Here is a 144,179-nt window from a genome sequence, read left to right on the forward strand (position 1 = left end):
GCAGATGAATAGCAGTAGGAGAAAGGATTAAGAAACAACTCCCTGCCACTTTTTTGTTTCTATATGCAGTCTCCCAAGGCTGTTTTTCTTTTACAGGAAAAGGGGAAAAGGGACACGGACCATTGTGTCACACAGCTATTTTGGTCCTAAAGCCTAGCTGTCTTATTTTCCCCAGCACACAGGGTTCTAAATAAAGAGGTATCGGTAGCAGTAGAAGTTTCTGATCACAGTGATGTATCTATCCTTTTCGGGAAGTGAGAGGGATGGAAAAGCCGAAGGGATCCAGTTGCACTGCCACAGAAGTAAACACTTGTCAAGCCTAGAAACACAGTCAATTATTGATCTTGGCTTCTGCCAAATGGGAAAATGCAAAATCAGTAGGAAACTAAGATCCCATTTTGCAAGATGAATCTTTTAATTGATCCAAATACATCAGTGTCAGAGCACCAAAAGAAAAAGTAATGAGGGTGAATCACCCACTAGCTTGCTCACTGAATCTCTGTGCATGATGCTGTCCATAGAAAGGTAATGTAATATAAAGCCAGGAGCGAAAACTCCTTTTGCTTTTACCCGATAACAGGGACTGCAGATGATGATTTCTGTATTAAGGCTCAGTCCAGAGTTTCCAGTAACTCTGGACACCTTTCCAGGCATTCAACTAATGTATCAAGCCAGGAAGTACATATAGGCCATGTGCTGCGCTGCCCACAACCATAGCTGTCAACTTTTCCCTTTTCTTGCGAGGAATCCTATTCAGAATAAGAGAATTCCCCTTTAAAAAAGGGAAACATTGACAGCTATGCCCACAACACCCTCACTTGCTCTAACCCCAACAGTCCACAGTAGGAAGATTTAGAGGGGGCTTTCAAGCAAGTTTGACTGAATGCATTTAGAAGCCTCCCCACAATCTGGAACCCTTATAATGTGATGTTGCCAGTCACAGGGAGCCTTCTGAGCACATTCAGCTGAACATGCTTAGAAATCCCCTTCACGTAATGGAGCAGGCACAGAAAAGGACGCCAGCGGTGCAGGGGTGATGTATGTGCCCTACATATGTTGAATGCCCATTTTGTCCACTGCAAAAGACTTCCAAGACCATAACACTCTACAAAATGGGCATCCTGCATTCCAAAATTAGTTTTGAAATTGTGATACATCAGTCCAGGATCACATCTAAGAATGTGATGTACAGTACTTATGTTAGCCTGTTAGATTAATTTCTCCTTCCTCTGTTTCTAACAAAAATTAGAACAATCCAGAGCTTTGTGTCCCAGGATATGGATTCAGATCTTACTACATAGAACATAGCTTGGCAAACACACAAACTGATAGCTTAGCAAATATTTCTTCCCCTTGATTAACCAGAAATATTAATAATATCCAGGTCCTAAAATATAGATCTTGGTGGTGCATGACTCAATTGAAGTTAAATATTTTAGGGTTCCATTGATTTCAGTAGGAAAGCACCCATGGTTTTATGAAGTTGGGAAAATTGAGCAGTAATTGCAGTTGTTTATTTACAAGGATGAGTTGCTCATAAGGCATCCATTTTGTACACACAGAGAACTTTGCTGCCAAAAGTGAATCATTCTCTGGACTCAAAAACATAGAAGGAACAGTTGTTGGGACACCCTGAACTCAGATGGAATAACGTACTGGCCCCTTTTGCCATTTTCGCACAATTCAGCATTTCTCTGGGGATTTCAATGGGTCTCATAAATATGAAGGGAAGAAGACAAGACTGAGAACAGGGAATGCTTGCTGGAGAGCCGGTATCAATATTTCTCCTCTTCTCTCACACTGTGATTCTTCTCTTTAGCAATCCCATAGCAAATATTCTTTTGTAGTGCAAATAGCCTTAAATAATTGGAATGGGAGAACATGGACTGGCTGGTAGTGAAAAGCAGCTGGCTCCCTAAGAAAAGTGATTGCTTTGTCAATAAGCTTTTTCTCCCTTTCTTTTACACATCATGTTGAAATCTAGTTCCCTGCCCCTAATGAGTTCTTTGGCACCTTGTCCTCCAGGAAACTGAAATACATTCCTGTGGGATTGTCCTTGCAGCTTTATATAACTTGCATCCCATTGGCTTTGATCATTTCCCCAAAGAACTGGCAAGATCTCCTTCTGTCGGCAACTTTCCCTTCCTCCCCTTTGGAACTAAGGCTGTCATCTAAGTCCCACATATGTGGGAGTAAGCCCCACTGAATTCAACAGGACTTACTTCTGAGTAGACATGCTTAGGATTGTGCTGTAAGCATGTTGCTGTAGGAGACAGTTCATACCAACCATTGGATCAAATTCTCCTTCTGAGCTTCTGCAAGCTAATGAAGTCTTTAGTCTAGAGTTGGGCAGACAACAGGCTTGGGCAGACAACAGGACTCACAGTCAAAATGGAATTAAAGAACAGTGTGCCTTTAAGCACCTTCTGACTGACTGACTGAGCTAAGGAATTTGTTTTTAGTACCAGAACTGAAGTGAACTCGCAGAAAAATTCCTCTCCTGGTTAGCATTCTTCAGTTCAGCAGCCAAGCTGAGGTGGGAAAAGTCATTTTTGTTGGGAGCCAGAAACCCTGCAAATTATCAAGAGATCTACTAGTAGATCCTAATCCACCTTCTGCCTACCAGTGATCTAGCCCAACTCATATAAATCCTTCTGATTACTGTAATTAGTACATGTGCATTGTTTTGTACATCTATTTCAAGTGTCCGCTTCTCACACACTGTCAGTAAACTGAAAATGCCTTACACACAAAGGAGAAATGGAGCTGTACAGCTATAATGTGTATGATATAATATAATATATGAAAAAGAGGCTTGTACATTGATCTGATCTGAAGTGGAAGGTCTTCTGGCATTCCCATCATGTACATGGCATTTCCATTTCTTGACTCTGTGATCTGTGAACCTTGAACTAGAATGGACATTTTGTTCACCCGCTGAATATTGGCTGAATATCTGGCCCATACCTAGATCTCATTTCTCTCCCAATAAGCTGCTGGAGGAAACATGAAGTGCAAAAAGCCACAAAGAAAACTCTGAAGTTTTTTTGTGTTTGTATAAATGACTTTCTGATTGCTTAGTCTACTGATAAATGTTAGGTGCTGATGCTCCAAAATCTGGGTCACATATAAGTTCCTCCATTAGCTTCACCTACAAACTTCTCAGGAAATAACATTTTGTTTGCAAAATGTCTTTGCCTTTTCAAAAAGCAATGCTTTCTCCAAAAGCTTTGGGACTGTAGTGAACAACTGCTATTAAGAAGAAATTAATTCCAAGTGAAAAGATCAAATGTATAACTACCAAATTATTTATTTATAGTCTGTAACTGCTACTGCTACAGCTTTTACAGCTACTACTACTACTACTACTGTCAACTAAGATCCCAAATAACACCAATCACTGTGTATATATAACAGGTTAAAACCTCGCTGTTGCTTGCCTGTTAACTATGCCTTTGAACTTCCAGCTTCTTTCACCCAAAGAATCACTTAAATGGCTATTCATCTTTAGAAAATAAACAATTTGAAAGCAGAATAATGCAACACAGAGTTTAAAATAAATTTGTTATGTGCGGACAGGATTGGTTGAGCTGCTAAGTGGGAAAACAATAAACCTCCTACTGTTTGTATTATTCTTTTTTGGAGAGGGAAATATGGAGAGTAGCTGAGAGAATGAAGTGACCTAATTATATCAGAATTAGAGAAGGTTAACAACAAACAGATTTGTAGGGAAATGAGTGTTAGTTAGTTATTCAATATTGGAGTGAGAAGCATAATGATAATATCCTTTCCCTATGTGATTCTGGCTTGTATCTAAATAATAGTCACAGATATGCATCGCTACATAAATTATATTCCGCCAGCATTTCCTGATGAATAAAGCAAATCACCTACCTTCCCTTGAGACTTCTAAAAATAAAGCATTGCATCTCAAGGCTCCACTAACTTACCATGGATTTCAAGAGAGTTTGGGTGTCACATACTGTAGGGGCCAATCTCTCACCAGGGCCAAGCCTCCTTAGGGAGAGAATGATAGACCTAGAGCAGCCTTTGCCAACCTAGTGCCTTGTAGATGTTTTAGACCACAAGTCCCACCTGGTGAACTGAACTGGGGCTGATGGGAGTTGTAGTCTTGAACATCTGGAGGGCCAGGCTGACCTGGACCTTTTCAAGGACAGGCCTTCCCCAAGAAAATCATGTGTTCAAATTGTCTGATGGAAAAGATGAAAATATAGGTTGGAGGGGTATGCTGAGGTCACTTCCTGAAAGGCAGTTCAGGCTGAGCAATTGGGTGCAGGAAGAGGAGCTGATATTCAGCCTGACTGATGGGAACAAAAAAATCAGGATGAGGCTTGTAGGGCCAGAGAGCAAGGAAGGAATATGCAAGGGCAAAACAAGGAGTGGAGCCTGTGATCAAGAGCTTTGCTGTAAAGAATAAGGTCTGGTAAAAATGAAGGGGAAGTAAGTTTATACAGTGACGGCGAAGGGCAGAGATCAGTTATAGTGGGGAGTAGTGGAGAAAAGCAGAGGCTGGCAAAGTTACTTGGACCCCAGGTGATCTACGGTTTTCTGCAGCAGCTCAAGGGGTAGCTCTCCAGCTTAGCTCAAAAAAAGAACTTTGGGACTACAAGGGGCTGGTGACCCTCCTAGAGGATCCCCATCTCAGTACACAACGCAGTGACCTTTGACTGATGCTCTTCCTAGAAGGACAGCCATCTGACTTGGTTGAAACACTTATAACTATAGAGCATGTGCAGTGCAGGAGTACCATAATCCACTATCAGATGGATCACTGTGAAGCAGGAAAGAGCTTATGAGTTGCTCAGAGGGGATATTAAATAGCTTGTGGAAACACACATTCACTGTTCTGTACCACCACCACTGCTAGAATATACAACAGGCACAGGCAGCTGAAATAAACATGCCAGAGTCATGCGGCAAGGTATGCCTCCCAGTGTGAACTACCCACTTCCCATATGTTCATACCTCCCCTTCTCATTCTTTCTCATCACAACCACAGTTGTGACATGTGAATTCTGGTAGCAATTCAGAAAGAACCCAAAAGCATCGCCAGTTTTTCCACTGGGCTCCCTAGAAGCTGCCCCATGGAGGCAGGCATCAAATTAATGCTAAATCTAGGCAAGGAAGCTGGTCCAGGAAGACACCCACTGTGCCCACTCATGGCAACTGTGAATGCTTTACAGTGGTACCTCAGGTTAAGAACTTAATTTGTTCTGGAGGTTCGTTCTTAACCTGAAACTGTTCTTAACCTGAGGTACCACTTTAGCTAATAGGGCGTCCCGCTGCCGCCGCGCCACCGGAGACACGATTTCTGTTCTCATCCTGAAGCAAAGTTCTTAATCCGAGGTACTATTTCTGGGTTAGCGGAGTCTGTAACCTGAAGTGTCTGTAACCCGAGGTACCACTGTACATGCAAAGTATCATGTCCCTTCATATTTTAAACTGATTTATCTGAAATTTGGGCACCCTGTATGCCTCATCCAAGAGCTCTTCCCTGCCCATGTCTTATCAATAGGACAAAGCACATTGATTTACATAAGAACTGCCATGGTTTCAGCGGAGACTGTGGCATGCATAACTGCCAAGTGACTTCCACCCACCCATGTTCATGCACTCACATTGCTCCAGATGGGAGTATATCTGTTTCATAAAGTTAGATCTAAAGGCAAAGGAACACATCTTGTAAGCAGAGCCATCACAGATAGTTTAATGAAGTGAAGGCGACAAAATCCATTCATTTGGTGACAGTGAGTCCCCAAATGAAAATATGCTCATACACACCCAACCTTTATAGACTATTGCTCACTCTGTGTGACACCACATGTGATATAATTATTACCACATATGCACAATCTTTGTTCAGTCCAGGGATGCAGAGTCAAATCTGTAAGTGAATTCCTCGTGTTCTACCCACCCATAAAACATCTGTTGCTAAGATATAAAGATTTGCAGGCTGGAAACAGACTGTCCCTAAAGGATGACTATTCACCTGCTGACTTCTCTGTATTGCTATAACCAATTTATGTTCAGTTTGTCCTATGAAAACCATGACAGAAGAAAATTGTTGGTGCATGAGGGGATCAATCAGCTTCCCTGGGCCCTGAGATCTTCAGATTAGCCTTTTATTGTTGCCCTACCAATGAACCTAGTCCTTTTGTGATGACACAAGAAAGGGCCTTTTCTGTGATGGCACACCATTAATGGAACTCCCTCCCCTTAGAAATGCAGACAATGCCCTCATAATTTGAGGTTTTGAAGAGCCACATTTTCATCCAGGCCCTTGGGAAAAACTGGACATGTTTAGGCAACCTAAGAAGAAAGTACAGCTACCAATCAGCGGCAGTATTATGATTTGTTTTAATTGCATAGTTGTATTAATTGTTTGAAGCATTGTTTAATTACTGGTTTTACTGTTGTTTAAATTTAACAAAAAACCCTGGAAACTTTAGTTCATTAAAGATGCTGGAAACTGTAGGTATGTGAGGTCTAAACTATACTGCCCATGATATAATGAGGTATTTGAGCATTGAATGTGCTTTAAATGTATAGTCCAGATGTGACCTGGGTCTATTTGAGAAAGAGCACCTGGAAGGGCTGGCAGGACAGTTCCTTTAGGAGTATGGATCTTCCAAGCTTTCTTTGAGGGCTCAGTAAAAATAAAAACCAGCTCGTTCCCAATAATTCTCTGAGGAAGCTTGTAAGTCTAATTACAACATTCACTAGTGAAACCTCAGTCATCCCTAAGTGCCTCATAGCCATAGAAACATTATTTCTTTCACCTGCCTGCCTGCTTGCCTTAAGTGATGTCCCATGGAAACAGCTTTTGGTGGCTTCCACACATGGACTTCCATGTAAGAAAATATTATTATGGTACCCTCCTGCTGTTGGGAGCCTTCAACAGAACATTCCATCAGCACAGAAGTTTGAATCACAAAATTAAGTGGCTGTGACCAAGGGATGCTTCTGTGTTGCTTTTAATTTATTTCCATTGGCAACAGATTCCGTCATCTGAAAAATCAGAGCCAAGGCAAGGGAACGGCAGAGCAGAGGGGATGGGCCAATGCGTGAACTTGCCTTAAGTCTTCCTGCCCACTACAGAAGTCAGGCTCCTCTTGTTCCCCCATAATTGGCCCTGGATAACCTGCCCATCACAAAGCACCTTGGTCAGGACAGTCCCAGCTTATAAAAGTCCTTATTTCCCCTCCCCACCTCGTCATGTGGCCTGGGATGTTCTGTTTTCCCTGTTCTTTACAGGACGGGGTGGGGAGTGGTGCTGCTTGAGGAGCTGGAAAGAGTGAGGTCACACTGAGAGAATGCAACTTCTGCTTCTTGCTGGATCCAGCCAGGTGCTGAAAGCAACAAAGGGGAACTCATGTTTTGAACGTTCCTTGGATACTTTGGTCATTAAATCCGCGGACAAACTTCCCCCAGGAGAAATCAGAAAAATAGATGAGCCCTGTCCAGCGCTGGGGCAAATGAAGTAATGGAAAGAACTGGGCAAGCCCATCAAGGCTTATAAAGCTTGCACTCAATATACAGCTCATTCTCCTCTGCTTGGGTTATTACCTCCTTCTGGCACCTGCTGAAAGCCTTTTGGATCTGGCAACCCTAAAATAGAAGAGGAAAAATAAGGCAGGGCAAAGTAATTTCATACCAAAGTGGTGCTGCTCCCTTTCTTATAGTAATATTTTTGTTGTTGTTGTTTTTATTTGGGTAAAAAAACCCATAGTTAACCATCTGCTCAGATCCCAGCAAAGATGGAAAGCAAATCCATCTGTCTCAGATCCTTGAACTTGTGTTAGTGAGAACTAGATTAACTCTATGTGCTGCTTTTCCTATGTTCACATCCGCACCACACATTTAAAGCACATAGTTTCCTCAAAAGAATCCTGGGAAGTGTAGTTTGTTAAGAGCATTGGGAACTGTAGCTGTGTGAGGGGTAAATTAAAGTTCCCAGGATCCTCTGGGAGAAGGTGTGCACTTTAAATGTGCTTTATATTATTAACAGAGCCCATAAACCCTGGGTTCTGTCACTTCATTGCATCCGTGTCCAAGGTTTTTCAGAGTATGGCCCCAAGGAAATCTACTTAGAAAAACTGCTACTGACTGGACTGAATTGTATTGGCAAGTCACCATTAAGGAAAACACACAGTAAAATTCCTTTGATAGGGATTTTAATGGGCTTTCTCTCCATTTCTGATACTCCACCCAGCTCCCGCAATTCCTCTTGCACACTGATCGACTCTGCACTGGTATGGGAGCAAGAGTCTTTGTTAGACTCTCTCTTTCTCCCTATGTGCCTTTGTGGTGTTGCAGAGACTGCTTGGGAGGTCTGGACTACAAGGGGATAATCTCATTTGCTATGGAGGCTGGAACACTCTGCTCCACCCACACATCCACGGCTGCTTTTGTGGCGCTTTTAAGTACAGAGAGAAAAGAAGTATTTTGCTAGGTTTCACATTTCTCCAGTATGAAATCATCCAAATAGTCATCTGAAGTTAAAACCTTTACAAAACCGAATTTCAGTTGTTGTAGTAGGATTGGTGTTCCACACCCACATATTAGCTCTCGGCCTGCCATACTAAGCCCCTTTCAGACCTTCCACCTTTGGTGAATGAATGAACACGCAGGGGGAACAGGATTTATTCACCCCTCTGCACATCCATATGCAGGTCAGAACAGAGCCCTGTGCACACATGTGTGTAGAGCCAGTGTGGTGTAGTGGTTAAGAGCGGTAGCCTCGTAATCTGGGGAACCGGGTTCGCGTCTCCACTCCTCCACATGCAGCTGCTGGGTGACCTTGGGCCAGTCACACTTCTTTGAAGTCTCTCAGCCTCGCTCACCTCACAGAGTGTTTGTTGTGGGGGAGGAAGGGAAAGGAGAATGTTAGCCGCTTTGAGACTCCTTAAAGGGAGTGAAAGGTGGGATATCAAATCCAAACTCTTCTTCTTCTTCTTCTTCTGTTTCAGGGGTAGCCAACATGGTGCCATCCAGATGATGTAGGAAGCCAACTCCCATAATCTCTGACCATTGGCCATGCTGGCTGGGTCTGATGAGAGTTGGAGTCCAGCAACATCTGGAGAGCATCCTGTTGGCTAGCCCTGCTCTGTTCTGACCTTTAAATGCTTCCCCATCACCAATGTGTCTATTTGCCATACACTGTAAGTCTGAAAAGTGTGCTTTCCACTCAAATCCAAGGTCTCGGTTGGATACACCTCTTCTGGGTTATGATCAAATCCAGTGAGCTATACCACAAAGCCCACTCAAAACAAGGGCTAACAAGGCCATTTAAGGAAGCATGTATAAGTGATTGTATGTGCTCTAATACCAGAAGCAGAGGCATCACCTTGCCAACAAAGACCCGTATAGTTAAAGCTATGGTTTTCCTAGTAGTGATGTATGGAAGTGAGAGCTCGACCATAAAGAAGGCTGATCGCCAAAGAATTGATGCTTTTGAATTATGCTGCTGGAGGAGACTCTTGAGAGTCCCATGGACTGCAAGAAGAGCAAACCTATCTATTCTGAAGGAAATCAGCCCTGAGTGCTCACTGGAAGGACAGATCCTAAAGCTGAGGCTCCAATACTTTGGCCACCTCATGAGAAGAGAAGACTCCCTGGAAAAGACCCTGATGTTGGGAAAGATTGAGGGCACAAGGAGAAGAGGAGGACAGAGGACGAGATGGTTGGACAGTGTTCTTGAAGCTACCAGCATGAGTTTGACCAAACTGTGGGAGGCAGTGGAAGACAGGAGTGCCTGGCGTGCTCTGGTCCATGGGGTCACGAAGAGTCGGACATAACTAAATGACTAAACTAACAAACATGTGCTCTAATACCACCCTCTTGAATGCCCATCACTCATGCTCCAGTGAGATCAAAGTTTCAAAATAGATCTTGAGATTGAAAAAACAGTAGCTCCAATATTTTGTACTGATAATGCCCTGGAAGTGGTAGTTTATGGTGCAAGGATAGGTGTGTGCCATATGTACCATTGAAAAAAGAGAGTGTGACCTTTTAGAAGAGAATAGGGAGAAAGACATTCATGTAACAAAAGTTTTCTGAAGGATTCTAATGACTGCAGATCTTTGGACAAGTTGGAGGGGGGGAAGTTTGCTGAAAGTATAGTGACTATGAATCCTTCCTATGCTAGATCTCGTCACACAATCTTGATACATCTTCTAGGATAAAACTGGATAAAATGAGTGGGACAGAGATTGTCTACATCTTTATGACCATCTTTATTTTGAAAACATCTATTTTTAGATAAGTCATGGGATAAAGTCCAGAGTAGTTTGTAGATGTTCAGAACTCTGTCCATCCTGAAGCAGCATCCAATAGGTGCAAGTGTCATGGTTGCAGCTGCCCTGCCAAGAGAACACGTTATAAGTCTTGCTGGATCAACCAAATTTCCAGGGGGTTTAGTCTCCTGTTTCTCCACATTGGCCAATAAGATGCCTCTGCTAAACAGCAGCACCCCTCCTTGAATCACAAAGCAGGCATGGGAAAGTTTGTCATGCCCTGACTGCTCTCAAACCTCCACAGCACAGCATTTTTTGTAATTGCCTGGTTAATAGACAGGCACCTATGATGGTCTGGATGAATGAGTTCAAGATGCTAGGCTTTTTATTCACCATCCCTTTAGTTTGTTAAAATGTTCTCCTATTTCCCAAGCTGCGATGTTGACAACTCATCGTGCTGGGGGTTGTCTTCTCAATTCGTTCTGCAAAACCACCCCCTTTTGCAATCCTTCCATATGTGCCATCTCCAAGGATGTCTTGTCACTGCCACACTGTGAGAAATAAAATGTTTACATTAATTAATAACAATTCAGATGACATGTTAAATGTAGCAACACAACAAAGCAATGCCAAATTATTGCCCCCAATGGCGTGGTGGGAAAGCAAGTGAGGATTTGTGCTTATTTACATAAAAAGGGATCAAAGTCTTTCTGCAGACTGACAACTAGTCCTCAATTCTCAAAGCACGTAGGGTACTTCATGAGGATACATGGGTAAATAAAGAAGATCAGCCCATTCACAGGATTAGAAATCGGGTCCTCTGCCTCTTGAAAAGAAAACCTTCAAAATTCAAGTGTAGCAAACACCAGAGCCTGAATTATGAGGGATACTTCATAGCCTGCTGAGTGTTTTGACATGTGAGTGGTACTTATTGCAGCATTCTTCATTGCCAGTGGATATGTTTTTCATATTCTTAACATCTACTGTGATTTAATAGGTTGTCTAATCCACTGGTATACTCTGTCAGTCAAGTGTTTAAAGCTTTTGGGATGGTCTTAAGGGAGGGATTTCCGTATCTTGTTCTGATAGCCTCAGTTGTTGTGAGCGCTCTCTGTCTCTCATGTGGGAATAATGATGTTGCTGGATATATGCAGGGAATAGCTCATGGAATGAATGGAAAGCAGAGACCTAAATATTATCTGCTGATGTGTACATGGATACTTGCTCAGTGACATCACTCTGGTCTTTCAACTGCTGCTAGTGGGAAAATGCCTGGGATGATAACTGAGGCTGTGACTTCAGCTTCCTGCAGCTACTTATCATGTAGTGAGATGAGTCTAGCCATGAGTGTTCGGCTGCAGACTCTTTATGGCCCAGAGATAACTTCTGAATGAACTATTAGCAGATCTGATTCTCATTATAGACCTCTGGTTCTGATTTTGATTATCTGGAAAGTATCTTATCAATGCAAGGAGCTTACATAATACCCTTTTCTTATGTACTGAATATCCCATTTCAATTCCAAATTTGAAAACAGCAATGCTGAAGCTGCCACTGTTTCTCCTGCATTCTGCTCTTCTCTGGATTAGTCATGGCGATGTTGTGCAGAGCTAGAAAAGAGAGGTGTTTTCTGACAGTGCTGAAAAAGTCCCTGAGAAATGGTAAGTAGATTTGGCTCAGCCACTATATACATTCCAAGATTTATTGGAGCCTTTCTGGTATGTAAAAAGAATGCTAAGGAAAAACCAGAAATATGGTGCCATTTAAGTACAACCATTAATACCAGCGTGTCCAAGGATCTCATGATCTCCTGTCCTGCTCACACATGCAGAAATCAAATGATCTCCAGTCCCATGTGGTATAACTCCTGTAGGTGGGAGCAAATAAAACAGGTTTACTAAGGTATGAGCCTGCTTCTGTTTCCTTGCCAGATTGATAGAACCCTCTACTGCAAGATGCTGTTTGGGGGGGTGTCAAATTGGAGTAGTGAATGCAGGGGGAACTAATCCATTGCATCACTCCCACTGTAACTGCACAGATTGTGAGGGGAAAAGGCATTGCAACCTATATATTGGGTGTCATATAGCAAGGTAGCTTTAACACATGTTTGACAGAGTGCCATCCCTTATTCCTGCTCACACCTTACTTTGTGGCAGGAGGAGGTCTGCCATAGAATCCCATGCTTGGATGAAAGACACAGAACACATTTGTAGAACAGAAGCTTTTTCACACTGAATATTTTTTTCAAGGTGATGATTATACTGGTTGGCCTGCCAGCAACTTCATGCAACCACACAGAGCCTTTGATGAGAGCTATTACTGTGAAGCATTCACTAGAGCTATGGAAGTCATAGCTCAAACATGATGCATTTGGTAATCATAGGGCTGAAGGAGTTCCAGAAGTCTCTGGAAAAATCAGTACCCAAAACTGTTTCCCAGGGTTTTTAAAGCTTTCCAAAGCCAGTGACTATGCACACCTCTCCATCCTCCATCAGTCAAGTGAGAATGGTTATCACCATTCAGGAGGGTGTGGAGCAGTGCTGGTTTGGTGTGTGGCCTGGGGTGAGTCCCGAAGGCCATATAGAGAGTTCCAGCCCTCAGTCTAGGGACACATTTAAAATGTTTTATTTGCAGTTGTGTAGCAAAGTACAATATACAAATGTGACACTAGATGGCAACAGTGAGCTATGTAAAATTCAACGTATTTTTCAAAGTGTTAAAAAAACACCATTTTCACAGTGTTTTTTTAATATGTGTGTAGATTCCACCCAGGAGCCAAATTAGTCAGCCTCTGAGAAAGGCTGCTTTCCAAAGCACTCTATTTGGTACACACTCCTAGGTAAGCACCCTCTTAATGCTAAGTAGAAATGATAGAGAGATCCTCAACCCAAAGAGACTGAGCTGATCTATTTCTCTGTTGGACCTCTTTCTGACATCTTCTGATGTAGCCCAATAGCTTATTGGGGACGATACACAGGATTCTTTCAGACAGTGCTATTCTCCATTCCCCACAATATAAAGTTACCTTTCCTCCTTTCCAGGAGCTGGAGCTTTTCTTCTAGTGTGGAGGAAAGAGAGCCCCCATCTGCTTAAAACATGAGAGCTCACTTTATCCTCTATAAAGTTATCTATGGTGGGAAAGGGGGCAGAGCATGATATTAATTAGCTCTGTGTTTCACAGAACCAGAGTCAATGCTGGAAAGAATCCAACTTCTGTGATCCTACTGTGGAAATATGAGATAGTTCTTTATTCAAAGGCCTTGTGTTTCTTTCCTCCCCATGTGTTCCTTCAGCTGCCTCCAAAACTGTGCCCTGGTGTAGTCAATTTCACATCTCCTTTGAATTTTGTGGTACTAAAGGTAGAGGCTGCAGTGAGGTAAACACAGCAAACTGGATCCCCACCTTCAGTGAAGCACCACAGTTATCAGTGTTGGGTCATGACTGAAGAGGGAATTGTCCTTATTGCTCAAGAAGAAAAACAACCCATCTGTACACCACCCAACCCACAGCTGTTCTTATCTCCCACACATTCTTCAGATGCTGTTTATTCACCACTGACATTAAGGCAGCCTGGAAAAGGAAAGTAATCCTCTTTTTCTAGTTTCATTCATATACAGTTAGTCCACATCCCCTGGCACTAATCCTAATGATCACCATCTTCCATTAAAGAATGAAGGCTGTGCCAGAAATGACAGCTGGTGCCACTTGTTGGAAATCTGTCTTATGGCCACATCAGCATAAGTGGATGAAACAGGGGCTGTGAGGTCCTTGCAATGTGATGGGCAGCCAGCACTGGCTCACACACAAACAACATGGATATTTTTTCAATGGAAATTCAAAGGTCACACACATCCCTAAAAGGAAAAGGTTGCTGACTCAATACCACATGACACATGACATTACCAAGTCCAGGAGCTAAGGAGGGGTCTTTTCCAACTAAATTGTTATCAGAGCAGAAGCCAATGCAAAGATGCCTGTTAGGGTAACAGGACTTTCCATGCTGCCCTCCCCCCTGTGCCCCTGCCCCTCTAGGGTTGGGAGAACCCCCTGAATAGTGGAGGAGGGATGGAGATCATTCCACCAGGCAAGCAGAAATCTCCTTGGTGCTATGCTGAATACAACTCAAAGACTGAACAATAGCAGTGAGTAGGTGTGCGAAATGAATGCCAAGCACATTGACAACTACAGTAATCATGACAATAAATGTAGTTTTCTTCCCTCCTTCTCTTTCCCTCCTTTATTTAATATGATATAAAGAATATCACAAGCACCATACAAATCTCATCCATTCTTACTGCAACACAGATGACGTAAATACTTGTATTTCTGCTTTTTTATATACTTTATTTAAATTATTAATCTTAATTGTTGGAAAGCCCATTGCATTTTTGGATATATTGAAATACTTTTATAATAACAATACATAACAAAATTTCCTCCAGTTCATCTCATCTTTGATTTTCTTCTTCATTCTGTTATGATTGATAGGAGCTTGAGATAGTGAGTTCATTTGATCCAAGTACATTGCAAAGATTTAGATTATCTCCTCTAGATCATCTCCTCTGCAATTGCTTTATAGGTCATTAAAGAATCAAGTCCTTCCCACTGCCTGACAGTGCTTTCATATGAAGTAATATGAACAGGCCATGTAGCGTCTCCTTTGTTGTATTCATAGATACAACACTCATTTGAGCACATGCAATGAATGGATGGTGCAATGACTTAATGTTTTGATTACTGTCCAATAACTACATACCCTGAAGTGATGCACTGAGTGACCTCTGTTCCTTTATTGCGGGGAAATGTTAATCCTAAAGTGTCCTGTGTCTAGCTTGCTTCTTGCAGACCTTGACCAGCACCTTGACTACATGTTGTGGGCTACAGTTTCCATGATGACTAACCTGCATTACTATCCATGCTACCTAATAATATGTCCTAGTGAACGAAATGGGGACTACGCCTGTAGACATACATAGGATTGCATTGTTAGGCTGCAGTCACTTGAGAGTAAATCATTTCTAATTCTAATTAGACATGTATTGTGCTGTTAACCTTTCAAGAGGAAGGTTCCAAACAAAAACAACCTTGGCAAGTTATTTCTGTATTGATTGTGCTAGTTATTAGTATGACCATATTTATTAAAATTTCACGTGTTGAGTAAACGCTTGCTGGCTGATTGTCTCCAAAATAAATGTTTTGTAATAATCTTCTCTGACTAAAGCAATATACCACTGCTGAGGCAGCCAAAAATAGTCCCTTGCCACCAATTAAAAACCGTTTCATTAGGTAATTTAATGAAACACTAATTATTAAACCCACATGGGTCTTTATGATCCTCTCCCAGAAACTTGTTTACAAAGAAAACTATAACCAGCCCAGTGATCTTTAATCTTTCAGCCATTGGACGGAACTTCAGACTTAAGTGACCCAGATCAAGAGTAATCACGTTTTTCCAGCTGAGATTATTTTACCATTATTTATTTTGGGTGTTTATAATATTTCTTTTGAGTCATTAAAAGAAAAGTGCAACTGGCATTTCATCTTGTGCTGCTGTTGCTTTCTACGTAGCTTTCTACGTAATATCTGTTGATGCGGGCAGATATTATCAGCTACAATCTCAGCTAAAGCATCCATGACTGATGGCTATTCAACCTCTGCTTAAAAAACCTCCAAGGAAGGAGAGCCCACATGTGCATAAAACAAAAATTACCAAAAAAAGTGCACTCTTATTTCAAGGAAAACATGTCCAAGTAGCACTGCCCCCCAAAACCCCACTGCTCAGGGAAGTATCGGACATGCAACTGTATGAGTTCAGTGGTGGCCAGACCAGATCTGGGTGAAAGTGAGCAAGACACTGTTCCCCAGCCCCTCATCCCAAATACGAACCATAACAAAGCTATCCACAGTCTCAGTGTTCTTATTCTGGCTCTAATTTGTTATTTGTCAGTCTTTTCCAACCCCAACCTCAATTCATCTGTGAAAAGAAAGAATGTCAAGCTCCAGAGCCATTCATAAAAAATGTTAATTGAGACCATACCTAAATATCCACCCATCCCAGCCCGCTAAACTTGGCTCGCATCAGTTTCATCCACTGCTGTCTCCTGTGCCTCTCAGCTTGTGTTTCCAACCCGCAGGATAACATCAATTTCCACACCAGCAGGAATTCATCTCAAAGGCAGAGCTTTTGCATGGCTTCCCAGTCTTAAAGCCCAATCAAATCGAAAATTTATAAGGGTATTTTAAATAACAGAAAACACCTCTTTGGCAAAACACAAGGCATCTGTTTAAAGGGACGCTTTATCCTCTTCCAGATTTCAGCAAGAGGCACTATAAACTCAGCCAGGACATGTTTCTGTTCAGGTGATGGGGTGGAGGACGGAATAGTATGAATCAGCCACACCTCCAGTTCAGCCATTTTAATAGCTTTTTCAGTACAGTATTCCCACTCAGGGTTGGAGGGGGTCATTCTCTCTGTTTGAATTAACATGTCAGTAGTGATTTAGCAAGAGCATTTCTAAGGAGATCCTGTCTCAGCCTCAGAGCAAATGGAGCACGCAGGGCACCTTTGTAGCACAGCTCCAGAGGCCCTCTTTGCTGTTATTGACATTTCTTTGAATTTAACAAAGCAGAGGTTAATAATGACTAAAGAGAATAGTTCCGATACAGGTTTGCATTTCGCTCTTTGCTTTTCTCTGCGTTTCCTTAGAGACGGGTAGGAAAGATCAAGAGATCCCTCTTGCTTGAATTGTCTTCCTTGTGCTTGCTGTTGCCTTAAATAATGACACACACACACCATTTCGTTAAGGTCCTGCTGTTGGAATTCGCAGAAACAGCAGCTTTGGGGGTATATTCTGCTTGGAACTGCCGCATTTTACAGCATGCAAGTAACTACTGCCTTAGCAAAGGAGACTGTTTAAGCACTGACATGCCTTCTCCTCAGTATGGTCCTGAAAGTCTTTACTGGCCCCAAACTGTGCTTAGTGCTCTACAAATAACCTCTCTATAATCCTTTCCCTCAAAAGGTAGGAGACTGCCTCCATCCAAAAGACTGCAAATGAAGAAATAAATGATTACCAGGGGTGTCTGTGCCAAAAAAGGATGTCTAAATGGGATAGTATGTGTAAACATAATGGGCTGAATTCAACTAAAGAGCTGTGCTAACAGGAGCCAGCATGAGGCTTGCTAGTGCAGTAGGGTTTCCCTCCCTTTCTTTCTCCCTTCACAACTCCATGCCTCCTGAAATTGGCTTGTGGGGAAGGGGTCAGAAGAAACCCCGGAACATAGAATGATAGAATTGTAGAGTTGGAAGGGACCACAAGGTTCATCTAGTATAACCTCTTTCAGTGCAGGAATCTTTTGCCCAATGTGGGGCTTAACCCACAACGGTGACATTAAGAGTCTCATGTTCTACTTGAAAATGATTTACAGATGGTATTTAACTCCAAGTAGGCTTGCTAAGATGTGTAAGACTGAATCAGATAAGTGCTGGAGATGCAAAGAGGTAGAGGGAACGTTCTATCATATGTGGTGGACTTGTAAAAGAGTAAAAGAATATTGGGAAATGATCCATAATGAATGGGGGGGGAATGTTTAAAAGTACTTTCCCCACAAAAACAGAGCCCTTTGTGTTGGGGATGATTCAGACTGAAATTCCCAGGTATCAAAAAAGGTTATTTATGTATGCTACTACTGCGGCCCGTGTTTTGTTAGCCCAAAAATGGAAAACGAGTGAGGTCCCAACCAAAGAAAAATGGCAGCTTAAGTTGACAGAATATATACAGCTTGCAGACTTAACATATAGAATACAAGAACAAGAAGAACATGTGTTTAGAGAAGATTGGAAAATGTTTATTGAATATATGGGAAATTATTGTGTACAGCTGAAAACGCTGGCAGCATTAAGATAAATTCAACAGTGTAAATAAGATTTGATGGATGTAATAATGGAATACTGATTGGTATAGTTTTTGTAAAATATGCAGGGATTTATGATACGTAAAATGAACCATGGAAAGAGAAGAAGGGAAGTCATTGACATCTTAAGGATGTATAAATGAGTATATATATATGAATGAGTCTCATGTTCTACTAACTGAGCTTGGGGAGAGGGGAGGCAAGATCATTCCCTCATGCAAGCAGAAGTGCTTGAGCTGACAGAGCCATTCATTTAGCACTCCTTTGCATTCCAGCTTGGGTATTTTTCAGGGGGTTGAATATGCTCTCTCTATACATCTAGCCCTGGTAATCCACAGGCTCCAGCACTTGCCCCATGACCATCTGAACTGCAGACACTGGCACTCGTGGACCCAGCGTGCATCATCCAAAATGTCATGTTATCATAGTCATCTCCCACCACCATTATTTAGGTTTTTTAAATTAAATGTATATCCCATCCTTCCTCCAAAAGGGGCCCCAGAATGGCAGGCCACAAGTGATAAAACAATAAGCAGAAAACATCTCAAAAACAATTCCAGTACAGATGTAGGCTGGGAAAGAGCTCTGCTTAAAAGGCTTGGTGGAAGAGGAACGTCTTCAGTAGGCACCAGAGACAACAGTCTAATGCTTAAGAGGAGGGTATTCCAAAGGGTAGGTGTCACCACACTGAAGACCCAATTCCTACATTGTGTGGAACAGGCCTTCTGGTAACATGGTGTCTGCAGGAGATTCTCCCCTGTAGAGAACAATGATTGATTGGGTATAAAAGAGATGAGATCTTCAGGTATTCTGATTGAAAGTCGTATATACCAAAACTTAAGTAGAAACTTAAGTCCAGTGGCTAAATGACAGTCAGTGCAATTCTTTCAGCAGCCAGTGCAATACTTTCTTATCTAGAAGCAACAACTAATGGAGGGAAATGGCTTTGAAACTGAGGGTCTGGAAATCTCTGGGGTTAATGCTATAAACCTGCAAAAAAACAACCCAAAAATCATACAAATGTCCCATGAGTCATGCCACCATCACATCTAGTCATAACCTGAATTGTGTCCATAAAGTGATAATAGAGCACAGATGGACATCTGTGGCCCTCCAGATGTTAATGGACTCCAGCTCCCATCAGTGTTGTTTGACATGGCCAATGCTCAGAGATGAGGAGAGGTGAAGTCCAACAAGAACTGGAGGTTCACAGGTTTCCCAGCCCTGTAACAGAGCATTTATAGTACAATACTCTTGGTGACTCATCAATTTCAAGAGGAAGGCACCTGTGTTTTATCCAGCCTGAATTTTCTGGACACTCCTGATCAGATATAGGAAACACAAGCTTTCAAATAATTTAAAGGCTATCTGGAGCTTCCCATCATGCAGAGAAGGTGGAGCATGAGAAAAGCACTACTGGCTGACTCTGTGCTGTGTGACCATAGGGAGACCTGCATCATGGTTGGGGAATGAACTGGGCTGCAGTTTATAATTCTGCCAAGCCTTTCACCTTCTCAAGCTCCAACATTCAATAACAAATCTTTTCTGAATTACACAGATGGAAAATAAATGCCTCTCCAAGTCTGAGGACTCCAGATATTTTAATTTTGAGAATTTATTTATTTTTTGCTTTCAAAAGAAATGCACTGGAAGGAAAGAAGGAGGCAAACGAGAATTGTTGCCAAGGTAGTAAAACCAGCTGTCAAAAGTATTCCCAGAACATACTGCAGGAGCACCAATCACGGCTGCCTGAGGCCACTGCTGTGTTTGTTGTGGAGAGTTTTACTGCGGGATTGGAGGCTGGCCAGTTCAGGCAACTCTGTGGGACAGGAGGCCCAGCATTTAGGGAACCTAAGACCAACCCTCCTCCAAAAAAACCCTCATATTAAACTTTCACCCCAGTCCTAGCCAGTATAGCAACTGTCAGCTCATATATCACTCTCCGTATTAAGAAGGGCATCCTATAAACTTTTCAGTAAAACTGAACAGCTGTTGCCATGGAAAGGGCTTGCCTTTTTTGTTGGAAAGAAGCAGCTTCCATCTCTGGGTTTACAAGCAGGAAATAAATCTGTTAGAGCAGGGATGGCGAAGAGGCATCCTTCTAGATGTTGTTGGGCTTGCCCTCCAACAGGTCTACAATCTTTGTCATGCTGGCTCATGCTGATGGAACCCATCAACAACTTATGATCATCCAGATGTTGCTAGACCGCAACCTAGACCACCACTCACATCTCACAAAAGCCAATCTAGGCACAGCACTGGAAGGAGAGCCTATCCTCTCCTCTTGCTTTTTCTTCTTGCTTTTCTTACTGCAGTTCCTATTTTCTATATGTTTTAAATATATAGAGCCAAGTGTGCCTGTTCAAGCCCTCTGACCTATTCTGTAATAAGCAATCTGTGTGATGAACCTGAGTTTCCACTTTTGCTTAGCAACAGAAGGGAAAACCATGTGGGATCAGAGTGAGGCCCACCTAATGTGGTATAGTGGTTAGTGTCAGACTAGGACCTGAGAGACCAAGGTTCAAATCCCCATGAAGCTCACTGTACAGTGGTACCTCGGGTTAAGTACTTAATTCGTTCTGAAGGTCCATTCTTAACCTGAAACTTTTCTTAACCTGAAGCACCACTTTAGCTAATGGGGTCTCCTGCTGCTGCTGCTGCTGCCGCTGCGCCACCGGAGCATAATTTCTATTCTCATCCTGAAGCAAAGTTCTTAACCTGAAGCACTATTTCTGGGTTAGTGGAGTCTGCAACCTGAAGTGTATGTAACCTGAAATGTATGTAACCTGAGGTACCACTGTACAGCTTTAGGTTGGTCTCTCTCTCTTAGTCTCACTACCTCTCAGGGCTGTAGTGAGGAAAAATGAGGGGAGAATCGTATATGCTACCTTGAACATTCTAGAATATAAGGTGGGATATAAATATGATAAAAAAATAATAGTACAATAATTAAAAATAGCTTATTACCAGCTCCTTATCTCCAAGGTCCATGCGCCAGCTACAGCAATGAAAACACAACATTAAAAAGAGTTTAAAACAATTCGCACTATAAAAGGTAAAGGTACCCCTGCCCGTACGGGCCAGTCTTGACAGACTCTAGGGTTGTGCGCTCATCTCACTCTATAGGCCGGGAGCCAGCGCTGTCCGCAGACACTTCCGGGTCACGTGGCCAGCATGACAAGCTGCATCTGGCGAGCCAGCGCAGCACACGGAACGCCGTTTACCTTCCCGCTGGTAAGCGGTCCCTATTTATCTACTTGCACCCGGGGGTGCTTTCGAACTGCTAGGTTGGCAGGTGCTGGGACCGAACAATGGGAGCGCACCCCACCGCGGGGATTCGAACCACCGACCATGCAATCGGCAAGTCCTAGGCGCTGAGGTTTTACCCACAGCGCCACCCGCGTCCCCCATTCGCACTATAGTCTAGCATTATTTGTGAGAATCTTAGCTAATCAGCAAGGGCTAAATAATCCACTAGACACTGACCTGCAGTCCACCAGTGGAATATGGACTACATTTTGTCCAGCCTGGCTGTACATGATTCATAAGTGGTATATGATATACACAAAGGAAAATCATCAGAGAATATGCTATATTCATTGCTGGGACTTCCAAACAAGTTAGAAGTTACTGTTTCGCAGCCTTTCCTCAGTTAGCAATCAGAGGTCTGCCCTCTGACCAAACTCTAAACACTGTGCCCTAAAATGGAAACTTGTCTGGGTTTGATAAAGCAGACAGAAACGATTTTGGGAGCCAAAAAAGACTTTGCCTTTAATCACAATTGTATGATTCAGCATCCCTGGTGCCCATAATTCATTGTAATATCTGGATAAGCACACACTATGAGAGAGGATTGTGGGGGTAAAGCAAAGGATTGAGAAGGAGACTGTTTATGGGTATCCATGCACAAAAGCTGAATAAATGGTTTATCTGTTGATGCAGACTGGGCCTGGAAAGTTTATCTTTGTGAAAGAGTTCTGTTTTTCATAGAGGAAATGAGACAGTGAGAGTTTAATAGGAAATAAAAACACATAAAGAGAAACTAAGGAGGCTGGCCTGGAAAAATCCAATCCATCCAGCTGTCTGGCCAGCTGTCCCAGACATGAGGAACAATTCCTGCAGCTGCTTTGCCATCACTGGTATCTCAAGTCTCCCTCCCCTCAACACGGAAAGGTGAAAATAAGGAGGTTTTGTATCACCATCTGCAACTGCATGCCTGTCTTGACAATCTCTCCTTTCTTGACAATCTGGTGTAGACAGAAAACAGCTGCTCTGATTCACACCAGAACTGTTGTGGAATAGACAAGAACCATGACAAGAGCTCATCAGAGTTATATGGTTACCAAATAGCGAAGCGAGACACAAAAGGCTCCTAAACCTTTAAGAGCAGTATAAAATAGGGGTGGACAACCACTCTGTGCTAGGATCAAATAGTGAGGCATGGCAGGGTGATTTTATCCCTCCCTTTGGCTGAACTACAATATCAGCAAAGTGTCCTGAGTTAAGTCAGGGCCCCCACAAAGCCTGCTCTGCTACCCTACAAAATCTATCAGCTTTGCAAAACGAGGCTGTCTAAATGCTAGCTATAGAGGTCTGGATGGGAAAAGGGAAAGCTTTGTTTAACATTTTAAAAAATGTACACTGCTCTTACGTTACACACATAAGTAAGCATCATTCTGGTGAGAATTATCAAAGCCCTCCGCTGGTAACATAGGCCACCTGCTAATGTGCAATAAAGTATTATCCTTTTAGCTGCATGAGTCTGTCTAAGGCTGGGCTGGGGAATCTGTGGCTCTTCAGATGTTGTTGGATCTATATCTATCGATCGATCGATCGATCAATCGATCGATCTATCGATCTATCGATCATCTATATTTATACACTACCTTTCCTTCCATGAAGTTTAAGGTGATGTGCATTGTTATGTACTGAAGTTCTCACCCTGGGCCAGCAGGGGGATACTGTAGATAGTTTTCACTCAGGTCCACATATGCAAATAAGGAATTGAAAGTGACATTCAGTGATTGGATAGTTACAGAAAGTGGTTACTGTTGCTTTGTAGTTGAGTTCTATATAAGCAGGTTGGCTGAACCCTTCAGCCCAGTTCTGTTCTGGCCTGTGAATAAACAAGAGCTGTTTGAAGAATCGCTGTGTCATCTGATATGTTCACCCACAACCTAACATGCATGGTTCTTCTCCTCCCCATTTTATCCCCACAGCAACCCTGTGAGTTAAGTTAGGCTGAGAGATGTTGACTGCCCCAAGGCCACCCATGGCTGAGTTGGGATTTGAACACTGGTCTCCACTCCCAAGTCCTAGTAAAACACGCTAACCATTACACCACACTGGCTTGTGTGCATGCTTGGCTGGGGCAGATGGGAGCAGGAGACCAACAACATCTAGAAGGTCACAAGTTCCCAATCTGTACCAAAAAGACACATACTCTGGTGCTTTTTAGGGACATGGCCACCATGCCGCTTTTTTTTTGGTAATGAACGTGGATTAAAGTAGGTTGGGGATACAGTACAAAAACCCAGACTTCAGAAGTAAAAATACAAACCTGGTTTAAGACACAGACTTTTGAGTGTACTCTTGCTTAAGAACTCTATTATTAAACTTATTGTGCATTTAAACACATAAACACACCAAACACCCTGTTTTTAAATACCAGCCATCTCTGAATATTTAGTTTACAATGATGAAGCAATTCCTTTAAAATGACGCAACACTAGAGAATAGACTTGTGCTAAGGAAAAACTTCCCGTGACTAAAATTGACTCAGAATTTTTGGCTTCTAAATACATACTTGGCACATATCAGCAAATCATCTATAGCAATTTTCCATTTGTATCTGTGAGGAAAATGTTGTGCTCTTCATTATGCTCCACATTTCAAATTGTCACTTTCCCTGGTGGGTGGGAGAAGGGTCACTGTTCCTCATTTCAACAGACAAGCTGTGCATATATATCTATGCAAAGCAGAGGTGGGAGAAGACAGCCTCTGAGAAATTTCATCAGCTCAAAAGTCAAAGAGCATCATTGGGCTGAAATCTGATAAGCTAATGAGTCTGAACACAAAGTGCGGTATTTTGTTTACATTTTCCACTACGCTCTTGCTTTTTCTTTCTGAGGGAGTAAACCAAGGCAGCTAACACAACACTATCAACAACAATTTGTAAGATGACAATTCAGACTCACAGAAACAGGATCAGGATGCCATATGATTCCAATCTGGCAATTAGGCGCAAAATCTTTAATAGCTGGAAACACAGCTTAAAGCTAGCAGTACACTGGCCCAATTCACACTCATTGTAACCCATAGTTAGTTGTTTACTGCTCTAGCTCTCAGAAGAAACAAGCATTTATCCCTATGTTCTAATTGGGCCATGGTTTGTTTTGCTCAAACCGTTTTCAGTAAGCCAAGAACAAACTCTGGAAACCATCTAGAAGTTGTGGTTTGTTTGGAGTGTGACAAACCACAGTCCCCACTATGGTTAACCATGAAGTGTGAATGAGGCCACTGTCTAATACTACAGCTGCCTTTTACTGAGCAAGACTATTGATCCAACCAACGGGATGTGTTATTCAGACTTCCGGGTTAGCGCCATCTGCAATGGCGGAATTCCTCTGATCCAGAGGAACCCGCTCTGCGAAAATTGGGTCTTGCCGCGGCGGCGAAGACGGAGACCCTTTAAAAATCCCAGGCGGAGGAAGCCTGGGAACGTGGGATTCGGCTGACACCAGGAGCTACATGGAAGGAAACCCCTTTTTCGGGGACCTGAAGCGACGTGGGGTGAGCGGCGCGGTGTTTTGAATCGACCGCTATTTTTACGGAGTGAAGCCGCACAGCCATTGCCGGAGAGCGCTGACTTTTTCCTGGGGACAATTGGACTCTAAACAAGTACTCATGAGTAGAACGGAAAATTGGGCTAAGAAACACTTTAATTTGGCACTCAGCGGGAAGGTTTTAAACAGGAAGTCCGCCTTCCACTTTTGTAATTAGTCTGAAGCAAAAATCGTGCAAGCCAAAGTCTGGAAAGGTGTACATAAAGGTTTTAAATTCCTCCTGTTTTGATCATCTAAACCCCTCTTGGAAGCAGGAGTAAAGAGGGGAAATTTGATTGTCAGGGCACAGTGGGAGTGTCTTTCACAGAGTCCTCTCTAGCAGTCTCACATGAAAACACTGTGAGCTTCACCTCCTATCATGTGCCTATCTAGCAAAACATGAATTGTTGGTTTGACTGCATTTAAATATCCCACACTAAGCCAGATCTATCTTTGCCTATTCTGGTAGCTGCCAGACCAGTCTTTCCAGCCCTACCACTTGGGACTCTTAGCTGGCCATACCGGGATCTGAACCTAGGACCTTCTGCATACACAGTTTGCACTTTACCCATGACCCATGTATTTGCAGGTGTCCCACAGGCATCTGGTTGGTCACTGTGGGTCCAGGATGCTGGTCTGATGGCCTGATCCAGCAGATTCTTCTGATGTCCCTATGATCTTTCACCCAGATTTACAAAACAAACCTTTACACCCTGAGCACACTGTCAAAGCATGCCTATTTTCTGGTAGCTCTCCCTGGTAAATTGCTGCCTCTCTTTTGTCCTTATTTTTGCCTGTAGGAGATAACATCTTGGAATTTTGTTAGTATGAGTTGCTAAAGTTGCCATTCTGCAGTGTTTGGCTCCCTCCCCAGGATCTCTGGAAATTAAATTTCTGAGTGGGTATTGATAATAGAAGGCTCTTATCTCTATTTATATGCAGAAGCATATACCGGTAAATGTGCATACACAAACACTTAATCACCATTCAGTGCACAACCTGCTATTGCTAAAAGAAAAAGAAAAAAGAGGTATATCGTAGATTACTCTAGGTAGCACAAACTGCATGACAAGTAAGTCTGTAGATTACATATGGCATGGCAATTTATCAGGGGGTCAGGAGGAAGGTGGAAGATCTTACCAGCATTTCCTTGTCATGGTCAAAGCGTCTCCCATTAAGATTTAGGTTGACAGTGACTTCCACCCTCTGCAGAAACGGGATCCACCAACCTTCAGAGCCTGATAGATCAAGTTGCTTTCCAGACAGCACTGGGGACTTTTCCTGCTGACAGGTCTGGTAATTGTATTGAAGCCCTGTTTGATCTGTAGAACATGGAAGTGTTCCATGGTAAAATTCAGTGACTGAATGTTCCACATGATAATAGGAGTTCTGCTTGCCAGATGGAACAATCTCCTCCTACCTGTGCACACTGTGCTGTGGGTTCTCCTGACCCCCCAGAATCACCGACAGTAGCACCACCTTGAGCACTTCTGCTGCCTTAGGAAGCTGCTTCTCCACACAAGTGGAGGAAGACTCTACTGACTCCTTGGTGTCTTGTTCAGCAGAGCCTCACAGGGGGGTATCAGACTGTTTACATTCTGGTCCAAAGGAAGTGATGGAACTTATAGTAGCTCACCATGATTTATTACATAGCATTTTGAGGATAAAATTGCCTGTTGTAGCAGGTCAATTTCCATCAGTGGTCAGAGTGCTGTGCTGTCTGGTCAGATTATATGGTGCTTTAATATGATTAATATATTGTCACAGTTACAGGTATTCATGGGCTGTACATGTTGCAAAGTTACTTTACAGCAAGGAAGTGGCTCCTTAAAAAAATGCAAAATTAGTGTATGTGGCAGCGAAACTGCTTACCGCAAATAGTTCCATCACTGCAGTGAAGGAATTTACTGCATTCCTTAAAAAAAACACAAGAAAACAAAGATGAATAAAAGGGGGTGAGAGAGCTATAGAGCTTAATTTCTAACCACATGACTTATTGGGATCTGAACGGTTTGTGTGATTAGACTGCAATTAAGGCTTCAAACCCGTTCGTTTGCAGCATTTCTTCACTGAAAGCAAATTCCCCAGAATGTTACTTCTTGCAGAAGAGTGTAACAGGACAGTGTCTTGTCAAACTGTGTTTCAAGACATTGATTATGTTCATCTCCACAGCTGGGCTCCAAAAAATTTTTTTGGGTGTGCCAAAATTGTCTTCTCCACTGTTGTGGAAAGAGTGCTCCTCAACCATGTCCCGAAATCTTTTTTTGGAAGTCCCCACCATATGGCAGTGAGGACTGCTGTTCGAGGAGCCCAACCCCCAACCCCCCCCCCCATGGTCAGATCCAAATCTAGATCAGATCTAGAGCTGCATGGATCTGTATTGCCCTACCAACGTATATAACTAACGCTGCAATCCCATCAGAGGCATACTTAGGGGAGCACAACCAGTTCACTCACACTAGGCGCCTAGCCAAGAGGATGCTGCAGCAATGATGTAGAATGGAAGATGAGAGGGGGGAGGCACTGAATTTTAGAGTCACACAGGTCGCTGCTGAGATTTGAAAGCCCAAGGTCCACCACTGATCCTATACCCATTTACCTGGGAGTAAGCGCCACTCAACTAAGCAGAGCTTACTTTCAAGTAGACATGTATAAGCTTTTACTGATATACAAAGAGAAGAGCTGGCCTTTTCAGAAGTCCATTCATCTATCAAGCCTACCTCCCACTTTGGAGCTACGCTACTGTTGATCCCAACACTGCCTCATGCCCAATTCATGCCTGCTGTTTGTTTTCCCCCTCTGTTATATTAGGGATCTTTTTTCAGTGGGTCATCTGATCTCCTTTACAAGTTTCTTTCTTTCTTTATCAGCGCTTAGTCCCATGGTGTCACACCCAGCTATGCTATGAGAGTGAAGGGAGGAGTATGGCCAAGACCAGTGAACAGAGCAGGAAATGGCTTTGAGCCAGATGAAAATAAGAGCGGAAAAGGAAACTGGGAATGACTGAGAGATGATCATGCATCTGGCATAAAATCAAAGGCAGTTTTGCTGAAATCTAGACTCTGATCAAATCCCAGCATAATCCTTTTGATCAATGTGTAAGCTGTGACCCAGTCCTGTTCCTGGATTTATTGCCTCAGTTCCTCTGGGAAAGATTTTCAACTGCTCCGTATCCAAAATCAGAGTCAGATGTTGCTGAAGGATTTGGATTTTATTTAGGCACCAAACTATAGCATTTTCCACTGTTTCCATGGCTTGGGAAATTTGAGATCCATCCTGTTCCCTCTAGTCTATGCTGGATATGGCACCTTAGCAGGATCTCTGGGATTCCCTCCACCGATTAGTGGCATGAAATGAACAGGAGACACAATGCCACTTGGCTTATCTAGTCACCACAAAGCAACCCAGTTGGTCCAGATTAAAGTGTTTCATTTGGGGTTACAGATAGGTTAAGCTGAAGCAGATATAAAGCATGAAAATTAAAAAGTTGTAAGTTCTAAATAGTCGATGCAGAGTATTCTTAGCAACATGTTAATCTCAACTTTTAATTAAAACAAAACAAAATTAATTTTAACTGTTTGTTTTTAAATCAATGGGTGTACATCTTTTTAAAAAAGGAAGAAAAGAAAAACAGCAAAACAGCAAAATACACATCATGGTCATCGTAGGTATACAAAAGAAAAACAGCAGCATAGAGATTTTACAATTGTGTGTGTGTGTGTGTGCGCGCGCGCGCGCGCGCGTGTAAATCAGTGAAAGAGCATTAACATCAAATTGTAAGGAAGAGTTAGAGGGGAAATAGACAAATGAGGTAAGTCCTGGGTGAGGAAAACAAATTGGAAAAATACTAGTCAAAACGACTGCCAGGTGAATTCATAATTTGTGAGGACTATATTAACATAGGACTGATTCTTAAGGTCCATCATAAAGATCCATCAAATACCAACATAATCTTCAGGTTCTGCGGTTCCCTACAGCGCACACAAATTATAAGTAATTTTTTCAGTTGCTGGAATATATACTACCTTTTTGAGCCAATAACCAATTGTAAAATTTGAACCATCTTTCCACTCCTGAGCTATTTATTGGAAGGCTACCTCTAGCAGTGGTGTCCAAACTTTTTTCAAAGAGGGCCAGATCTGATGAAGTGAAGGGCCGTAAGGGCCAACCAAAGTTGTTTTAATTTATTAAAACTAACGGATTACAAAAAATTTCCCAGGAAATGAGAACAATCCTGAACGTTAAAGTCTCACAGCAGGAAATCGAGAGTGCCATACAGAACCTCCAACTAGGCAAATCTCCAGGCCCTGATGGACTTACCTCCAAATATTATAAGGCTTTGAAGGACTACTTGACACAACCCTTGATGGAGGTATGTAACCAGATCATGGAGGGTAAGAAGGCACCAGAAACGTGGAAAGAAGCTTTCATCACATTGATTCCCAAAACAGAAACTGAAAAGACTCAACTTAAGAACTACCGTCCCATCTCACTCCTAAATGTGGATTACAAAATTTTTGCAGATATTTTGGCTAATAGACTTAAAAAAGTATTGAATGAAGTGATTCATAAAGATCAAGCAGGCTTTCTCCCGGGTAGGCATTTGTTTGACAACACGAGAAACATTATTGACATTTTGGAACTCTTACAAACAAATATTAACACTAGAGCGGTGTTAATTTTTATTGATGCGGAGAAAGCCTTTGACAACATTTCTTGGATGTTCATGAAGAAAAATTTGGAAGGGATGGGAGTGGGACGGGGGTTTGAAAATGGTATAGAAGCAATATATTCAGATCAAAAAGCTAAATTGATTGTAAACAATGTGGTGACGGAGGAATTTAATATTGAAAAAGGGACACGACAAGGGTGCCCTCTATCCCCATTATTGTTTATCTTGGTCCTGGAGGTGCTTTTGAACATGATTAGAAAGGACCGGTCAGTTCGGGGCATTGAGGTTGGAGTGAAACAATACAAATTGAAAGCATTTGCAGATGACTTGGTATTAACATTACAGGAGCCAGTTCCTAGCACAAAAAGAGTTTTAGATTTAATTTCTGATTATGGTCGGGTGGCGGGATTTAAGTTGAATAAGCAAAAAACTAAGGTTTTAGCAAAGAATTTAACGTCTACAGAAGCAGATGAGTTTTCGAAAGAGACAGGATTAAATGTGGTTAAAAAGGTGAAATACCTAGGGGTGTATCTGACTTCTAAAAACTTGAATTTGTTTAAGGATAATTATGAGAAATGTTGGTCAGAAATTAAAAGGGATTTGGAAATTTGGACAAGACTAAAACTTTCCTTGTTAGGCCGAATAGCAGCTATAAAGATGAATGTTTTGCCGAAAATGTTATTCTTGTTTCAGACCCTGCAGATTGTGGACAAAGTGGTATGTTTTGGAAAGTGGCAGAAGGATATCTCTAAGTTCGTTTGGCAGGGCAAAAAGCCCCGAATTAAGTTTAAAATACTAACAGATGCGAAAGAAAGGGGGGGATTTGCCCTGCCAGACTTGAGGTTATATTATGAATCTACAGCCTTCTGCTGGATGAAAGATTGGTTTTTGTTAGAGAACACCGATGTCCTAGATCTGGAAGGGTTTGATAACGCTTTTGGGTGGCATGCGTATTTGTGGTATGACAAGGTTAAAGTTCATAAAATGTTCAAAAACCATACTGTTAGAAGAGCAATTTTTATGGTCTGGACAAAATATAAAGACTTATTGGAGAGCAAAACACCAAGGTGGCTTTCACCGGTGGAGGCCAAGGCACGTAAGAGACTTAACATGGAGGCCTACTGGCCAAAATATTGGGAACTAATCGAAAAAGTTGGTGACAATTGGAAGCTGCAGAGTTTTGAAAGTGTAAAAAGCAAGGTGCGAGACTGGTTGCATTATGCTCAAATTCGGGAAATTTTTAAAACAGATAAAAAGGTTGGGTTTCAGGTGGAAAAATCGAAATTAGAGACAGAATTGTTAGAACCTAAAGACAAATTACTTTCAAGAATGTATAACTTGCTGCTTAAATGGAATACACAGGATGAGACAGTCAAATCCGCCATGATAAAGTGGGCACAGGATATTGGACATAACATTATGTTTGATGACTGGGAAAGGTTATGGACCACCGGACTGAAATTCACGGCATGTAGTGCCCTGAAAGAAAATATTATGAAAATGATATACCGGTGGTACATGACCCCAGTCAAGCTTGCTAAGATATATCACCTGTCTGATAATAAATGTTGGAAGTGTAAAGAGGCGGAAGGGACATTCTTTCACCTCTGGTGGACATGTCCGAAAGTGAAGGCCTTTTGGGAAATGATCTATAATGAGTTAAAAAAGGTATTTAGATATACCTTACCCAAGAAACCGGAGGCCTTTCTTCTGGGCATTGTAGACCAGAATGTGTTAAAGAAGGATAGAACTTTTTTTATGTATGCTACAACAGCAGCAAGAATTCTCATCGCAAAGTGTTGGAAGACACAAGATTTACCCACACTGGAGGAATGGCATACGCAGTTGATGGACTATATGGAACTGGCTGAAATGACTGGCAGAATCCGAGACTTGGGAGAAGAAACAATGGAAGAGGACTGGAAAAAATTTAAGGACTATTTGCAAAAATATTACAAGTTGTATGAATGTTAAGAAAATGCACTTTTTAGGAAATATTAGCCCCAGCAATGGTAATTAGGTGAAATGAAAACTAAGGCACAAGAAGATAGAGGTGAAATCAAGAAAAAATTTTATTGCATTATGTTTTAATTAAAATACATAAGATCACGGTTATAAAAATTCTGACTTTGGTAACATGATGAATTGAAAGATACAATAAGTAATGAAATAAGATAATAAATAGCTGAAGACTTTGTATTATGAACATTGGGTTACAAATATATTGAAATGGGTATTATGACAAAATGAAAGATACAATAAGTGATGAAATAAGATAACAAAATGCTGAAGTTGGTATTATAAATAATGCAGACTCGGGAAGATGTGGGGAAGTCCAAAAGATTCTGTAAAAGAAATATGAATTATGAAACTTTTGTACTTTATCTTTTTTCTTTTTCTTATTCTGTAAAACTAATAAAAATATTTAAAAAAAAAAAAAAACCAAAGTTGTTGACCTTTTTTTTAGAATTGAAGTTGTTGACGGGTTTTTTTTAGGATTTTACCCCAGGAAATAAACTGCCACAGGAGCTGGATTAAACCGACCGGCAGACCGGATTAGGCCCCCGAAACAGACTTTGGACATGTCTGCTACAGGATAAAGGACAAGTGGTTTTAATGTTACTGATGAGTTGATGTCTTGAAATACAGAGAGAAGCTAAAGAGCCAGATCTGGCTGGATTCAGTTACCAAGACTGTTCCTAATTTCCCCCATAACTGCAGTCCAGAAAGTATGGGGCCAATAGGCAGGTCCACCATAGATGCCAATAAGTCCCTATGGCTCCACAGTGCCACCATCAGGATTTATTCCACACAAGCAACAGGACTTTTCCCCTCTCCTCCTGCCAGTCTGCTCTAGGGGGTTGTGGGAAACCCCAGAACACATATGGGGACACCCAGGAGATGTCCCATTGTGTGAGTGGACACTCTTCCCTTCATACATATGCCAATCAGAATTATGTTGCATCTCAGCTTGAACAATTAGTATCCACTCTTACCACTAGTAAGTTGACAAGTTGCTGAAAAGCTCTGCCCAGAAACTCCGAAGGTTTATTTTGTGACTTTCACATTTTGACATTTTGTGTTCTGGTTGGATTTTCATTTGCATGTATTTATTATGTCTATGTTTGGGAAATGGCCCTGAAATAATTGCCGAAACTATTTCCTCGTCGTTGAACAGGCATGCTGTTATATCCACAAACTACTTGGATTCTTAGCAGATTTATTATCTAAGTGTTGCCAAACAGCTCTTTGATGATGAGGCCACAAGTGATCTTGGATGGATTTGAACTGGTAGCATAAAGCATTTCTGAGCATTGTTAGAGCCCTTTAGAGACTTTACTTTGATACACTGCAGGGTTTTAATGTGGCTTAGATGGTAAGCCTGCCACAAACCCGGCTCCATAAATCAGCCTCATTTTGTGCTTGCAGTGTGTTCCAGCTAGCTGATTCTATTCTACGGCTGCTCATCCATTTCTGTTCCTTGCCCTTGTCTTGAAGTCTTTGCCTTTTGCTCCATCAAACTGAGACCTCGGGGAGAGGCAGCTTTCTGCTTTTCTATGCTGTTTTTTGAGATCCGCTTATGCTCCCAGTTCTTTCTGCCCATCAAGCAAGTCTGGCATACTCCTTAAATTATGGATTCACTGGGATACAACTAGGACCGGAGTTTGATGTTCATGGGGGGGGAAGGGGGTTTAAGCCAGTATGCTTTGACTGACCAGAATGCTTCCTGCCACACCCTAGCTCTGGCATGATTTAGGGTGTTCTAAGCAAACCACAAGAGTCTATATGTTAAAATGAGTAATATTACCATTTCATACATGGAAAAATATTCCATGGATATTGGCCTGAGCTTCAGACACTGTAAAGCTACTACATACAAAACAAGTCTCTGGGAAATAAAAAAATGATATTTATAGGGGGAGCAGATAGAGACTACTGGTTGAGCCTTGAAAAAGTTACAGCTGCAATGAATCTGCTCCCAAAAATTCTCCACAATATTCTCCTTTGTGCATTAGCTGTTCTCTGGGTGCTCCGTGTATGCTTGAATTTTGTCTAAATATTTGCTGTCTGTAACTTGACATATGTTATTTCAAAATTTAATGTCTGGCCATTTATATTTTGCAATATTTGAAAGCTGCCGTGAATTGGTTTTAGCATTTGACAGGACGCAGTATATCTATAGTTAGATAGATAGCTGATATGCAATCATATATCACAGTGGTTAGCAAACTTTCAGGGTACATATTCTACATTGGCATCTACCAAGAAACATCTGCATGGCTGCCATGGGGTAGTGGGGAGAAAGCAGTATAGAACCTCCTCTCCATGTCCACTGTGACCTGAAAGTGTTCCAAAAACACATCCAACTTACTTTTTTAATGTGTGGCCATTGGGGAAGAACAGTAGTGGTTGTCAAGCTGTCTTTCAGCTGTATTTCTCATAGTGGGACCCTTGATAAACTTCCAAAGAACCCAGGGTTCCCAAGAAGACAGCTTGCCAACTGCTGGCATGTCATGTTTGACAGCATTTGATGGCTGGCATGCAACAGAAGTTAATATTAGATGGCATTTGATAGTTAGCACATAGGAAAAATGCAGCATTTGATGGATATACATGATCATTGACAGCTTATGATATTTCATATTTAAAGCCTCCATAAATCAAAGCAACAATGAAATGTCAAGTAGTCTAAAGTTCTTCTATCTTAAAATCAGAGATTCAAACTTTTAGGGAGGAATTCAATGTAGTGCTAAGCAGATTGTTCCATCAGTGCAAGCATTTCTGTGATCTGCCCTCTCCCCAGCACCCAGCAAACACACACCTGGTCATTAGTTGACATCCAGTGCTCATCAGCCCCAGGTGGAATGCATGTGCAGGAGTGCAGGATTTGGCTCTGCCAATGCATTTGCGCTGCACCAACCTCCCCACCCAGTGAATTGTTTCTGTTTGGAGCACCCCAGATTTCCCATCTCTGCTTAAGACCATATTGGGTATGTCAAAGAGATCTATTGCATGGGAGAATATTTCCTGGGTGATCAAAACATGCAGCCATCCTCTGTGGAGTAAGCAGAGGGGTTGACAGGAGGGGAAGTAATCTTCCAAGGTTTGACAAGTAGGCACCTGGAGAGCAGCTACTGACACATTTCCAACTCAGGCAATTAGAAATAAACAGGTGACACAACTAAGAGGATTTTCTCATTCCATCTTGTTAGAATGTGTGGGTTTTGATGGATGCATAGCACCTGAACAGTCTGCCAGCAGGATACGGAGTAGGTAGCCCACTGCAGATATAGTGGTACCTCAGGTTAAGTACTTAATTCGTTCCAGAGGTCCGTACTTAACCTGAAACTATTCTTAACCTGAAGCACCACTTTAGCTAATGGGGCCTCCTGCTGCTGCCGCGCCGCCGGAGCATGATTTCTGTTCTCATCCTGAAGCAAAGTTCTTAACCTAAAGCAGTATTTCTGGGTTAGTGGAGTCTGTAACCTGAAGCATATGTAACCTGAAGAGTATGTAACCCGAGGTACTACTGTATAGGGATTCTTATAGTGGCAGGCTCAGCCCATTTCAAGATAGAGGTACAGATGTGTTCTTAGAAAGAGAGTAGGGAAATAGTAAAATTTCAAACTTTGATGCAAGAATCTCATCTATCCTGAAGATTATCTTACAAGCCATTGGCCTTCCCACCTCCACCGTTGTCTTGCACCTCAAAAAAAAAAAAGAAGTGCTGTCTGTATTTGATGCTCAATTATTATTCTGACTTGAGATTATTATTTTTTTACTTAGGCAGATCAAACCCTTCTGTGGTTCCCTGCCCCATGCGAAGAAACCATCACATTTTTGCATGCAACTCAAACTCCACCTGCCTCTCTAGTTCTGGAGAATGACACAGCAGCTACAGAAGTAACATGGTGGGGAGGGTAAGACAGGTGCTTCTCATCTTTATGAGAAAAGGGGCCAGAGACCCCAAGGAAATAACCTGATAGTTCTGTGAAAGCCAGGCAGAAAGGGAAAGAACAGACCAAAGTAAAAAAACGATTCAGAAATGAACTTTGCAGCTGTCTTCCCCAACAAAAGCCCTTTAGTCCTTGGGCTCCAGGCTCTGCAAATGAAGCCAACGGCAACATTTGGGGATGTGAGCTAGAAGCAAGTTATGTTTATTTTTTAGCACAGCCTCTGAAACACATGTGAGCATAGCTGGAAGACACCCGAGCCAGAAGTACAGCTGGCATGAAAAAATGCAGAAAACCAAAAGGGAAAACTGTGTTGGAAGGAGAGAGGGGGGTTGATTTGCATCAGACTGAGGATCTAACCCAAGGAAACCTATGCAAGCTAACTTTCTTTCCCAAACTCTGAAATAATTCTGCAGAACAGGGCAGGGCCATAGCTACGGGGTGGTGAGGTGGGTTCCCACCAGGGGCGCAGATGGGGAGGCGCAAAATTGGCTAAAATATGTCTATAAATAAAAATAACGATTATCACCTCATAAGAAAAGGTTTTAAATAGAGGGTCTTTATATGATATGCAGGGGCCCTGTTTTCCCTGTTTTTTTCTGTACCACATCCCCTAGGGGGCGCAATCTGGACGGTTCTGCCAGGGGTGCAAGATCACCTAGCTACGACTCTGGAGCAGGGCCACATTTTGCAACACATTCAACATTTCTGGTGCCCGGTTCACCACCTCTCTTCTATCCTGGGGTGAATTATTTGAATAGTAAAGCCTGGTTTGGTCATCAGACTTTACTATTCTAGCTCAGAAATCCTGTTTCCAACAGTTAGTATATCCAGAGACCTCTCAGTTAGTATATACTCAGTTAGTATATCCAGTCCACAAACAGGGCATGAAGGCTGTAAGCAGCAGGGTTATGCTGCCCTCAGTCCCACTCACAAGCATTTGAGCAGGGCTGCTCATTTTTGTTAGCACCTCTAGATTTGCCCCAGGTATCACCACTGAGGAAGGTGACAAAATGCAAGGCAGCACTCACCGCGGGGCCTGCAGCATGCTGGAGCCATGTGTCTCTTCTGGGAGAGACGCAGTAGCTTATGTGCGCAGGCTCTGCACTTCCCCCAAACAGTCCGCCTGCCGCCTCCCCCTCAGCTGTAGGGCGGCTGAGTGGGGGGAGGCAGGCAGACTCCTCGGAGGCCCCAGAGAGCATCCTGCCCCGGCTCACCCCACCCTGTGGGCAGCTGGCCCCACCCCTAGGCACAGGGCATGCGCGCCGCCCCAGGTGCCCTATCGGCTTTTTCCGCCGCTGCTCTAGATTGGCTCCAACAAGTCTCACAAGATCTGGACTTTTGTTATAGATGCACAGAGAATGCCACAGGGAAATAAGTTTGCATAAACATACTGACACATTGTATATCATAGATCCATGGACTCTAAAGGGTTAGAATCCGGGGCCCCGCCCCAGTAAACTACCTGTATTTCACTCACCTCCTATCACTACATCATGTTTATTTGGGCCACAGATCCCTCTACTCTGTAAATATCAGCTGAAAGTTTTATTTTACAATTAGAGTGTTTTAAATAGTAATAAATTCCCTAATAAATTCCCTTTAAATGAAGAGAATATTCAAAATTCATTTGTTAATATAAAATAATCAATTAAAATTATATATAGAACAACAAATGCAAGATGTCAGAGGTGTTGTCAAGCAGATGCTAGGTGGAATTGGAAGTATGTGGATGTTTTCTGGGAAAGTCTTGTAAACATTATGGAAGATATTAATGGGTACAAATGTAAATTAGATTCTATTATACTTCTGACATGCTGGAAGAATGCAGTTTTTGGGGGATTGCCTGGAATCTACTAGCAAACTTATCAATTGCTGCCTATAACTTGCTGGCAAATTATTACAAATAAGTCCCATAACAGAAGACTGGACAAGGAGAAGTTGGCATACAATGTTGATGAATAGCCTCATGCGTTATATAAGACTCTGGAAAGGCTCAAGAAATGTAGGCGTGTTGCTTTTGGAACAGCGGTGCCCTTTTTTAGTTACTCTCTGTTCATGTAAGACAGGATGTTTGGCTTCTGCTTAAAGTTCTACAGCATTGTATGTTAAATATAGTTTAACTGCAAGACAACATCTTTACAGAAGTATGATGACTATGATTCTTTAAAAAAAGTTGTGATTATCACTGCCTTTAAAGGAGTATTAGATAAATTCATGGATGTCAGGTTTATTAATAGGTTTTAGCGATAATAACAAAATGGAGCCCCTCTGTCAGCCTTCCCCAACATGGTGTCCTCCAGATGTTTTGGGACTAGAATTCCCAGCAGCCTCAGACAGCACGATACTGTTGACCTGTTCTAGCAGGGCTATTCTTATGAGCGTTATCTGCATTTTGCCCTCAGATCACTGCACCCAGTCACAAATATGTTTCCTGGGACTTGGCTCAGGCTCTACATCACATCTGCAGGTGTAGCAGTGGATGTGATAGAACCTTCGTTGTCTTGCCTCACTAATGGACTGGATGAGAGCCAACAAACTGAAGCTCAATCCAGATAAGACCGAGGCACTTTTAGTGGGCGGTTCCCTAGACCAGATGGTTAGGAGGTTACCTGCTCTTGGTGGGGTTATACTCCCTCTGAAGGAGCAGGTATGCAGCTTGGGGTCCTTCTGGATCCTTGGCTGTCACTTGAGGCTCAAGCAGCCTCAGTGATGAGGAGTGCCTCCTTCCATCAGTTTTGGCTGTTGTCCCAGTTGCACCCCTATTTGAACAGGGATCGCCTAAATTCTGTTGTCTATGCTCTGGCAACCTCTAGGTTAGATTACTGCCTCTGAAGACAGTTTGGAAATTTCAGCTGGCACAGAATTCAGCAGCCAGATTGCTAACTGGGGCAAGGTGGTTTGAACATTTTACACCAATTCTGGCCCAATTGCACTGGCTGCTGATTAGTTTCTGGGCCCAATTCAAAGTGCTGGTTTTGACCTATAAAGCTTTAAACAGCTCAGGACCTCAGGACCACAAAACTTCAAAGTCTACCTCTCTCCATATGAACCTTCCCAGACCCTAAGATCATTATCTGAGACCCTTCTTTGTGTGTCTCCTCCATGAGAGGTACAGAGGGTGGCAACACAAGAACGGGCCTTTTCTGCAATGGCTCCCCATTTGTGGAATGCTTTCCCCAAGGAGGTTTGGCTGGCACCTTCATTATACACCTTCAGGCACCAGGCAAAAACAGGCCTGCACCCAATCTTGTTTCTGTACACTCTTGTTTGTTCACAGTAACCAAAAACATATTATCAACATATACGGGGGGGGGGGGGATTTCCTTCATTTGCAAGGAATCATAAAAAACAAAGTGGCACTAATAAAGAAAAGTTCCAGGGTGGCAACAGAAAGCAAACAAAAAATGCTTTTGCAGTTCATCAGAACTATCCAGCAATATCAAGTTATAGGAAAACTGATGCTATTAACAGTAACCCTAGTTGGTTAATTGATTCAGCAACTTCCATGCACATGACGTCTGATGCTAATTCCCCCCCCCCAAGTTAAATGAGATTCAGGTGAGGGTCATATGCCTTGTCAATCCCAGCAGGTATATAACAGGAAGACCCAATGGCCTGCCCAGGCCAATAAGGAGGAGCTATTTTGGCAGCAGATTCTTGCTGCCAATTAGTCTGGAAAAAGTCAACAAGAGTGCCTGGCCTGTTCTGGACAACCTTTGAATCAGGATTATAGGCAGTATTTGGCAGAATAAGTTCGTGAGCAGAGCAACTTCCACTTCTGCAATGGGACTTTCCTTCCTCTCTTTCAACCCTGCACTGTCCCCAAATCTGGGTTTGGGGGAACCCATACAAAGGATTTAGGGGGATCACAGGGGGAAGAAAAGGAGGAAAGTCCCATTGTGGTCCTTTAAAAGCACAGCTACAATGGCCGCTTGAAAAGCACAGCTACAATGCCTTGGGCAGAAGGTGGAATATTTTAAAATCATAGGCCATCCACAACCAGTAGCATTTGGTGGGGGGAGGTACTTAGCATATCTCCCAACCCTGACATCACTGTGGCTTACAAGAAGGTAGAGGAGGAAGGAGGTGAGGTTGATGTGGTGTGAACACACTGGCATGAGCACCAGTTTGGCTACACCAGTGTGTTTGCACTGTGCCAACCTTACTCAACCCTGCCAGCACCAGCAATGTCAGTAGTGGGAGGTCATGTAAGTGCCAGTACCTTACCCTGCCGACAGTGCTAGCTGCAACCCAACTTGGAAGCCCTATGCATAATCCTACTAAATCTAGTTGGTTTAATAACAGTATTAAGCTAGCAAGATCTTGTCAGATCTTCTTGAAATCTCACAAGATCTCATGAACTCTGTAAGATCTTGCAAGAGCTCAGTGAGATCTCACAAGATCTCACCAGAATCTGCCATTGTTGCTGCCAGGCACCGCTGCACAATCCAGGTAAGGGAGGCTTGGGCGGTGGTGAAATTCTCAGCATGATGTACGCTCAAAGAAAATTATATGAAAATGATGTACCGGTGGTATTTGACTCCTAGTAAGCTTGCATAAATGTATAAGACAAGCGCAAATATCTGCTGGAAATGTAAGCAAAAGGAAGGCACCTTCTATCATATGTGATGGACCTGTAAGGTTTTAAAAGCATTCTGGGAAATGATATACCGACCGGTATATGCCTTTGATTGAAGCAATGGAAACAGCAATGGCACCAAGCCCTTCTTGCAAGTAGCCTAGTAACATCCGGCTGGTCACTGGCAGAGTGCTGTGCTAGACAGGTCTTTGATCGGATCTTACAAAACTGTTCTTAAATACCCAAGCTGGTTTGTGGTTGCATAATTTGAGGATGGAATTCAAGACTCTGTAGCTTCATTATTCTACTTTCTTTGTTGCTTCATGTTTGTTTGTTTGGGTTTTTTTTCTTGTTATTGAATTCCCCCTCTTCCTTCCTCACCCAGCTGGATCTTCACAGCTATTTGGTGTAGCCGCTAGGGGTCAAGCTTTCACATCTGTTCTTAATTGTCTACAGCTTTGGATAGAACATGACTTGCTTACTGTCTTTTCTCCTCCCCTAGCAAATTATTATTTTAACCCATAATATTCTGGCTTAGAGTCTGCTAGTTGTGATCCATAAGCTCTAGGGCTGAGGCTTCCCCTACCCCACCATATATGTATGTATGTATGTATATATATATGTATATATATGTATATGTGTGTGTGTGTGTGTGTGTGTGTGTGTGTGTATGGTGTTCTGATCAACATCAGGTAGCCAGATCAGGAAGTCCATTTTAAGTTTCCTCAACACCCATGACACAGCATCCTGGATGCAGCAGATCAGATCCTACTGTTGCTATGAGATCAGGTAAAAAAGCAGGTCTCTTGTACATTTGGGACGCGGGTGGCGCTGTGGGTTAAACCACAGAGCCTAGGACTTGCCAATCAGAAGGTCAGCAGTTCTAATCCCTGCGACAGGGTGAGCTCCCGTTGCTCGGTCCCTGCTCCTGCCAACCTAGCAGTTCGAAAGCACGTCAAAGTGCAAGTAGATAAATAGGTACCACTTCAGCAGGAAGGTAAACGGCATTTCCGTGCGCTGCTCTGGTTCACTACAAGCGGCTTAGTCATGCTGGCCACGTGACCCGGAAGCTGAACACCGGCTCCCTCAATCAATAAAGCGAGATGAGTGCCGCAACCCCAGAGTCGGCCACGACTAGACCTAATGGTCAGAGGTCCCTTTACCTTTACTTGTACATTTATGGTGGGAGGTGCAGATGAGAGAATTTCAGCTCGTGCCAAACACTGTGTATAGGGTGGTGGTTGTTTTTGTTTGTTACTATAGTGTGTGTTTTTTTATATTGAAAACTGCCCTGTGATCCTTGGATGAAGGGCAGTTCATAAATTTAATATATAATAAAAAATGAATAATGATACCTGCTGACATTCCCTTTTCCATACAACTATTACAGGTGCAGGAGGCAGTCTGGAGGCAACCATAGCTGTGCTTTAAAACAAATTAGGATGACACATCAGAGAAAGAAGTAAACAACACAGGATTGCAACTGTGTGAGAGAAACAGGGTGGGATCTTGGGAATAAATTGTCGAAAGGTGTCACTGGCTGAAGTAAAGGCAAGTGTGGAAGTACCCAAAACAACAGCAGACACGACAGACCTCTGGACCACTGAAGAGCATCCTTTCTGGTTGGCTCCTTTGACCACCTCTGCCTCCTTGCTGCAAACTGAGACTTCTGTGCACCTGGGTTTTAAGGCAGATATTCACCAAAGAATAAAATGAGCATTCTCTGTAGACTACTTAAATTTCAAAGACTGTTATCTCCTCCTGCATAAAGCAACAAAGGGGTGAGCACATTTCGGGGATGTTTTCAATATTTTAGGAGAGCTACCAAAGACTATTCCTCTTTGCTTGGGCCTTAAAACTTTGGGGCTTGTGTTTTACAGATATCGGGAGCCAATCAGATCGTCTATTCTTGTGACAGAATTTAGAGTCTTTAATATATTGTCCTTTCAACACCGGTACATACTGGTTTCTAATGCCACTGTCTGGTGACAATGGATTCCCAAAGGACCACCACCTTCCCACTTATATTTCCTCTCCATTCCTCACACTGTGAGATTAGTATTCTCTATCCCATGAATTTTGACATGCCTTTCTGTATCTGAAGAAAAATAAACCATTTCCATTCTTTTATAAGAGCCCATTTCAGTTTAACACACATAGGCTTGGCTCCTAAGATGAGTTTGTTTAAGGAACTTCAAGGCAGGGATTTTCCTAACTTCTCCTCCTCTGGCACCTCACATCGTTCAGGAAGAACCCCAACTCTCTGAAGAAGCTTTTCAGGGGTTGTAGAGAGTGGACAAGATGAGAAACTTTCCTTCCTTAAGTTCATTTATTTTAGGATCAAAACCCAATTTGGGGTGGTTATTTCCTCTCTGTTGGGGCTGAGTGATGAGTAGCAGCCCAAGTTGAGAACCAGGAGCCACAAAGCAGGTCAGATGTAATGAGTGAGGCAGGACAAACCTGGAAGCAGAACCAAAGAACAAGCCAATACAAAGGAACGCCCAAGGCTCAGAAAGACTTTGTTGCTCTGGCAAGGCTTAACTAAAGAAAATAGGTTCTTATGCTACTTCTTGTTCAGAAAAATCCAGGGGTCAGCCTGGATGGGCAGAGTTGGCATGGAAGGTACTTCATCAAGAAGGCTGTTATCTGCAGTTCAATGGTTCATCACTTAGGAGTGGCCACATACATGTTCTAGAAGCTCCTGACATTTCACCAGCAGACTCTCATTCCACATGACCCCTGAACCTCCATAAAGGAATCATACATAGCCCATACATAAAGTATATGCAGTGCAGAAGTTAAAACTTGATGCCTGTGGGCTGGCTTTGGTCCTGCAAATACAGCTTTAACTGCTCTTCATGTTAAAGATTTCCATCCACTTTGGGCTGTTGTTTTTAATCAGGCCTGCATTCATTGCAGCATCTGTTTGCAGCATGGGATGAACAGAGGGAGGATGAAGGCAAAGGAGATGTGCTTTTTGACCTGAATAATAAGCCAGGGTTGTGTGAAGCACACTGGAAAGAGGACAAATCAACAGGAAATACTGATTGCTTTAAACACAACCCAAACAACCAAGAGGATTCAGAATGTAGAATTAGGTCGCTACTGAAAGTATGTGAGCAAGAAAAGGAAAACAGTGTTTCTGAGATGGAGGACTTGGAATGCTCCTGGAAGGCCATCATCTTCTAAAAATAGAAGGAATGGAACATTGTAAACACCCAGCCTCCCTTCTCTCTGACGCCGACTGTGTCTCCGCCATGCTGTATTTAGTTACGGGGCCATGGCAGCAGACTGGATGGCAAGTGTGTAAGTAGAGAAGCTGAAGAGTAATGCAACTACTACTCTTCTCAAAGGGCTACAAACATATAGCCAGCCTAGAGCAGTAGGCTGTATAAGGCTTCAAGGGGAACAGAGTTTGCACAGTTCAACTCTTATTATAGAGTGGTATGCTCACAGTTTGAGGGCATCCATTTCACCTGTAACCTGCTCTTATGAAATATTTGGGGGTCATGCAACCTCTCCTGCACTCTCCTCATTGATTTATGACCTCTCTTTAAGAATACAAGAAGACCCCTGACGGATCAACCCAGTGGTGCATGTAGTCCAGTGTTTCCCAAATTTGAATTTCCAGCTGTGTTTGGACTAAAATTCCCATCATCCTTGGCCACTGGTCTTGCCAGCTAGGGATGATCGGAGTTGCAGTTCAAAAACAGCTGGAGACCCAAATCTGGGAAACACTGATCTAGTCCAACATCCTGTTCAACCAGGTGCTCATGGGAAGCCGACAAGCAAGACCTGAGTTCAGGAGCAATTTCTCCACTTGTGATTCACAGAAACTGACATTCAGAGGCATGCTTCCTCTGATAGGGAAGCCAGATGACACACAACCACCATGGCTAGTACCCACTGATAGTCTTATCTTATATGAATTTGTCTAATTTTCTTTTAAAGTCATTTACATTCGTAGCTATCTTTGCATCTCGCACATTACATAGCTTAAGTATATACTGTGTGAAGAAATAGTTACTTTCATCTGTTCTGGATCTTCTATCATTGTATATTTACAACAAAGACAGGGAAGGTGTGGCACTCCAAATGTTGTCAGACTCCAACACACATCAACCTGGCAATATTTTGAGGGCCATGGGCTCACTATCCCTTATATACAAAATAAACAAGTTAACCAAGTAGGGAGCAGGCAGCCTCAAAGCAGCTTCAGTCAATCACCCTAAGATCCTATTTTTAAAAAAACATGTCAGAAATATCTCTTGGTATTTATTCTCAAAATGAAAGGCAGTATATAAAGCAGCAGCAGCATATATTAGAAAACATTCTCAAAACTCAAAACAATTTTTGCTTTCTATAGCCAAATGCACATTGTACAAAACTATTCCTTTTAGCCTGACCTAACATGGCTCCAGGTACAATAGGCTTTTAGAGAAAGATTAGCCTGATGAGTCATTTGTGGCTCAAAAGGAAACTTCCTGGAAGGAAGAAAAACAAGTGAGGCTTGGTCAAAAGGGTCAGCCTCTTTTCTTTGGCCTTAGCCCCACCCCCGTCCATTGTCCTCTCTGGCCGAGGGCAGGTCAAAGGCTAACCCAAGCAGGTGGGGGGCACCTGTCCAGGTGAGCCCCCGCTCGGTGCCGCAAACCCCGTCCACCTGTAGGGAAGGGAGGGCGGAAATTGTTCACCACAAAGAAGAACAACCTCCAGACTGGTGCCCTCCATTGTTTTCAGCAGGAATGGTCAAGGATGATGGGAGATGGAGCCCATTAACACCTTGAGGATCTGTGGAATAGGATTAATGAACAGTTGAACCTTCCCCCCTCCCCTTTTTTTTTTGCAAGTGGTGCTGAAAAGCCTTTGGGAACAGGGGGTGTTTTTGACGCTGCTGAAAATGTTCCCAGGAAATGGTGAGTCGCTTTGGCTCTGCATCAAAAAACAAAAGGAATAAAACTGTTCTGGAGAGGACATACCATTGAAGGAAGTCTCCCCCTTTCACCCTAGAATGAAAGCAGCCTAGCTATTGCCCACAAATCACCAAAGGGATGTGGAGACTTGAGCACTGGCTACAGCACACACTTTTCCTCCTTGTTTTGAACTGGTTTCAGTTGTTTCAACTGCTTTTTAATTTGCTTGTTTTGTTGTGTATTTTAATTGATGATGTTTTAATTGCCCGACGGAATTTTTATTATGAATTTTAATTATGTATGTATTTTTTATAATTGATGTTCTTATTATTTAAAGAGGATTGAAGAAATTCATGAAGGATAAAGCCATTGATGGTTGTGCTCTGGCTTCATGGTTGGAGGCAGTCATGCTTCTGAATACCCAGTTGCTGCCAACCACAAGGGGAGAGAGTGCCCTTGTCCTGCTTGTGAATTTCCCACAGGCATCTGGTTGGCCACTAGGAAAAGAGGATGCCAGACCAGATGGGCCATTGGCATGATCCAGCAAGTTCTGCTTATGTTTCATCCTAAACTACTTAGAAGTTATTTTAGCATATAAGCAGTTTGTTGTTGTTGTTTTCCGAACTGAATCTCCCATGTGCGAATCATCAGCAGAACCAAGATTTCTAGGACCCAGATAATGCTGATGAATGTTTCTTCTCACTTTGGATCTTGAGAATCAGACTGTGATGAGTGCAAGATGAATGGACGCAGGTGAGCTTAGCACACTGTGAAGAGTTCCCTTCCCAGGCATTCCCTTAAGCAATTCCACTTCCGTGCTTGTGTAGCTGAACAGGGCTTTAAAAAGAAATATCTCATGCATCAGCCTTCAGGAATCATGCCAAGGACAGATGCAGTTTTCTCCCACCTCATCCCATAGATTCTCCCTGGACTGATAATTAGCTCCATTTCCTTGAATCGAGGAAGCATTTCAGCTGTGAAAGTGCTAAAAGGAAGCCCCTCCCCCCCCAAGCTAACTCCCCTCTGACTGTGCTGCATCTATTATTATTTTATTTTAGACCATTGATTCCAATAAAGCCCAGCAGTGCTTCTTCTTTTCTTTCTCCCTCCCTCCCTCTCTCTCACATAAGCCAACAATGAGCATAGCAGAAATGTAAGTGCTGGATTCTATAGGAAAGGCTGACATTCTTTTGCTGGCTGCTTGGGGTTTTTATTTCCAGCCATAGAGAACCTGGGGAGCCAAAGAGACCCAGAGTTTACACATCAGCACAGCACGGTCCTAATCCTTTTCATTCTTTCTGGTGCTCGGGAGGGGAGGGGGAAATCCAACCACATGCTTCCTCTTCCAAATTCGGTCCCACCCTTGTTCCCAAAAATACCCAGGAGTGGATGCTGTTGATAGGAGCTGGGTTTCATTAGCAGAGAAAGGGTGAGGGCCAATATGCATGCAGTATTAAATAGCACTTCCATCAGCACTCTTCCCTGATTTCTCAGAGGCAGAGGGAGGGTGATGGGTGGGAAGCACGAAGGAAGGAAAGCTGTGGACCTGCTCCTGCGCTGGTCTACTGGCATGCTTATGCTGTCACACAGACTAGCCTCCCAAAACTTCAATGTATAGGCAAGGCAAAACTCCAGACTGAGTTAAAGTAAAGGGTCTGATGGTCAGAAGGAGGGTAACCTCCTCTCTCTCCTTTTCCAGATACCCCAGACAATAAACCAGCAAGCTCTAGGCACCATCTCCAGCACAGAAGCTACTGCATCACTTGTCTCTGTGTTATTATGCTGGCTAGTCAGCCATAGCAGGCACATATTTCCCTGTGCAGGCCCACTTGCCATCTGTGCATCAACAGAAGCTCTAATTATCAGCGCCTGAGGACAAACAGGTTGAGCAAGTGGGCAGCAATCTTCATATCACTGAGGAGCTGCCTCTGAGCCAACTGCCCACATGTCCTCCCCACTAACCCAGTGCAAGGACTGGCAGAGTAGAAGCCAGGAGGGGAGGGGGCTTCTCCACACTTTTTGTTTGTTTTTAATATTGCTTCTCTATATTGATAGAGCTTCATCAGCTAAATTTCTACCTGTTCTGTGGGTGTTAAAGGCAATAGGAGCCCTGCACAATAGTTTGCTTATTTCTGTGTGCACACCTGTATATTTTGTATGTGTGTGTCTTCCCTGGAAGTGGGATGCTCCTCTGTGGTACGCACCCATGCTGACATCGCCCTTGTACAATAGTCTCCTGCAGGAAAGGTACTTTTCAGAGCTCTACACACCAGGGATGGCATGCAAATTGAACTTGGTTTAAGTTCTCATGACAAATTGAAGCTGGATCGAAATGCAGTATTGCATTAGAAAGGACAGGATAGATATGGGTTGTAGTTAATTTCATGTGTACCCTGCTTCTCAAACCAGTGGTGGAAGCACACTGGAAGCACAGTAAAAAGGAGTGCGTTTACAAGTAGGGTTTGCATGCATTGAAGGTACATGAAATTAAGGCTTATGTGCTCTTTTATAGTGACTGAATGCAATGTGCTCTGTCAATTTAGTTCAGCAATTGCAGTTCTAACCTCTGATATCTTCCAGGCAGAAAACCTCCGCAGCAGCAGCAGCTGATGGAGTGCTTTCACTTGTACTTGGCTGTGCTAGGGTTTCTGTTGGGGTATTTTAAGGCAAAGAGACAAATTACCCTGACAGCTTGTACAGAACTCTGAGGAGTGTAAAAAACACTTTAGTACAAGAAGGAAAAGAATAATAATAATAATAATAATAATAATAATAATAATAGGCTACATTTTCCAGTTGTCCTCCACACAGGTGGATAAAAAATGGGCCTGGTTTTGAGCGAATGAAAGACATGATGTTTGCAATGACTTGTGCTACATTTTGAGAGGAGGTGATAATTCTTTCCCAGATCAGGCAAGCTGCTGCCAATTTGAAACAAATGTGATGAATCTGGGTGTGAATGCATTCAAGACAGTTGATAATGATAGTCCTGATTAGAGTTGCCACCTTATTAGAGATGGAAGACCCATGCCTATAGAGCTGCCAAATAGGCTGAAACCAGTTGGTGAAGGTTTCTGAGCACAGAAATTTCAGGGTGGGGAATGCTGGACTCGGAGAAGTTTTGCACAACATGCAGTTGTGAAAAGTACAGAATCTGTGGTAGGAAAAATAAGAGCTGGAACAAGATCTGCCTTCCAGTATTTATCAGGAAAATAATCAAAATATATTTTGCTTACGTTGAGGAAGAGAGTAGCTGTTTGCAGTGCAAGGAAGACCAAGCCGTGTGAGCAAGTCAAAGGTGCCCCACTGCCATGAGGCAAGATAAGCATAATTTGGGGCACCATTAAGGGCAGCAGATCCACATTGGAAAGGCAGAGCACATTATTTGCATTTGACTGGTCTCAAAGATCCCACACTTCATCTGAATCTGATGCCAAATGGTAAGACCCACTATCGCATTTCCAAAAATGTTTGATCAGGTGTGGAGGTATGGCTATGTTCTTCTCACCACCTGACAGCATAGTATAGACAACTGGCTTACCAAGTGGCTATGTGTCCACTATGGCAAATAAATATTTTTTCAAAACTAGTCATCTTATTCACCTGAATCAGAGAGATTGCAATGCACTTTGCCTGAGGTGCATTCCTCTGAAAAGAACTATTCTTGGCCCCTTAAAGCAGATGTAAAACATCTGTTAAGAAGAAGAACAAAACATCAACAAAGTAGAAGCACTTTAGAAGATTGTCAATGTTATGTACAAAGGGGGATTGTTAGACAGCCTTCCTAAGTTCCACTGGCATCCATTATTTAGAAATAGTTCCTAAAACTCCTATTTACTCTCCTGGTACAGTGGTACCTCGGTTTAAGAACTTAATTCTTTCTGGAGGTCCGTTCTTAACCTAAAGCTGTTCTTAACCTGAGGTACCACTTTGGCTAATGGGGCCTCCCGCTGCCGCCGCACCACTGCTGTTCTCATCCTGAAGCAAAGTTCTTAACCCAAGGTACTATTTCTGGGTTAGCGGAGTCTGTAACCTGAAGCATCTGTAACCCGAGGTACCACTGTATTGTACTGCCGGAGAAAGGGTGGACAGCCTTATGCCTAGAGGCCAAATTCAGCCCTCCAGACTTTTCTCTCTGGCCTTCAGATTCTTCCCAGGCCATATCCTTCACTGGCCCTGCTTTGCATCTTGGGTAGTGGTGGTTGTTTGCCTGGCCAGCTGGCATATCACTCTGATAATGCCTCTTGCTTGTCTAGCTAGAGGGTAGAGGAGTGCGTACATAGAAACTACCATATAAACCATATAAAGATAGAAATGTACATTCATTGCATTTTTGCATCTTGCCCCAATCACCATGGGCATGTAAACAGTTCCCCACCACTATGCGCAAGAGCACAGCCTGGTATAAATCTCTGCTTTCTTTCCCAGAACTGGATTCTGTTTAGTCTGTAACACCATTCTGCTGTTACAAATTTTGTGGTTTTATCAGATGGGCATTTGCAGTCCCAGGTCTCACAGCTGAGCACTGCTGTATTTGGCCAGTGTACTGCCCTTGACACAAGAAGGCGCCCAGATTTATGTGTTTTCAATTTAAGTAGCAAGTTATCAGAGAGGAAATCTTCGCTAGAATAATAGGTAGTGGCTTAATTCTTAGGGCTAGCAGTGCCTGCAAATAATGAATAAGTATGGACAGCACCCCAGGATCTATGCCTTGGTACATAATTAATGGGAATATAGGCACAAGCTAGCCAATGTGTCTGTGAAGTATTGCCCTCTGTTGAGTGGAACCTCTCTTGGATCAAGCCATACCAATCTTGTTGCTTCCAATCAAAACTCAATACAGTGCTGACATTTAAAGGGGAAATGTTTTATGGAACAAGGCAAGATTTGGATATGTTTCATCAGAAATGGCTGCTACACTACATGGTAGTTTTGATACACCTTGCTTATCCCAGAGGTTGTGCAAATGTTTGTGTGCTCCTGTTGCTTGAGAGCCAGACAAACTATGGCACACAGTCACGTGTGACTTTCCCCAGATTCTTGTTTGTGAGTTTTAATGGTGGGGTAAGGGGAGTTGTTTAAGGCTTTGGCTATTTTCCTGCTTAGAATCACCCCCACAAGCTGATTTCCCACATAAGGGAGAATATCTTTTACCTTATAGGTAGAAAAACAGATAGGAAGGAGACAATTCTGAGCAGAAAATTCTTGTGTGAAGACTGACCTTACCATTTTGAGGTAGGTAAAGAACAAATCATGTAACCCCCCTTTAGTGTCTTGTGAGTTGTCCGAAAACTGGTGACATGAGGGGATGTCCCTGGGCAGTAAGCCCACAACTTGCACACATTTAACTTGTGCACATTCAGCTTTCTGCACTTGGCAAAAATAAATAAATAAAATAAAAAGGGAGCAGGCCTCTGGGGGGAAAGACTTTGACAACCCCCCTCGCCATTGAACCCAATGTGTTTTGACTATGCACCTTTTTTTTTCAAGGTGCAATCTCCGGAACGTAACCCCCACATAAGTTTTCAGCTTACTGTAATAGGCTGACAATGAGCAATGTGACTGGAAGCTGACTTAATGGACAATCAGGCTTAGTTAAAGGTAGAGGAAAGTACCAGACCTAAAGGGGAAAGGAATAAAACTTCAATAAAAATATAAACAATACTTGGCAGCAAGAATTCAGCATAATGAATCACAGGTACCCTGAAACTGAAAAGAGGCAAATGGGATTCTGAACAAGCAAACCAAAGCTGGGAGAAAAACAATTGGAAATGAAGAAAAAGCAACGCTTGCACACACTGCAAGTTTTCACATAGCTGGAAAAAAAGAAAACAAATAGAAGGAAAGGCAAATAAATTAGGTGTTCTTCATTGGAAAACAGGCAGGAATCAAAATGAAAGTAGCAAATAAATCACACGAAAAGCCTTATGAGTGAACTGAAGGAGGGGGACAGTGGAGTAGCCCTTTCCTGAGCTCTCCTGAAAGTTTGAAGACTCAAAAGAAAACTAACACAAAGCAAAAGGAAATGAAAAACAAAAATCCCAGCAGAATGAAAACAAATTGACTGAAGTATTGATTTTGAGTGGTTTGTTAGGAAACAGAAAACAACTGGGAAAGATGCCAAGAGTCCACCTCTCTACTTTCCCAGGCAGAGCTCACAAGAGAACAACCACGTGAAAAGTAAAAGCTTTTTATTCACTTCAACATCCCTCCCCCAAATTACTGAGACTGGAGTTCCCTGGGAAAATAATTCACTGTGATTAAAACCTAGACCTGCTCATCAGAACAAAAATCGCCCCCCACCTCTTGCCCACTCCCTTCCCCTCACTTGAGCACAGGCTGTTTCACCAGCTAGTTTGATTTTTGCTTTAAAAAATAATGATGCAGAGGCCCCTTTATTTTAAGTGGCAAAAGAATGCAGCATTTTTGTGCACCCAGCACACAGAGTGACTCGGGACTTTAGGCAGCCCCTGACTGAGATGCCCTGTGAATGGTGCATGAAAACTTCATCAAAATCATCCTTATCCACCTTGTAGTTTTGGCTGCATGCAGAGCTGGTGCACAACCCTTTTATATATCATGGAGCTCATGACTTCTTCCTATTTTAATGCCATTAACTGCCCTGAGATATTAAATGAATGAATGAATGAATGAATGACTCAGTTAAAATCATGTAAGAACTCCAAGCTTTGTGAGTAATGTGCATTAAACATTTGCTTGAGCTCTGCAACATTTTGCCACCATTCCATACTATGCAGACTATTTGGTGGATGTCAAAACAGCCAGAAGTGTTGGTGTCTCTAATCACAGAAGTAATGATCCACCCATTGAAAACCTTGTAATTCTGTGACTATGTTGGGGACACAGACTCTTCAGTCTTCTGTAGCCCTATGATTATATGTGCTTGGATTTTGAATGCTCTCAACCTGAAACGTCTTTGCACACCACCACAAGGGCACATTTAGGTGGCTTTGATGGAGGGCAGAAATAGTCAGTGCCAGCTGCTTCATCCTACTGATCTGTTGAAAGCAATGAGTTTCCATGTACTCAAGTTGAAAGTACCTACACAGTGACGAAGAGTCAGGTAAATCAGTCCCCAAACAGTAGAGATTCTTTGTGACAAAGTGTTCATTTAGGGAACGGCAGGTGTTTACTCCTGTGGTCTTCCAGATCTTAAAGTAAAGGGTAAAGAGACCCCTGACCATTAGGTCCAGTCGTGGCTGACTCTGAGGTTGCGGCGCTCATCTCGCTTTATTGGCCGAGGGAGCCAGCGTACAGCTTCCGGGTCATGTGGCCAGCATGACTAAGCCACTTCTGGTGAACCAGAGCAGCGCACAGAAATGCCATTTACCTTCCCGCCGGAGCGGTACCTATTTATCTACTTGCACTTTGACGTGCTTTCAAACTGCTAGGTTGGCAGGAGCAGGGACCGAGCAGCAGGAGCTCACCCCGCCGCGGGGATTCGAACTGCCGACCTTCTGATCGGCAAGTCCTAGGCTCTGTGGTTTAATCCACAGCACCACCCATGAAATTCCACCTTTGCAGGTCCCAAGAATCCTCAGAGCCCCAGAGACAGATTGGTGGAACCCTTACCACTAGGGCTTGGAATCCCTTTTCATTATAAGGCTTTCCTACCTACGCTGGTATATATTTTTGTGCAGTGTATTGCTTTCCTTCACCCACCCACACTATGGTAGGATGTTGTTGTTTAGTCGTTTAGTCGTGTCCGACTCTTCGTGACCCCATGGACCAGAGAACGCCAGGCACCTCTGTCCTCCACTGCCTCCCGCAGTTTGTTCAAACTCATGCTGGTAACCTCGAAAACACTATCCAACCATCTCGTCCTCTGTCGCCCCCTTCTCCATCTTTCCCAACATCAGGGTCTTCTCCAGGGAGTCTTCTCTTCTCATGAGGTGGCCAAAGTATTGGAGCCTCAGCTTCACAATCTGTCCTTCCAGTGAGCACTCAGGGCTGATTTCCTTCAGAATGGAGAGGTTTGATCTTCTTGCAGTCCATGGGACTCTCAAGAGTCTCCTCCAGCACTATAATTCAAAAGCATCAATTCTTCGGCGATCAGCCTTCTTTATGGTCCAGCTCTCACTTCCATACATCACTACTGGGAAAACCATAGCTTTAACTATACGAACCTTTGTTGGCAAGGTGATGTTTCTACTTCTCAAGATGCTATCTAGGCCTGTCATTGCCCTTCTCCCAAGAAGCAGGCGTCTTTTAATTTCGTGGCTGCTGTCACCATCTGCAGTGATCATGGAGCCCAAGAAAGTAAAATCTCTCACTACCTCCATTTCTTCCCCTTCTATTTGCCAGGAGGTGATGGGACCAGTGGCCATGATCTTCGTTTTTTTGATGTTGAGCTTCAGACCATATTTTGCGCTCTCCTCTTTCACCCTCATTAAAAGGTTCTTTAATTCCTCCTCACTTTCTGCCATCAAGGTTGTGTCATCTGCATATCTGAGGTTGTTGATATTTCTTCCGGCAATCTTAATTCCGGCTTCAGATTCATCCAGCCCAGCCTTTCGCATGATGAATTCTGCATATAAGTTGAATAAGCAGGGAGACAATATACAGCCTTGTCGTACTCCTTTCCCAATTTTGAACCAATCAGTTGTTCCATATCCAGTTCTAACTATAGCTTCTTGTCCCGCATAGAGATTTCTCAGGAGACAGATGAGGTGATCAGGCACTCCCATTTCTTTAAGGACTTGCCATAGTTTGCCGTGGTCGACACAGTCAAAGGCTTTTGCATAGTCAATGAAGCAGAAGTAGATGTCTTTCTGGAACTCTCTAGCTTTCTCTATAATCCAGCGCATGTTTGCAATTTGGTCTCTGGTTCCTCTGCCTCTTCTAAATCCAGCTTGCACTTCTGGGAGTTCTCGGTCCACATACTGCTTGAGCCTTCCTTGTAGAATTTTAAGCATAACCTTGCTAGCGTGTGAAATGAGTGCAATTGTGCGATAGTTGGAGCATTCTTTGGCACTGCCCTTCTTTGGGATTGGGATGTAGACTGATCTTCTCCAATCTTCTGGCCACTGCTGAGTTTTCCAAACTTGCTGGCATATTGAGTGTAGCACCTTAACAGCATCATCTTTTAAAATTTTTAATAGTTCAGCTGGAATACCATCACTTCCACTGGCCTTGTTATTTGCAGTGCTTTCTAAGGCCCATTTGACTTCACTCTCCAGGATGTCTGGCTCAAGGTCAGCAACCACACTACCTGGGGTGTATGGGACATCCATATCTTTCTGGTATAATTCCTCTGTGTATTCTTGCCACCTCTTCTTGATGTCTTCTGCTTCTGTTAGGTCCTTTCCACTTTTGTCCTTTATTATGGAAATCTTTGTACGAAATGTTCCTTTCATATCTCCAATTTTCTTGAACAGATCTCTGGTTCTTCCCATTCTATTGCTTTCCTCTATTCCTTTGCATTGCTCGTTTAAGAAGGTCTTCTTGTCTCTCCTTGCTATTCTTTGGAAATCTGCATTCAATTTCCTGTATCTTTCACTATCTCCCTTGCATTTTGCTTGCTTTCTCTCCCCCGCTATTTGTAAGGCCTCATTGGACAGCCACTTTGCTTTCTTGCTTTTCCTTTTCATTGGGATGGTTTTCGTTGCTGCCTCCTGTATAATGTTACGAGCCTTCATCCATAGTTCTTCAGGCACTCTGTCCACCAAATCTAAATCCTTAAACCTGTTCCTCACTTCCACTGTGTATTCATAAGAGATTTGGCTTAGATTGTATCTTACCGGCCCAGTGGTTTTTCCTACTTTCTTCAGTTTAAGCTTGAATTTTGCTATAAGAAGCTGATGATCTGAGCCACAGTCAGCTCCAGGTCTTGTTTTTGCTGACTGTATAGAGCTTCTCCATCTTTGGCTGCAGAGAATATAATCAATCTGATTTTGATGCTGCCCTTCTGGTGATGTCCATGTGTAGAGTCGTCTCTTGTGTTGTTGGAAAAGCGTGTTTGTGATTACCAGCTTGTTCTCTTGACAGAACTCTATTAGCCTTTGCCCTGCTTCGTTTTGATCTCCAAGGCCAAACTTGCCAGTTGTTCTTTTTATCTCTTGACTCCCTACTTTAGCATTCCAATCCCCTATAATGAGAAGAACATCCTTCTTTGGTGTCACTTCTATAAGATGTTGTAAGTCTTCATAGAATTGGTCAATTTCACTTTCTTCAGCACCAGTAGTTGGTGCATAAACTTGGATTACTGTGATGTTAAAAGGTCTGCCTTGGATTCGTATCGAGATCATTCTATCATTTTTGAGATTGCATCCCAGTACAGCTTTTGCCACTCTTTTGTTGACTATGAGGGCCACTCCATTTCTTTTACGGGTTTCTTGCCCACAGTAGTAGATATGATGGTCATCCGAACTAAATTCACCCATTTCCGTCCATTTTAGTTCACTGATGCCCAGGATGTCAATATTTATTCTTGCCATCTCATTTTTGACCACCTCCAACTTACCCAGCTTCATGGTTCTTACATTCCAGGTTCCTATGCAATATTTTTCTTTACAGCATTGGACTTTCCTTTCGCTTCCAGGCATATCCGCAACTGAGCGTCCTTTCGGCTTTGGACCAGCCGCTTCATCAGCTCTGGATCTACTTGTACTTGCCCTCCGCTCTTCCCCAGTAGCATGTTGGACGCCTTCCGACCTGAGGGGCTCATCTTCCAGCGTCATAACTTTTATATGCCTGTTGTCTTTGTCCATGGAGTTTTCTTGGCAGGGATACTGGAGTGGCTTGCCGGTTCCTCCTCCAGGTGGATCACATTTGGTCAAAACTCTCCACTATGACCTGTTCATCTTGGGTGCCCTGCTCGGCATAGTTCATAGCTTCTCTGAGTTCTTCAAGCCCCTTCGCCATGGCAAGGCAGTGATCCATGAAGGGGATCCATGGTAGGATAAGGAGTGGTAAATAGTGACCTGGGAGTGGGCCTCAGTTATCCTGTGTGCTGAGGAATAAAGTTCTGAGCCAGGGAAGAAACATTTTCCATCAGCATGCTTTTCAGGACACCAGAACCCTGTCTGGGGAAAAATCTGTTAAGTCTAATATGGCTGGAACCTAAATTTACTTAAGTATTTTGCAGTGAATTAGTGGAATCTTTGAGGCATAACCAGCTTTGAGGCTGAAAGCTTTACAGGAGAAACTTACTCTGTCAGCTGTCAACAAATCATATGTTGCATAAATTGTAGAGGATTCATGTACTGCACACATGCATGCAAACACACACACACTTTGCAAGGGAAAAGTTTAATAAATACTTTACAAATAGGAACATAGGAAGCTGCCTTATACAAAGTCAGACCATTGGCTCATCTAACTCAGTGTGGTCTATGTTGGCTGGCAGTAGTTCTCCAGGGTTTGAGGCAAGGTTCAATCCCTGGAGAAATGGATATATTGGGGATTGAACCTGTGACCTTCTGCATGCAAAGCAGATGCTCTACCACTGAGCGACTGCCTTGCCTTTGGATAACAGAGGAGTGGAGTCTTGCATATCAGAAGAAAGCAAACTCCTAAAATGGGTAGCACATCTGCTAACTCTGCATCAGATTCCCTCAGACAGCCCCTGAGCCCTAAGGGTGCTCCACCTTCAGCCAATCCACAAGCCTCTCTTGCCTGTTTCCTTATTCTGTCTGTAAAAACTAATGCTAGGACAAAAATATTCTAACATTTTCATTCTATTAAAGGGGAAATCAATTACATGCAAACATTATCAAAGTGGAGAGAAAATTTTGGTGAAATTCTCATGGGCAGGGGGCAGGGTTGTTTGTTTGTTTGTTTTTGGTCTCACTGACTTTATTTTTGAGGTGGCTGAGAGGTGTTTGTGAATGTCCTTTCTTTCATTCTAAGGTAAAAAGATAGGTAAAGGACCCCGGACAGTTAAGTCCAGTCAAAGGTGACTATGGGGTTGCAGTGCTCATCTCGCTTTCAGGTCGAGGGAGCCAGTGTTTGTCCACAGACAGCTTTCCGGGTTGTGTGGCCAGCATGACTAAACTGCTTCTGGCACAACAGAACACAGTGATGGAAACCAGAGCGCACGAAACACCGTTTACCTTCCTGCTGCAGTGGTACCTATTTATCTATTTGCCCTGCCATGCTTTCAAACTGCTAGGTTGGCAGGAGCTGGGACAGAGCAACAGGAGCTCACCCCATCATGGGAATTTGAACTGCCGACCTTCTGATCGGCAAGCCCAAGAGGCTCAGTGGTTTAGACCACAGCTCCACCCATGTCCCCCTCTTTCATTCTATAGATCATCTCACCAGTGGTGTGCACTCTGCAGCCTTCCCAGCTCCATGTGCTTAGATGTAACCCATGAGGTTACTCTTTCCCATGGAGCGTTTTGAGATCAGAAAGTGCAGTTAGGCAGAAAGGTGACAGAGTGCTGGAGGGAGGAAAGAAAGAAAGAAAGAAAGAAAGAAAGAAAGAAAGAAAGAAAGAAAGACATAATTATTGGCCATCTTGCAACAACAAGAACATTTGAAGAGCCTGCTGGAGCAAGCCAATGGCCCACATAGTCCAGCATCATAGGGACCAACTAGACACCTGACCTGTGGTAAACCAGCAAGCAGAACCCAAGCACAAGTGTACTTTCTCCCTACAGCTCTTTAGGAGCTAAACATTTTCTCCCTTAAAGTGGTGTGGTGCCCCTCTGTGTGTGAAGTGTGTCTATGAGCAGTTGAGCTGAGATCTGAACGAGGAGGAGAAACTGGCATTATTGGTAGGTTCAAAGTGCACTCTGGCTGTTTACTGAACTCAAGAGAAGCACTATGAGAAATTAGGTGATTGACGCCAGGACAGGAAGACACTTCAAAGACGTTTTATTTGGCTATTTTGTTTGTTTTAACTATTAAACAGGTGATCGTCAGGCACTGTGGAATTCTAATAGCTTTCCCAGATACCTGGTGTTTTTCTTCATGTCATATCTCAGACACGTTTAAGAGGAGAGACGTCTACCCTCCCTCCACCCCATTTGGGAGCCAAGTTCCGTCCAGTTGATGTTCTGTGCTGTGTGTTTTTCCCCAAAGCTGCCAAGTAGATTCATTCCAAAGTAGTGGAAACTGGAAAAGCTATTTGGCTTTGAGGGACAGCAAGACATTCCACAAGTTTCATGGCCTGAAGTGCCCATCAACCTGAGCTATGGATTGCAGGCTGCCTGTGAAGTTGACGGATAAATCCTAAGGACTAGGAGGCCTAGATCCCAAAAGGACACCTTTAGTCAGATATTATTGTAATTTTAGGGGGTTGGACAATAGGTAGTTAATAGAACTGGAAGGTCTGCTTAAAGAAGTTTAAGCTTGCTGGGCAGGTCTTTTTATGCCTACCTTTCGTAAGAAAAGGCCAGCAGATATTTTCTTAGGCTGGAAAATGCTTGGAAGGCCCTCAGAGGGGGCATACTTTTCTCTCCTCCTCCACTTGCTTCTGGCCACGGGTTATGTAATAATTCTCTGTGTGAAAAGAAACAGTAGATATTTCAGCTTGACTTGGGAAGTAAGACAGATTGAGCGAGAGATGCAAAGGCAAGGCGGAGCTGAGTTTGGGGTTTTACAAGCTTTGGAAAGTGTCTCTTTGTGAGGGTTTGTTTCCTGCTGGAGATCTGATGTGCAATGGAATCATCAGCTGTTCCTCTGCCTATGCTTAACCTGTATATTTAAATTACCAATAAGCCTCCAATATCCCCTTTCCAAGAGAAACCAAACCTGGGCAAGCAAACCTGTGCCCCTTGAATATCCATACCACTCAGAGCAGTAGGGCAAGTGTAACCATATTTAAGAGCCACAGCACTAGAGGGCAGTTCAATCAGAAGGACACCTGGTCCAATGGAAAGAACACAGGCAACCAGAAGAACTTTACTACATAGTTTTGATAGACCTTTTATAAAGTCCCTTCTATTTTCTAAAAGCACATTTTTGTTCCTAACCCCCTTATGGTGAGTTACAGGATTTCAAAATACCAACGCATGAGCCATTCTTAAAGTATACTTCCTTCCTTCTCCTGATATAAAGGTAAATAGTCCTCATCTACTGAGGCATAGCAACTGCTCTGGAAAATCTACTCATGAGCTTCAAGAAACTGCTATGGACCTTTATATTATCACTGTCAGGTAGTGGCAGTGATATGTCTGACTCGGAAGGGGGATTAGTGATTTGTGGGGAACTGTGCCAGCAAGGAGGCAAGGGTGGGAGAAAGTGGAAGCTTCAGAGCTGGAGGGTGGAGCAAAGGATGCATCAGAAGAAGAGGAGGAAGAGGCAGGTCAGGCAAATGAAGGGCTAGGTGCTTCCCTACCCTCTCCTGCACCACTGTCTCCCGGAACCAGAAGGGGATTGAAAAGGGAGGAGCAGAGGAAGTTGCAATGCAGGCGCAGTCTCTGGCTGCGTGAGTGGAGGCCATTGGGGGAAGGTACATAAACTGGTGGAGGAGAAGTGGTCCCCAGCTGTTGCAACTGCTCAATAGATTGCAGACTTCGAGATAGCCACTTAGATGCTAGATTGGTGTATGTAGGTATAGAGGCGTAGCTAGGGGGACCGGGGTACACTGGGCGCCACACCTCAGGGGCGGCACTTACCACAGGGCCTGCAGCACACCTGTCAGTGAAGGAATTTCTCTCCTGGGAGTGACGTGGTGGCTCGAATGCCTGCAGGCTCCGAGCTGCCCCAAACAGCAGCGTGGGGCTACAGCTGAGGGGGAGGCAGTGGGCAGATTCCCTGCAGGCTCTGCACTGCTCGAAAAAGCAACACCAGAGCAGTACACAGCTTAGGCACTAGGATTCCGGTGCCCCCCACCCCATGGCATTCGCCCCACCCTCCGTGCGCGGTGCCCAAGCAGCTAGCTACATCACTGCGCAGGTATCCAGAGCTGTAGAAGCACCAGTGTTATCTTTGACAATAAAGTGTTAACTGTCTGGAACGTACATATGGGATTCCCCCAACACACATTATTTAAGAGGCAAGGATCACAGAGGTGGGGTTTATCACATGCTGCAGTGTATTGCCTCCATAATGCACTGCATGATCACAATATGTAGCCAGCAGCAGTAAATGAATGTTCAGCCTCGTCGTGTACTTGTTTTATTTAAGATGTAAGTATTCTCAGAGGCAAGGAATCCTGTTGTTCCTTGTAAATGCTCAGAATACTTGAAAGGGTTCTGCTGAAGTGAAAACCAGCAGGATATGAATGGGTGCTCTGCACGTCACAGAAGAGACCTCCAAAGCTCACAGAACTTTCTGTTGCTTTTGCCTTCCAGTGTCTTCTCAGATGGCTGCCAATAGGATGGAAATGAGTTTCCTTCCCTCGTCTGTTTGTTTAGGATTATAAGCAGGCTTCTGAGGAGTGTGAGATATTCAAAGGCTCCTTGAAAACATGGAGGGAAAAATGGTGACTAGGGAAATACAACATTTCCCCTCCTTTCTTCTCTTCTTGGACAGCTGTTGGCACTTCTGACCAAGCTTGGTGCCACAAAGAGAAAGCAAGAGACATCCATGGCTGCCTGTTGTTGTGGGTGCAGCAAAAAAAAAAGAGGAAGACTCCCAAGGCACTGGGTGAAAGCTGCCCAATAAAGGCTGGACTGTGCAGGTGGCAGGATTTGAAAATCTTGTCACCTGGCACTTTTTCATGTCCTCTTTCAGCAGAGATAATGCGTGCCAAGCTTGCAAAACCCAAAGAGGAATTAGGGATCAGAGGAGAAATACATCTGGTTGACATTTTAATGCAAACATTGCCAATTTACACTTCCTGAGCTAAGATGCAAATTGAAATGCTGCAGTCATTCAAAATTCACACTTTATTGAATCTTGTGGTAAAGTTCTTCAGACAAAACAGTATAGGAAATGCCTATATTAGGGCACAGAGTAAACAAGAAATGCCTATATTATTGGCAGTATGCTCTCTGATGTACATTTCTCCTAATATATGTGTTATGATATGCTATTTTCAATTATATATGTATTTTAGGAAGCCATTTCCCCTGATTTAATACATATTCATACATTATTTCTCAGCAGATATAAAAAAGGTAAACCACTCGATAGTTAGATAGATGATAGATAGATAGATGATAGATAGATAGATTTGTAGACATCTGAAGGTAGCCCTGTTTCAGGAAGCTTTTTAATGTGGTAGTTTTGTGCTTTTTTCTTTTTCTTTATTTCTATTTTTGTTGGAAGCTGCCCAGAATGACTGCTGCAACCCAATTAGATGGAGTACAGTATAAGAAATAAATTATGATTATCATTACTACTATTATTATGCCATAAAATATGTTAGTGTTTAAGAGGCCATGAGACTCTGTTTGCTTTTCCAGGCATCGTTGTAAATATCACTAGTTCCCCTTCATTTGTATTTGCTAGTTTCTATGTGGGTGGAAGAGCAAATTGATTTTATCCCACACACCAAAGTGAGAAAACACCTGCCTATAAATCAAGAACATAGGTTTTTAGTGTAGTAAAACCATATATTGGGCACTGAAGGGCTGAAGTTATTAGATGTGGACTGCTGTGTTGTGCTATTGCAGACTTGCCACTGATGTCCTCATAAGTCAAATAAAAAGAGCCATGGAAACAATCTAGCCTTATTTTTTAAAACTGCAATCATAAGACACCTACTTAATGTATAGTACTTCAACCTAACTACCCCGTGAACCTATTTTACAGTGTAAAACTGTACACATCTGCTCAGAAGTAAGACCCTTTCAATGGGATTTATTCCCAGATCAATGTGAATACGAGATCAGGTTACCAAATCTGATTGATCCAAATTAGTTGTGTATATATGAAAACGTCATTCCTTGCATGTTCCCTCTGCCTTGACTTCTGCACATACAACACTGAAATTCAAGGCAAAACCTCCTTGCATGGCACTATCAGTATTGCTTTGATTCCTGTTTTGTGGTATACACACAATTATACCATGCATATGTGGCTAATAATAATAATAATAATATAATTTTATTATTTATACCCTACCCATCTGACTGGGTTTCCCCAACCACTCTGGGTGGCTTACAACACATTAAAAAATGTAAAATATCAGACATTAAATTTTTCCCGATACAGCCTTCAGCTTATATTCCATTTCATGGATTCTGCAATATCCTAGTGAATACAGCAAGATCTGAAACACTGAGCTCTACTATCATGCAGACCATCATGCTTCTTGTATTGCTATAGCTTTAGAAGCTGTATTTTACCTTTCATCTCAGCTGGAAGTCTTCAGACCAAATTATTCACTTCTCACTCTTTATGCAGGCACAGAACTGGGTGATAAATTCTGAATGAAGAACTGGCAGTAATTATGGAATACCCTACTAAAGAGGGGCCACACTGCCACTTTCCCCTCCCTTGTGAATTGATCAATGGCAGCCACAGAGGTTCTTCAAAGATTTTAGAGATGTTGCTTTTATGAAAAGGGCTTTGAGTGACAGATTCAAAAAACCTCAAGTCTCTATGGAAAGAACTTTTTTTTTCTTTTCTTATTCAGCCTCATGTTCCATTAGATCACCTGCATCTTCCTCTGATACTTCTCTAGCCTACCATGAGGCCCTTTCACTGGACTCTCTGTAGCAGGACATTCCAGAATAAAGTGGTACCTCGGGTTACATACGCTTCAGGTTACAGATGCTTCAGGTTACAGACTCCGCTAACCCAGAAATAGTACCTCAGGTTAAGAACTTTGCTTCAGGATGAGAACAGAAATCGTGCTCCGGCGACATGGTGGCAGCAGGAGCTCCCATTAGCTAAAGTGGTGCTTCAGGTTAAGAACAGTTTCAGGTTAAGAACGGACCTCCAGAATGAATTAAGTACTTAACCCAAGGTACCACTGTACAACAGTCTTGTAGACAATGATGCCTCTGATCCCATTACAGTTCCATAGAATATGGCCATTGGTTGCCAGACACCACCGCATCAAGAAACCCTGGAGTAGATGAAAGCCATGCTCCATGCCACTTCTCTTCTTGGAACAAGCACCACACTGCAATGCAGTTGAGTCTGAAAATGGAGCCTATTTTCTTTCTGGATCCAATATATTTTAAGGATTGAGAAGCCAATTGTAATTTGGATGCCCATACATTCTATGCGAAACAACAGACCTACAGCTAGAAGCATACAGTGAGGAAATCTGTTCTTAAAAGCAACAGCATGTTTACATCAAAAGAAGTAAGGGGAAGTGAAGAGGAAGGGGGTAACTGAGATTGTACAATTCTAGGAATCATACTTCCACTTTCATAACCTTTGTTATGTTAAGATACAGTGTGAATGATTGAAGCCTTTGTATTGGATATGCCTACACACAATCATCCATCACATGCAATCTAAACGCTGTGATGTCTCAAGAAGGGTGTAGAAGAAGCATGGAAGAAGAACCTTTTGTTACCCATTTTTAAAGTCTCTGGAGAATACACATTCTCAATGGCTCATGTCAACCTTACCCCTTGATGAGATCCAAGACCTGTCATTAGTGAACTGTGATCCTTGTTTCCCCAGCATCTAATCAATCTGAAAGTAGACAGTGTTAATTACTGTTGGCTCCATAGTCCATGAGTTGACCTATAATTAAGATGGGACAGCTCAGAGCATCCATGAGCAAACTAGTTTCTCACCACTTGGAGAATGGTGGCTGGTTGTCATTTCCTTCCTCAAATAAACTTTTCAGCTCACTGAGAAATGCTTTGTGGTGCCTGCAGGTTCTCAGCTGCCAGCTTTATAACTTGCTCAGCTTTGGCTTAGGTTTCCCTTGCTGCTCTGATTGTTTGCCACATCACGTGCTTGAAGCAGGGGTGGGAAATCTGTGGACCTCCAGATCTGGGTGGACTCCAACTCCCATCCATTGCTTACCATTGGCTATGCCGGCTGGAGCTGATGTGAGTTGGAGCACAGCAACATATGAAGGGCTGCAGTTTAGCCACCTCTGGCTTAGAGGTTTCCATGGTTTCCCCCCTCAATAATACCAGAACCCAGAGGGGAGGGACTTCTGCAGGATAACTCAGGAACAGGGTGTAACCACTCCATGCTAACATGACTATTAAGTTCAATACATAACTTAAAATACAAATAAGTTTGCATACAAACCCAGTGGCATTGCATGGGGGAGGGCAGAGGGGTGGTGACCCTGAGTGCAAAATTCTGAGAGGTGCCCACATGACAGACTCCCTCATCGAGGCCATGTGACTGAGTTCCTGCCAGATTCCAGAGCCACGGGGAGACACTTGCTTTGCCCTGGGCACCAGCAATTACACTATGCCACTGGACAAGCAGAAAACCTTTCCAGACGCATACTTTCAAGGGAGAAGCAGAAGTGTGGACAAGCCCATTAGTAGCACATTAGCAGCAGTGCAAGCATCCCTAAAGCATCTGGAGCCATTGCATCCCATAGTATCTCTCTGAGGCCCTTCCTTAGACTGAGTCATTGTGGGTGAGGTAGCCCCAAGGGCAGCAAATACTGTTTAAAGTTTTCTTCAAGGAAGCCTAAAACAATATTTGCCGCAACAGCAGATAATCCTGTTTAAGGCTCCACAGTAGTAAACCTTGCCCACGATGACTCACTCTGAAGAAGGACCTTTCTTCAGAGCCTAGGCATCAACAAAGACCTAGGGAACACTTTAGGAGTATTGCCACCATTTTGGAACAGTGGCAAAGTGGTGGTGATGCTCACAGAGGCCCACTGGACAACAGGCAAGTGGCAGCTAGCAGGCTGGTAGGCAGGCAGGGGGCTGGCATTGTTGGATGGGCTAGGGGGCACCTCTCCCAGTTCTCTACCTGAGATCATGGGCTTGCCTTGCCTACTGAGAAGACCATCCCTTACCAACTCCTTACCTGTGCTATGGCTTCCTATTAATACACAGGAGGCATTTATTGAACGGGGGGTGGATACCCTGTTTGAATTCAGAATTTCCAGTGTTATGATGGAAATGACGTCTGAACTGTAGCCATGTTGTCTCGGGGAATTTGTTGAATTTTTTTTTAAAAAACTGAAATCTTGTCTCAGGAATGTGGCTTGAATTGGTAAAAAAAACAAAAAAACAAATTAGTGGGGAAATTGAGGTCATGAATGAAAAGAATCCAAAAGGAAACTGTTCAACTACAGTCCTGACCTTTGAATTTCCCAGTAAATTGGTCAATTAGCCACTGTGTGCAGACAGTTTACCTAAACCAAGACAGTGTCTCCTTTGCAGAATGTCTAAAAAGGTTTTACATATTTCATCTCGGTTAACTTTACAGCAACTCCATGAGGTTGGGGTTGCTGTAAAATATTGCTTGTGGAGTTTCTGTAAAGTTCCCATGTTACATACTGGGCAGTGCGGAGCTGGGGCTAGTGGATGGATTAAGGCTCTGTATGGTTGAGCTGGAAGGGACGTGGGTGGCACTGTGGGTTAAACCACAGAGCCTAGGACTTGCCGATCAGAAGGTCAGCGGTTCGAATCCCCGTAACGGGGTGAGCTCCCGTTGCTCAGTCCCTGCTCCTGCCAACCTAGCAGTTCGAAAGCATGTTAAAGTGCAAGTAGATAAATAGGTACCACTCTGGTGGAAAGGTAAACAGTGTTTCGTGCGCTGCTCTGGTTCGCCAGAAGCGGCTTTGTCATGCTGGCCACATGACCTGGCAGCTGTATACTGGCTCCCTCGGCCAATAAAGCGAGATGAGCGCCGCAACCCAAGTCAGCCATGACTGGACTTAATGGTCAGGGATCCCTTTACCTTTACCTTTATGGTTGAGCTGAGATTTGAAGCAGGGTTTTAGTTTATAGCCCTTCTTAACCACAATGCTATACCATCTGTTCTCCCATCTTAAGCCTATGCTACATCAGTTTAACCAAAACCACAGCTATACAGACAAATGCAGCATCTCCATTTCTCAATATGAGAGTCTCCCACTGAATACTTTCTCCCAGTGCTATGTCTGTCTCCGTCATCTCAAGTTCAACCACATTAATTCAACCTGTGCCCCTTCTAGAGGTTTTTGTGGGGTGGGGGCTTGGGCAAGGTGGCCCCTTCTTGTGGCTCTCCCTCCTGCTTTCCAAGCACCATTTGTTTGCCCTTTTCCTTCTTAACCCAATCCATGCAGTCACACAAAGGGAGAGAAACTGGACCCTGACCTTCTTCACTCCTGGCAATGCTCAGAGATGGCAACAGAGGCAGTGACAGCCAAGGCTGAGGAACAGGACCAGAGAGGACCCAGAAGGTCCCCAATGAAGCCTACCCTGATGGTGGCCTTGAGTTCAGTCTTGGGGTCTTTCATATCTTATTCCTGCCCTGTCAGTCATTGATCCTCAGCCCTCTATCCTGTCTTACTATTTACTACTTTATCCTGTCCAGCAGCACGTCAGAATTGTGTAACATTTGCATTTCAGTAGTGCTTGACTTAAATATATCAGGCATGCAACCCAATCCTATGCACATCTCCTCAGAAGTCAGTCCCGCTGAATTCAATGGGACTTATTCCCAAGGAAATGCACAGGATTGCAGCCTTATATTAAGATACAAAGTTTACTGTTTACACACCCTGCATATTTAAAATACTGCATATTTTATTTATTAAATGTTATTTTGAATGTATTGTTTTTGGTACTTTGTTGTCTGCTTTGGGAGGAGGAATGATGATGATGATGATGATGAGTTTCATTTAAGCAGCCTCATGATGGTCTGCAGAGTAGACCTCTGCAGAAACTGACTTTCACCATTTATTCAGTGAACTCGAGTGATTCAAATGTATTTGGAAAAGGACACTTTCTGCCAGTGTCAATATGAGGAGAGTTTCTGTATTTCAAAGACGACGGAGAGAAGCAGAACTGGCAGGAAGGAGTCTGCACGGATGAAAACATTTAGACAAGCCAGCCAGGAAACATGAGGCCTGTTATCCACAGTCCTGCATGGAACTGTCTGCAGAGTCTGAAGCTAATTAGTCTTGCTTTTCTTCTTCCTCCTGAAATCCTCCAGATCTGATGCTGTTTATTCTGGTCACTTCTTGGTTGCATCCAGTTCGGTATGTCTGTCTAGGCATGTTCATAGTTTATTGTTTATATATCGTACACAGATAAACAGGAATCTTGTTGCAGAAATGATGAGACGTTCCTCATTTCCCAAAGGAAATAGGTCCATCTGAGCATCCGCAAAAATTAACTTACATAATTGTATGCAAAGATATACATGTATGTATGCACATAGCCTGACATTCATTTCCTAGCATAGTCTCAAGAAATGTTTGGCTATTTGGTATCTCTATGCAAAAAAATTCATTGTGGCACTTAGATACTTGCATTTTGCCCTTTCCCCGAAAGGAGGTACCCAGTCTTTGCCACAGCTGGAACCTATAACTCGGAAGCACACTTCTAGAAAGAGAAAGAATGGTGTTAATGTGTCTTTGGCACAATACCAGGTTTGGGATTTGAACTCGCACTTCCTCTAGCATTGGGATGGAGAAATCTTTGGCCTTCTAGATGTTGTTAGGCTGTAGTTCTCATCACCCCCAACTACTGGCCATCCTGGCTCAGACTGATGGAATTTGGAGTCCAACAACATACAGAGGGCCACGGGTTTCCCATCTCTGCTCTAGCAAGTTTATTAGCAGGGCTAAGGGACATTTATCTTTTCAAGGTTGCTGGTTTCTAACTCAGAAATACGTTCTGTAAATCCTCCTTTGAAGTAAAAGACAGAGAAGCCCTATCTTCTCCCACCTGTCTGTCTGTCTTTCTTTCTTTCTTTCTTTCTTTCTTTCTTTCTTTCTTTCTTTCCCCTGATCCTTTTGTCCACCTCCCTCCTTTTCCTGCACTAAGATGGACTTCAGGCATGCCACTCGGTTGGGAGAGTGGTGGATGAGTAGGGAATGAGAGAGAAACATACAAGAAAAATCATGGCTGCTTCATCCGTCCCTTTGTTGGAGGATATGAAGGTAAAAAACAATTGTCCAGGTTGCAACTTGGCATCTGTATATCTTTCCTTTTTGAAACATCTCTCCAAAAATGCTGAAATGGGATAGTAGCAGTGTTGATCATGAGTAAACCTTTGATCAAGGCTTGGCTGAATGTCTTCCCATTGGGTTAGGTAAAAAGCCCAGTGTGTCTTCATTTCTCAAAGCTGACATTTACATGCTTCAGACTCAATTTCCTGTAACTTCGTTGGCTACGATGCCAGTAAATAAGAAAACTAAGGCAGGGACTTAGTGGCTGAGCTTGCAAGTCAGAAACCAGGAGATCAAGAGGCAGGCTAGACTGGCACAGAAGTCAAAGAGGAAGATTCAGCTAGAGGATGGTTATTGTTAAGCTTTCCTACTTTTGTATAGGAATAATCTGTCTGTTCACATCTAAAAGTGGAGCTGGTACACTTGGAAATAGTTTCCACATTTAGGGGCGCGTGATTTAAAATGTCCCTGTGACAGCTTCCTTAAATGTTGAAGAATAAAAGGTTCTGAATTGAAGGTTCCAAAACTTTATACATGGCGACAAACTAAGCAGCCACCATGGGAGCAATTCAAAGCAACTGTTTAATGCATACAGAGCTAAAACTGTCCATTTTCTAGCACTGAAGGCAAGCTTCAAACAAACTAAATTAACCAGGATGCAATGTAAAAGATTCAGATTGGGTTGAAATTGCTGGACAGCACCTTTGAGTAATACAGGTTTCTGGAGGAAGCTTTATTTGGTTTCTGCCTGATGGACTCTTCAGCAGCCCAGTTCTATATGGATTTTACCACTAAGGTGACTGAATAAAATATCTCATTATGATTGCCCCCATTGATCTAATTTATTTTCCTTGCTTTGAACATAATTGTCTGGGGTCCAAATTGTATATGATGGCAGCAGGTTTGCCCCAACCATGTCTACCATTACTTATTGTTGAACGAAAAGCTTAATGGGGGGGGGTCCTGTAAGATGTGGTTCATCCTGTTCCATCTAGTTCTAGTAACTTCTACTAATTAGGTACAATGTTTCAGCACCTCTTAAGCCCCTCGGTTCAGAAATATGTCCATCTCTGATGGCCTGCAGAGTTGACAGGTCAGATACAGCACAACTGGCTACTTGCAACTAACCACAGTAATGTTACAGGGCAATAGAGATGCACATTCGTTCCAGCTCATTTCCTGCACGGCAGTGCCCAATTGAGCTCATGCTTCAAAAAGGTTAAGCAAATAACTTCTTGCTATTTATTTGCAGCTTATTTAGAAATCGCTTGACTTGTTTTGGCTAGTTACTCTCCAACACCAATGGGTTATAATATTATAATAACCCGAACGCAACTCCATCTCTTTCAATGAACGCCCACGTCATACACCCCATAAATTTATATCAAATGTGGTGGACATTGTAGAGCAGCCTTTCTCAACCTGTGGGTCCCCAGGCCAGAGCTCAGGGATGATGGGAGTTGTAGTCCAACAACATCTGGGGACTCACAAGTTGAGAACCGCTGTATGTAGAGCAATGGCTTAACCAAAAATAAATATAATCTAACCCACCCAGAGCACGTTCTAACCCACCCAGAGCACATTCTGCATTGACACATCTGCCAAGACACTCCTGTAGCTCCCGAAGGCCCTGCAAGCCTGATATACTGCAGAACACGTGAGCAGTCATTCTAGGGTGCACAATCAATTTATACACAACATTATGTCTTGCACCCGGTGCCCTGCATGAGCTGAGAGTATGACCCAAAACACACCCAGAGGAGGCTGGTGTCCATTGGAACTGGTAGGGCACAATAAGTGGAGGCAGAGGCAATGATGGGCAAAATCAACTCATTCTGGTTTTTGTCCATATCGTCCCCCCTGCTGAATTTAACAGGGGAAGCTCTGCCACTAAAGTGGAAGGGGGTGAGAGGAAGTGCCACCCACTGGACTTCAGGCAGGCAGGTAGGGTCTGGCTGAGGGTAGACTGAGGTTGGTGGAGCAGTGCTCCATTAGCCTCCACTGCACCCAAACTCTCCTGCAGTTGCAAATTGCAGAGGAAGAGTGGTAGTGTCTGACAAGCTGCCTTTAGTAGGAGCTTAAATCGCCATTATTGAACTTCTCTTTGGGGAACCCCTAGTATGCTTCCAAAGAACCCCCAAAACAGCCTGGAAGCCACTAAGTGAAGTGATAGGAGGAAGCCACCAACATGCCTGTTCTAAAGTTTCATGGATTTTGAAGACTCTGGGAAAACAGTATTAGAGCTGTGTAGATTAAGACTTCTTAATTCTCAGAGCATTTCAAAGGGATTTGGGTGGTCAGACTCTTTGAAGAAAGCCTTAGAGCAAAGAGCACAGATATGACTGGGATTCATTGGTATTTAGACCTTTCTATTTTCAGGATCAAAGATTTTGTTTTTTAGAGTGCCAACAGTTTTGTCTTGGAGCTTTAAAAATATTGCATATATTACTATGCGTGCGGAAGGCAATAGCCTTGGACTGTGAACTCCACTGCTTATCCTGGGCAAGCTGGAGGGAAATGGAACGGAATTTGGGAGAGGCCTGGACGGATGGAGCCTGCGGTGCAGATAAACAATAACACCAGATTTCTCTCAAGCAGAAGTTCTCAAACCTTGACATTCCAAGGCTCCCAAAATAATACCAATAACAACAATAAAGGCAAAAACAATGAAGAAGCATCTAAGGGTTGTGAGCTCAAGACAATGACCTTCTTCTTCAGCCTTTGTCCGATTCCTGCTCACGGCAAAAGGCTCATTTCATTGGATTCACCATGGATACAAGGAGTCAGTTGTGGAAGCCATCCCAAGCTGGTTTGGGTAACACATGAGGTGGGTTGAAGCAGGTGCCTCAGGTGGTGGAACTGCAAGAGGTGCTGCCCCCACAAGTGTCCTAACCACCTCAGGGAGAGGGAGGCATTCCAGATATCCTTGCAGAGTTTGCCTCCCCCCTGTTGGTGAGGCTTTGCAAGGGCCTTTCCTTGAGGGAAAGCCATTGCAGAGCCTCATGTGCCCCTCCATATCACAGGGGCTGCAGTGGGATGTTTTGCCTTAGGCGCCAAAGCGTCTTGGGCCACCCCTGGGTGAGTATTTAATCTATCCGTCATTCAGTTAGTATTAAGAAGGTATACGTATCTGCAACCTGATTAGCTTTGTCACCTAGTGACTGGCAAAGAGAAGCAACCGTCTTTTTCCTGTCTTCTTCCAGCTGCTTCATCATTGCCTCATCTGCACTGTCCCATCTTTTTATCTATCCAGTTATTTTTGGAGTTTATTTGGGAATGGTCCCCTGCTGTTTTGGGATCCTCAAAGCAGGACCAGAAACCATAGAGCAAGAATGGAAGGTGAAGGGCATCAAAATGACCTGAATATTTGGAGCACCCAGGTCTGCGTTAGGAAGTGTTAGGGGGAAAGAATGGTCATTAGGTGGGTTGGGCAGTTGGCTGAACTGACTGCTGCACACCCCTCCCCGATACAACTGGTGGAATAAAAGAGCTAAAGCTTCACTAAACTGAGACTTCCATCTACAGGAGGAGCTGAATATTAGCATGTTGCTAATATCACTTATGGGAAGGAGTGAAGAATTTTGCAGAATTCTTTGCTGGTTTATCTGGGAGTAGGATTCGGGACTGGTCTGGTGTGGCCTGGCAACTGATCTCACACTTGCTGAGTTGCTGAGTGCTAGTGGCTGAGTGCCACCTTGGCAGCTGAACATCAAAGACAGTACAGACCCCCTGCCAGTGCACCATGGGTAAGCAGTTCTTCCACCCATCCAAAGAGAAGATTTTATTTGGGGGGGGGGTTAAAGGCCCTGGAAATTACATTCATGCTGGTTTATATTATCCATTTATGTGGCTAATAATTTTCAACTCCACATTTTAAAGCGTTGGGGGCCTTTCTTGCATTACCCCCATGTGCTGAGCAACAGTTCCTTTTATGTACAGGAAACTACGGTATCTGATCTGCTTTTTCTATTAAAGTTAATCATTTTTAATTATTCCTCCCTAGGTTTTTAGCTGTTCTTATTTTATATGTTGGCTGCCTTGAGTCCCAGTCACGGAAAAGGGCAGGGAATGAATGAATGAATGAATGAATGAACAAGCAAACTTAGAAATTATTATCCAGACATTTTCACTTTTCCCTCACACTATTCCAGAACAAGAATCAAGTCTTTTGCATTTGGCAAGTGGAGAAGAATTGCCTTCCAAACACTCCACAATATTGGGGTTCCTAGATTTTGGGGTGTACCTGTGCCAAATTACTATAATTACTCTACATGGTGTTAATGGCAGAAAGTTTACATACCCATATACATGCACTTGTCTTCAGATACAGTGGCAGATGAAGTTAGTTCACTTTTTGATATTCAATGAGAATTCACAGAGCACATACTAACCTTACTTCTTGTTGTGATGAGGAGGACCATGTATGCCCTAAGAGAGGAAAGGTAGGATATAAATTTAATTTAATTTAACTTCATAAGTAATAGAAATATTTGCAGGAGGACAAAAACAATTACTGGGGCACTGATGATGAATTAAAAGAAGTAACCCACAGAGAGAGAATTACTTAAAAATAAAGGAATGGGTTGTTTGAGCTTCCTCAGTAGAGACAGTATAAATATAGTTCAGCTGACATTGTTCAGTCCCACCTCCGCAGGGTGCAAAGAGATCAAAGAAGACACCCATTCTGAAAGAGAGACAGTGTGTGCACTTAAATTCCTCAAGGGGAGATCTCCAGAAGAGAATAAAGCACTTTAAAATCCTTCCAACCCTGCCAACATCTACTGAAGGAAGAAAACACAGCACCAAGGATTGAGCTGACCAGAGAGGCAAGTCAGTCAGCCATCCACCTCTTTGATCGGTCCAAAGGTACAGCTAAAGAGAGAGGTGTGTGTAATTGGAGGCAGACTGAATGTCCGGTGGAAGACAAGTCTCACACTTTGAAAATCCTGGCTTTAGAAAGCATAATCACAGATGAGGACATTTAGCACTAAGGAATGGGTTGTTTTTGTTTTACCTTACTGTGCTGATTAATATAGCAGTTGAGTTTGTTAAGCATTTACCTTAGACATTAGTGTATTGGAATGTTTATAACAAGGCTGCAGGCTTTAATCTATGATAATAATGCTATCAGGTTGTGTGTCAGCAAAAAAAGATGGCAATTTCTTCCAGCCTTTGTATAGGTTGCTAGTAAAAGATGCTTGCTGAGTGGACTTGGATGGCCAGTTTTTGCAATCCAGAGCAAAACTGCTTTACCATTTGAAATGTGGCTAGTAAAAGAGACAAGACTTCATTTTTGCAGCTGCAAAGGCATACTATCGCTTTTGGGGAACTGATGCTACTTTAAAGATTAGCCGGGTCTTAAGCATCAGCTGCTTGTAACTCCCTCACCGTGCTCAGCTGAGATGTTTGTAGATAAACAGAAATGCCATTAAGGCTATGTACACATCAGCAGCTTGAAACACATCAACATTTCAAGTCACATTCTTAAGTTACTTGTACAGACCCACGAAAAGGTAGATGTCTTCATTTGATACTCATTACATGATTTGTTTCCCCTGCACCACACTCCAATTCACTGAAGTGGTTGTCTGTATGTGTGCAATGGTTGCCTGAGGTATACCCATCTCTGCTTAACTGGCTTCCATTTTCAAATTGGATTGAACCTGATTTGAGGGAAAGCCCATCAAACAGGAGTAGTTCTCAAGAAGTCACAGAATAATCATGAGCTTAGACATAGAGCTTCAAAGTACAAACCTGTGCCTGGAAAGAGGAGGGAAAAATTTAAGTGTGGATAAGCCCTATGGCTCTTCTCGGAAGGGAACAGCCATCTAAAAGGCTGCTACTCAAACTTCCTTACCACTTGAGGAAAGGTAGAGAGCAAAACACTGTTAATCAGTACAATTAATCAAGCAGAGCTTGAGTTACAGGTTAAAATACACTTACGTTCCAGTTAATTACTGAAGCTTATATAAGGTGCCTTGGGCCTTGGGGTTCCAGTATGCAGACCACAAAAATGCACCAGCTCCATCCTATCTGGGCCAACTCTGATGAATAAAAGGGAGAAGCTGATTTTCCTTTATGTTCCTTAGATGTATCTACTGTAAATTAGCAGGGAATTTGGACGTGGAAAATATTTTACACATACGTGAATTGGCCCTCCTCCTTCAGAAACATATTTCATGGGGAAATATATAATATTTACATTTATATTGGTGTTATCAGGTTACATTAAAGTAGAAAGGTAGTTGGTTACGTTCACGCACTGATTGAGGTGTTGTGATGAATAAACCAAATTAATGCAAAACCGTTCTTTGGGTGGATCACAACATCACAAAATAGAAGCAAGCTTTTGATTCTCCAGAAACCTTCAAGCCAGATGTTACAAAAAGCAGTAACAAGCAAAAACAAATTGACCTGGTGTTAGAGCTATAAGATCTGAATTTAGATGGGAATTACAGACGAGAGCGGCACACTTGCCATGCAAGCTACACTTTCTGAAATTCCTTCTTTTGCACAGCTCTTAAAAGTGCTGGAACCCTGATTTCTTTTGCATCTGGCCTCCATGGTGCATTGTGGGCAGGTGGCATCATAGAGCACTCTGAAGGATGCTCATGTGATTCTTTGACAGCATGACTAGCATTATTAGGCCCAGTAACACTGCTGCCAACTAGGATGAAAGGCAGATCTGGCATTGTGTTATATTCAGGGCTTGGTTCTTAGATGTTATTTGTCTGTTGGGTGGTTTACTGCTCTGGTTGATTCAATAGGCTGTCTGAAAGCAAAGACCACTTTTTCTGCTACCACACAGAGTGTTATTATTTTCTGGGTTAACTAAAGAATTTGCTACAGAACATTTGAATAGAGACCGGTCTGGAGTAGTGATAGCCAGTATGGCAAAGAGTTGGGAGAATCTAAGGTCAGGAATAGTGTTGTATATGTCATGGGGAGATCACGTGAAACTGATGGGTCTTGGGACATTGCAACCTGTAGCTGTAGGCATTTTCTTGAGAAATGTTAATACTGAAACACCAGATTCTGCTGCATATTTTCCCCCAAATACATTGCCATTTGCAGAACTACAGGTTTCATTGCTTTAGCCTCTATTTGCATGGATGAAAAGAGACTTCATTTCTAAACAGCACAATTTATTTTCACATTTTCGGTTCCATCCCCAAATCGAGATTATTTTTTTCATTCCAACTTCTTTGCATCTTCTTGATGGGAAATACAGGCAGCAATAGCAAGAGTCTGTTAAAAACAACAACCAGGGTTCCACTAACTTGTTAAACAGAAAGAGAGACTAGAAGTGCCAAACCCTGTGCGAGGAAAAAGGAGAGAGAGAGAGAGAGAGAGAGAGAGAGAGAGAGAGAGAGAGAGAGAGAGAGAGATGTAGTTATTTATAACGCCAAGCAGCTTTAAGGTCTTTTCACTCTGCTTTGCAAACTGCCTGCTGCTTGGAGGTCACTCCAAAAAACATCACAGCAGAGCCCATGGTCTTCCAGCACAATATTTGATCAGGAATCTGGGTGGGTACCAACCTTGGCAAGTTGAAACTTGCACCTACATGCTCCATAATACACAAGAGGATCACACAGGCAAACTCTGAAGCTGTGGGAAAAGGTGTCTCTGAATCTAGGTGAGTTGATTTCTGAATTGCATATTTTGTGAGAGGATGTTTGAGCAATCCCTGGAACAAATGGGCCAAATGCAATTGCAGCATCGTGCTAACTTAGGAGGTCAGCACATGCAATAGGATGAGTAGCAAGGGTACAGACCTGTTTTGATTATTGGGGAAGGGAACATTTTGACCTCATTAATCATGACTTCTCTTCCTCCATAATTTGTGAAATTCTTGGCAGTGGGAGGCAAGATGAGACACACACACACCATCTTGCCAGATCCCTTTGCCTCCCTCCAGTTTATGCCCGGGACACTGTGTACCTGGCTGCATCATTTGCATCAAAGTGTAGTGGATATTGGTGAAAATGAAACCAGGGGGAGGAAATAAGAATTGTTAACTCTGAATTATGACTAGTATGTGAAGATTATCACTGAGACATCAGCTCTGCAATGTTCTACCTAAGGGATCAGAATCTCAGTTCAGATGATTGAAAAAAATTAAATGTGTTCCTTTAGTTTAATGACTATTATGAGTCTTCCTTAGCCAGTGTGGTTGTGGAAGGACACCTAGAAAGTGTGTAGCCGATGGAAATGAATTTCCCAGAAATGTGGCTCTTAAGCAGAACCACCAGGCAAGAGCTAACCTCTAGGAGCACCCTGGAGGAACAGAGACCTTTCCAGAGCTGCTTATAAAGATGGGCATTCAATAGTGGAGTGGTAGACAGTTGATTTTTTGATGGAGAGAGATGTGGAATGTGTCCATTTTCCAAGCAAGGAGAGGAATGTTTTATTTTTTCAGGCAAAGTGACACTGGGTGGTATGAGTGGTGCTTTCTGAAGAGCTGCCTGCATGCCAAGCTTCTCCAGTGTACAGAATCTAAACGCTCTTTGTAATTTTCCAAATACAGTTGCAGGTGCTCACATACATGCAAATAAAAGGAAGGTCTTTCCATTCAGTGTTTGCATGAGAGTGTGCATATAGCAAATAGATAGCCGTTATTCAGAAACTGACTGGGATTCTTCCAAGTAGTACTTCTTTTGTAGGGATATTTTTCGCCTGCTCAGAACTCAACGAGTAATATATATTTTTTTGTTTCTTGGAAAATGCCCACCCCTCCCTCCTAGCAAGTTCATCTATGTGAGTGGCATGTGGAAAGTGGCTGCATAAATATTGTAGGCATTGATTGGCAAGTGGCCCTTTTCACTGCCATTTTATGGCTCGCGCTCTCTCTCTCTCTCTCTCTCTCTCTCTCTCTCTGTTTGTGTGTGTGTGTGTGTGTGTGTGTGTGTGTGTAATTTTCTCCCTTTTCATTGTAAACATTTTATTTGTATTCTTCCATTTTTCTTTTAAATATCAAATCAGGCCCTTCTCTTTATTGGGGGTGGGAATCCTCACAGGGCATAATAGGAACTTACATTCATTGATTAAGCAGAAAGGGGAGAGCTGTAGGGGAAAGGATGAGGAGGACATGCAGAGACATCCCATTCCCCATAATAACCTGGTGTGATGCCAGCACATAGGAGGAGGAGGAAAACAGGGTTATGTCCCAATGGAGAACTCTCAGGGTCTGAATTCTTTGCACACATGAAGAACCTTGTACCCTTCACTGCTTTACTGTGATTCTTTTGAACTTCTTTAGAGGCTTAGTGCTCCCTAATGTACTGCTCATGCATAGAGTGTTAGAACTTAAACTGGTTGAAGCTTACAATTTCCTACAGCTGTTGAATGGGAATCAAAGTATTATTAGTATGCTGTTATGCTGTTATGCTGTTATGGCAAAGCTTACTGTCTAATAATAATAACCTTAATAATGATGATGGTGATGATGTAGTGTAGAGAATTGGGAAACCTTTCGTATAATTTTTTAAATACTTGAGCAAATTATTCAAAAGATCTATCCGTTGGAAGCCTAAAATACGTTATAGCATATATAACTGTACAGAGGCAGATTTTGGTTATATAGCACTAATAGGACATGGATAATAATTTATTTGTAGCTGTATTTAAAAGAAAACCAAATTTCAATATATAAAGAATTCTGTGGACTTATACAGTGGGACTTGTGTCATTAGGAACGAAAAGCTCCCTTGGGCTTTTCATTTGAAGACGCCCTTATAGCTCTGCCACCTGGGCTTCCATCCTTGTTTCTTGCAGTGGGAGTGCTATGCCAGGGAGCCAGCACACCAGCTGAGGAATGGATCATAGAAGCCAGTAGACTATAGCTTCTTTGTCTCCTGTGCCAGGATTTTAAAGCAAGAAGCTACAAACACACGTCAGTAGCAGGCCACAGGATTGTACATCAAAATAAGGAACACTACAGAAGCATGGAATCCATTCTGTGAGGTTCTATGGACAATCACTAGACTCTGCAGGGTTAGCAACATGAAACTTAAAGTGCTCTTGTTTCAGACATTGTAATCTGAATGCTAGAAGTACTTTATGGGCTTGAAGGCTCAGTCACGTCACAAATGTGTCTCTTCTACTTTTAAGTGAACCCCCAAACATTTCACTGCAAGGTCCACATTCTGAATTATTTTTCTGCTGGGCTAGTCATCTGTTCTATGGACTTGGGCAAGTCCTTCAGTCATTGTCTTGCTCACCTGGGCCCACTGAAAATTAGTCTCCCTTCTATGGTGTCAGAGGCAGCTTCCACACCCAGCAAAATGAAGTGGTGAGGCTTTCAGGGCAGGGTTGAATGTTTTGATACTCCCCCATGAAGGGGGGGGGGACTTCATGGTAGGTATAATACTAGCACCTAAAACTTTTGAGCCTTTGCTGTGAGTAGGGTAGGGAGGAACATGTAAGCATGCAATTCTGCCTGTTAAATAGCTGTATATTATACCTGCAGCCTGACCTGAAAAGCTTTACTGCTTGACTATCTTGATTGCATAAACTAGCCCTGTGCAGAAATCAATCATGCTTAATACATGTGTGAAGCCTCAGCCCCCTTAACATATGTTTGTGACTGCTATTTAATTTGTGTATCCCCGAGTTAACATTTTCTACGGTTGATCTTTCCTTCTTCCTTGTTGCACCTTTTTCTTTAGGTTGGTCCAAAGCTTGTGGCAACAATGCACTGGGCTTCTGTTCTGATTATAGTTGGCCTCTGCCGAGTGTCCTTGAGCCAGTACGACGATCAGTATGAGGACATGGCCTGGCTACAGCACTATTTACGCAGCCAATCCTCTTCTTACAGCTATTCTCCATATTATGAAGATGAGGTTCCCCCATATTCTTCTTACTCTTATGTGCCAGCTGGGTCCTCTGTTGGGGAGCCTGTCCCTGAACCACCTGTTTCCAGGGAATGCCCCCAAGAATGCGAATGCCCACCCAACTTCTCTTCTGCTATGTATTGTGACTCTCGCAACCTCAGGTATCTTCCTTTTGTGCCTTCCCGGATGAAATACGCCTACTTCCAGAACAACCAAATTGGGGCTATCCAAGAGGGAGCTTTTGACAATGCTACCAACCTAGAGTGGCTTGCATTGCACGGCAATCAAATAACCAGTGAGAAAATGGGAAAGAAGGTCTTTGCCAAGCTCAAGAACCTAGAGAGGCTATACCTTGACCACAACAACTTGACCAAGATGCCTACTCCTTTACCACGGTCACTGCGAGAGCTTCACCTGGCTTATAATCAAATCTCCAAGGTGCCATCCAATGCTCTTGAAGGCCTAGAGAACCTCACCGCCCTCTATCTCAGCCACAACCAAATCCATGAAATTGGTTCAAACCTCAAGGGGTTGAAGTCTTTGATTCTTGCAGACCTAAGCTATAACCAGCTCAGGAGAGTCCCTGATGGCCTTCCAATTGCCTTGGAGCAGCTGTATCTGGAGTATAATCACATACAAACTATCCCTGATGATTTCTTCAAAGTCTCCCCCAAGTTGCTCTATGTACGTCTTTCTCATAATAGCCTGACAAATGAAGGAGTCTCCCCCAATGCTTTTAATGCAAGTAACCTCCTGGAGCTAGATCTCTCGTACAACAGGCTTCAGAAGATACCACGAGTCAGTACAAGCCTCGAGAATCTCTATCTCCAAGGAAACAAAATAAATGGTGAGCAACAGCATTCTGGATGTTGGGCAATTTTAGAGTTGCATTTTAGAGCTTTTAGAGTTGTATTGGAACACAATATGCAGGCTATTTTTTAATGGCAAAAACAGAGTAAAGTGATTAGGAGAATCTAGATTAGGGACTAGTGTCTCTCTGGATGTTGCTGGATGACATCTGCCACATTCCCTGACCACTGGCCATGGTTGATAGGGCTGGGGGAAGTTGGAGTCCAACATCTGGAGGACCACAGTTCCCCACCCCTGACCTACACTCTGCCCTCTTAGCTCTTTGGAAAGCCAGTGTCATTGTTAAAGCACAAAATGAGAGCAGAGTACTTGAAACCAAGAACAGTGAGGTTTTTTCCTGTCTCTGGATTCCTAGGTCACATGGTATGGGGGGGCATCAAAGAGCATCCCCACATTTCCAAAGCCCCCAGATACTCAAGCAGGTTAGGGCATAAGCAGAAAGCAGAGAGAGGAACTGTGTGGGAACCAGTAGCCCTGCCATGGAGGAGCAGACAGGCAGATATTTGTTCCCTGCCACCAGCCCATCGGCCAGTTCTCATGATCCCAAGAGAACCCACCTCATGTGTAATGGACTGGCAAGGGCCCTGGAAGTGGACATGGCTGGAAAGAAATGGATCAAAGGCATGGAAAGGGACCCTCTAAGAGAGGCATAGGCAAACTCGGCCCTCCAGGTGTTTTTGGCCTACAGTTCCCATGATCCCTAGCTAACAGGACCAGTGGTCAGGGATGATGGGAATTGTAGTCCAAAAACATCTGGAGGGCTGAGTTTGCCTATGCCTGCTCTAAGAGAAAGGGGCTACATGGGGAAAGAAAAATAGCAGAGAGGTGAGTCAGGGGCTAGGAGAGAGGCAGAGAGAGAAAATCAAACCAGGGGACCTTTAGAATCATAGAATTGTGGAGTTGGAAGGGAGCCCAAGGGTCATCTAGTCCAATCCTGTGCAATTCTGGGATCTCAGCTAAAGCATCCATGACTTGTTCAATCCAAGGGCCACATTGTCTTCTGGGCAACCTTCTGAGGGCCACATGCCCGCAAAAGTGAGAAGAGTAACCAATGTGAATCTTACCTATGTGCTGTAAGCTAGCTTCTACACACTTACAAACACCCCTCTATTGTCTATCCAGGCAAGCAAGAAGCAATATCTGTGTTCAAGGGCACATTCCAGCCAGGGAAAGCATTCAAGGAGGGTGCAAAGGAGGGCCAGTGAGGTGTGTGGCCTGGGTAGAAAGGATATGGCTGAGATGGGGGGCGGGTGTCTTGAGGAAAGTCCCAAGGGCCAGATTGAAAGGACTGGAGGGCCACATTTGGCCGCTGGGCCTGAGGTTCCCTATCCCTGGTGTAAGGACTCAGCTTCATTAGTAAAGAAAATGCATTTTATATGCGTTATAACACTGTGACACCATATGGCGCTGTGGAGTCCAGTTTTTTGCCAATGTGATTTCTCCAGTCTAGAAGAAGGAACAGAGTGGAAGTAACCTCACTCCCTGTGGTTGAGGCCAAAAGACCAAAAACTTCCCCTGTTCCACCCCATCCCTTCCTCACACATATGGCCTGCCTTTGCCCTTCTATTTGCATTTTCCTACCATGCTCTGATCAATACAAGAAAGAATATGGTTCCAACACCAAGTGGCAGCTTCCTTTAAGGTGGGACTTATTGCTGCATTATTATTATTTTTTAGCACCTAGCATATGATTGTTCAACATGGTGCCAGTCATCATAGATGCCAGTGACATGCTCATGTTTCAAGGAGAAATGAGCATATGGAAAAAAGAGTCATGCAGTGGGTGAAATATAATGGGTAGTATTCTGCTCCCATGTACACATGGGTGTCTTAAAATGATGACCACAAAAAAGGAGCAAAATAAGTAAGTTTGTGTAATGAAGATTAGATAGAGCAAAACAACTTCTTCATCTTAAAATGAAGATTAATTTGTCACATAAGAATCAATTTCGTTTTTGATTGACCTAGCTTTGCATAGCTGTTGAAGGATCATGGTGTTAAGCCTTCAGACCAATTATTGGTTTTGCTTCATTCTCCAGGACTTGAGAAGTACTGCTGTGCATTTTTATTCAGAAGTAATCCGCAGTGTAATAAGAATTCGTTCAAAATAAGCGTACATAGGACTGCAGCTCTAGCTGCCTTTAATCTTTCATCTACATTGGAATTCTCATCAAATGGTTAACATTTTATACCCTTCCTACAACAGGGTTCTTGTAGAAGCATTAGCCCCATAGAATCAGAGTCCTAGAGCAGGTGAAAAAGAATAATTTTGTATGGGAGAAAAGTCTAAAAGCAGAATTTGTATGCCACTTTCAGCAATGTTTGGGTGCTGCTAAAATGTCCACATCTGGAAGAGTCCATAATTAGTTGAATATCTTAGTTTGTACATATCAGAGGTTCTATATTCACATGAAATAGGAAATTGCAGTGTGTTACATACTGTGAGCAAATGCTTCAATTTTACTTCTCTTGCATGTGAAGAGGAAATGTGAGAACCTGAAAGTTGATACAATAAACCATGGTTTAGTATTATGTCCGAATGTGGCCCATGCAAAGAGATAACCTTAGCAACTGTCGCTCTCCCTTGCAATTATTATTGACTACTATCCTTGGACAGTTAGAGGGTGTGATCTTAAGTTATGTGGAGATGGCATGTTTTTATAGCACGAGTCCACAAATGGCTACTAGTACTGTACTAGTACTGTACTGTACTAGTTATGTACTTACAAAGCTCTTTTATTTGGAGATCCTTTGCAGATGAGTCTGGGTACTGCATGAAGAAAGCTGATGCTTTCAAGAGTGATGGCATTTCTAAAATTAATCAATTTTCTTTACGTCATTTTGTTATTTACCAGTAGCTCCAGATTTGCATGGAGTCCAAACCGCATACAGATCAACTGGGCGTATTTTGAAAAACCACATGTCTGGAACAGGGAGTAGGGAGCCTGTGTCCCTCCAGATATTTTAAAACTCCATATCCCACCAGCTCCAGCCAGCATAGCCAATTGTCAGGGCTGATGATAGTTTGATTACACAACACCCAGATGGACACAGGTTCACCACCCCTGGTCTGAAGAGATATACATTCCCTATTGGTTGGTTTGTACCTGTTGAACTTGCCAAGACTTAGGCTCCCCACAAAAAAGGCTGACTCTGCTCTGTTTAATCAAACAGTGGTGCCATCAGTTTTGGGAAGGCAGAGGCACAGCTTTGCACTTGGAACAGCTTGACAAGTATTGCACTTGTCTCAGTGTTTTGCTTCAAATCTGTGTGGCAACGAGGCAATCTCTCTGGATTTCTCTTTATTTATTCACTCATTTTTCAAACCATTCTGTAGCTGACCTTTAAAGTTTTTTAATGAGTTTCTCAGAAGACCTTTGCTTTTTTCCATAGTAAATGAGGAATGCTGCAGAGCAAAAAAAGACTCAGTAGCTAAGTTTGTTTATATATATATATATATATATATATAGCGCCCTGGTAGCTGCTGGGCTTTTAAGTTGATGGTGTCTTTATCTCTTGGCCAGAATGCTGTTCTTTTGAGGCACATCTCAGATGAAGAATAGCCATTTGTCTTTCTCCAGCTCCCTTTCATCTGAAAATCTGAAAGAGGTTCACAACCTCTACACACTTCTGCTTAGGCAGAAACTGGGCAGCAGCTAGGAGACAAGACTGGAAGTTGAAGGCAGTTTGAAATAAGGGACACTGCTCCTGTTGTGTACATTCTGCCACTTTTGAATCTGGTAATTAGATTTTGCAGGGATTTGCTTTGTTTCAGAAATCTACTAGAACTGTTTCAATGCAGGCAACTTAGCATGGCAAAAGAGATATGTGTGCATGTGTGCATGGGAAGTGAAGCCTCACACAAACTCCTTTCAACTCCCTTGAAAAATATTGGCTGTCTCCAGCCTAGAGATGTTGGAGCATTCAGATGAAAATGGAAACAAGAGTGTAAATTGGCAATGTTTGCTGATTTGTCTCATGTCTAGAATAGAAATCAACCCAACAAATACAATCAGTATTCACTGTTGTTGTTTTCAGTCTGCAAATGATGCATAACAACATGTAATTGATGACTACCCCCCACCCGATTTACATTGTGTTTCATTTCCATTGGAAATGAATGGGAAAATGTAATGATAATTGCATGACTGCATATACAACTCCACCATAGCAGATGGCAAGATGACTAACATATTTTTCTCAGAACCTGAACTGCAGCTGAATGGAAACAGCACTGCCAAATGCAGAGCAGAGCAGAAACCAATGCCTTCTTAAACCCCTGTACCAGCCCCATGTTCTTTCCAACATATCCCATACACTATATGATGACTGTGAACTTGCCCCATGGTCATGATGTTTAACAGCTCACAGCCTCCCTCCTTTCGCTGCATGCAGTTATTAAAGCAGGTGTGCAGGGCAAGGGAAGGATATGACCTGGGGAGAGTGCTGAGGGCCAGGTAGAGATGCCTGGAGGGCCACATCCAGGCCCCAGACCTGAGGGCCACCCCCCATTAAGCAGATAACAATACACTAGTTAATGCCCATATGATTTAGGTTTCCTTTTCAAAAGTGTCAGAATCTGTGCAAACAAGCCTGTGCACTGAGGGAAGTGATCCTAAATACACCAAAAGGGCAGGGGTGGGAATCTAGGGCCCCAAATGAGTAGTATGGACCCCAGATGCAGCAGGGTTGACTTGCCATATTTTGAATCAAGTGAAGCAATACACAGGGGCCCCCGTAAGCCCATTAAGTCCGGAGCCTCAAGTTACCTAACTGCACCACTGCTAATGGATGCTAAAAAGGACTCCAACTAGCATATGCTCTGCTCAGCATCCCCGCCAGAAAAAAAGAAATTGTAACAAAAGTGAACTAAACCATGTGCAAACTTACTGTTGTAAAAGACGTGAAAAGTTAGGGGAGAGATTATTGAGATTTGCTACTGATATACTACTATATAGTGCCATCAGTATGTGTGATGCTTTATAAAACACAAGATGACAGGTCCCTGCCCTAAGGAGCTTACAATCTAAGATATTTAGAAGGTAACAATCAGTGTGAACATGACACTATTCACACACAGTATCTGCAACTTGGGATCATCCCCTAATTTTCAACACACTAAAGGAATTACTTTTCACCAATACAATAATTCACTTGGGAGATTTATTGTCAAAAGATGTTTGCTCAGCCATGAGAGTAAATGTATTTGCAAATGATTCTGCGAGTGCATGGAGAATAGAACTACTCTTTGCTTCATGCTAGCCAAAAGGTCAGTCACCAGGCTCCAAGAGTGTGGTCTGAAGGCACATGGGATTTGCTGAAGGTAAGCAAATAAGTACCTGGATTGTAGAGCTCCTGCGAACCATATGTTACACCACCATGGGTTTCACGGTGGAAGAAAGGCAGGATATAAACCTGGGAAAACAAATAAGGTATATATTTAGCAACCAGTAAAAGATGGATCTCATGCCTAGGCAGCAAGCTTGCATATGGCATTAGTCAGGCAACTGTGGGAAGCCAGAATGCTTTCATGTGGACTGCTGGCCTGACTCAGCCAGGATGGCAGTTTGCAATGGCCTAGCATACTTCTGCTCTTCCCCAATTCTCGTCTTGACTCACTCTCTACATTTTACTTTCCATAAAGAGTTTCTTGCACAGCAGCAATCATGCAAGGCATATCTGGCCCAGCCAGCAGCCTTCACCTTCCTCAACAAAGTGTGAAAGATGGACTCTTGCATTTCCAAATCTGTCCAGTGTTATACTGCCCTTACAGCATATGCACTTTTTTCCCGGTTTTAAAGCAGCAGCAGCTGTTTCAAGGAAATGTATAAATTTGCTGCCAAGTTCTAGACTTTGGTTGCCCTCTGGCTGCTTATAAGAAGCATTGCAGCAGGACACACACCTCCATTAATCCATTTCCCCGCACCCCGTCTTTGAATCTTTCAGAGTTCACTGAAGGATTAGGGGTGCTTCTATTTAAAAAAACAACAACAGAGAGGGATGCTAGAGCTTGAGTCTAGTATTCTGCATGGTCTCCTTGTATTCTCTTGACAGCAGGGAATCCTTTTCCCAGAGATATTTCAGCTTCCATAAAGCATTGCTGTCCTTCATATAGTGTCCATCGAGATGCAAAGCACTTTACGGAGTAAGCAACAAAAAGACTGGGTCCATTGACAGGATAAAGGCAATAAATAAATGAATGGAAGGAAGATGGAAAAGAGAGTAAGCAATAAAATAATATACTAATAATATTACTTTATTTACACAAAGGCTACATTGCACACCATACATATGAAGCACATTTAAGGCTCATGACTCTCCCCAAGGAATCCTGAAAATGGTAGTTTCTCGCAAAGTTTTAATACTCACCACCCTTAACAAATTACAATTCCCAAAATTCTTTAGGGGAAGTAGTGTGCTTTAAATGTGTGGTGTGTATGCAACCATTGTGTTAACTAGCAGCAGTGCTATTTCTCTAGAAAAAGAGGTGTTGGAACTCACCATGAACGCCTCCCTTGTTCTCTTTTAATGGCAATGGTGCCCACCTGAGAGGTGCCGGAACTGAGTTCTGGTGAGTTCTGGCTGGGAACAAAAGCCCTGATTAATAGTAAGAATACTTTTTAACCCTTCTTTAAACTTCTGGATGCAGATCCCAAAGTGGCATATTGCATACAAGAGAGCCTAAAGATGGCCCCAGACTGTCACAATTTTATGGGAGGGATTCAAGTGTATCGGAACTTTTGATTTGCACAATTAAAACTCTGCCATCCTAGCACAAGAAATCTACCTTTAAAAGATCCTGACTTTTTGTGGTTTGGAAACTGATGAGGAAATGCTTTGAAAATTGTGAGACAAATAAATGATTAAGAGGAAGACATGTAAACACCCCACAAGCCAATCAGGATTAATACTCATTGGCATATAACCACTGTAAACAAATAGGGGAGGGGAGCTCAAAAAGGACTAGACATAGACTAACTACCATGCAAACTTTGTGCAAGCAAATCTGGTTGAATGCTTAATAAACACCCCAGGAAGAATTGCTGGGGTGCTTCCAGGACTGGATTATTTAACAACACTGCCATTGCTGTTCAGCTTTAAGCTACAATAACCACTCGTATCATAGAATTGTAGAGTTGCAGTGCAGGGATCTCAATTAGATCATACATGATAGATGCCCCCCCAAAAAAACCTCTGCTTAAAAACCTCCAAGGTTAAGTATTCTTGACTACTAACATTCTGTAGCCAAGTGGACAGTCCCAGCTTTCCTCAGCCCCAAACGTTCCACAAGAAATTACAGCATGAACAGTGTGTACTGTGTATCTGAAGAAGTGTGCATGCACACGAAAGCTCATACCAAGAACTGACTTAGTTGGTCTTTAAGGTGCTACTGGAAGGAATTTGTTTTGTTTTGACTATGGCAGACCAACACGGCTACCTATCTGTAACTAGTGTGTACTGATGTAATTGACAATTTATTTTCTGGATCCCAGCTCCTCTGGGGAGGAGGAAAGACCGTCTCTCAGTCTAAAAGATGGAACTGAGTTGAATTCAGAATGCAAAAATGCTACAGTGTATAAAACGTCCCTAATCCCTGGTATTTGTGATTCTTCATGGAATAGGGTGCAATTTAAACTGTGATTTCTCTATCATCCATGAAAATGGCCTAAAACGTTAGGCCTTCAAAAATATTAAATCCTCCAGCAGCTCCTGCTGCGTCAGCTTTATGGCAGTTGCTCAGCAGACTAGCTAAAGAAAATCTGCTCTTTACTCAGGCTTCATCCTCGCGGAGACGTCAAAGGTCAGTGTGCTGAATTTCCAGCAAATTACCATGATAATTTTACATCTGGTACCCTTGCTTCTGGAATGCAGGTGGTGAGAAAGCTACTCTTGGGGTGTAGACAGTTTTAGGATAACTGTAGCTTCTCAGGAACCGGTTCATTCCTGAATTGGGAATTAGATACTCATGCGGTTGTTTGCCTGTGTGTGCATATAGTTCATATTAACACTTGAAAAGCACTAATCCAGACATTTGGTTAAAAGAGCCGAAGTGATGCAAGATTCCTTTCTTCTTCTTCCTCCCAGAATTCACCATCAGCAGCTTCTGCACCATCGTAGACATCATGAATTTTTCCAGGCTACAAGTTTTGAGGTTGGACGGGAATGAGCTCCGTCGGAATAACCTGCCCTCCGACGCCCCACTCTGTCTGCGATGGGCGAGCGTAATAGAGATTTAGCCATTGCTCCGGATCCTTTCCTTAACCCCTTCCCTCCTTACAAGGCCAGACCCCTCCTGCGATCACATGGGAGCGCAGAGGCCGACATTCTCAATTTTAACGCTGCTTCATTTGACTCAGCTTCTGCATTTATATAATGTAAGGGGGGTTGATAAACTTGATCCAACAGATGCTGCCCCATTATTAGCCAGTCAGGTGACAACAACTATGCAGGCAAAAAAATAATATATTTTTTTGCCCACCTTCTTTCAGTCTCCTGTTCTTCAGCAACTAATCAGTTATCTGGTCTTCATGCTGTCAGGCAGCGTGTATCTCTCCATTTAGGTGGGTGGTAAGGCAAGCTTTTGTTTCATTTCACATGTATAGCTTTAGAAGTTTGATGCCAGCTGGGATGCCTTTGGGATTTGTTTTTCCTTGTAGGAGGGTCGCCATGAGAGAAAGAGTGTGTACACGGTGGGGGCGGATGAGATTGAATCCAAACAAAATGAAAACAGATTAAACAGTTGCCCACACAGCAAGGAGCAATTAGAGACAAGAGGGTGGGGAAATGGGGAAAAGAGAAAAGGAGAGAGAAAATTACTAACATGAGAGGATCCAGGTCTTTAGCTGGTTTTCAAAGATGAATAGAGCTCCCCTGGTGATGACTTGGCTTTTTCTCCCCCTCTTTTCAGTTTATTTGGTTTTCTATGCTGATTAAAAGTCCTACAAATAAATGCAATAACAGAAGTTATCTAATCTTAGCAAACTAATATCATCCACAATGTGTTCACAATTTACCCTGGAAAGACCCAAATGTATTCTGACATTCCTGCAGTTCCAGAGGGAGCAGCTTCCCCATTTTTTACCATCCTTACATTTTCCTCAATTTAACAACCATGTATTATTCTCCCTATTGATTTTTAATTCTTGTTTCTTCCAGTTTTGTGCAATCTGTAATGTCGTAACGGAAAGATTTAATCCAGCGGGGATCTTGACACTGTTGCATTTAGATAAATAGCAGCCATTGGATCAAATAGTAAAAGGGTCCCCACAATCTAATATAGGTTTTATTGTTTATACGTGTAGGTCCATCATACATGTAGAAAATTTCCTCTGTCTGTACCATAATTGTAGGAGGAAAAAATCCTTTCATTTTCAGAGGAAATAAATTTTTATGGATTTGTAAATTTTTGATAGCATTAAGCCTCAGTTGGGGCTTCGAACACACTGCATATCATTAATCTCTTCCAACCCAGACAGGAAAGAGTTTTTTTCCACCCTCTGCTATAATGCAGTTCAGTTTATTAGCCAGTGCTTGCAGAAGACATATTACTTTCCATGCACTCCTTGGGTGCATATAAAGAATGCCGCAGTTATTGAAGCAACATTCCTGGCCAGTTATAAAATACAACATGAGCCAAGTTGGCATTAAAATACCTGGCAAGACTCACCATCATTCAGTAAAGCAGATGACTTGACTTGCCAGCATAGCATGAGAAACTGGGGGCTTTATAATTGTACTGCTCTACAAGTGCCCATTCAGGTACTGCAGTTCAATAAAAGTTGTATCCCAAATTGTTTTGTACAGCAGAATCCCATTCTAGCGTCCCATGTGTTTCATTGCATTTGTTGTAACTTGTTTGCTTGGCTATAGAGTTGTCTCAGCTGAATTTCATACACATGGCAGCACCAAGTCTTGCTCTAAGAATGTATGCTTCTTTCGTCTCGAGGTTCTCCCCCCTCATTCACTCAATCCTTTCATTTGTGTGTGGCTCACGGAGGAGATGAGACGTAGAAGGAGGAGCAAATGAGTTTTACGGGGATCTTGGGAAGCTCAAAATGCCATCGAAACTGCCTTGTGTTTAAAGTGTATGCTGATAATATAAAAGAAATATATAAAAGCATGAATTGTAGATATCATTACTGATCAATAAAACCCTTTCTGTAATTGCATGGGATGCCTTCGAAACCACCATTTACCAGGTTAGATTTGAAATATCTGGTGTGATCAAGGAAACAAATGAAGCCTCCCTTGGATGATTGGAAGAGATTAAGGTGGAATCTACATACATATAAAAACCGTTCTGAAAAAGTGTTTTTAAAAATACATTGAATCTTCCATAAGGTTCACCATCGCTATCTAGTGTCACATTTTATATTGCACTTAAAACACACTTAAAATGTTTGATTTGCAGCTGTATAGTTGAGTCTTGAATTTGTTTCTTCATAGGACATTTGGGGAATCAGATACTTGTATTCAGTTACTGTGTCCCTTCTCCACATGCCCACCCACACAGGAACTCCAGCTCAGCAGGCCCGGCATGAGCATGATGAGTGTAGAGCACGCAGACAAAGGTGGGAGATCTTGCTAGGAAACTTTTCATATCACATTTTATTCTCTTGGAAAGGGGTCTGGTACTGCACTGCAAACTTTTTGCTTTAATGTTTATAGCCAGACAGAAAGTGCAGCAAGATGCAAAGACAGACACACCTTTAAAAGGGTTTGGCGATCACTGTGGTTATAAAAATATGTTTCTTCACAAAATATCCTCCTGTTCGTCAGATTATCTCCAATCAGTATTCACACTGGAAAATTTCTGCTTTAGAAACTGAGTCAGGATTGGGATGTATTGCACTGTGAATTGCCTTAACACTGCACCCATTTGTCTGAAATTTGTCAGGCTTCATCTACTTATAAAAGTAGCTAATGCAGCTGCAAATTACATCCAATCCTGTCAAAATGTAAAAGAATTACAGCTATGACAAAATAATAACAATAATAATAATGGAAAATACAACAGTTCAGCTGAAGAAAAGAAGTGAATTATTTCCAGATAAGTGTGCACAGGAATGCAAGATAAGGTACCTTGAAGTGAATAGCAACTCGTTTCACACGCAGCAGCTGGCAAACATTGCCTTCAACTGTTAAGTATGGTGACATATTTCTAAACAATCCCCACTTTACCAAATGGGCCACTGCTATTTGGAGTTTGGAAGAGAAACCACAGAGACATGTGCTGCTTTGTGATATCTGGACTGATTCACAGATAGAGAACATAGATGGAGGCAACTGGCATACACACTCCTACCAGGCAAAAGAGATGCTATCCACTAGAGAAATATACCTGCACCCTACCCCCAGATGCCTCCAGCTACAGCCCTCTGCCTGTGTCTTCTTGTCTCTGCCCGCCCCTGCAAAACACTGCTGCTTCTGTTGCCTCACACACAGAGACTTTATGTCCATCTCCTCCTCCCAGCAAGGGTGAGGGGAAAAGGTTCACTGTTAGCCCCACCCATTCAAATCACTCCAAGTCCTTCAGCTATTTCCTGACCTTTTAAATTGGTTTGTAAACATCAGCTGCAAGGTTTAGGATAGGGTTGCCATATTTCAAAAACTTGAAAGCTGCTGAGCCAAAAAACAACAACACATGACTTGCCTTTCGAAAATTCCTCCCAGATATCAGTTCCGCCTTTGAAATCCCAAACATATGGCAGCCCTGTTTAAGAATACAATATATATAGTAAGCAGAGCAATCTGCAACAATGACAAGGGAAGATTCTATCAATACTGTTTAATTAATTTCTAGAAGCTCAGGTTCATATGTGTTTGAAAGGAATATGCTCTGGTCTGGAAATCTGCAGACTTTATCTGCGTACTAAATGGTGGTTTAAATGCAGTCTGATTTTGTTCAAGGGTGTTTTAAACGCTTCAAATATTCCTGGATTAAGCCTTGGCATTGAAACAAGATGCCAAAACTGAACTTGGCACAGATTCCGCTGTGTCCAGTAGCCATTCTTGGTGTGGGAATAAGGGTGCTGCAAGGAACCAAAAGCATCCTTACTTTTATTTCTGAATTGCAGGGAGGTATGCAATTAACCAGCAACAGAAATCATGTGATCTAGTTTTGCCCTCTAGTGGCAGAAACTTGGCACTTGCAGCAACATATCAAACGCTTCAACATTGAATACATCAAGTTTGTTTCTTATATGTCACAACCGTACAAGTTAACATACCTACTCTTCAGCCTCTTTTTGAACAGTACCACATGTCTGGGTTGCTGCCAGTGGAACTGTGTGTGTTCTCCCGGCTGCGTCAACTGAAATATAGTGTCCTGGTCAAGGTAAGTAATAATACCACTCTATTCTGCCTTGGTCAGACCACACCTGGAATACTGTGTCCAGTTCTGGGCACCACAATTTAAGAAGAATATTGACAAGTTGGAACGTGTGCAGAGGAAGGCAACCAAGATGATCAAGGGTCTGAAAACCAAGCCTTATGAGGAAAAGCTGAGGGAATTGGGTATGTTTAAGCCTGGATAGGAGGAGACAGATATGAGATATGATAGCTATCTTCAAATATCTAAAGGGTCATCACATAGAAGATGGAGCAAGCTTGAAGACATTGTCTACTTTAGTAGGGCAGCTCCATCATGGGTCGCAGCACTGAATAAGTCAGTGGAATTATCTGTGCCTTGCCTCACTTCCTCTCCTTAAAAGAGGGAACATTGCTTCATCTCAACTTAGCTAGGCAATCTCAGCTGAGATGAAGTGGCCAGGGATAGAGATGGAGGAGAAATAAAAGTAGCATTTAAAGGTGAAATTAGCAAGTTTGTATTTTATTTTGCAATACACAAACTGAAACACAGGCATCCTTCCAAATTGGCGTTTCTCCGAATCTTGCAATGCAGTTTCGCGGCCAAGTAGGTGTAAGTATGCCAGGGCAAAATGGCCACCAAAAAGACTTTATAAGTGAAAACAACATCCAAAACACAATATATTAAAGAATAAAGGTAAAGGTACACCTGCCCATACGGGCCAGTCGTGTCCGACTCTAGGGTTGTGCGCTCATCTCACTTAAGAGGCCGGGAGCCAGCGCTGTCCGCAGACACTTCCGGGTCACGTGGCCAGGATGACGAAGCTGCTCTGGCGAGCCGGCACCAGAGCAGCACACGGAACGCCGTTTACCTTCCCGCTATAAAGCGGTACCTATTTATCTACTGCTAGGTGGGCGGGAGCTGGGACCGAACGACGGGAGCTCACCCCGCCACGGGGATTCGAACCGCCGACCATGCGATCGGCAAGTCCTAGGCGCTGAGGTTTTACCCACAGCGCCACCCGCGTCCCTTCTATTAAAGAATATTGCCTTGCAAAAATGTGCATATTAGTCCAAAGAGCACACCAAACTGTTTATTAGAAGAAATTTTCATTTAAAATATATATATATTACAGATAGTTTCAGAAATGTCGTGAACTAAACAAATCAGTCTGAATGAAACAGGTTGTCTGGAAAATCCCCCCATCTTAACCTCAAGCATACTCACTAGGCCGAGCCTAAAATACCCCCCTTTCTTGCCATTCCTGCCACAGCTTGGGGCTAACTAATGTTTAGTTTTTCCCTCCCCACCTGCTGACTAAAAAGCCAGGAGGGCCTTGCTGAAAATCCTTTAACAGACAGGTTGATCGCATTATCCCCATAGAACTGAGCAGTTGAAAGCTTAATCCCTCCTACAAGGGCAATAGGAGCTTCCCTAAATCCTGCTTAACTCTGCATCTATCTCTGTCATCTTTCTTAGGGCACTGAACCCCTTTTCCAAACCCACCTCTGCAGCATTCCAAAGATAAATGACATTTTCAGTGACCAAGTCCTACCCACCTCTAGATTGTGGCCACAATCTTGTCCTCAGGACTTCAGGGAAAGACCAGGTGGCACAAGGTGGGCAGCAGTTGATTCTAAAACACCTGCCATCACCTCCCACTTCCACTCTGGCCCACTTGCCAAACCCCAGTTGCATTCCAGTTAGTGATGGATGAATCTGTCAGTTTCAGTTCCTCTCATTTCCTCCTTTTTCCAGTCTTAAATTCAGTTTGCCCAATTTCCTCAACAGTTTGCAAAAAAATTAAAATAAAATAAAGTCCTCACAAAAACCAATATTCATTTTCATACACATTTTTCCTAATAGTACATTTTTTGTACACAATTTTTCCTAATATAGCTATTTTTTGCCTTCTGTTCCCCCTAACATAATGCATTTGGCAGTGATTTCATTAATATACACATTTTGTGGTCACTGTTTTCCCTGATATATACATTTTTGCATTGTTGTTGTTGTTGTTGTTGTTGTTGTTGTTGTTGTTACTACAGTAGTACCTCTAGTTACGAACCTAATTCATTCCGGAGGTCCATTCTTAACCTGAAACTGTTCTTAACTAGACGCGTGCTTTCGCTAATGGGGCCACTTGCTGCCGCTGCGCCACCAGCACATGATTTCCATTCTCATTCTGAGGCTAAGTTCACAACTCGAGGTAACTCTTCCAGGTTAACGGAATTTGTAACCTGAAGCATTTGTAACCTGAGGCATTTGTAACTCGAGGTACCGCTGTATTATTCTTTCAGTCTTTGCCACTCCCAACCCAGACAGCCACTCCAGAAGATTGCCATGGTTGATAGTATTGAAGACCTCTGAGAAATCAAGGAAAAGTAACATGAACATACTCACTGTCTCTGTCTCCCAACAGAGGTCAACATGCAGGGTGACCAAGGCAGTTTTCATGCCAAAACCAGACCTAAACCCCAAATGAAATGGAACTAGAAAACTGGTTTCATCCAAGATCCGCCTGGTTGGAAAGCTGCATTGTGAAATTCAGAAACACATGTTATTTTGAAGGATAGCTGTGCTTTGATTCACAAGTCAGGATGTGTGCATTCAACAGGCTCACATTAAAACAGAAACTGAACGGATTTCTCCCCCACCCCAATTTTAGTGCTGGAGTGGCTTACACACTTGTTCACCCAAAAGACAATAGAATGGCCACATATGAAAAAGGGTAGAAGCTGTCAGCGAACACTGGTTGAAGAGAACACAGTGTTATCTTCTGTAAATAACAGAGGGCCATGTGCCCTCACCTAGCCAACTCATGATGCTCTAGAACTGCCTGGTCATCTCTTATGCCAAAATTAACATGGCCATAAGCTTTGGAAGGCTACAGAGACCCACCTGCCAATGTGTTTGATGCCCCACTCTCTAAGGTCTGCCTACGCTACTGAAGTGGTGGCCCAAGACTAGAAGGAATGAGACCCCAAAACTATTTGGGCCAAGCATCTCAGCAACCAGGGCAGACCAGATCACTGCCCAAAACTGGTATCAAGTTTCTTTCTTTCTTTCTTTCTTTCTTTCTTTCTTTCTTTCTTTCTTTCTTTCTTTCTTTTTCTTTGCTCACCCAACTTGACTTTGTAAAGTTTGAGTGCTAGCACCAGGCTAAGGGAATCACAAATACTACACTTGAGTAGGATATTATTCCACCTGCTAGGGTTGCCATATTTCAAAAAGTAAAAGCCAGGACAATTTTAGGAGGACCCCCAAATTGTTGAGCTTTTTAAAGGAAGACATGAAAGTTGTTGAGCCTTTTTTTAAAACAAAAACGGCAAAAAGACACGATTTTTCAATTGACTTGCCTAAGAACCAGGACAAAGCAGTGCCTTTTGGAAATCCACCCCTGGATGTCACTTCCGCCTTTGAAATCCTGGTGATGTCCAGGAAAATCTGGATATATGGCAGCCCTACCGCCTGCCCTTTTGATGTATGTTAAACTTATGGAGCTTTATAGAGATACTTCAGCTTTTAAGTATGGTGACAGCTGCCACTAAGGTGCTGTTTGATCTATCCCGCAAATATGCAAGGATGGCAGCAGCCCAAAATAAGACGGCCTCAAAGGCAAAATAGCAAAGACTGGGGAATTGCTATAACATAAACATCAAAACAACTTGCCTCTTGTCAGGGCTTGGGGGGGGGGGGCAACCCTGCAATAGTCCACCTTTGTCAAAAGTCCCCTGATGTTATCTATACATCCTTCCAACTTAGCCTTAAAGACCACCTCTTCCTTGTGCTCCAACCAGATGTGTGCAAATCAGAAATGCTTAAATAAAAAAAAGAGGGAAACAGAGGGCTTGGTTCCAACAAAGAGCCCATCTCAAGTGTGTTTACTTTGAAGTCTTGCTCTCTTGAGTGTGCTTGATCTCAAATAAGTGAGCACTGGGTGGTGACTGACAAAATAGTCTCACACAGTTCATTTGGAAGTTGCAGAATCATCAGTGGCACTTATTTCCATGCCAGCTTAGGATGGATGTATTTAAAACTGAGGCATTAAAAACATTTCCCTTTTTTTTAAAAAAAAAGAAACCTGATCAGCCTTTGTTGCCATTAGGAACTTTTGTTACTTTCAATTAATGCAGGAATCTTTGTCAGGCACAATGTTGACAGGGAAGCAGCTGGGAACACAACAAACTCCCCCTTTCTCCATATGACTATCCCCCCCCCCCAACTTTAAAAGAAAGAAACTAATTTGCATACAACAGTCATTAAGGGACTATTGTGCACAAATTAGATCAGCTTAAATAAAAGGGGGCAATCTGGCTTGGGGGAGGCACACAGGGAGACTGAGTTGAGAGAGGACAGCTGCAAGAGACTTACTCAGGCACCCACCTCACAGAAGCACTCACATGGGTATTTCAGACTTTCCTCCAATGCACATTTAAAGGAGGGAAAAGTCTGGGGCAGCACTGGGAAGAAAAGAACATTGTGTGGGTGCCCATACATTAATGGGAAGACAGGCCTGTGTGAATCCACATTTTGTTTTGTTGCCTCTTCCTCAAAGTACAGTTTCTTCTCTGTTTAGTGAAATTGCTTGCAATTCTTCGTTTCTGCCACTGGATGACAATGTTGCATTTCCAATGCATGTTCCTGCTCCACTAGAGAAATGGAGCTTCTCCCAGTATAGCTGTGTCCCTCTTTCTTAGCAGCAGAAACAAGAGTTTTATGTGCCTTAGAGGCTAAAAAAATGTAAAGTGGCACGAGCTCTTGTAGGCTGCTTCATAAGAAGCAGAGACACAGTAGGATGAGAAGGCCATTAAAATTAAATGGAATGTGCCTGCTTTCTCTTAGTACTTTACTTGCCTCGCACTGGCCGTATCAAGCGCTATATTCCTGTTACCACAGAATGGAAAGGAGCTGGACCACTATTGGATACAACTTTGTTGTAGATAGAGAACTGTGCAGTTGTGTTTTTTGTTTTTGTTTTTAAAGATAATAGGAAGTGGACAGTAAAAGAAAACGGGGGGTGGATGGGCGAAGCACTGCCCAATCCTAAACTCCTGTCACTAATATGCCCCTTTATCCAGGCCTGGCTCACCCATGAGGCAGGCTGAAGCTGCAGCCCCCAAGTTCTCCACCACCAGTGGAGAAGCAGTGCTGATTTCTGGTAAGAGCTTGCAAGATCTCACTGAAACCTCGCAAGATCTTTCAGCGTGCATGAGATCTTGCAAGATTTCGGTGAGTTGTTGCAAAAAGATGGGCACCAGTGCCAGTGCCACTTCTCTGCCAGCGATGGTGGCAGCAGGGCAGGGCGGCACTTCCCATTTTGCCTCAAGTGGCGAAACAGAATGCGCCAACCCTGCCTTTAGCTCTTAAAATGGGAATGAAATTCAACCTGATTGGAGCAGATCTGTGCTTAAGTATACAAATCTGCTACTGTCATGCCTTGCTTCATCCACTGATGAGATGGAAACTGCCCCCCTCTTTCCTTAAAACAGTTTGTTACTGGGAACAGAGCCATAGCTAGATGATCTTGCACCCCTGGCAGAACCACCCAGATTGTGCCCCATAGCCATGGACAAATTAGCTCTTCTTTCTGCCTCTCCTCCAGCCCCCCCCCCCCACTCCACCCATTCAATTCACACTCTGTTTAAAACCATTTCTTATGAGGCAATAATCAATATTTATATTTATGGACATATTTTTAAGCCGGTTTTGTGCACCTCAATCGCCTGCACCCCTGGCAGAGGCCCACCTCACCACCCCCTAGCTACAGCCCTGATTGTGAATGTAAAATCTATTAATGGACAAAATGCTTGTAGATTACGAAAATTAGGTTTCTGGTTTCTATTCTATTTTACTAACAATAATTGGACATGCCCACAAACAGTGCTAGTAAGCCAGACAATTTAAGCATCACTTGTGAAAATTCCCTAAGACTCTTCTCCGGGGGGGGGGGGACACACACGCACACATATGTGTACACGTGCGCGCGCGCGCACACACACACACACACACACACACAAGATGTTTTCATATTGCCTTCTAAAGCATCTTGCCAGTCTCTTGCAGCACAAGCAACAAAGGCTCCTCCTGACATACCTTAAAAACTAACCTTAGAAAGGCATGCACCAACCAGGAGTAAATGAGAGAAGTTAGTCTGTGCACCCCAGTGATGGTGAGCTGCAACTCTTGCAACAACAGGTTATGAAACCTGTGCTCCATTCACAAGGACAAGTCACCAAACCAATCAAAGGCTACAAGCAAGTACATAATGTGTCTGGAAACGCTGTGTAGACCCTTTCAGAAATGAAGGCATCAAGTTATTGCAGCTGGATTAAGGAAGTTGGTGAGGTAAGAGATTGTCTGGCAGGGAAACTGGGGCAGGAAAACAAAAAAAAAAGTGGTGCGATGCGATCAAAGCCTGACCCATTTGCCAGGCCGCAGGTGTTCAGGACCGAAGTACCTAACAAAAGAAGGGAGACAGTGGTTGTGTGTTTTGAAAGAGACTAACTATGTAACCCCTGTCTCCCTCCTTTTGTCTGTAGTTGTGCTCCTCCAGGCTTGCCGACAGCATCTTAAAGGATCAGCTTTCAGCCTGACCCAAATTGTGATTTAAACAGGCCAGCAGCACCCACATAAGCAGGGTGAACATATCTGCACACCTCCATCAAAGAGAGGCATGAGGTTGAGGGAGCACATACACAAATGAGGGCTAAGATAGGGAAGGAAAGTCTTTAAAATTTGCTGGGTCTGTAAGCCAGTTTATTCTTTTATGCACATACATTTTGCCCAGTGAGGCCTTCTTTACTTTGCACACTCGTTCTTCCTCTCCATCCACTGCAGGAATCCTAGGTATATTATGGCTGCTCTAAATGTCAGTGGGCAGCAGCGTCTACAATCCAGTTGGCTTGAGCTTGCTACCATATGCAGAACTGAACCGTTTATGCGCTGCCATAAACCTCACCCAATGATTTGCTTCTGGACAGAGAAACCTTTCATTGGTTAGGTCTGTGCCCTCCAACCTAATCTATGCAGCTGTCAAAGGCCAGATTACACGATTGCCTCATGTCGCAGCAGCCGCAAGTTTTATTCACCCTACAATGCTGACTTTAGCCACACTGCCATGAATTAAGGCAGTCATGTGACTGCTGACTGTCATGTGCAGAATGCTTTCTATAACCACTTTTAGTATTTTAACAGCCCTAAAAGCTGCAGTCGCAACTGATCACAAAATCCACTGCACACAGAATTCTGTACATGCCTGCAGGCAATCACAGAACTGCCTTTGCCAGTGTGGCTAAAAAAAGAGAGTCTGCAGTGAGCAGATTAAATAAAAGTGCTCTAGGCTATGAAACTTTCATGTTAATGCATCTGAGCCTGCAAAGAGTTGGAATAACAGTTCTGAAATTTATTACTCAGTGCTATTTATTAAAATGCAATCATATTTCGACTAATATATAATGCTTTCTGGATCCTGGCAACATTGGTCACATCCACATGATACATTAAAGCACATGGCTTCCCCCTGCCCCCCCAAAAAATCCTGTAGTTTGCTGAGGGTGCTGGGAATTATAGTTCCCTGGATACTTTGGAGAAAGCCGTGTTCTTTAAATATGTTGTAAATGTGTGATGTGAATGTGAACCAGTTTCATCAGGACAGCTTGCGTGATAATGAGTGGCAAACAACGGGGCACACATACAGATGGGAAACTTGGCTTATACACTGTGGTTTAGCAGGGCTTCAAACCAGTGTTTCTCATATTCAGGACCAAACCACATTTTACAGGCTATAGTGGGTTTTCCCAAAAGCTGAGATATTACAAATACTTGCAAAGATGTAATCTGTATTGCGGCAAAAGGCCTCATAATAGTGAATTCTGCAAAAACCAAAGCAGGCTTTCACTAAATAGAAAACCATGCTACTTTATTTGTGTTTGGTAAAGTTGTGTGGGAATAACACAAGTGCTGATATGACTCCATATGGTGGATTGTGGTACCTTGAATGAACAGGAAGAGTGCTTCCAACTTCTGCAATGCCCACACAAGCAAGCATTTATTTCTTGTGAAGGTGGACAGAGGTTCCACTGTCCCGCCACTTTTAAGGCCCGCAAAGAACAGCAAAAAATAATTTTTGCTGATTTAGGAGAACAAGGGCTGTGAAAAATGAGACTTTTATTCAGGAAACACAGACAATTACACCACCAAACAAACATCTCATAATTGTGAGGTTTTCTACACGTAAGGCCTAAACCAGCTTTGTATACAAAATGGCTCCCATGACTGCTGTGTGCATTCTCTTCCACAGATTAAGAACCTTCACATAATGGCACAAAGAGCACAAGGTAGCTTCAAAGAACTGTTTACGCTTCGTGTGTGACTACACCCTTTGATTTCAATGTTAATGGTTAATGGTTCATGTTAATAGAAACTGTGGCCTCTGAAGCTGTGGAGGCAAATTTACCTGACTTAGAGAATCTCTGGTCAATTTACTCTATAAAGTCAACTCACCACACAGTACTATATACCATGTATGTTGTATTATCAATGATAGGACCTTGTTTGAGCAGGTTGGTGCATCTAGAATGATGAATTGCCACAGGGCTTTCTGTAGCTGGAACAACATTTGGAAGTAATGGGTTACCTCTAGAGTTGTGGCAGCAGCACGCACTGGCATTCTGGCAGTCGCCTAAAGTCCATCTTATATGTCTTGAAAAGGCCCTGCTAGAAACCACACCACAATTTTCTGCCTGCTGCTTTTCATTCTGTAGAATAGCAACATATTCCAGCTCAAAGACGGCCACTTGGGCTAGGACTGGGAATCCAACAGCCCGGCTGCTGTTGTGGTGGAGCAGGCATTTGTGCTATAAACTATTTGTGTTTCAAGGAAGATTGTAAATTCCTGCTCATTCAGCTGCTCAGCAGCACCCTCCCTTTTCCTGTGCACGGAAGCCCAATACACACCAGTCTTTGTTCCCTGGACAGAACCTTGCCTTAGAGTGCCAAGATCCCTTACAAAACTAACACAGTTCCTCAAGCAGCAGAGGAATGCTAGACGCCCCCCACCCCATGTGTTTCAAGTGTAGGGCCCCTCATCCAGAGACCCACCCTCTAGCCCAGTGCCCTCAAGTTTGGCCTAGTTATAAGAACAGAAGCAATCAGGCAAGTAACAGTACACTTGCAGGGGTTGGTTATTCTGGCGCAGACATGCATTTCAAAGGTTTGGTTCAGAGGAAGGGGCAGGAGACACAGTGGGAAGCAACGCAGCGCAGATGCAGATCCCATAACCAAGTAAATGAGCTACAAATAGAGATGGAGGAGAAATTGGATTCCATTTCCATTTAGAAGCAAACCTACAAAATTTGCACTCTCCAGAGCAATGTACAAACCAAAACACAACCATAAATTTGCACTTCTCTGAACTTTGCGATGCAGCCCCCCAGTCAAGTAATGTGCACAAAAATGGATATACTAGGAAAAAGTGTGCACATAAATGCATATAATAGGGTTTTTTAAAGTGTAGAAAAATAAGGGGAGATGTATTGTAAATATGTGTGCATTAGGAGAAATTCACAATAAAATGCTGGTAAATTATCATGAGAACTTTTCAAAGATAAATAAATCTCCAGGTGCTGTAGAAATGTGACAACAGAATTTATGATTGGGAGAAAAAATGAGAAAAAGATATGGATTCATTCATCCCTAACTATAAGGACATGTAAGTCACAGTGCAAAAGGCTACTGAACCCATTCTCTGGATTCTTCATTGTCTATAAAGCAAGGTCAGATAAAAAGAATTATCCCATTGTTACTGCATTGTCATCAGATCTGTAGCAAAATTGTGTCAAATGCCTGTCCTCTGCACTGGAAATAGTAAGTTTAGATAGTATAAATTAGAACCAAAACATTTAGATTTATTTAGACAATATAACTCTGCTTGGCTGTATTGAAGTTTGTGGACAAGCACATTCCCACAGCTTTTTGAACTCATGATGATAGCAGTGTTTTTGGTCAGCCTTTCCCCATGCTGCCATATTCTGAACAGGTGTGTGTGCAGCTCCGACAGGACAAATTATTTGTTGCTGGCTGTAATCACAGCCCCACAGGCCAAACCACCACTACCATAGACTTGAGCTGTGTAGACACTCTGCACCCAGTGTGCTCCTGCTGGTGATTCAAGAAGCAGTATACACAGGACATAAGCCACAATCCATTTTTATTCTGCCGTTTATTCTTATGAAATACTGTGTTTTGATTCCACCCCCCCCAAAAAAAACCAAAAAAAAACCCCACCCAGCTTCAATCTGAACTGACTGCACTTTAAACCTGGAAAGCACCACTGAAAAGTCCTGTGGCATTAAATGCATTGAAATGGAGTTAAACAGTCTTCAGAGAAGGGGAGCCAACTGCAGCAGTCAATACCTGAAACTGTTCAACCCCACAAACCTCAACATGCTCCAAAAGGAGCTGAAACCCTCTTCAAATCATGTGTCAAATCCTCTTCAAATTATGAGTCCTTTTGGGGTAGCTTAAACACATAAGAACATAACATCCTGCTGCCCCATCTAGTCCAGCATCCCATTCTCACAGTGGCCAAGCAGGTGTGTGGGAAACCCACAAACAGGATTCGAGCACAAGAGCACTCTCTCCCTGTGCTTTCCAGCAACTGGTATTCAGATTACGGCCTCTGTGAAGGCAGAGCATAGCCATTATGGCCAGTAGCCATCAATAGTCCTCTCCTCCATGAATGTTTCCTCTTTTAAGGCCATCCAAGTTGGTGGGCATCACTGCCTCCTGGGGGAGAGAGCTCCACAGCTTAACTACGTGCTGCGTGAAAAAGTACTTTTTTGGGAGCTTTTTGGTACTGTTACCGATATTTTTGTTTCATTATTTTGTGTCATTATCTTACCACGCGGATATTGTTTCATTATGGTTGATGTGTTTTATTTACTGTTTACGGCTACTTTTGTTGTTTGGAATTCACTAATCCTTTTCTCATTGTTGTAAGCCACCTTGAGCGGCTATGGAAAAGGCAGCATACAAATGAGATGGTGCTGATGATAAACTTGTGCCGTGACACGTCTTGTCTTGCTTGCCTTGTCTTTAAACGAAAATCTCCCAAATGCCGCAACTTTTCTTCTGAGGGGAATCACTCCCTTTCCTTGATCATAAATGTATCAGTGCAGGTTTCCAACTCTGTGGTGTGTGTGTGTGAGAGGGAGAGGGGGGGAGAGAGAGGGAGGGAGGGAGAGAGGGAGGGAGAGATCTGGGAAACAAAAGCCTGGCTGGGACAGAGGGCAGAGGCAGAGATCCCAGGCTGGCTGAAGCGACTGTCCTGCCTAATGCAGCTGCGTCAGCAAGGATGGAGGGGGGTGAATGAGGAGGCGTCTTTCATGCCCCACTCAATGGAGCAGGTTCAGGCCTCAGGAAAAGCAGGTCAGAGATGGGAAAATATGCTGCAGAAACAACAAGCAGCTGCCAAGACGCCCCTCCTTAATCTCCCCGCCACCAGGCTCGTTTCTAAGGGCCTCCCCCCCACCTCTCTTTTGCAACAGGGCACAAACCCTTTAACAGCCCTGAAAGGGAATCCACGCCTCTCCTTTTTATCTCCCCGGAGTGCAGAAGCCCCCATTGGCCCGCCAGTCTCTGCCAGCCGACCAATCGGATGACTGTTGCCAAGATGAGTTTGTTTGAACTAGGGCGTATGTGGGGAAAGGAGGGACGGAGGCTTTTTCATTCTGTTGCCGGGAGAGAAAGGCAGACTCTGGAGAGGAGCTGGCCTGATACAACAGGTGGCCCTGCAGGGCTGGGAGTAGGCAAAGTTGCATCCCTCAACAGCTTGTCAGCCCAGCAGCTCTGCTCCCACCCTGCAGGGATGGAGTGGAATAACTTGGGATTCTTGGCTGAACACAAACTCAGTACCAAGGTTCCCAGAACCTCCAATCTCATGCATCTAGGAAATTACATTGCTTTCTTCAAAGGCTGCCAAACATCCTGCATTTTAAAGCTGCCTTCACACACACACACACACCAAAAGCCTTTGACTTGACACAAAACTAACCCCATAGGGTTAGGGTTTCCCAAACTGAATCTGCAGGTCATGGGCAAAGGTCAGGTCAAGAGGCTGAGTGCAAGGGCAGTGTCAACACCAGACGGCCTCCACGGGAGAAAGATTATCGTGCTTTTGTTTCCATTTTTTTCTGGGGAGTTGAAGGATGGCGTGTTTAATGGTGGAGCTGGCAGCCCTGATCTGCAGACACTCCTCCAGGCTGTTGCCTTCTTCAATTGTTTTGCAAGGCCTTGGCAGTACTTTGATTATGCATTGAATGCTATGGTTACTTTGTACCGCGAGCCATCTTGGGCTACATCAGTCTGAAGCATGGGACACAAATACAGTGGTACCTCGGGTTAAGTACTTAATTCGTTCCGGAGGTCCGTTCTTAACCTGAAACTGTTCTTAACCTGAAGCACCACTTTAGCTAATGGGGCCTCCTGCTGCTGCCGTGCCGCCAGAGCACGATTTCTGTTCTCATCCTGAAGCAAAGTTCTTAACCTGAAGCACTATTTCTGGGTTAGCGGAGTCTGTAACCTGAAGCATATGTAACCTGAAGCATATGTAACCTGCGGTACCACTGTACAGTCATACCTCAGGTTGAAGTAGCTTCAGGTTAAGTATTTTCAGGTTGCGCTCTGCGGTGACCCGGAAGTAACAAAGCACGTTACTTCCGGGTTTCGCCACTCGCGCAGACGCTTAAAATGATGTCATGCGCATGCGTGCGCGGAAGCAGCAAAATGTGACCCGCAGACGCGCAGACGCGCAGTCACATGTTACGTTCTACTCAGGATGCGAACAGGGCTCCAGAACGGATCCTGTTCACATCCAGAGGTACCACTGTACTTTACAGTAAAACCCTGTAAAAGCGCAGACCAAACGGGGGACCAAATAAATGTAGGTAGACCAAAGGTCACATGCATTTAAAGCACTTCAGCAATCATGGCTTTTCCCAAGGAATTCGGTGAATTGTAGTTTACCCCTCACAGAGCTACAATTCCTGGGACTCTTAACAACAACAATTTTCTTAGTTATACCCCACCCATCTGGCCACAGTTTTCTTTGTGGGAAGCCATGTGCTTCAAGCGTATGGTGTGGGTGTGACTGATAATGACTCAATCATTCCACCTTAAATTCTTTTTTTATAAAAAAAAACAAACAAACATTGTTTGTCTCCATTTTTCTCTAGCCTAGATGGTGTCATGCTCATTAACAACCCAGGTATTACACAGGGGGCCATCTGGGTTTAATCAACATATCTACTGTAGATTTGCTGAGGGGCCTTGGACAAGTCATTATCTATCAGGCTTATATGCTCTAACTTTGCTTGTTTACCAGGGACAGTGTCTATTGCATTTTGGGGGGAGATCTGGATGTCTAAAAGTTATATTTCTATTGTGGTGCTGGGAGAGTTTTTAATGTTTAGAAGTTACTTTTTTTTTCAGTGGTCGGGAATGTATTTTGGCCCTACTGCATAAGCATGTAAATGCACACACAAGGACAAAACAGAATACAGCAGCATATAGTGCCTCCTTTACATTAGCATTTCCATTTCCCTTCCCCATCTCCCCATTTTTTTAAAAAAATGCAGATAGGGGAGCTAAGTACAGCCAGATCCACTGTGTGTCTCAACATTCTATTCAACACAAAATACTGATTTATTTATTTTTAAGATTAAAATGGTGAGGCAACGATGTGTAAAGAGAGACTCAAACTACAATTGTGGCTGTGATAGTCAGGCTCTTGCAAATTTTGCACAAGAAGTATGTTCCTTTTTTCATCTGTGAAATGTTGGAGAATGAGCAGACTCGATTTTTTCATCTGCAAGCGACTCATTTCCCCTTTAAATAATTTCCCCTTTAAGTATATTGGGTAAGAAGAAATGACATAGAATGCACTTTCCTTAATGCAGTTCAAATATGCAAAATAAACCAATAAATCTCTATAGCACATTTCATTCCTGGAAATTTCATTCCTGGAATTCTTTCATAAATTTATCCACTTTCTGGCCATGGGGAAAATGCTAACCTTCCACTGGCCTAATGTGCAAGTGGGAGTGCCATTAGGCACAGCACTGAAAACCATTAAGGCCTAAGGGAACAAACTGGATGTGATGTGGTGATCAATGGCTTTGCTTAAAAGAAGCCACAGGAAAGGGTTTGAGTTAAAGCTATGGTTCTGGAGGAGATGTGGTTTAAACAGAGTGATAGCTAGTATGGTACAGTGGTTAGAGTGTTGGATTAGGACATCAGAGGCCTGGGTTCAAATCCCTGCTCAGCCATAGAACTCACTGGGTGATCTTGGGTCAGACACCATCTTTCAGCCCAGCCCACCTCACAGGGTTGTTGTGATGATAAAATGGGGAGGAAGAGAAGGTGTGTCCCACCTTGAGCTTCTTGGAGGAAAGGAAGGGTATAAATGCAGTAAATAAACTATATAATATATTTCTCTCTCTCTCTCTCTCTCTCTCTCTCTCTCTCTCACACACACACACACACACACAGAGAGAGAGAGAGAGAGAGAGAGAGAGAGAGAGAGAGAGAGAATATAGCTTTTGAGTGTTATTTCCATCAGAGAAATAGCATGAGACACAAGGATATTACAGTCTCTTCCACCAGCATTGCATACCATCCAACTTTTTCAGACCCAAAACCAGGGTGTGCATCTTCCAGGATGTGCTCCCAGGTAAATCACATGACCCGCGACTCAATCTCGTACAACAATGTGCATTTTCAGGGCGAGAATGCAGCAGGAAAGCATATGAGATCGTGGCACCCAAAATGGCCTCTGCAATCTTGTGCAAAAAAAAAAAAAAATGATCTCCCATTTTTCCCAGGGCACTTGGCACATATGGCATTGTGGCCAACCTGTATCCTGCCCCCCACAGCTGCTTTTAAGAAAAGAGAAAGACTTCAGCTCCAATAATGGATTTTCCATAGCATTTCTAGTTTGGCCCATAGTAACTGCAGAAACAAAACCTGAGAGGCTTCCAATTTTGTCTTGTTCTTTAACCACTGGACACTGATTTACCAGATGCAGTAGCCATATCACCCTGACTGTTAGAAGAACTGCAAACTTCTGCTTTCCAAGAAACGACAAGTCTCATGAGGCCTGATTTGCAAGCCTCTTTTTATTATTCCTCTTACAAGCTGCACCCCAGAGAGGTTTTGACTTGCCACCTACTTCACAGAATCTCTTAAACCCCACACTGTTCCTGATACAAAGGCAATAATTAATGTCTAACTCTTGCCGTCTCTAGACCCAAGTCACAGTTTTCTTTTGGGATAGTCAGGAATCTCACCTAGTCATCAGGCATGTCCTGACAACGCTGTATATTTCCCTTGCTCTCACCCCCTAAAATAGTCAAGAAGTATTTTTAGGCTTTGTGGATAAGAAATTCCCCATCCCTTCGGATTTCATTCATGCCTTCCCCTCTTTGTTTAACTGGCCATCTGTCTCACTGTACTGTACAGCATGCGCCATTATGCGCTGGGAAGCGCGTGTGCCGTAAATATCAAATCGTGCTTTGTTTTGCTTTCAAAAAGGCATGTTGGTGATCGGTGCCGTGGCTCCAAGAAGAGGCCTGCAAAGGACAAAGGCAATGTATTGCCTGCGGAGAATTCTGTGCCATTTTGGCTTTGCTCTGTGATTACACTTGACAAGGTCAGGATTCTGCAAGGCGGGGTTCATGGATGCTCGTACCTCTTTTAGAACCTGGCAGTTTTTCACCCTGACACCAGAGAAAGGGGGACAGTTACACTGGGGTCCCCTTAACTCACAAGGCACGCTGCATGGGAACTGCAGAGAGTGAAAAGGCACCAACCCAACCCCGCTGGCTACAAGCGTGTGTGTGTGCACTCCAGGGTTACCCTTGGAAACAGTGCTTCAGCTAACATCTGCCGTGCCTGTTCTTTTAGAGGGCGGAGGGAGAGAGAGGGAGGCAGACATTCTTCCTGCCCTTTTGTCCATGTTTCAAGCAGAGGTGCAAAGAAAGCACAATATTTCTGGCTTTCATGTCGAAGGGTTGCCCCTCGTCCACTCGGATGTACAATAGGTAGCTGATCCACTGAAGTGGAAAAAAAGGAGGAATGATAAAATAAATAGCAATACGTACTGCTTGCTCAAAGTACCCAGAGTGGTAGCTAATTCATATACCTGTGAACTACATATCTCCCACAATTGTAATTCTAACATAGAAATTTAGAATCTAGATTTAAAATAATTCCTTTTTTTTCTTTTCTTTGTCTGCTGCTTTCTCTCTTGTACAAATAGCTCAAGAGGCTCGAGTGAAAGGCACTTCTAATGTGTGAAAAAGCCCTCAGGATAAACTTCAGTTTCTCTAAAATCTTTCATCAATTTGATGTTATGTCAGCTCCGCAAAATGCCCTGTCAGCTATTTCAAACAATCTCTTCTTAAACTAAAGCTACCTTCAGCGTCCTCAGCATCTCTTCTTAAACTAAAGCTCTCTTCTTAAACTAAAGCTACCTTCAGCGTCCTCAGCATGTCCTTGTGCAATATCATCGTTTAACCAAGAGATGGGGAACCTGTGTGGCTTTCAGATGTTGCTGGATTTCATATCCCATCACCCCTGACCATTGGCCATGCAGGCTGGGTGGATCTGGAGTCCCACAACATTTGGAGGGCTACAGGTTCCCCATCCCTTGTTTAACCTCATACCCTTTAAAACAAAGTCAGAAATGGGCATTAGAGGACAGTGTGTGTGTGTCACTCATCATCAGCACGGTCCAGTTATGACCAATAAACCATGACACTAGCCAATTCAATGAAACCAATGATATTTTCGTATGCTGTAAATACCCATTTCTCCTTTCCGACTGGAAAAAAATATATTTTCCCACACCTGAATCGCTGCTTTCAAAAACACCATTCTGCAAGAATTGAGCAACACCTATGCATTTCCTGAACAATAAAGCAATTATTTGGAAAGGTCGCCCAAAGCCCAGACCGGGCAGGGAGGGAAGGGTTTTTGTTTAGAACCAGGAAAGCCCTGCCCCAAGACTGGTGTAGACTGGTGAGAAGACCAAGTGCCTCTTGCCCTTTTAATTTGCCCCTTCCTACCATATACACTCAGAAATCTCTTTTGGGACTATGAGCTGCTGACTCTCATGTGCTAATATTCTGCACAAGTGAAGGTATGGGAAGAGAAGGTTGGGAAATAGATCTTTTATTGCTGAAGAGGAACATTCCTACTGAAATAACAGCTGAGGGTTCACTGAGGGTGTCTGGCAGCGCCTTCTCGAGAAAGAGCTTTGATCCTATCCCATATCCCCGGCCAGCTAGTGCCAGGACACTCCAAGCTGCCTTTGGGGCATGGGGTGGGGTGGTTTCCATGAGTCACTAATGCAGGCAAGACCAAAACAAGAGACAGTAAAAAGAGCCAGTGTGGAGATTAGTGTAAAAATTACAAGGGTGTCTGAGCCAGGCTTCTAAGCCCTCAGATATTAAGTAGTGCTCAGAGCAGAGAAGGCAGTGGAGAGCGGTTCAATGAGGCCCCACAGCTAAAAAACATCTCCAGTCTTTTCTAGTTGCTTGTTCATCCAGTCTGTGCCTGCCTCTTGTACCTCTCTCTTTCTCCTCGTGTTTATATTACCTCCTCTGCCTCCTAAAACGGCCATCTCTCTCCAGGGTGCCTCAAGCTGTTGAGGTGGGGAGGGAGAGGGGAGGTGATGCAAATCACAAGTTATTCTTTTCCTGTCTGGCCATGTCTGGTGCTTGTGTGTGTTTGCACACACGTCTCTCTCTATCTCTGTCTGTGTGTGGTGATTAGTCTCAGATTGTAAGGTTGATGAATCAGCACAAGGATAAGGAGGAGAGGATTGCAGTCCGGCCCTTGACTCAGGAGAAAAAGGACACCTTACACCTTCCTATAGTACCTATTCTCAATCTGGCTTCGTTTACTGAGGTTCCCCCTCCCATTTTTGCAGTTAACAAAAAAGAGAAAAACCATATCATTACAACATGAATCATAAGGAATCATTATTTTTTTGTTACTTTTCAATATGATTTTCACCAACGTGGTTTTTTTTCCACCCATCAAAAACATATAAAATTATATACCGGCAACAATTATGACGTCTGCAATATTAATGAAGTTTTGTGTACATTAGTCAACCTCTTTTGTTGCCAGGGCAGACTCCCTTCTTTTTCTAACAGTATAGCACTGAATATACTATTATGTGCCATACAGTTTTAATAACTAACCTGTGTTCCTCTAGTGAGTGTTTTTCCAGGAACGTTGATTATTAATAGAAATCAAATGACAAATGCAAACATGTCTTGTAGTTTTCAAATACATCTAGGGATTTGATTTGTTGAGGTCTGGGTTTTGCTGATAATGAAACAAACAGGAATGCAATACTGTGGCTTGCCTGTCCTCAGCAGAAACCTTCTGTAGAAGGTGGCTCTAAGGGACAAACTAGACTCTCATGATTCACGCACCCGATAATCCCATTTGGAATAGGAGGCACAGATAACTCCCAGAGCCCACATAAGACATGATGTCACCCAAGATGGTGAACTCCACTGCTGCCCCTCTTCCTCTACCCTCTTCCCATAATTTTAGAGTTCACTAGAGATCTCTCCAACCTCCACATGGTATCGTTCTGAGGAAGGGGGTTTAATGTATTGCTATTATAGTTATTCCATCAGTGCAAGCATTTCTACTTGCCAGATAGAATGGTCTCCCTTCTCTTTCCCCTGCATTCTGTTCTGTGGGTTCTCCTGACCCACCAACTAGGCACAGGACGAGCAGAAGTGTGGTCGAGCCCTAAGTGTATACTATTACAGTCTAAGACTGCAACTTATTGGGAGTAAATCCCATTGAACTCTGTAGGATCTACTTAAGAAGCTGCCGTATCTGAGTCAGATCATCAGGCCCATCTCTCTCTGTACTGGCTACACTGACTGGCATTTGCTCACCAGGATTTGAGACTGTCCTATCTGGAGATTGGAACTGGGGCTTTCTGCATGTGAAGTATTTGTCACATATGCAACAAGAGCAGCAAGAATACTCATCGCGAAGTATTGGAAGACACAAGATTTACCCACCCGGGAAGAATGGCAGATGAAGTTGATGGACTATATGGAACTGGCGGAAATGACTGGCAGAATCCGAGACCAGGGAGAAGAGTCGGTGGAAGAAGACTGGAAAAAGTTTAAAGATTATTTAAGGAAATATTGTAAAATTAATGAATGCTAGAAAAATGTTGGAATGAAGTTAAATGGCTTTAGTAGAAATGTTATAAGGAATTAAGTATAAATAGATTAATAGAGTATTAAAGGAAAAAATAAGGTTAGAATGTGTTAAGATAATTATAGGATTGAAAACAGAGGAAGATGGAAAGGAATTGCTGAAACAATTAACAGAAGTGGAATACAAAAAGGGAGGTGTGAGGAGGTCGCGGAAATAAGTGAATGAAAGATAATACTGAAATTATTTGATGTGTTTTAAATTGTTTTGTTTTGTTAGTTTAATGTGTTAGTGTTATGTAGTGTTTTTGTATTGTATTGTATTGTTCTTCTTTTTTGTAGTGTTTAAATTGTTGGAAAAGTAATAAATATTATTTTTTTTTAAAAAGACAGAACGGGAGAACTTTACAGCAAAAAAAAAGAGAGAGAGAAGTATTTGTCACAGTCCTTTCCTAAATGCATGTTTCTGAGCATGCATAGATACAAGAATACAGAATGAGAGCGAAGTGTTTGCTATTTGGGCATTTGCCAGAACACCTTTGCCAAGATCAGCAAAGGACCCACAATCACTTCAAAAAAAAAACTTCACCATTCTCCCTTTCAACAGAGCAACCAAAAAGGTCAAAAGAACAGGGAATTGTTGGTTGGCACACCCTGTGACTTCCAAGTTAAAGAGGTCCACTGAGTGTGAAGGGTGGACCAAAGCCTGGAACTAGCATAACACGTATGGGCTCAGGCGGCACTTCCTTCTTTTCATAGAAAGGGCTTGTTATCAGGATTGGGATCTTAGACTAACAAGCTCAGGATCACAATGGCAATGAAAAACAAGACTTAAAGGAGCAATAAAAAGAGATCACTCATTGCTGCCTTTAAAGCCTACAGCTATAAAACTGTTATTGGGACTTTGGATAAAAAAGGTACAGAAATAAATTCAGAGCAGCCTCTATACACATAAAAATGTACACGTATGGAATCTCTCCATGTTGTTGGGGATACTGCACTGAGACAAACACACACAAAATTTGTACACACATAGCAAGCTTCCAGACTGTTTTGGAGTGGGATTCAATGACATACCAGCAAACTGAGGTTGCATAATTAAAGTCCAATAGGGCTCTTGCACGGCAAGTCCACTTCTCCCCCAAATTGGATTTTTTGCAGTGAGGAAAGTGTCACTAAACTGCAAAATGGAAAGTGTGGGATAACAACAGATTGATGTAATGTTGTATAACCTCCACATAAACAAATTAGAAGGAAAGCTCAATGAACAAGTCATCTGGAAGTGAGCATAATCTCTGTCCCAACCTTCCAGTAAATATGTGGAGACTAGGGGCAGGACCAGAGGTCAATGTAATCCCATTTCCCCCTCGCCCACATAGTTATGGGTGTGAGGGCATCTTACATCTGGGAAATCATCTGTGCAAGGAGTAAATGGTCCTGTTAGGTTGACGTCTAAAATATAATGCCAACACTGAAAAGCTGTGGTGGTTCTTATAATGGCATTTCTACAGAGATATAATATCCTAAATTCATTGCATAGTGTGGAGCTCTGAAGGAAGCTTCTTCTCCCTGCATTAAAGGGAAAGTCAAAAGATATCTGATACCTATAAAGCATGAACCATGCACCTAACACAATATGAGCTGACCTTACAAATACCTACCAGTGAAATCTTATATATATGTCTGTTCAGAATTAAAACCCATTGAGTTCAGCAGATGTGTACAGTTTGCAGTGTAAAGTGATTAATTGTAATGTAATGCAAGTGACAGTAGCTGATGTTGCTGGTGACAATTCTTGCTGATGGCCAGTCTCTTCGCATCTGATGTCCTGGCTACCAAGATTCTGAATATCACCATTATGAACGGGCAGCTAAAATTCCAGTAGGTTAGTGCAGATCAATGTTCACCATCATAAAGAGCCAAGAATAGAGTTAGTATATATACCATGTACAAACAGAGCCTGGAGGAATTTTAAACTTTCCACACTCTTTGAAATAATTTCCTAACACAAACCCAGGACTTCACACATACCCCAGATCCCCTTCCCCAATAAAAAAAAGCCTGCCTAGAGGCACAAATCATGTGTTTTATTTGGCTGTCTCACTGCACAAATAAAGGCCAGGCTGTGTTTCAGTTTGCTGTGAAACTTTACAGCTCGTTTTCATCCTCTCAGTCTGCAGTGTCTGGATTTTCTTGTCCTTGGAGTTTAGGGGCTGCTGGGAGCGGCACTGGCAACTATTTTCTTCTTCAACCATCCTCACCTTCCTAGAATCACACACATGCATTTGCTCTAACACAACATTACCTCATTCAAACGAGTTGCCAGATTGGGCTGCAGTCTTGCACACTGACCTAGAAATGAGCCCCAGAGAACACAGGGCAACTAAACTTCTGGATAAATGTGCGCAGAAGCCCAGCACCCAACTATTTTATTAAAATGCAAGTTTGAATAAAATCCAAAATGCAATTTAAGTAACAAGAATTCTGTAATGCCTGTTCTCCCTCACATCTTCATCTGCAGAGGAACAAGCAGTGGTTTTGTGATACGGCCACTGAGGCTGCAGTCCTATACATACTTACCTAGGAGGAAGTACCATTAATCTCAGTGGGTCTTACTTCTGAGTAGAAAAGCATATTATTGCACTGAAGGCAATGCACTCTACGTGGGGCTACCTTTGAAGGTGACCCAGAAACTACAAGTAATCCAGAATGCGGCAATGAGACTGGTGACTGGGAACAGCTGCCGAGACCACGTAACACCAGTCCTAAAAGACCTACATTAGCTCCCAGTACGTTTCCAAGCACAATTCAAAGTGTTGGTGCTGACCTTTAAAGGCCTAAACAGCCTCTGCCCAGGAGCGTCTCCACCCCCATCGTTCTGCCCGGACACTGAGGTCCAGCACCAAGGGCCTTCTGCAAACAATGCACTTGCTAAGCAATTGTGGTCCTTTAAGGTGCCACAAGATATAGAGCCCTTGACCCAGCCCATTCCCTGACCTCATTGGGTTACTTACAGACACTCTGAGGCAAGGGTCCCTGAATTGTTTGCAGAGAGATAAGACAACTACAGCAGATCCTTAATGGGCATTCATGCTCATTTGTTTTTGGGGAGATTAGATGGCTGTTGAGTCAAGCAAGTGTCATCCCACACTTTCCCTATCACTTCTCTTACCACAAAATGTCCGATCTTTTGGAGAGCCTGATGCCATTTTGCAAGAGCTCCAGATAAGTTTTAACTGCACAGCTTGAATTTGCCAGTATGCAATTGATTGCCAGCAATAGGGACTATCTGAAAGCACACAAATGCAAAACAATTCTGGCAATCCTGAGGACAAGACATGACCCCTCATCTCCATCCCTAAACTTGAAATTTGGAGTATCCAGGACACTGATTTCAGTGCCAAGTACCAAATTCACACTACAATGAATACACATGAACCATGAGATTAGGCTTGGCATAAGCTTCCCATCTCCTGTAAGCCTTGGTGCTAGAACTGAGTTGTGCCACTGTGCTGCTGCTGAGACTCCTGATTCTGAACCTCTGAGGGCAGATTGACACCTCAACAGCTGCTTCTTGTAGGGGAAAGTGTCTTTGGGAGTAAGCAATTTGAAGACAGAAGAGGCAGGGAGAGGGAATGCTTTCCCTCTGAAAATCACCCTCCCCCTTCGTCCTTAGCTACAGGATTATTTTGTTCCCATTAACTATGGACCCCAAATTCGGGAACCTCTCCAAACCTGTGCCAAACAATTTTGCAGTTGTTTTGTAGCACCCCATGAACTGAGGAACTGGCATATCAAACACGGGGTTTGTAGTTAACACCCCAAAATCCAACAGTGTTCATATCACAGTTTTCAGCTATGTGTTTATAACGGTGAATATCTAGAACCATGGAAGGTGAACAGCAGCTTGGAGCAATGTTACAACCTAGACACTTCTCCCATCAAATTTGCCTCTTTTGCACTAGGAGAAGCAGGTGTTGGTATTTTGTCACATCGACTGACATGTCACACAGTAGTTTACCCACAAGCTTCTGTGCCAATGCACCAGCTCATAGGATGGAGATGTAAGATTTCCTAGCGTACTCAAACTTGATGTAACACATTCACCCTTCAGTTGGCATGATCAAGCATGCTCTAATTTGTCCAAATGCTGGATATACAAATATGGTAGAGTGGTACCTTGGTTCTCAAACGCCTTGGTACTCAAACAACTTGGAACCCAAATACTGCAAACCCAGAAGTAAGTGTTCTGGTTTACAAACTTTTTTCGGAAGCCAAACGTGCTCCGTTTTGAGTATTACGCTGAGGTCTGTCTGTTTTTGCTATTTATTTTGCGTTTTTGCTTTTGCGGCTTTTTTGTTCTGTTTTTGTGATTGTGTGGAACCCAGTTCAGCTACTGATTGACTGATTGTGTGACTGCAGTACATTGTTTATTGCTTTCATTTTATGGATCAATGGTCTCGTTAGGTAGTAAAATTCATGTTAAATTGCTGTTTTAGGGGTTGTTTTTAAATGTCTGGAATGGATTAATCCATTTTGCATTACTATCTAAGGGAAAGCATGCCTTGGTTTTGGAACACTGTGGTTTAGGAAATGACTTCCAGAATGGATTAAATTTGAGAGCCAAGGCACCACTGTATTGTATTGTATTGTATTGTATTGTATTGTATTGTATTGTATTGTATTGTATTGTATTGTATTGTATTGTATTGTATTATTCCTTTGCTGGAACCAGCATGTCCCATAAGAAATGATCAGGCATGCCCTGCAAGCCTCAACTAGTCCAGAATGGTGCATGACATGCTGCTTCATGACCTCTTTCAGCATTGCATGCCTGGACCTGCTGACACCCTAAAACAATTGAGCTAACATGCTCCAACATGCCCTTAGCATATATCCCGGTGTGAAACACTAGTTCAGTTGTGCCTCTGAGGGATAGTTCTTAGCTCAGTGGGACTTACTTCTGATTGAACACATATGTACTGAACTGTACTGTTATTATACCTGATGCTGCATAATGGTAGCCTAGTAGTCAAGTATCTTCTTTTATGTAATGCAGCCAAACTAAAGAATGGTGACCAGAAAAGCACAGCAACAAAAATCAGTCCTATGGTACCTGGTGACATTGCTTACATGGGTGACTTCCTGTTATCTCAAACACATGGAAGGAAGGAAGTTGGTAGGTTTATGGAACAATCTTACAAAGAGGCTAAAAAGTAAAATTCAAGAGGCAGAGATTAACAGTGCAGCAGTAAACAAACCAGACAAGCAATTTACTTCAAAGGGTTTTTCAAAATATACCTTGCTCAGCAAGTCTGAAAAGCACACATTTAAGTGTTATAAAGTTGCATATTGCATGGTGCATGCCACTCCAGTCTTCGAGTGGTGCAAGATTCCAAGGGTTCGAGGCACTTGACATGTTTCTTTTGGAAATGAGGCATAGCAAAGACTATGATGTCTTTATGATATATGGCTTATTTACACATATATACAACTTGAGCCCATGGTGGAGGGGTAAACACAGTCATAGCACACTGACAATTTGTATGTTATCATGGGTATGTTAGAAAGGTATGTTATCATGGAATAAATATGTGCTTCTTGTGGTCTCTTCCAACTCTATGATTCTATGATTCTTGCTCCTCCTGTTTATGAATAACCAACTTGATATGGACTAGTATTTTCTTGGTACTTTAAGGGTCTTTGAAGGTATCATATTCCTCTTTGAAAGTAGCCTCAAAACAAGAAATGTCTCAAATAAGATGTATCACAGGGCTTGTGGCACTGCTGTTTTGCTGCCGACCGTGATCATTCTGTTTGAGCAGGACTAGCCTCAGATACAGCCACCTGAGTCTCACAAACCTGTCTATCAGGGAGCATCATTTGTCTACCACACAAACTCATTGTAGCAAATTGATGCAATTGAAGTGTACTCAGGAAAATAACAGCATTCCCTAGCTTAAATGAAAACATCTCAGTTTTTATCTGGCAGTTACAGATGCCTGGGAACATAACAGAGTTTTATTGAGGTGGTTGCATATTAGATGGATTTTCTCTAGCAATCTCTGGAGCAATAATTGCAATGTACAACAGGAAAATCATGCAGTCACAATTCCTTCAGCAGTAAGTTATTAAAATGCTGGATTGATGCCAAAGAAGGAAAAGAGGTGCAGGTTTCATGGAACATGACAGTTTTAGGGAAGAGAAGGGAAACCGGAAAGGGCTATAGATCTGCAATGGGTTTACAAAAGTTATGGAACCTGACATGAATTGGTAGTGATGTGCCCACAATGGTTAAGTATTTCAGATATGTTCCTGTTCTCTCACAGAACATTTGGCTGGCATAATATGGCCTAGTTGTTGCTCTGGCCATAAACTCCAGCAGGCCTATTTATCTAGAACACTGGCATTCTCTAGCATCTATAGCTACTGTAGAAGCCTAAAACAGAAAGAAAGAAAATCAGGATTAAATCAAAATAATCTTTCCTTCAATTGCATTGACGTGTCTTTGGATTAAGAAAGGATTCAAAACAGCTTTTTCCTTAATCTGCATTGACTTTTCCAGCCATCGTGTGGTGAAAATCAGATGGGAGGGACTATTATTCTAGATTACCGCAGTGTGTGTTCCTGGGATTGCCTTTGAAAACACCCGGCACAGATTTTGGCACAGGAGCAGCTGGTGGGGAGAGGAAGTGGCACAAACCCGGCCTCCTTGCACTTGCATCACTATGACTTACCAAGAGGGAGATGGGCAAAGCAGCAGGGAGCTCAGGGATGTGTGGATGCACTGGGGAGAGTGTCATCTTGCTCCCCCCAGTGCATCTGCAGTGCACTAACCTCTTTGTCAACTTACCTGTGCCCCTCTTCTTTTTAGCAAGCCACAGCGATGCTGGTGAAAGAAGGCCAGGTGTGTGCCACTGCCCCTTCCTTCCAGCCGCTCCTGGTTCAGAGTTCTTCAAACTCAGGTCCCCATATGTTGTTGGACCACAACTCTCCCCATAGGGCGCACCGGCCCATAGGGCACAACTAGTTTTTTTGGGGGGGAAATAAAGAAAAAAAATTATTCCCCCCCCCAGGCGCAGGGCTGGGGCAGGGGAGGCCCGAGCTTCCCCAAACCTCAGCCCCCAGAACAGGCTGCTATCCGCAACCCTTGGGAGCCCGGCGGGAAGTCGCGCCGGTCTCCCCAGGCTTGCAGATATCTGCCTGAAGCCCAGGGCACGCTCCGCTGCGCTCCCCGGGTTTCGGGCTGCAGGCTGCTGTCCGCAAGCCTTGGGAGCCCGGCGGGAACTCCCACAGGCTCCCAAGGCTTGCGGATAGCTTCCTGAAGCCTGCATTCGCCCCATAGGATGCACACACATTCGCCCCTTCATTTTTGGAGGGGGGAAAGTGCATCCTATAGGGCGAAAAATACGGTACAGTGGTGCCTCGCAAGACGAAATTAATTCGTTCTGCGAGTTGTTTCGTCTTGCAATTTTTTCGTCTTGCGGAGCGCGGATTCTCTGGGTATTAACGGTTGTAAGAAAAAGGAAACAAACTCGCAAGACGTTTTCGTCTTGCGAAGCAAGCCCATAGGGAAAATCGTCTTGCGAAGCAACTCAAAAAATGAAAAACCCTTTCGTCTTGCGCGTTTTTCGTCTTACGAGGCATTCGTCTTGCCAGGTACCACTGTATATCCAAAATAGGGCTACAATATATTTAACTAGGACTTGGGTCATTTCACACCAGTTTTTTATCAGCTGCAATGGCTACCAGTCCATTTTCAAGTTCCATATTCAAGGTGCTGGTTTTAAAGTTCATAATGTCTTGGGACTAGGAAACCTGAAAAACTGTGAAATAAAAAACTATAGCGCATGGGCGTAGCCACTGAGGGCAGGGAGGGGCAGCTGCTTCCCTAGATCAAGCAAAACAATAGGAATACACTACTGAACTAACTGACCAATCACATCAGTTCTGCCCCCCCCATCCTGGGGGCTATGCCCATGCTACAGTGAGAGGTGGGGGCACTCTGGATATGGAATGCTCTCCCCAGATAGACGAGCCTGGTACTGTCTCTGTGTGAATATAAACACAAGAGATGTTAACATATAACAATTTCCCATTTTGTCCAACATAAGAGGACTCTGTGCGTAGTCTGGGACAACCATCAAACTGTCCCAAACCAGTCCCGTATCCTAAAGTATTTATTATTGTTTGTGCAGCACCATCAGAGCATCTAGTGCTTTGCAGAGTATAAGGTAATCTGCTTGGAGGAGCTTACAAATGAAAATTAGATACAGTGGAAACAACAGAGGATGGGGAGGCAAAAGTAAAACAGGGAAGCTATATGTGTTTATTTCAGCTGCATGTCCTTTCTTAGGCTAGTTACTTAGGCTAGTGATATATCTCTCACTAGCTTCCCATTGCCTGTCTCTGCCTAACCTTAGAACCCCACCTCCTATTCTATTTCTGCTTGTAGAACTATATATCTACAGTGACAATAATAGAATAAATGAGCAACTCACGCAACACATCTATTTTGTCCCCTTTCTCTTCTGGCAGTTGCTCCCTGGCTGAGTGTATCTTTTATTGTATTCATTTATTTGCCTCATTTATAATCTACCTTTCATCACATTGCAATCTCAGGACTGTTTCCTATAAAATGGTTACAACAGAACACAATAAGTACATCCAAACTCTAGTAAAATAAAATTAAACAATGTAAAACAGATACCAAATAAGAGCAGCTAAGCATCACATTGAGGCCAGGTTACCCCTCCTACAGGGGAGAGAGGTGGCGAAACTTGAGCAATCCATCCTTCTGTCCTCTGTTGCATACACATACTGTAACCTCCAATTTATGATGTTTCATGAATGCACCAGCAAAGCCTTACTGTCAAAATGATTTGGTGATTTTAGAACAACTTGTTGCAATCCACGCTCAGAGCCTTTTACTGAAAAGGCAGCTGAGTTGATTTTTAGAACAACTTGTTGCAATCCACGCTCAGAGCCTTTTACTGAAAAGGCAGCTGAGTTGATTTTTAGAACAACTTGTTGCAATCCACGCTCAGAGCCTTTTACTGAAAAGGCAGCTGAGTTGATTTCCCACCATTCCATTCCTTTTACAGTGCAAGACGAATGCCTCACAAGACGGAAAACTCGCTAGACGAAAGGGTTTTCTGTTTTGGAGATGCTTCGCAAAATGAATTTCCTATGTCTTGCGAGTTCCTGTGGGTTTTTTCCCTCCCCCCTTTTTCTAAGCCGCTAAGCCGCTTATCTGCTTATCCACTAAGCCGCTAAAAGCCGCTAATAGTGCTAAGCCGTCAATGGGCTTGCTTCGCAAGACGAAAAAACCGCTAGACGAAGAGACTCGCGGAACGGATTCTTTTCGTCTTGTGAGGCACCACTGTACATTCAACTAAACAGGGAGAGACCCTCCAAGTGTCCCTATTTTCCAGACATGACCCTGATTTAGAGAAACCATCCCAGTTTCTGATTTGATCCCAGAATGTCCCGCTTTTCCTTTGGAAGTCCCTATTTTCATTGGAGAAATGTTGGAGGATATGGAGTTGTCTGAACCCCAAGCCGTCTGAAGGCAATCATGTATAGGGAAGTGTTTTTTAATGCTTAATGTTTTGTTATATTTTTATATATGTTGGAAGCTGGACAGAGTGGCTGGGGCAACCCAGTAAGACTTGTGAGGTATAAATAGTAAAATTATCATTATGGAATGGGATGTCCCTATTTTCATCAGAGAAATGTTGGAGGGTATGCAGGGAAAGAGTTAGAAGAATGTTGTGGTGTAGCAAATTAGCTAGTCAGCCACAAACTATTTAGGGCAGGGATGGGGAACCTGTGCCCCTCAAAATGTTGTTGGACTGCAACTCCCATTATCTGAGGCAATTTGCCATGCTGGATAAGGCTGGTGTTCCCTAACCTTGGCCTAGGTAGTCTTGAACAAGCCATACTCCCTTCTCTGTAAAATGTGAATAAAATACCTCTGACCTCAAAAAGATTTTGTGATGGTGAAATGAAATAATTAATGTGAAATATTCCAGTGTGTTGTGCTCTGACCAATTTGTCTCACTTCTTGGACTTGGACACACACACACACACAGAGAGAGAGAGAGAGAGAGAGAGAGAGAGAGAGAGAGAGAAAATCATGAAGAGCAATGAATAAACCCAACGTACCTCTCTCTTTAAGTTTTTAAAAATAGGAAGTTAAAGAGTCCCTTTCACCCACCTAGCCTTGGAACCAAGATGTCTCACTTATTCCTTCTAGACCAAAGGGCCTATGATGGGAAAGAAGGGGAGCACTGGTGATGGTGGGGACCAGGAGAGAAAGTGGGGTTCAGTTTGGGCTATTAAGTTGCACAAGGCCAGAGAAAAAACTCTGTGAACAGAAATCAACATGCAAATCCTGAAGATGTGAGTAAGCTCTGCCCTGACCTGTGTAATGAACAAATAAAAGGAGGCCACTTTGCTCCCAAGCTCCCTCAGCCCAGTTCCCCCCCTCCTCCCGCCTCCCCAAAAGACAAAAGGTGCAGCTTAGTGATGCATGAAAGAAGAAACAAAACAACAAGGCCACCTCCCCTTCCCAGCCCACTAAGCTCCCCCACTAGACAGATGGCAACAGTTGCCCCCACACCAGTTGCGTGTTGCGGTGAACAAGCCTCTTTTTATCCCACAACAGGTCATAAATGAGAATGGTGCAGACAGCAGCCAAACACTTCGCTGAGGGATGGCACTGGGAACAGAGTCGTGGGGGGAGGCAGGGAGGCAAGGCTGCTGCTGTCACGAAACCCGGGAGAATATAATAAGCAAGCCGAGGGTCGCTCCCATGTGAGCCCATCTGTCCGCGTCCGGGAGCAACCTTGCCCATGTGCTTTTCGTTCTGGAAGATTGCCAGCACAGATCTATGTATGCGCAAGCAGCCATTGCATTAGGAGCAGATAATACGCAGAGCTGCCTTTCTCATATATAATTTGTTGCCTCTGTGTTCATGTCAGTTTCTCAAAGGAGGTTTGTTTAGCCCCCTTTTAAATTGGCTCTTGTTGCCATTTTATTCTGAGATTCCAGGATTATTTGTTTTTAAGTTTGCTGCCTGTTGGTACTTTTTGATGATGATGATGATGATGATGTGTGTGTGTGTTACTGCTGTTTGTGCTTGTTTTCCTGTTTCTTTAAATTTGATGTGATACAGATTTATAGGGGGTGTGTTTCTGTACAAACAGAGAGATATATTCGTAAGCCTCCCTTAATATGAGTTATTTAAGAGGTATAATAATTAATGTATAAACATTGAGACATAGATATTTTAATATAACTCATCTAAAAGAACTGCCAGCTCTGGTCGTGTATTTGCGCAATCACTTAACCCATAACAATGACAGGGTAGAAAAACCCCTTTTACTGGTTGGATTGTGATTAACAAAGGTAAACATGTGCTGACTAAGGCTGAAATCCCAACCCTGCTTGTCTATTGAATTCAATAGCACTTCTGAGTAGACATGTCTAGGATTGCAGGCTAACAGAGCAATCCTATGCGTATTCCATTGCAAGTCTCATTGAGCTCCATGGGCCATACACCTTAGCTGTACTAATTGCAGCTGAATATACAGTGCTTTTTTTCAGTGGGGGACGCAGGGGTATGCATACCCCTAAACATTTTGTGAATCTTTGTACTTTTGTCCATTTGCTGTATTTATTTTTCCCGATTTGAACTATAAAATGGTGATTTTCTTGAATCAAAATGTGAATACTCCTAAACATTTTTTTGAAAGGAAAAAAGAAAGCACTGTGAATACATATTCAGTGACTTGAACAGGCACTCACCTACACAGAATAAATGTCTTTGTCTTTGTATGTCCATATACATTCAAGAAAGTTTAAACTTCAATAGGGACCTGTGAATGGGTTGTGGCCATCAAGTGCCAGGCTCTGTACAATCGCAGAGCAAGAAGACGGACCCTACTTACCCCAGGGCTTTGATGTTAAATGTGAGACAACTGCTGAGTGCAACAAGCCCGACAAAGAACCAGAGGGCACAATGAGACAATGCAGTCAGCACAATGGGCAGCAGCAGCCTGTGCATACCAGCTGTCTAAGCTGCAGTGCTACTTATTCTGTCGGCTCTCATGTGTTCATCACAAATCTCACCATTTCATCAAGCTTTCTTCAATCTCCAGACTGCGAAGCTTGTAATAAAATGATGAAATTTGCAGGTTCCTTTTATTTCTGAGTGTGATGTTTTGCCTCTGTCAGTGGTGAATACATTCCTTGCGTAACCAGCAAATAAGCACTGTGCAGGTTCAAAGGGCGAGCAATAACACCAAGAGGAGGAGGGTCAAACTTGGTCACGATGAGTCCTAACTGAATCATATAATGCTTTCAATGCCCTACTTACCTGAGATTTCAACAGTTCTGCAGTACAGTTTAATCACATTTTATATTGCCCGTTCCTGTTATGGGGATGTTTGCTGCTTGTGCCCTTTGGGTAAACATTTTTTCCAGGTAAATTAAGCCACAGCGGTCATCTTGAATCTGGAGTACACAATGGCTCTTGGCTCTTTTCGATGGCAATGGCAGAATGGAAGTGTAGGGAGAAGCACCCTCTCAAACAAGTAGCACCCCCCATTCCCCATTGCTGAACCCCTGTGGCTACTTAAAGGAAAGGCACTTTTCACATACAAAACTGTAAGCGAGCCATGAGCCACAAACTAGCAACTGAAACAAGGTTTTGTCATTCATATCTGATGCTGAGGCAGAAGATAGGCAAATAAATATTCTGCTGAGGTATCCACTGGCAACACTTCACACCTACCCTAGCCTCATATTCTTTTATTTTTCTTCACTCATTGGTTCAAATACTTCTTAGGAGAGTATCTACCCTTCTTTTGCAAGCAAGTGGAGGGTGTGTGTTTCTACTCAGAATCGTTTTGCCTCTCAGGCCTAACCAGGATGGCGCCTTTGGCCTCCCATTGTTCTTTACTGGGAAGTCCCATAGAGTCAGGAAGTGTGACAGAAAATGTTGCTTACATTCCTTTTTAAAATTAAAAAAAAAAAATTAAAAAGGGAACTTGGATATTTAAGGGATCCCACCCACAGCCTTAGCTTTGTAGTCTCCATTCCTGCAGCTCTATGCAAAAGGAAATAGGTTGACAATGAAATTAAGATAATGCCAAGTTCTTCAGACTGGAAAGTCTCTGGCTGTGTGCTACACACTGCTTCTTATGGTTAGCATTCAGCAACACATCATTCCGATTTATGGTCATATTAGGAAGCCTCTATCCAGACCTAGTCTTACAGAGGATATCTTCTGCTCCCTGTAAAAGGAGAGGGATGCAAGGGTAAGGTGAGGCAGGTCTTGGCCTACTAGTGAGAGCCACTTCCCCAATTGTGAGGTCCCGCAGTGCTGAGGAGCATATGAAAAATCAGAACCACATAGGCATGGACAACCAGGGATCTTTCCCTCTCAGTAGTTGCATGAGCAGATTCTAGGCCACGGAGTGCATGGGAAAGAACCAAAAGATCAGGCTTAACCACATGACTGAGATGCTCACATACGTGCCGCTTCAGCAACATGAAATTACCACACCACTGGAAAAGGCATGCCACTCTGTGTACATGTAAGAATCAGAGAGAGAAATTGGTTTTACTATTATCTGTTTGCATAACCGAGCCTTTAAAAAGTAGTTATTTCTATGATGCAACTGGTTCCTTAACAGAGATGCACATTAACCAACCTATTGACTCCAACTGGAAATTCCATGTAGATTTTCAGCACTGAACAAGAAAGCAGTGTGGTGGTGGTTACACTGAACAGCCTTCTAGACTGTTTTTTGTTGTTGTTGTTGTTGTTGTTTTTTTTTTGTTTTGTTTTGTTTTGTTTTGCATTATGTAGCCCATTGCTATAACATGTCATCAAGGCCAAGAATGCAACAGGGCAGAAACAGAAATTAAGTGTTGTTAGGGGTATGTGGAATAAATAACTTGTTGAATGAGTATTCCAAATTAAACAAGTAAACAGGTATTGCATAAACAACATTATTCCTTCTTCTGTTTTAAATAAACAGCCAATCCATATTTACCCATAGCAGCAGGAGTATTAGAATGGTTAATCTCTAGACAATTTAAGAGACCCATGTGGGAAGTTGAGTGGAACTGAATCCAGTACATAGTGCTGCCATACACACACCAGCATGTCGTGGGCAGTGACAGCTGGAACTCAACACAAGCTAAACATTTCCCCACAGCCTCACCACATTGCAAATGCAGACTGTAGAAGCATGTCACACAGGCAAGGCATTTTGCTACCTGAAGTGAAGGTCAAGATGGCTTACCCTCTCAATTCCATACAGGCACAATGGCAGTTGATTCTTTCTTCAACAAAGGCAACAGGACATCATCCTGCACCACATTTGAAGGCAGCAGACTAGTTTAGGTGGTGTAAGACAAGCTGCAGGGCCATCTTTACCCAGGGGTGCAAGAGATGCACAGAACCCGGGTGCCGAATTCTGGGGGGCGCCAGGCGCCCACCACTGAAGCCGCCTAAGCTCTTAACTATCTACCTGTTACGAAATAATAAATAATTTTGATCAAGCTAGAATAAAAAAATACATATATACCTAGCTATTACCAAAATGTATACCTACTGTTTCACTAAAGGACTTTTGACTTTGTGCACTCATTTACCAAAGACAGCGCACCTCTCCTTGTCCCCCTCCTGGTCCTATTCCAGGCGGCGCTCCAGTGGCGCAGCATGGGCGGGTGCAGGGGGGGGCCGGCCGCACCAGGAGCAACATCGGGGGGGGGCGCGCTCACCGCCTCCGGAGTCGCCGAAGAGCCTCGGGCGCAGGCTGTAGCAGAGCCCCATGGCAGCAGCCCAGGCAGCAGCAAGAAGAAGCTGGCAGCGGTGAAAGGTTAGGGGTTAGGGGTTAGGGGCACAAATTACTTGCCTTGCCCCGGGTTAGGGGGCGCAAATTACTTGCCTTGCCCCGGGTGCTGAGAACCCACGCTACGCCGCTGCGGTGCTCCAGGGCAACCAGACCTGCAAAGGTGAGAGGCTCCTTGAGATGCCTCCCTCCTGGCCCAAGACCCTCCTTCTCTCGCTCCCCCGACACCACACTCTGACAAGCCAGCTTGAGTGCCAACGGAGAGCCGTACTGGGGAAGGGGAAACGTGCACGGCTGCCAGCTGTTCCTGGACCCCAAGACGGAGCGGGACAGGCTGCCTCTTGGCCGGCTTCAGGGCTGGTGGGTTGAGGGTCGCTTCTGCTCACCAGTGTGGCAAAAAAAATGTGGGGTTTTTTTCGCTTTGGCTAACTCCTCTGCCCCCTGCCCTAAGGCGTAAGCATGGTGTCTGACATAAGCATAATAAAAGTTAATTTGGGGGCTAAACTAAATTTGGGGGCGCTGGGCGGATCTTTGCATATGCTAAAGACGGCCCTGGAAAGCTGTGTCTGGGTCATAGCTCTGTCCTCCAGGATCTTACCACCACCCCTTGTTCCCCAGCATCTGCCACCCGAGGCAACCACCTCACGCTACCTAATGATAGAACCAGTCCTGATTACACATCCAAGTCCATTGGATGGCATTATATCCTTGGCTCCATCGTTTGAATTATGGGCCTGATTCTTAGGCTGCACACACCCCATGTATTTCCCTCAAAATGCGCAGTGTTTCCCTCAAAAAGTCATAGGAAATATAATTAACCCCTCATGGTTCCCAGGATTATTTGGGGGAAATGTGCTTTAAATGAACGGTATCTTTCCAGCCTTAATCTTTCCTGCATCTAGGTAAAATATCATTGTCTGGGGTTGGTTGCTTTTTATGTGCAACACCATATTTCCTAGCATTGCATCTACCATGAAAGAGAATGCCCCAAAGGCTTCCAAGTTAAAAGTCATGCATGCACCACCCCACCCCCAGCTGGGGGTTTGCAACACTATAGGGGCAGGATGGCTTTCTGTTTTTGGTGGTCTTGTAGTAAGGTTAAAGCTTACTGGGAAATGATATACAATGAAATGAAAAGGATGTTTAAAATAATGTTTGCAAAACAAACCAGAAGCCTTCCTCTTGGGAATTATAAGGATAGGACTACACAAATTGTATAGAAACTTATTCATGTATGCGACTACAGCGGCAAGAATGCTCCTTGCCCAAAAATGGAAAGAAGAAGTCCCAGTAAAGGAAGAATGGATTCAAAAACTTATGGAATATGCAGAAATGGCGAAACTTACTGGAAGAATAAGAAATCAAGATAACAAACTTTTTATATGGTTTATTGAATATTTACAGATAAATTGTAAACAGGTAAAAACACTGGCAGGATTATTGTAATAACCTGTAGCATATATTGTAATAACCTGTAGCATATATAAGAGCATATATTTAAAGAAGATAAATAAATGAGTAAGTTAAGTTAATTTGGATATTAAAAATAAATTGAAGGAACTGCAGAAAGAGGGGGAAGGAAGTCAAGTTTTAAAATGTCAAAATGATTGTAAAATCAGTGAAATGTATATATCTGAAAAGTATAAATAAAAATTGTAAAAGGTGGGGGAGAGATGGCTTTGTCTTTAACAGACTGAGAAGGGAGCATGTGGTTGAAACTTCAAAGAAACCTGCTCTTCAGCATTTCCCTCTTGTCATTTTCACTGTGATTCTGGGGGGACATTGGTGGTCCTGGGATGATCACAGTTTAACCATTACTGCTTTAATTTATACAGGGCACATGGTGATGTGTTTGGCCTATGCGTCTCTCCTCCCTGACACATTAATGAGACCGGATTTGTGGTAAATTGAACTTTGGTGTCCTCAGCAGCTGAAACGAATGAGAAGCGCTGAAGCCACAACTTGAATTAATTCTCTCTCCTCCCTCCCTCCCCCCTCCCTCCGCCCCCTTGTAGGTTTCAGGCAGGCAGGTGTTGAAACTGGGCTGTAGGCTACAGACTGATTTCCCCAGATACAAGAGCTTGTCGTTTTGCTTACACTGTTGCCTGACAGGTCTTTAACAGAGCCCTGCGCAAAGTCTCCTCCTCCCCCACATCAGAAAACAAAAGGAGCTCAGGAAACACCTGGAGGCCAAGTGCTGCCACACTGGAGAAGGGCTCTTCAGCTTGGTTTGCTCTCCGCCAGCTGCTTAAAAATAAAGGCTGAATCATTCATCGGTGCCCCACCCAGGGGCCCTGAAATGTTTACTTCCCTGACATGAGCACAAGCTCAAACGTGTTTCCCAGCTCCAGAATGCTCCCTTTCTGCAGAGTTTCTGCACCATGCGCTTTTTTAAAAACATTGCATTTTATTCTTTTCATTCTTTGGGAGATGCCCAGAGGGCACGAGACATTGGGTGGCCATAGAAATACAGTGGTACCTCGGGTTACATACGCTTCAGGTTACAGACACTTCAGGTTACAGACTCCGCTAACCCAGAAATAGTACCTCGGGTTAAGAACTTTGCTTCAGGATGAGAACAGAAATCGTGCTCCGGCGGTGCGGCAGCAGCAGGAGGCCCCATTAGCTAAAGTGGTACCTCAGGTTAAGAACAGTTTCAGGTTAAGAACGGACCTCCGGAACGAATTAAGTACTTAACCCGAGGTACCACTGTACTGCAAATCGATTAATAAATAGTGCCATCATCATTGTTCAGACTTCAACCAGCAGCACAAGGCTAAGTGTTCTAAAGCACCAAGATTGAGATTCCACTCAAATCTTATTCTTTTTATTTTTTTATTCAGGGCTCCCCCACCCCCACCCCCCGGAATTCGAAGGAATTCACTTCCGGCCCCTCTCAGGTGGGTGCCATTGCCATTCTAAGAGAACAAGGGAGATGTTCATGGTATTTGATGTTCAAATATATAAAAGGATGTCACATAGAGGAGGGAGAAAGGTTGTTTTCTGCTGCTCCAGAGAAGCGGACACGGAGCAATGGTTCCAAACTACAAGAAAAAAGATTCCACCTAAACATTAGGAAGAACTGCCTGACAGTAAGAGCTGTTCGACAGTGGAATTTGCTGCCAAGGAGTGTGGTGGAGTCTCCTTCTTTGGAGGTCTTTAAGCAGAGGCTTGACAACCATATGTCAGGAGTGCTCTGATGGTGTTTCCTGCTTGGCAGGGGGTTGGAGTCGATGGCCCTTGTGGTCTCTTCCAACTCTATGATTCTATGATTCTATTCTATGATTCTATGAAGTTCCGACACCTCTTTTTCTAGAAAAATAACACTGTTTTTATTTAATAAATTTCTATGGCACCTTCAATTAAAAGAGAAGAGATATTTAAAATACGCTAAAACAACCAGTGGAAATGATTTTAAAGGAAAGAAAGGCTACTTCCTTTTACCTGGGGCATTCTTGTGTATCTAAGATCATTATACAGTGGTACCTTGGGTTACATACGCTTCAGGTTACACCCTCCGCTAACCCAGAAATAGTGCTTCAGGTTAAGAACTTTGCTTCAGGTTGAGAACAGAAATCGTGCTCCGGCGGTGCAGCAGCAGCAGGAGGCCCCATTAGCTAAAGTGGTGCTTCAGGTTAAGAACAGTTTCAGGTTAAATATGGACCTCCGGAATGAATGAAGTACTTAACCCGAGGTACCACTGTATAGGTTGTTTTCTGTGTCTGGTTAGAGAGGAGGCAGCTGGGAACAAGGAAATTGGTGCCACTGTAAAACATGCAAAATAAAGGCTTGGCAGCTGCGATATGTTCCACACCACATAACTCCCAGCCCTTTCTTGAGTCATCTGGGGGTTTTTTGGTGCCTGTGCAATGTGCATCTGTCTCCATTTATGAGGAAACAGGGAGCTTCCCAACACACAAACAAAAACTGTAGAATTTTGTGAAAGATGGGCAAGCAGGTCAGCAAGAACCACCCTTGTTCTCAGCTCTTGCTATTTTCTTTTGCTCCTACCCAGTGCTATTTTTCTAGAAAAAGAGGTGCCAGAACTCGCCATGAACGCCTCCCTTGTTATCTTATAATGGCATGGGCACCCTCCTGCATGGTCCCATAACTGAGTTGGGAAAAAGCCCTGCTTTTACCTTATATAATCTAAAACTCTGTAAAGGGTTGTTGAAAGGGCCACTTCACACTAGGAGTGCAGGAGAAATCCCAGTCAGTTCAAAAGCAAACTTTCAAGGTGATCTTAACTAATTCAGTTTCCAAAACAATATGCAAACCAAAATCCAACCATCCTTAAAAATTCACGCTTCTCCAAATTTTGCAGTGTAGCAATTAGTGTGTACAAAAACATATACTAAAGTATGCATGTATTACTGAAAGTAACAGGCAAAAATGCAGTATATTAAGTAAAATCCCTTGCAAAAATGTGCATATTAGGGGGAAATGCATTTAAAATCATGCATAGCAGGAGAAATATGCACAAAAATGCTGAAGAATTTTCAAGAGAACATTTGAAAAAAAGACATTTACAAACATGTGAAAATGTGGAGAAGTGAACTTAAAACTGGGAAAACAAGAAACTGAAATAAACCAAAATTGACATATTCACCCACACTTATTTCACACACAGAGACATCTTATCCTTATCTACATGTCTGGAGCTGCACAGATAGAAAGGGGTAGTCCCTCGTGAACTGCATCTTATATCTATATTACTATGCATACACCCAGGAAACTGTTTTGTGTCTCCAATAAAATGTGTTTGGGCATGAATTCCCACATTACAATGGTGTTTGGGCATTTTTTTTTTCACACATTGAAAGAACATATAAGGAGCTTGCAGAGTTGTACAGAATAGCCCAGGTTCTTGCTGGTGAGGTAAGTGTCCCCAATGGCCACATGCAAGAGTTTTGCACACATAGAACTCCTAGATATGAATTTTCTAAACAGGGTCGCCTCACACATACATCCCACACACAGAAGAGCTGTACATGCATGCCTTTCAGAGAGCTGAGAACAAACACATGGATAGTGGAGTGTGTGACCAACAGACAAGTCAAGGACAGCAGGTCTATACAACTTGACCATGCACTGGGTGAACATGTGATATCTTGTGTGTATTCTCTGTTAACCAAAATACAAGAGTGGCTTCCCCTCACCCACTCCATTGTATGCCTATGTATATTTTATTTTATTTTATTGCATTTGCATTCTTGGCTCTGTGCCATCTTGAGCAACGATTGGTAGAAAGCATAGGAAGCAAGTTTAACAAACAAACAAATATGTATGATACAACCCTTGAAACACCACCTGTATCTGGCCTAAAATACTCCACATGACATGGCAGCCACCACATGACACACATTTCACATAGCAATTTCATTTGTACTATGGTGCTTTCCTTCTAAGGCCATTCAAAATGAATCCTGACAGGAAGGAATGTGCAATATTCCTAATCACAGAATTTTTTAAAAAACCTGATTAGCAAAAGAGATATATTTAAAAAGAAAAGAAGAAGAAAAGAATTGAGAGTTTAAATAACCCTAAATATCCATTTTCATATTTCAATACGCATTATAACTTTTTTATTTTAGTTTTGTACAGATCTCATTACAGGACAGGACCTGAGTTTTTTCAAGGCTCAAGCACTTAACAAAACTTCCCTCGTGGTAAATGCTGATGGCATGTTTTCTTCTTGTTTGTTGGCATTGTTAATAATTTTTATTTCCCATTTTCAAAGAGATAAATAATAATTGTTTATTTATTGCATGCACATCCTGTCCTTCCTCCAAGGAATTCAGAGCAACATGAGTGGGTCGCCCTGCCTCTTTCTTTTATTTGAATTTAGGAAGCTGTCTTATTCCAGGTCAGATCATTGGCCCATCTAGGGCAGTACAGTCTGTAATGAGTGATGGCAATGACTGGCCCAAGGTTACTCAAGGAGCTTCATGGCTTAATAGAGATTTTAATTCTCGTTTCCTCAGGCCTAGGCTGACATTCTAACCACTACACCATATTGGCTCTCATTTAAAAGCCCACTGGCTGGGAAGCAGTGTTGGTTGTGGCATATGCTTGCTACTAGCAACCTACAAATACCTTTTGGTACTGGGGACACAGACCCATTTAGCACTGTAATTATTTTATTACCTGTGTTAACTACCATAGTGCTTGGTCATATAAACATGCCTGAAAGGAGTCTGCGACACAGGCAGGGATACCAATGGTGTGATAACTACTGTTGCAGGTCACACAGGAAGTCTGCTGGACCAGGAAACTGATGTTGCATATTGACCATAAAAGAGCTAGCTAGCATCTTCCGCTAGCTCCTTCACTGAAAAAAAGGATGGGAAAGGAAGACTTTGGCTTCCAACATGTGGAAGAAGTAAGCTGCACACAGAATAAAGGCCTTGTGGAGGAAGAGACTGGCTATCAGGATGACCAGGAAAATCCTGAGTAGTAAGTAAAGACTGAGGGCTGGCGCTTAACATAATTGCTTAGCCTGTTTGCCAGGCTCCATGGAAGTAGGTTACCTTGCTGCTGGGAGGAGCTCTGGGAGACAACTCCCATTGGTTCCAGGTTAAGCCATTGATTCAGGTTTGCAGGTGGGGAGATAAATTCAGGATGCAATCCACACCTCATTAAAGTCAACTGGAAAACTCCCACTGAATCAGTGGCTCTGGATTGTGCTCATACAGTATGGGCTAACCCGAACAGGTTCTGAGAATCCCAGTGGACTTCACGTACACAGCAATGCAGGGAAAAAGAAATCAAACTGAGTAGCACTGCTTTGATTTCAATAATAAAAAAATTAGTGTCATACCTTGGAAGTCGAATGGAATCCATTCCGGAAGTCCGGTTTTGACTTTCAAAATGTTCAGAAACCAAAGCATGGCTTCTGATTGGCTGCAGGAAACTCTTGCAGCCAATCGGAAGCCATTGAAGCCCCATTGGACATTCAGATTCCAAAGAACGTTCACAAACCAGAACAGACACTTCCGGGTTTGCGACGTTCAGGAGCCAGAAGGTTCAGGAACTAAGCTGTTTGACTTCCAAGGTACGACTGTAATAATAATACCACACCCATCTGGCTGGGTTTCCCCAGCCACTCTGGGCAGCTTTTTCACATATAAAAACATAGTAAAACATCAAATCTTACAAATTTCCCAATACAGGGCTACCTTCAGATGTGTTCTAAAGGTTGCGTAGTTCTTTATCTCCTTGACTTCTGATGAGAGGGCGTTCCACAGGGAGCACACCACTGCTGAGAAGGCCCTCTGCCACTGACATCCCCAGAGCCCTGCAATTGATTTAGCACTGGGGTGCACTTAGAAGAGCAATAGCAAAACAACAACCAATTATCCTTAAAATGCTCACAAATGCAGAGATCCTAAGTTCCATCCAAAGATAAAGACTCTTATGCCAGCTGAAACACAACCACTGGCGAATTAAATGTTGTTATTTATTAAAGAGTCGTGGTATCATGGTGATTGTTGTGCAGACGCAATTAACCATGCACCAACAGCAATAATAATACAGCTGCAATCTTTTTTGTCATCTTGATTGCCAGTGACTCAATGTAAATGATGGTGAATCATCTCATCACCTGAGAAACTTCTCCCAAACATAGCTTTTATATCAGGCACTTGGGTCAATTGGAGGGTGTGCATCTCATTCTAAATAGAGTTCTGGAATCTACATGATTGCTTGGTAATCAGCCACTATTTTAAAAGCTCTCTTACAAGCTCGGGATCTTTCAAATACCTGCATATGTAGTAGTGGAGAGCGTTAAAAAGAGCTTTTATTCCCCCCCCCCCTTGAAGAGCTAAATTGCTGCAAATGTGCATGATGCTAACAGTACTGTGCCAACATGGTTTGTGTGAGAGCGATTAGCTCAATTTTATGGGACGCGGGTGACACTGTGGGTTAAACCACAGATCCTAGGACTTGTCAATCAGAAGGTCGGCGGTTCAAATCCCCGCGATGAGGTGAGCTCCCATTGCTCGGTCCCTGCTCCTGCCAACCTAGCAGTTTGAAAGCACGTTGAAGTGTAAGTAGATAAATAGGTACCACTCCGGCAGGAAGGTAAACGCCATTTCCGTGCGCTGCTCTGGTTCGGCAGAAGCGGCTTAGTCATGCTGGCCACATGACCCGGAAGCTGTACGCCGGCTCCCTTGGCCAATAAAGTGAGATGAGCACCGCAACCCCAGAGTCGGCCACGACTGGACCTAATAGTCAGGGGTCCCTTTGCCTTTACTTTTATGGTACAATGGGCCTGGATTTTCTGGGGCAAATACAACCCTAATAATAAAACAGCAACATGGATCAAAACCCCAAAGTTTCACCAAGCAATGTTATTTGTACCACAACAAATCATGGCAAAAATTAACTGAACAAGTCTGAAAGAGATGGCAAAAACACAGGAGGACAACAGGCTCCCCCTAGGTATCATGCCAGATTGCTAATGTTAATAGGTGATTTTTGTTTACTCGCATGCTTGTACATTATAAAATGAAGGTGAGTTGGCACAAACTTTCCCAGGCAAAGTGGTTCAAGCACAGTATCTCAGGTCTCAGCTTTGTACAAATGCTACTGACTGGATATTGCACTAAATTCACGTTAAATAGATCCTTTGGTGCTATTATTGTGCTATCTGAAAGGAATCACACAGATTACTGATATAGGATCCAGACAGCAAACCTTCTTCATGGCTGCAAGAAAAGAATTAGCATACAGATGAAAAAATCTAAATCCACCAGTGGCTGAATACTGGTTATGTTGTAAGGACTATAAGATATCATTGGTGTGATCAAATTGACTTTTACAAGAGGCTAGAATGTATATATCTAATATAGTAATGGCAGATCTAGATAAATGTTTATTTTCAATACTGTATGGTCATATTTTAATAAAGATATAAATATTGAAGCACGCATACACACATTTAGATTCTTCTGCTCGTGCCTGCTTTAATCTTGTAATGCATTTGCCATTTTACAATCACACACTGTTATCTATTGTCCCAAGACAGGTGCCACTGTTAATATGACTTTATTTTGGTTCGATTTTATTAACCAAAGTCCAGAGATTGAGATTACTTTTGCTTTAAGGGTGCAATTAGATTCTGAGGTAAAACCAACTTGCCTTTGCTCTTCTGGATCAAATTCAGAACACCCTGAAATGTGCCAGAACTCACTTAGTTGAATAATCTAAAGCACAAGAGAAAATATGACCTGAAAGAATAAGATCCTTATTAAAGTGGGACAAAGGCTTTGCTTTCTTTTATGCTACTAGAACTGGGCATCCAATATTCTTTTCATTTCATACTGTGTTCTTGGAATTGCTATTTCTGGAGAACGATGTCCCAGCCTTTTCTCAGCCAATTACTTTGAAATTGCATAACCTTGGCAAGGAAGTCAGAGTCATGAAGGATGGCATTAAACATAGACTCCTGCCTGTCATTTCCTTGACTGATTAGGGAAATGCAGCTTCTCCCAACTCTTTTGTTTTGTTTAGAAGTCCAATCTGTCCCCTCAAAACACTCCATTTGAGCACTGTGCTTTTAAAAAAAATCTCAGTACAAGTTAAAATGTAAAGATAATATGTGGAAAGATTTTTTTGGAGTGAACTGTAAAAAAGTGGTATTTTTAAGCAATGAGGTTGGTGTGTTTGTTGCAAATTAAGTTGTTTTAACATGTGGAAAAATAGAAATTAATAAAAAAAAATATTAAAAAGGTAGAGATCATAGTAGCTTGGCCAAGGGATGGGGAACCAAACTCCAGGGACCTCCATAAAACCCTTTATGACTTGGCAAACTGGGGACAGATAGCAATACAGGCAGTCCTTGCAAGGCAGAAGTCAGATCACTTGGAAAGCAACTGTATTTTGAGATCATGTCTAGTGTAACAACTGGCACATTTCATTTATCATCATCATCACCACCATCATCATTATTTATGGGAAGCAATCAGCACCTGTTCTGCATTTGGGCACACAACCTTGCAGAGCTGTTTCCTTGCCAGCATCACTTGTCCCCTTGGTACCTGGAAGGGCTCTGCAGTGCCTTTAATTCTGGGAGCCATCACAGCATACCCTCAAGCACAGCTGGCTAAATGCAACCCATTCAACTGCTACCCACAGCCCTGCTTCCTCTTCCCCTTGCAAAGCACAAGGTATTCAGACGACACCATTCACAAGCAGCCCTAGAGTTTCTAGGACACTTGGAATGAGGTGTACGATTCAGATGTACTAACTCCTTAAAGTAATCCCGTTATTGCATCTTTGTACTTACTACAAATAATCCACCTAAAATGCTATCCACTGGCACAGAAACACTTCTTTCAATAGCCACATGTATTACTTCACTTCAAAATGTGGCTGGTTAGCCCTGCTGTGGGGAGGTGAGAGGGGGCTGTCCTGCTCATTGGCCAATGACTTCCCCTCCCCTCCCCAGGCCTTGCCTTGAAGGCATACATCATAAATCCCCGTTAGGGCTGCTTCTGTGCATTTCTGGTAGTCCCAAGCACTGTTTGAGGTATGGGTACAGTGTGTTGAAAAAACAGCTTGACCAGAGGGCCATAGGAGGAAAAAATGGGAGATATAACCAGCAAACTATAGCAGCTCTATAACAGGGGTGGGGAATCTATTGTTGAGTCTACCACTCGCAACATCTCTGCTGGAGCTGATGGAAATTGGCAGGTCTATCATTACCATCATCATCTGAAGGGCCACAAGATCCCCATCCTTTTTCTACATTACCTACATTACCTTAATCACCAATAAGCTATTTTTCAAACACAAAATTATCAGATTGTAGACACAGTGTTGCAGTCAATCAACTAAGTCCTACTCACAGTAGGACCCTAGCCCATTGCAACTAACAAGCCCAAGTTAGTTATGCCTGTTGACTATAATGGGCCTACTCTGAGTAGGAACAGCATTGTTGCAATGCTCTTTATTTAAGAGCCAGATAGGTTGGACCCCTTATTGCAAAGAATGAGCCAGTGCCTCGGATTATTTCCAGCAACGTATTTAAATTGCTACATTTTTATTAAAGTAACAAAAGTGTACATTTTTCAATATATCTGTACATTTTGCATATAAAAACACTATTGTACAATAATCATCCCCCCAAACACAAAATAGCTTACAAACTTTGTATTATTTTCACCAATTATGAAAAGTAGGTCCCGCTCAACAGTCCAGCTCAAGTTTTGCAAACGTTTTTGAAAGGGAGGAAAGGGCACACACTCACACCCATAAGCTGTTCCTAAATCACAGCTAGTCAGCACTGCAACAGTTTGTGTCAGGCTTGTAGTCAAAAGGCAACAAAGAGCATACATCAATTCACAGCTTTTACATGCACGTTACAAAACAGATTTTGGCCAAATTTGGTTGGCTTAATGCTAACAACAACAAAAATCTTAATACTAGATTCCATGCCTGGTACAATAGCATGATATTTGGTAACCTTTTCTGTTCCCTCAATCAATCCTTCAAAGATGTTGGGGAGGGGGGGAACAAAGGAGATGGAATAAGAGCTTGTTTTTTCAGAAGCACCCTTCGTTGGTAAAGAAGGAATAAGTGGAAATACTAAGATACATTTAAACAGAGTTGCATTGATCATGCCAACCTGGCAAGCCAAACAAGTACTGGCATTAGGGAAATTCCATGTAGAGGCAGGGAGTGTAGCAAAACAAACTTTTTTCCTGGACATGTTGCAATTCCCACTTGTATCATGTTTTCAATGCACCAGATAAGGAACAAACCTCCCAGGTAGACTTTGAACAGAATCTTTCCTCGGAGGGGGGAAAGCTACAGTGCAAAAAGTGTTCCCCTTGTCATGCTACCAAATATTGCACAAGTATGCTAACGGAGTGGCAGCACATCTTTTAAGCTTATAGGGGACCCTTAGTGCTTTACAACCTTTGCATTTATTGACTGGAGGGTCTGATGCTCAAACACCAGAAGCTTCACATATTGAGCTTGAAGAAATTAAAATGATTTCACAGATGGGCTGATGCACCTGCTAGAAAATTTGGGGTGCAAGGAAGTTCCCACCATGCAAACCCAACTGAAATGAATAGGAACTGTGTAGTTGACACTCTTGTTAAACTTCTACCCATCTCAATAGAGGTTGCCCGGGAGAACTTCCTGGCAGGTTCCAGCTTTTTAAAAAGGTGGTCTTTAAAAAAACCTATTCTGTACAATACCCCTTCAATGGTATGCCACTGCGGTGCTGAGATTTCCCTGTTCAAACATTCATACACTCGAGCACAAAACATCTTAAGAGTTGTGTGAGAAAATTTTTTGAAAAGTTAACAGCTGCTTCGAGAACAGAAAACTGTCCCTCAGAAGCCTCTCCTCCTCCAGAGTGCCCAAATTTTAGGAAAATATATTGCACAGTGTCTTGAGAACTCAATTCACGAAAGGCAGAGAAGGAAAAGCTCTGGGGATGGCAAAGCAGTCATCCCTTCAAAGCAAGAGAAAAACCAAGAACACCTTGTGCTCTGAAGATGTTGGTCTTTAAAAAAAGAAAAGTTAAGTGCCCTGATTTTGAAATCACATCTCAGCAGTTATTGGCAGCATAGTCAGGAATTTTACAAGGTGAAGATAAAGGCATCAGAACAGATAAAACCCTGATCAAGGCCATCTCCCAGTAGGTAGGTTAGTTGACATTGGCCTGGCCATTGCACATTTTTGTTTTATGGGAGTTGACTGCTACAGAGTAACCAGCCAGTGATTCAGCCCAGATCCTGGTTCTCCTCCCCAAGCAAATCTTATGATTTTAGAAACCACACATTTGTGTGCCAACTGGAATTTTGCATGAGCATGAGTTACAGGATGCAGTGCAGAAAGAAAGAAAGAAATCAAGTTTTGTGCAAAAAGATGGGCTGGCACTTAAGAAACTCAACACCCAATAGACCAAAGAAAGTGGCTATCATTGAGACTGTGTTTTAGTAAAATGCTTTTAAGCCATGAGAAAGCAGAAGGAATTGCTCAGATTAGGATAGTGGGTGAAGCTGGTGGTGAAGCAGAACTTGTATACCAGTTTAATAAAAATGAACGGACTTTTAAGGAAAACTGTCACAGCTAGAATGAGGCCATGACACCCCGATCTCAACATGTAGGGTTCATGACTTAAGTACTACCATCCTGGCCTTTAGATTCACAGTTGTTGTAGCACTTACCCCATAGTTAGTCACTGCTGAAAAGTGCTGTGCCCTGCCCCACCCCCCTTGTTTCCAACCCTGCATTTCCCAGGTAGGTAGGTCAACCCTCCAGAATTGTCATCCAACACCAATTAGGTAGATATTGGCTTTTTTTTTTTAATAGACTCGCAAGCTTGCAACAGCTTTTAAAAAGGCACCTCAACACCACTCCATGGAAGAGTGGTGCCTACTATTTGATTTCATTTTGGATTTTCTCTTTTTAAAAAAAATATAAATAGCTCTTCATTTTTAAAAAAATACATCCTCAGGTGAGGTATACAGTAGCCCATGTCTTGGCAGTGTAAGGACAACAGGGAGTGCTTAGCTGGAGACTGTCATCATGTAGCTTTTGGAAGGGCTGGTGCGCCCCAGCATCATCTGATTTTTGCAGGTGAGCATCCCATAGGAGCTCACAGGTGCTGCAGGTGCTTCATATAGAACACAGATGGATCCATCCTCACCAATCCGGTAGGATACCTCATAAGGGTCCACCCAGAGTGTGAGTTCACTGGGCAGGAGCTGATATAGCTGCTGGAGGTTGAGTCCAATCTGGCTAGCTGCCTTGTTGATGATAGGGTCCATTTTATGGTTGATACGGATGCAGCGATAGCCAGAACCTTTGAAGGGCTTCTCAGGAAACCAGTGATGTTTATAATGCTCTGCAAGGGCACAAAAAGAAACACCGAGAATGGTAAGCAATCACAGTGAATAGTTGCTGAAATACAAGACACATTTTACACAAAGCAATGTACAGCTGCTAGCTTGGTGTTTTATTTGGGTTCCCATCCTATGCCTTCGGTTTGATCCAGACTTTGACATCAATCAATCATCCTGACTTCAACTTCCATATGCTCTCAATCTTTTCAAAAATTCATTAAGGCAAACCTTTTACACAGACCAAGTCCTAGCACCATAAAAGGTTTGTTCTAATAAGCTGCTTTGAGTTCAATAGGGCTTTTTTTCCATTGACAACTCAACCATCATTTCCCATGAGGAATATAAAAAAGGAGATACAGGAATAGTTGTGGACAAGTTCTGAGGCTTGGCAGTGAGGAAGTGTTTTTTGTGTGTGCGTGTTTTTTGTCAGGAGTACCAGGAACCTAGAAGCCAAGCACTGAAGTTTCCAGGAGGTTTAACTGATGCATTAGCCAGAGTACTTTACTAATCATTTAAAGCTCCTTGGCAGACAATGTCATTAGCATGCATCCCTGGCAATCCTCACCTCTGTACCCCAAACTGACAGTACAGCTCTATCCCATAATTAATTTGTTAGGAAACCCCTTCTAATTGCATTATATATCCAGTAACACAATAGAGGGGCAGTGATTAAGAGAGCCTTCTCAATAGAGGCTACTCAATTGCTAGCAGCTCCTGAGTGTTAGTGCCATTAAACTCAGTGGAGATACACTTCTGAGTAAAGGTGTCTGGGATTGCACTTCGGGAGAGTAAATTATCCAAAAAGCACAAACACCATGGCTATTAAGTTTGTGGCAGAAGAATTATACCTTTACTTCAAGCAGCTATAGAACAAATTTAACTATAAGCAAAGATTCTCTAAAACTATTGACACTAGTTGCTTCAGACAAAGCCATGTAGTTTGCAGAAGCTCAGCAAAGGGGTTCAGATCTCCTCCACAGAACCCAATAACTAGCATGCCCTTCTGATCCTCCCAGTTCTTTGGGGCAAAGATTTCACAAAACGAACTTCCTAGTGGCTTCTGCCACTATCAAGCTTCCTCTTTGACAAGAACAAAGAGCTCTCCTCTCCCACACCCTTGTAGCTCAAAAAAGTTTTTGTCTGATGTCATAACATTAACGTGGGGAGGGGAAGAGGAAGAGAGAAGGGAGAAAGCACAGCCAACAGATTGTGTTGATGCTTTCCAGTCTGAATTTTTTATTATTACAGCAATGATATACCCAGTTAGAGAATGCTTTGCTAGAAACAAAAAAAGTCTCCCACCTAAGCGGAGGTAATTCTCTCCAACCACTGCATCTTTACGCAGCTATAGGTGACGATTAAAAAAAAAAAAAAAAGTTTTGCGTTTGGCTTTGGGAGGTGGGGTGGGGAGAAGAGAGACACAAGCTGAACTAAGTGACCCAAGACTTTTCCTAGGGATGCTGACATCTAGAAAACTGACGGGGGTGGGGAGGAAAGACAAGAGGAGATCGCATCAGACCGGTGGGTGTCCCTCACTTGTTCAGCGACGGGGAAAAGTAACCTGGCCCAGGAAACTGACCCCACCATGAGTCCAAGAGAGAGAAAGACATCCCCGCTTATCCTTCGGAGGGGGCTCCGTCCTCTCACCTGTGAGCGCCGCTTCCAGGGCCCCGCTGAAAACTTGAAGCTGCTGCTCGCTAACGCAGCCGCGGGTGCGGAGGAGACTGGACACGAAGCCCACGGCGGCGGCGATCTCCGGCACCATGTCCGCCCGGCTGCAGTTGCTAACGCAGCTCCCATTCCAGCGCTGGATTTGGCTCATGGCTGGCTTAGTGGCGAGGTCGGGGCGGTCCCTTTAAGGCTCCGGGCTGTTTTTAAGAGAACGTGCGGGTCGGCAAGAGGCAATGGCAGCGCAGCCTGGGCTCGGTCCGTTCCCCGCGGAAGCCGCCGCGGCTGCTGCTGCTTAACGATGGTCTTTGGTGGAGGCTCCCTTCGCGTCCGCCGCTCTCCCCAGCCCGCTGGTTGGCTTCGACGGGCTCGGGCTGAGCGCAGGGCTCTTAATACGCTTGGAAACCGAGGCGTCACCAGCCCGCACGCTCCCGATTGGCCGAGCTCTCCCCCCCCTCCGGAATGCAAATGAAGCTGTGACCTCAGCAGGGTGGAAGTTTTGACGCGAGTGAACTGGGAAAGCCAAGCCCCGAGAACATGGCGGCGGCGGCAGCTGGGCTCCGTTTGGAGGGGGAGGCGTGTGCTGGGAGGCTATTTATAGGGCTTTGCCTAGTAGGGGAGCTGTAGGATTAAGGGAAAGAGATTGCAGCTTGCCAAGCAAATCGGAAACACAAGGAAGAGGGAGCAGCTAGTCCCCAACCCCCAAAAAACCCAGGGAAGTCTGGCTTTTAAAATCAGATCTGTATCCCAGATACACATAAACGGATTTAACAGTGCATCCTGTGCGTGTTTACTCAGAAGTCAGATTTAAGCTGCTGCTGTTTGTTCCCTCCAGGATACGATTATCTGTGAGGGCATCTACTCGGGAGGAAACTATGGATGAAAGGATCTGCCCATTTCAGTTTTCTCACTTTCTCATTTTGCAAGCTTAAATTCAGTTCGCCACATTTCTGCGATGTTTCTTTAAAACAAGAAGCCTCATGAAAAATTTGCAGCATTTTTGTGTTAATTTCTCCTAATGAACACATTTTTGTATTGTTGCCATTTGTCTGTATCAAGAGGCAATGGAGGAGTGTGCCTAGGAGTGAAGTCAAAGCACTGGAGAGTTAGAGTGCCTGCTGTGGCAGGGCATGGGAGAGACATGTTTTATTGGACTTGTGTCAGATGAAGGCATTTAGTGTACCATGGCAGACCCTCCAAGTGTCCCTATTTTCCAGGGACATCCCTGATTTAGAGCAGCTGCCCAGGTTTCTGAATTGATCCCAGAATGTCCCACTTTTCCTTAGGATGTCCCTATTTTCACTGGAGAAATGTTAGATGGAATGGGAAAGGTAAAGGGACCCCTGACTGTTAAGTCCAGTCGTGGACAGCTCTGGGGTTGCGGTGCTCATCTCGCTTTACTGGCCAAGGGAGCTGGCATTTGTCCGCAGACAGGTTATGTGGCCAGCATGACTAAGCCGCTTCTGGCAAACCAGAGCAGCGCACGGAAACACCATTTACCTTCCCGCCGGAGTGGTACCTATTTATCTCCTTGCACTTTGACATGCTTTCGAACTGCTAGGTTGGCAGGAGCTGGGACCAAGCAACAGGAGCTCACCCCATCACGGGGATTCGAACCGCCAACCTTCTGATCGGCAAGCCCTAGGATCTGTGGCCCCTATTTTCATCGGTGAAATGTTGGACCGTATTCCATGGTGTTTCTTCTCTCTGCTCTTCTCCCAGCAGTCATTCTCTGTTTTTGCAAGTAATTTTGCCTATTATAATGTGCTTTTGTGTGTAGTCTTTACTAATATATTCATGTTTAGGGACACTTTCCCCCAATATATCCATTTTTGTACACATGGGTTGGTTGGAGAACAGCAAACTTTGAAGGATCGGTGTGTTTTGGTTCTCATATTGTTTTGGAAATTGTGAATTGGATAAGTTCAGCTTTAAATGTGAACTGAATCAAATTTCTCTCCTATTCCTAAAGGGAATCCCCAAGCTTGCTGTTTCAAATGACAAGCTCACGGGACACAGTGTTCCCTGTGTGATGCCTGTTCTCTAGGAACATTGCCTTGAAAGTGAAACGAGTCAAAGCTTTGAAAAAATTGCTACATGATATTGTCCTTCTAAGATTATACCTACTTAGCCTGGAAGAAGGGTTGCTGGACAGAACACTTCCCCACATAAAAAACAACAAGAACACCTCCCTGCACATGGATAGCTAGCCCCTCCACTCTGTTCAAATCAAGGGATAACACGGTTTAGGGTAATAAAACCAGAGGCATTGTTAGGAGGCGGCTCAGAAGCCCAGGCCCTGGGTCTTTTGTTGCAGACCTCAGATCTCCTGCCTCCCCCCATTCCCCCAATTAAACTTTAAAAAAATAATTTGCTTATAAGGCAGCTGGACAGTCTGCAAAGCGCAGTGCTGATGAAACCCCACAGACACCCACCGCCTTAATTTCCCAGAGGCATCCATAACATAAATTAGGGTATGCAAATTGGTGT

The 144,179-nt window shown here is 43.1% G+C and overlaps 2 protein-coding genes across 3 annotated transcripts; one reads left to right on the top strand and one right to left on the bottom strand.

Annotated features, from left to right (window-relative positions):
- Nucleotides 1–11,804: 11,804 nt before the first annotated feature.
- On the top strand, nucleotides 11,805–89,889 carry FMOD (fibromodulin). Of its 2 annotated transcripts, none has more exons than XM_081865338.1 (3): nucleotides 11,805–11,917; nucleotides 78,686–79,697; nucleotides 87,806–89,889. In XM_081865338.1, the coding sequence occupies exons 1-3, from the start codon at nucleotides 11,915–11,917 to the stop codon at nucleotides 87,955–87,957; spliced, it is 1,167 nt and encodes a 388-aa protein (XP_081721464.1). In that variant the 5' UTR covers nucleotides 11,805–11,914; the 3' UTR covers nucleotides 87,958–89,889. The 2 variants fall into 2 exon arrangements, with proteins under 2 accessions (XP_081721464.1, XP_081721465.1); XM_081865339.1 differs by lacking the exon at nucleotides 11,805–11,917 and adding an exon at nucleotides 75,414–75,654.
- A 47,277-nt stretch (nucleotides 89,890–137,166) lies between these two features.
- On the bottom strand, nucleotides 137,167–142,068 carry BTG2 (BTG anti-proliferation factor 2). Its single transcript, XM_081867061.1, has 2 exons — nucleotides 141,669–142,068; nucleotides 137,167–140,023 (listed from the first exon to the last, which is right to left on the bottom strand). Exons 1-2 carry the CDS (start codon nucleotides 141,841–141,843, stop codon nucleotides 139,686–139,688), a joined length of 513 nt encoding a protein of 170 aa, XP_081723187.1. The 5' UTR covers nucleotides 141,844–142,068; the 3' UTR covers nucleotides 137,167–139,685.
- Between the last annotated feature and the right edge of the window lie 2,111 nt (nucleotides 142,069–144,179).

This window comes from Podarcis erhardii (assembly GCF_964252035.2).
Source record: "Podarcis erhardii genome assembly, chromosome: 6".
NCBI lineage: Eukaryota > Metazoa > Chordata > Lepidosauria > Squamata > Lacertidae > Podarcis > Podarcis erhardii.

Excerpts from the sequence above, each read along its gene's own strand:
- FMOD (XM_081865338.1), top strand. Across the intron at positions 79,698-87,805 it reads CCAAGGAAACAAAATAAATG|AATTCACCATCAGCAGCTTC; the intron begins GTGAGCAACAGC and ends TCTTCCTCCCAG.
- BTG2 (XM_081867061.1), bottom strand. The coding sequence starts at position 141,843 with ATGAGCCAAATCCAGCGCTGGAATGGGAGCTGCGTTAGCAACTGCAGC. Across the intron at positions 140,024-141,668 it reads CCTGGAAGCGGCGCTCACAG|AGCATTATAAACATCACTGG; the intron begins GTGAGAGGACGG and ends GTGCCCTTGCAG.